The sequence below is a fragment of the Somniosus microcephalus genome, chromosome 13 (genome assembly GCF_052327205.1).
Source record: "Somniosus microcephalus isolate GS21.2 chromosome 13, FLI_Smic_1.0, whole genome shotgun sequence".
Taxonomy (NCBI): Eukaryota; Metazoa; Chordata; class Chondrichthyes; order Squaliformes; family Somniosidae; genus Somniosus; species Somniosus microcephalus.
The window spans coordinates 24,847,648-24,991,826 of record NC_140999.1 but is presented as its reverse complement, the minus strand read 5'-3'; the positions used below and the strand labels follow the sequence as shown (position 1 = coordinate 24,991,826).

Sequence of the window (144,179 nt, the reverse complement as noted above, 5' to 3'; positions counted from 1 at the left end):
CAGCTAGCTTGTGCTAGTCATTTATTCAGCCATGTGGACTTGTATACAGTATCCATCTTGACTAGTGCCTCGTGGGTAGCCCACTACTAAACATACAGCTCCACCTAGTGTACCATTCTAGAATGACATGTTACTGATCATTACACAGCGAAGATTCACCAGGCTGATACCTGGGATGGCAGGAATGATGTATGAGGAGAGATTGGGTCATTGGGCTTATACTCGCTGGAGTTTAGAAGAATGAGAGGGGATCTCATTGAAATTTATAAAATTCTAACAGGACTAAACAGACTAGATGCAGGAAGAATGTTCCCGATGGCCGGGGAGTCCAGAACAAGGGGTCACAGTCTAAAGATAAGGGGTAAGCCATTTAGGATAGAGATGAGGAGGAATCAGCACGCAACACCAGATATTAATAATCCTAATTTGCTTGCCAGCATTAAAATTGTGTGTTTCTCAGAAATCATTTCCCATATTGCACATCTGAACTTGCAATGATTAACATTAGCATCACTGCTAAATGTAGATAAGATATGGGGACTTTCTCAGCTAAAGCTGTTGGCCTGACCGTTACTATTTTGTAATAATGTACTGTAATTGAGATGAAATAAAATGTTTGTTGTGATGAGGATATAATTGTGCATAATGAGGGAGACTGACCACAGTTCTCATATTTAGCTAATAGTTGCATTAACTGTTGCAAACCCCGGTAGGATTTCAGCTCCAAAATTCAAAAATATAACAAGATTTGTCTATATTTTTGAGTTTATTCTAGGATGAGAGTGGATTGCGTGCTGGAGTAATGCACCACAACCAATTGTAGCACCAACACACTCCACCATGGATCTGATGGCCATAGGTTCACGTTTGTGCTTTTCCACACTCTGAATTTCACAACTCAGAACTGCTGTTAGCCAGATTATGGATGAGTAGAGACAGAACTTTTCTCCACAGATTCACTAAGGTGATACTAGACATGAGAGGCTATAGTTATGAAGATAGACTAGATAAACTGGTGCTCTTTTTATTGGAACAAAGAAGGTTAAGAGGAGAGCTAATGTAGTTTATATGATGTGATAAGGTTATGTGGTGAATCCACTATATTTTGTTGCTAGCCTGTAACAGCTGGAATTGCATTCTAACTGATTGTGCAGTTGGTCAGCAGCTCAGCTAGTGTTCAGCAAAGAAAGCGAGACTATTTCTTCTTTTTTGAGTGACTTTTTGAATTTCTTTTTTATTCTGCTGAGTATTTCCAGCATTTTCTGTTTTTATTTCAGATTTCCAGTATCCGCAGTATTTTGTTTTTGACCTAATTAGGAGATTGGTTAGGCGGTAGGAGACAGAGAGTAGGGATGATAGGTATGTACTCGAATTGGAAGGAAGTGATTAGTGGTGTCCCTCAAGGATCCGTGCTGGGGCCTCAACTTTTCACTATATTTATTAATGACTTAGATAACACAATAGAGAGCCATACATCCAAGTTTGTCGTTGCACAAAGATTGGTGGCATAGTAAGTAGTGTAGACAAGAGCATAACATTACAAAGAGACATTGATAGATTAAGTGAGTGTGAAAAACTGAGGCAGATGGATTTCAATGCAGGTAAAAGTGAGGTCATCCATTTTGGACCACAAATTATAGATCCGAGTACTTTTTAAATAGTGAAAAACTAGGAACAGTGGAGGTCCAAAGAGTTTTAGGGTCCATGTACACAGATCATTGGATGAGAAGGTTGTCCTATGAGGAGAAATTGAATAGATTGGGCCTATACTCGCTGGAGTTTAGAAGAATGAGAGGTGATCTCATTGAAACATATAAGATTCTGAAGGGGATTGACAGGGTAGATGCTGAGAGGTTGTTTACCCTGGCTGGAGAGTCTAAAACTAGGGGGCATAGTCTCAGGATAAGGGGTCGGCCATTTAAGACTGAGATGAGGAGGAATTTTTTTCACTCAGAGGGTTGTGAATCTTTTGAATTCTCTATCCCAAAGATCTGTGAGTGCTGAGTTGCTGAGTATATTCAAGGCTGAGATTGATCGATTTTTGGACTCAAGGGATATGGGAATCGGGCGGGAAAGTGGAGATTTTCCAAATGTGTTATCTTATAATACTCCTGTGAAGTGCCTTGGGACGTTTTACTAAGTTAAAGGTGCTATATAAATACAAGTTGTTGTTGTTGAGTGGAGGTCAAAGATCAGCCATGATCTTATTGAAAGGCGGAGCAAGCTCAAAGGGCCATGTGGCCTACACCTGCTCCTAATTCTTATATTCTTATGTTCTTATCACTAAAATGTAGTGGTCAGGTACAAAAAATAATCAGAAAGGCTAGTGGAATATTAGCCTCTATAACTAGAGGGCTAGAATATAAAGGGGAGGAAGTTCTGCTACAGCTATACAAAGCCCTGGTTAGACCACATCTAGAATACAGTGTACAGTTCTGCGCACCACAACTTAGAAAGGATATATTGGCCTTGGAAGGAGTGTAGCGCAGATTCACCAGATTGTTACAGGGCTCCAAGAGTTAAATGATGAGGAGAGATTATGTAAACTAGGCTTGTATTCCCTGGAATGTAGAAGGTTAAGGGGTGATTTGATTGAGGTTTTTAGGATTTTGAAAGGAATTGATAGGGTAGATGGAGAGAAACTTTTTCCGCTGGTGGGGGAGTCTCGGACGTAAGCTTAAAATCAGAGCCAATCCATTCAGGGGAGAAGTTAGGAAACACTTCTTCACACAAAGGGTGGTGGAAGTGTGGAACTCTCTCCCACAAAAAGCAGTAGAAGCTAGCTCAATTAATAATTCTAAATGTGAGATTGATAGTTTTTTGCTAGCCAAGGTTATTAAGGGATATGGAACCAAGGTGGGTAAATGGAGTGAGGATACAAATCAGCCATGATCTCCCTGAATGGTGGAACAGGCTTGGGGGTTGAATGGCCTACTCCTGCTCCTATGTTTCTAGCTGTTCAAAGTTATTAGAATTTGGCAACTAGAGGGCATGAATTTAAGATTATCACCTAAAAAAACAAAGGGAGAGTTAGGAAAAAAATACATGGAAGGTTGTTAGGACATGAAATTCCCTATCATAAAAAGTAGTATAGCAGTCGGCGCAGACTCCATGGATTTATAGATTTTTAACCCTTATTAAAAACTGGACAGGCTGCTTGGGGGGGGCGGAAGCAGTGAAAAAACACTCAAGCTGGAGATGACTCATTCGTATGGAAACGAACTGTCCTTGGGAACAATGGCCCCGAGAGGCCCAGTCCCAAGTCTTGAGTAACAAGGTTAACAACTCATTGTTCTGGTCAAGATGAACTCGTTAAGTTAACCAGCTGGAAGATCGAAATTAGATCAAAAACCATTCAAACCTGGAAGATAGAGTGAAATATAACAGAATCAGGGGAATTTATAATGGGGAACAAAGAAATGGCTGACCAATTAAATACATATTTTGGTTCTGTCTTCACAAAGGAGGACACAAATAACCTCCCAGAGATGCCGGGGAACATAGGGTCTGATAAAAGGGAGGAACTGAAAGAAATCAGTATTTGTAGGGAAATGGTGTTAGGGAAATTGACGGGATTGAAGGCCGATAAATCCCCAGGGCCTGATAATCTACATCCTAGGGTACTTAAGGAAGTGGCCCTAGAAATAGTAGCTGCATTGCTGATCATCTTCCAACATTCGATGGAATCTGGAACAGTACCCATGGATTGGAGGGTAGCTAATGTTACCCCACTATTCAAAAAAGGTGATAGAGAGAAAACGGGGAATTACAGACCAGTAAGCCTGACATCGGTAGTGGGGAAAATGCTAGAGTCCATTATAAAAGATGTAATAGCAGAGCACTTGGAAAACAGTGATCGGATCTGTAGTGTATGTAACCGTTCTACCTTTAAGAGAACTATTGTATGTAACCGTCCACCTTTAAGAGAACTATTTTAGGTGTTGCACTACTTTATCTTGGCTGCTGTATACTGTAATACCGGAAGTGACCACACCGGTATATAAGTGCTGTGTAAGGATTTATTGGGCAGATTCGCCCTGACCTTCAAATAGTAAAGTCCTGTTAAAGTTACTCTTGTAGTCTGTGTATTAATTCACCATATAACCCACAGACTTTACAGTGGCGACGGGTTCGATCTTACCCTGCGGCAGCGACACACCCGAAGCAGTTAACGAGCGTTGAGAAGAGGCACCCGCCCTCGTCATTCGGCTGAGAGAAGACTCGAGTCTGCAGAGCAAGGAAGAAGGAAGGATTCAGACACGAAGCCTTCCATCAGCAACAGGCTGTTATTGTCCCTTCTGCCACGGCGGTGAGTGAGCCGATCAGCCAAGAGAAGCAAGTCGGCCACGTTGACTGTGAGTAGGGGGAAAATAAAAAGAAACGGAGGATAAGGGCGGTGAACTCGACCACGGTCGGGGGAAAGGAGCCGGACAGAAGTCGGGCCCAGAGGCGCTGAGACTGGGGCAGCGTAGGGCACGGAAGCCGCGGTACAAGCGGGAACGCAGCCGGTGTGAGAGACCGGGCTACAAGCGGGAATGCAGCCGGTGTGAGAGACCGGGCTACAAGTGGGCTGGGAGACGCAACAGCGTCGTGAGACAGCTAGACCGCGACCGGTGAAAAAGGCCGGGCAGCTACCAAGGCCACGAGGCGCTGCGACCGGGATCGTAAGGCGCGGGAAGATATAAAAATAAATAAAACCGCGGAGAACTCAGCCGCAGCTGGGGGAGGAAAGGACCGGACTGCGAGAGGGCTGGGAGGTGCGATTGGAAGCCGCTGAGGGAGAGACAGAGCCCGAGTGAAGGGGGAACGGGACCGAGCGAGGGAGACCGAGCGAGATTCCGCCCAGCGGCTGGAACTGTTCGCCGCCAACGGGTTGTCCCCAGCGCCGGTTGCCGGCCGAGAAAAGGGAACAAGGAACGCACTGAAGCTGGCGCGCAGGCTGCGAACTCTGAAAGCCAGCGGTCGTCGCCCGAAGGAAAGCTTACTCCTCCCGCCAGGGGAAGAAACGTGGGAAGCCGCCAGTAGGCGGGGAAGAAGACAGAAGCGGGAAACCGCCATTTTGAAAGTGGGCGGGGAAGAAGACAAGCGCGGGAAACCGCCATTTTTGGAAAAAAAAAGTAACGAACAAATTCGTTGTGGTTTCTCAAAAAGATAGTGAAGATGCCTAAGCATGGTAACATCAACAACTTCGATTCTGAGGTGGAAGATTGGGCCACGTACGTAGAACGCATCGAGATATATTGTGAGGCCAATAAAATAGCAGATGATGATAAAGCTCTCACCTTATTAAACGCAATGGGGGCGAAGACATACGGGCTATTGAAGCATCTTCTATCACCAGCTAAACCGGCGGATCAGACTTTCGCTGATATTGTTGCTGTCCTGAAGGATCATTTGAACCCCACACCGCTGATGTTGGCGGAACGATTCAAATTTTATGCGAGAATGCAACGGAAAGAGGAAAGCAACGCGGAATACTTGGTCGAACTGTGTAGACTAGCGAAATACTGCCAGTTTGGGGAAAATCTGACAGAGGCATTGAGAGACAAGTTCGTGTGCGGGTTGTCGAAGGAAGGAACACAAAAGCGACTGCTTGAAGAGAACGATCTTACACTTGACAAGGCTGTCCTTATTGCAGCATCACACGAAGCAGCCGCGAGAGGCACTGTGGAAATGCAGCTGAAGGCAACGGTACTCAGCGTGGATCAAATGACTTCGGGTACAACAAAATGTTATCGTTGTGGGAAGACAACACACGACCAGAACCAATGCTGGTTTAAAAACCAGGAATGTAGAAAGTGTGGCAAGCTTGGTCACATAGCTAAAGTATGCCGGTCAGGAAAGAAGACCAACAACAGAAAAACGTCACCGCAGGAAAAGTACAGCAAGGTACACAAGGTGGCTGAGAAGAGTTCAGATGAACAGACTTCGGATTCAGACCCGAACGGCCAGGAACTGGGTAGTCTGAGAATTTACAATGTGAGTAAGGAAGCTGACCTACAAACTATCTGGGTCACACTAAAAGTAGCCGGAGTCCAAGTGAAAATGGAATTGGACACAGGATCAGCCCTATCAGTCATAAATCGAAGGGATTACAACCGGCTATTCTCACATATACCCTTGAGAGATACCAAGATCGTATTGCAGACATACACGGGGCATAAAGTATACCCCATGGGAAAGATACAAGTCAAGGTGAGAGACAGGGGCAAAGAAAACCAAGGAATGGACTTATATGTACTACCTGAGGGAGGTCCACCACTTCTGGGACGGGAGTGGATCAGGGAAATAAACATGGAATGGCACTACCTAAAAGCAATAACGAGTGAGAACTCGGTGAAGACAATCAGCTCAGACTCTGAAACGGATGACGACAAGACCAGCCCAGGTGCAAAAGACAAGTCTAAAATGGACTTGCTGACTAAGGTTGGAAAAACGAAGGAGTGCATAAATACTGATGCTTCAAAGGAGAACAAAGTTTCAGAACAGAATTCCACTTAACAACAACAACATAGTTTGGCAGAGAATTCTGAGTCTGTCCAGTTTACAGACATGCACAAGTCTGAGGAACACCGGGCTCGAACTCAACTCCATTTCAAATTACAACAGCAATTAGAACAATTGAGTTGCCGTCTCGAGCAAGAGATAAAAGCAATGAAAACGTTCTTTGACACAGAGTGGGAGAATCTGGAAAGACAACAGAAACAGCTGAGGGAGAAAAGGGAGCAGGAGCACACAAACTGTCTGCGCAAGGAGGCCAAACGAATCAAAGCTGATTCGGTTTCTGAAGGTGAGTGCTCTAATCTGGTGGAGCAAGATGTTCAGCAACTGAAGGCGCTTGTTAGCAGATTGCAGGCAGAAAAGGCTGATTTGGTCGCCATGAATTCCGAGCTCCTACTGAAGTTGGGTGCAGCATCACCGGACGATTCATTTGTGGAAATTCGAATGGTGGAGGCTGCGGATGATGGCGAAGTAGAAACAGCAAAGGAGCCCCAGGGCAAGGTTATAAACAGCCCTGCAGCTACTGGGAAACGGATGAGGCCAGAAGAGTCAACGGTCAGCCAACTCCTTCATATGCTGAGGGACAAGACTCTGAAATGGGAACAATTTGGACATGAGTCTAAATCTTCAAAGGAGAGGGGTTTGGAGCTCCCAAAAGTTATTGGAATAGCTGAGGTTGCAACACAGACTGAGAAGATGGCAGCAGAGCAAACCTTGGATGCCAAAAGTACGCTGATTCACGTCAATGTTGAACAACAGAATGCTGAAACAGCTGCTCCAGTAGAGGGATTGAATAATACAAGCAATCAATCTCCCAATGAAGTTGAAGTATTGAAATCACGAATGAGGTCAGTAGTAAAAGACTTGCAGGAAGCCCAGAAAAAGCTGGATGAAACTGAACGCATGAAGAAGTCTCTTCAGGAAAGATGTCTGGATTTGGAACAAAAGCTGGCTAATATCCAGCTGGGTATGGAGGAAATAGAAGACCCTCTCGCTGGCCTAGCTCAGGACGACACCGAATATTACCATGACCTGTTGGACGACACCGAATATTATGATGACCTGCTCTGCCCAGCTTGTGATGAAAACTCCCAAAGTGCAGAAACCATGAAGAATCACCTAAAGTCTAAGGAACATCGGGAGATGGTGGCGCTACTACGGAAAAAGGAGGACGAGAAGGAGGAACGGTGCATGCAGCTGGCAGCTGACAGTGGAGCCCAGAGAGTCTCCAAGAAGCAGAAAAGGAAAAGACGAAGCAGAAGATGATGACCATCTGAACCATTTTCACCTCTACCAGGTCATGCACGTGGTCTCTCCGTACGGAGCCAAATCAGTTTGGAAGTAGAAAAACTTCCCAAGTTACTCAAGCTTTTAGAAGTCAACAATGCTGGTTCAGAAGTGACGGAAGTTCAAGCTGTTAAGTCCAGTGAAGGACTATTGGATGAGTCACTCCAGCAACGTGAACCGACTACACCGAGACTGAATCTGTGAACTGTTTTCCGCAGAGACTGAATCTGTGAACTGTTTCCGCAGAGACTACATCTGTGAACTGTTTCCGCAGAGACTACGGCCTAGAAATTCAGTGCCCTTAGCACCGATTTTGCGGCGCTAGAGGGCCTAGCGCTGCAATTGGCGCCGGTTCCTAAATTGCCTGGGGCCCTTCCGCGGCGGTAGACCGGTAGCGCTGCGCCGGCACCGATGACGTCATCGGTGTGCGCAGCGTCCCGGTTGCCGTGGTAACCCGGCCCCAAGCCGAAATTCAGTTGCGGCCGCCTCGCCAGTGGCAGCCGCAACTAAGACTCCGGCAAACGAGTGTTGCCGGAGTCTGCGCCGGCGCTTTAAGGAGGAGCGGCGGCCGGCCGCTTTCCCGCCGGCCGCCTGCCCGCAGCTCCCTCCCCGGACTTCTCCCCCCCCCCCCCGGAACAGATGCAAGCCCGGCACTTGTCCGAGGTGCCGGGCTCATTTTTTAAGAGATTTGCGCGGGCCGCGGCCGGGTGCAGGCAGCTCCTCCTTAACGGAAGGAGGAGGCCTGCACTTCCCGAGCCTGCCGCACCGCAGCGGGCGCCGCAGCGCCGGAATAGCGCCGCAATGCGGTGCGTTGCGCCAGTTTTCAGGCGCTAAAACCCTTCAGTAGCGCCGGCAGCCGTTTGGGCGCGGCGCTACTGAATTTTTGGCACGCGCAAAGGGACTTAGCGCCAGCGCTAACTTCCGGCGCTAAAGCCCTGGCGCAGCGCAAACTCAATTTCTAGGCCTACATCTGTGAACTGTTTTTACATGAAGTTGGATATATGTTATGTTTAATGGGGAATAAGTATGTTGTAAGCTAAAAAGGGAGGATTGTAGTGTATGTAACCGTTCTACCTTTAAGAGAACTATTGTATGTAACCGTCCACCTTTAAGAGAACTATTTTAGGTGTTGCACTACTTTATCTTGGCTGCTGTATACTGTAATACCGGGAGTGACCACACCGGTATATAAGTGCTGTGTAAGGATTTATTGGGCAGATTTGCCCTGACCTTCGAATAGTAAAGTCCTGTTAAAGTTACTCTTGTAGTCTGTGTATTAATTCACCATATAACCCACAGACTTTACAGGATCGGACAAAGTCAACATGGATTTACAAAAGGTAAATCGTGCTTGACTAATCAACTGGAATTTTTTGAGGATGTAACTGGTAGAATAGATAAGGGAGAACCAGTGGATGTGGTGTATTTGGATTTTCAGAAGGCTTTCGATAAGGTCCCGCATAAGAGATTAGCGTGTAAAGTTAAGGCACATGGGATTGGGGGCAAGGTAGTGACTTGAATAGAGAACTGGTTGGCAGACAGAAAGCAAAGAGTTGCAATAAACAGGTCTTTTTCCGAGTGGCAGGCAGTGATGAGTGGGGTACCGCAGGGATCGGTCCTTGGACCCCAGCTATTTCACAATATATATTAATGATCTAGACAAGGGAACTAGATGTAATATCTCCAAGTTTGCAGACGACACAAAGCTGGGTGGGCGTGTGTGCTGTGAGGAGGATGCCGAGAAACTCCAGGATGATTTGGACAGGTTGGGTGATCGGGCAGAAGCGTGGCAGATGCAATATAATGTGGATAAATGTGAGGTTATCCACTTTGGTGTCAAAAACAGGAAGGCAGATTATTATCTGAATGGCAATAGATTGGGAGAAGGGGAAGTGCAACGAGACCTGGGTGTCCTTGTGCACCAGTCGCTGAAGGTAAGCATGCAGGTGCAGCAGGTGGTTAAGAAGGCAATGGTATGTTGGCCTTCGTAGCGAGAAGGTTTGAGTACAGGAACAAGGATGTCTTGCTGCAGTTGTACAGGGCCTTGGTGAGACCACATCTTGAGTATTGTGTGCAGTTTTGGTCACCTTATCTGAGGAAGGATGTTCTTGCCATGGAGGGAGTTCAGCGAAGATTCACCAGGCTGATTCCTGGTGTGTATACTGTAATACCGGGAGTGACCGGGAGTGACCACACCGGTATATAAGTGCAGGAATGACGTATGAGGAGAGATTGGGTCGATTGGGCTTATACTCGCTGGAGTTTAGAAGAATGAGAGGGGATCTCATCGAAACTTATAAAATTCTGACAGGACTGGACAGGCTAGATGCAGGAAGGATGTTCCTGATGGTTGGGGAGTCCAGAACCAGGGGTCACAGTCTAAGGATAAGGGGTAAACCATTTAGGACAGAAATGAGGAGGAATTTCTTCACCCAGAGAGTGGTGAACCTGTGGAATTCTCTACCACAGAAGGCAGTAGAGGCCAATTCATTAAATATATTCAAGAAGGAGTTGGATATATTTCTTAAGGCTAAATGGATCAAGGGATATGGGGAGAAAGCAGGGACAGGGTACTGAATTTGGATGATCAGCCATGATCGCACTGAATGGCGGAGCAGGCTCGAGGAGCCGAATGGCCTACTCCTGCTCCTATCTTCTATGTTTCTATGTTTCTAAACCATTCCCTGAGGCTATGGGCTGGATTTTGATACTGGAGGCGTGTAGGAGGTGGGACTACAACTTTTGGGGTTGTAGTCCCGCCTCCATCGAGTTGTGGCCAACCCACGCGATTTTCACTTGATTGACCTTGTTGAGCCCACCCAGCAGGCTCAGCAGGCCAATTAAGGGCCACCCGTCAACAAGTGACGTCACAGATTGGCATTTCATCTGTCAAGAGCTTTTGACGGATGAAATATTAGCGTTTGACAGCTCTTTGAAGCTGTCAAACACTGACAATCTGTACTCTAAGTTAATTCCTTCTTCTCAGGCTGATATAGAGATCTCTCCAGAACAGAAAGCTGAATGCTGCAACTTTTGACAGCTCGCGGCCATTCTGCTTTCTGTGCCGGTGAGATGAGAGACTCTCGAGACCTGAAGGAAGGAAGGCTGTAAAGGTAAGTAAAACTTCTTTAAACACTTTACACACACCAAACACACTTACCTCTGCACTCATGCACTCACCTGAACACCGGACATCTCGAACCCTCCAAGCCCTTCAGCCCGATGGTCCTCACTAACTTGGCATGGTTTGGAGCCGTCAGGAATCCCACACTTCAGGGTTAAAAATAGGGATTAGGCTAAAAACTACCTGTTAACTACCTGTTAACAGGCAGTTAATTGGCACTAATCCCCTTCCCGCCTCGGGGAGGTAGCTCCCAGCACAGGTCAGGTATCCACCTCCTTTGAAACTGGCATGGAGGTGGGTTGGGGGCGGGATGGGTTCGTGCCTCCCGATTTCACGATTTTAACCCCCCACACGCCTCCAATCCCGCCTCCACTGCCCAATGAAAATCCTGCCCTATGTGTATTGTAGGGGTATATTAGAGAGCAGTTTGGATAGCTCTCTCTCTCTCTCCTGCCCTCCACACAATGGAACATCAAGAGGAGCAGAGCCTTGCTCTTCCAACCGAGACGGACTTCGACCAAGGCTGGGACTCACATGCCGCAAGGCCGGTATGGAACCAGGTAGCCGCGACATATGGGAGGAAGCTGCAAGCAAGATCAAAAGGGCAATCTAGGTGAGCATTGCCAAGCCTACAAGATCACTTAGCCGCGTGAGGGGGTGCCTGTATGTTCCTACCAAACCAGAGGGGGTTTAGCGTTGAAAGGGTCCTGTGAGGGTGGAAGGTTCACGGGAGGGTGTTTTTAGGCCGTGGTAAGTCAGCATGTTGGCCAAGTCAGGGTTGTACTGTTTTAAACTGTACTGTTGTGTTCACACTGCTCGTACTGTGTGCGAGTGGAGTGGTTTTTGTTAACCTTAATAAACACTGTATGGGTGAGCCCGAAAACGCTGTCCGTGTTCAAATCTGTCCTCAGTAATCCCTATCACCCAGAACTTGTAGTAAGGGGGTTTGCGTGCTCATTACCGGCGGGGCAAAACCACTTACAATAATTGCCGATTGCGGCAGGGGCCATAGGAAATTGGCCACCGCAAAAACAGGTTACAGTAGTTGAAGCAGAATCCACAACAATGGCTTTTGAAAGGGAAGTGGATAAATAACAATAACAACAGTGGGACTAAGTGGATAGCTCTTTTAGAGAACCAGTGCAAGAGCAATGGGTCAAATGTTGCTGTTCGTGCCTTAACATTCTGATTCAATTTTATGATTCTAGAGAAAGAAGCAAAGTTAGAAGCCTAGCTCACAGCTGTTAACTCAAGAGCAACAACGGCAAAAGCTTGGAAGAAACATTTTCTGCTTGCCCTTTTAGCGAGGAATTGTATGTGGCAAGGAGCCAACCTAAAGAGAAAAACAAATTTAAAAAGTGGGTAAAGATACATTTTATTTTAATGTGTTATTTGGGTCTCTTTACTCTGCTATTTAATATTAAAGTTTACAGAAAACAATTGCTTGCAGATCTTATAAGAAAAGACATGCTCATTCAAAAACATTCACCACTCAAAGGGTTAATCAAATGTTAAAACAACACATATCCTGTGGAATAACAACAGAAAATGCTGGAAAAACTCAGCAAGTCAGGCAACATCCGTGGAGAGAAATTTGAGTTGACGTTTCGGGTTTGACCCTTCTTCAAAACTGGAGAGAAAAGGAACTAGATCGAAGGCAGGGCTGCGATCGGACAAAAGAGTAAAAGAACCAAAGGAAGTAAAAGAGATTAGAAGCTGGACGAGATGGTAATAGGCTGTGATTAGGTGTAAAGTGTACTGGCAGGGCAAAAGATAGCTGCCAGGTGTGAGAGAGAAACAAAAGGAAAGGGGGGGGGGGGAAAGGAAAGGAGTGGAAAAATATAAGTGAAAATGAAATAGGGGCCGAGGTTATGATCTGAAATTGTTGAACTCGATATTGAGACCGGAAGGCTGCAGAGTGCCTAATCGGAAGATGAGGTGCTGTTCCTCGAGTTTACGTTGAGCTTCCGTGGAACAGTACAAGAGGCCAAGGACGGTGAGGTCCGAGTGGGAATGGTCGCCTGTCATTTCAATTCACCGCTCCATTCCCACTCGGGATCATAACCTCGGCCCCTATTTCATTTTCACTTATATTTTTCCACTCCTTTCCTTTCCCCCCCCCCCCTTTCCTTTTGTTTCTCTCTCACACCTGGCAGCTATCTTTTGCCCTGCCAGTACACTTTACACCTAATCACAGCCTATTACCATCTCGTCCAGCTTCTAATCTCTTTTACTTCTTTTGGTTCTTTTATTCTTTTGTCCGATCACAGCCCTGCCTTCGATCTAGTTCCTTTTCTCTCCAGTTTTGAAGAAGGGTCAAACCCGAAACGTCAACTCAAATTTCTCTCCACGGATGTTGCCTGACTTGCTGAGTTTTTCCAGCATTTTCTGTTGTTATTTCGGATTTCCAACATCTGCAGTATTTTGCTAACATATCCTGTGGAAATCATTTTCAGTTGTGTGGGCAGTTTTCAATTATAGGTTGCTCCACTTAAGGGTCATTTTCTTTCAGAAATAATCTGTCCAGTCGTGCTGAAAGCTGCAGCAGCAGAGCACTAAAGCCCCATTCAGAAGGCCTGACTTCAAATCCTTTATGCGGCTTCTGTTCAATCCTGATTCCCTCAGTGGGGGAGTTTTGCTAGATATTAGTCAAGTCACTAGAAATGGTGCATTACAATCGTGAAGTGCTTCAACTGCAATGAAATGGAATAGCTATTTGGCAAGCAGCAGCGTTAGGCTGAGCACAGATTGATGCTTACTACTCCCTTGCAGCCGAAGGAGGGTACATGATAGCAGAGGATAACACCATGGAATCAAACAGCACAGAAAGTGGGCCAAAAGGTACATAATAAAGACTTTTTACTGCATAAGTATAAAATTAAGGAACTGTAGGAATCAACGGAATCACTGAGGTCGAGTCAGTTCAGTAAATTAACCGAATTTAATTAAACTGGTGAACAAAAGAAAAACATGCAGGAGCAACAGCAAACAGGTCTATACAGTAGCTTGTTCCACGAGGTCTGAACCCAGAACCTCCCACCTCTGACGTCATGACGTCATCACGTTTCCCGCCACTCGGGGCACCACGTGACCAACATGATGACGTCATCGCGTTGTTTCAGGGTTTTTACAGAAAGCTTGTTTACACTCAGCAAACGGACATAGGTGCTGTAACATTGCTTTAAAGACAGTTATTCATTTGTACAGGAGTTCATTGGTGGTTTTACCACAGAACAAATAGTAAGAGTGTAGCTGCAAAATTCTTTGTAGCTGTTCCCAGGTCTCCCCCCACTCATGTTTTGCTCTCCCATTTTGGCTTCCATTGTGTCATTCAAAATTTACAGTTGAGAGAGTGGGATTGATGACCTGCTCTCAGGCCCATACCAATAACAGTCTGCCTCCAGTGACCAGGAAGTGCGCAAGGCCGACTTGGGTTGACCTACTCTCTGAGTTTCACTTTCTTCCTGCCGGCCATGCCTCACATGAGCTCAGCAGCAGCCTGGCTGAGATTGGGAACCCATTGCAATCATGGGCATGAAGCTGCGGGTTATTTCTCCAAGGTACGCACGTGCAGGTAGCTTTTGCTAGTATTCTGTCATTTTCAATGTGCGACAAGTTACAGAGAATTTTGAAAATTTGCTAAGAATTTGAGGAGTTTTATAAAGAAATAAACCTCCATATTAATCTACAAAATGTGGACTTTTTGTTGTTCAGTATATCTTACGAGGTATTCCAAGCTTGAAACTTTACTATGATTGCAACATATTTATTGGAGAGAAGAGAAACTGTCCTTAGAAACAATTTTATTTTCCACTAAGTGGCGCCCAACATAAAATGCAAGAACTGGTAACCGTGTTTACTGTCATATATCTTCACGTCAACATCCCATGCTCCAAAATGAACATGTTCACTCAAATTTCCCAATTGCATTCTCCAGGCGCAAAGCGTTACCCATCCACTGACAGTGCATGTCATAAAACGCATAGGTAATTCACTCCATGTACATTGTGACATTCTTTCAATGGTGAAAGTCCAAAGGCCATATTTATTACATACGCAGTTCAGAACCCATTCACATAGTGCGGATAATGCATGTACTTGTTTTCTTGTTTCAAGTGGATCTGCTAACATTATTATGCTAGTTTTTGGGCCTTAATGTGGAAGAAAAGGTCAGAGATGATAAAAATATAATAGTGGTGTCTAATGCAGACATCCAAAAAGCTCTACTGTACCATGGGATTTCGTTTTTTTAAAGCTGTTTATTGGTTGTTGTAGAGGAAATAATCCCATGAGACACTGAACAGCCTGTTAGTAGCTCTATTATCTTAGCATCTTAGCAGTCATTCTGTGAGCCAGGAGTAATTCATTAATATCCTCTTTGTGTGCCTAGATTTGAGGGTATGAAATTACACCGGGCATATTTTATCTTATTTTCCATTAAAAGAATGAAAACAAAAATATTCATCTCACATTACCTTGATCTGAATAAAGAATCAATCACGACTAAACTGATAAAGGTGTAAGGGTAAATTTTCTGAGGCTCTGCTCACGTTGTGGAGAGTTTCAGGTTTGTCATACATTTCACCCTTCCTGATTTGCTGCGCGCTGCATTTTCTAGTGAATAACTTCTTAAGCTTTTTGGATGGTATGCGATTGACCAGTCTCATTTCACCTGAAACCTCAGCAAGTTGGATCCACGCTGGCTTTTCTGTACTTTGTGATGCCTCCTCCTCCTTAACACAGTTTTCCCATATTTTGTGGGCACGATTGTTTGGCTGGTTTGGCCTGTAAGAGTTGACTTCTTAAATCCATGTTGGAGTTTTCAGTTTTGGTTTTAAAGTTTGACTTTTTTTATCTCAACTATTCCTTGTGACAAAGCATTCAATGCTCCAACAACTCTCTGTGGTTTCTATAAAGTGTGGCCAATCCACAATGCCAGTTTTACACCCAGGTGGCAAGTTGAGAATCTACCCCCTTATTTGTACCCATATGCAGCCACTTGCCCTTAAGTGGCCATTTCCCATTAAATTTGAGCTGATAGTCAGATTTTCCTGCATTTCTTTTATATTCATTTGTGGGGCATGAGGGCAGGAGGTTTAAAGGGGATTTGAGGAAAAACTTTTTCACCCAGAGGGTGGTTGAAATCTGGAACTCACTGCCTGAAAGGGTGGTAGAGGCAGGAACCCTCACAACATTCAAGAAGCATTTAGATGAGCACTTGAAACGCCAGAGCATACAAGGCTACGGACCAAGTGCTGGAAAATGGGATTAGATTAGATAGGGTTTGATGGCCGGCGGGGACACAATGGGCCGAAGGGCCTCTTTCTGTGCTGTAAAACTCTATGGGCTCGAATTTATCAATGGGGACGTGATGGAGGCAGCACTCCCACTTTTTGGGTTGTAGTCCCGCCTCCATCGACTTGTGGCCAACCCACGCTATTTTCCCTTGATTGACCTTCTCAGCAGGCCAATTAAGGGACACCTGATTACTGGTGACATCAGCGATTGACATTTCATCTGTCAAGCGCTTTTGACAGATGAAAAATCAGCGTTTGACAGCTCTGTGAAGCTGTTAAACACTAACAATCTGTCTTCTAACTTGAGTTCTTCTACTCAGACTCAGTTAGAAAGCTCTCCAGACCAGAAAGCAGAATGCTGCAGCTTTTGACAGTTCAGCGGCCATCTTGCTTTCTGTGCCGGTGAACTGAGGGACTCCCGAGAACTGAAGGAAGGAAGCCTGCAGGAGAAAGTAAAGGTAAGTAAAACTTATTAAAACATTTTACACTTACCTCACACACTTACCTCTGCACACATGCACCCATCACTCACCTGCACAACGGACATCTCGACCCCTCCAACCCCTTCAGACCGACGGTCCGCCTCGCTAACTTGGCGTGGTTCGGTGCCGTCGGGAAGCTCACACTTCAGGGCTAAAAATAGGGATTAGGCAAAAAACTGCCTGTTAACTACCTGTTAACAGGCAGTTAATTGGCACTAATCCCCTTCCCGCCTCAGGGAGGCGGCTCCCAGCACAGGTCAGATACCCGCCTCCTGGGACATTGGCACGGAAGCGGGTTGGGGGCGGGACGGGTTCCTGCCCCCCGATTCTGCAATTTTCCCACCACTCCCGCCTCCAAACCCTCCTCCACGGGGCTTGGAAATTCGAGCCCTATGACTCTATGGGGGAAAAATTCAGTTGGTTGCGCCTCCCGTTAGCGCCTTAAGAGGGCGCTAATGGGACGCAACGCAACTAGCGCCGGGCGCGGCACTGCCCACGCCTCCCGCAAAATTCAGCGGGAGGTTACTGGTGGCGCTAACTGGTAGTGCCCTGCGGCACTGCGCCGCTGGCGATGACATCATTGGTGTGCGCAGTGCCCCGCTCACGCCCCGGCCACGATCTTCGGGAGCGCCCCCTGACTTACCGCTGGACGCTATGTCCGACGGGGTCAGGGGGACGTACCTGCGGCCGGGGAGGCGCAATTTAAAGGCGAGGTGTGGGGCGGCCATTTTTGTTGCTGGCCGCCTGCCAGCACCTGCCTGCGCTCCCGTCCCAGACCTCCTGAAACGCCCTCCCCCCCCGCCGCGGAGTGCTGGCTGCGCTCCAAGAGCCCGGCACTTCTCTTGAGTGCCGGGCTCTTTTGCCTGCACTCCCGATCCCCGGAGGCCCAGCTGGGCCCCAGGTCGTGCTGCACAAGGCCCCTCCCCTTTAAGAATGGGAGGAAGGCCTGCAATACCGCGGCGCGACAACATTGACTCACAGTGCCCCAAGAGGGATGCGGGGTGCTTCCAGTAATGCCCCGCTTCCCTCTTGAAGCGCAACCACTCAATTTCCGGCGCGGGGATGCTAATTTTTCCGGGGTGCTACTTTTAGTGCCCCGGCGAAGTTAGCGCCCCGATTGGGGCGCTACTCAATTTTTAACGCTATGACTTTATGAGCATGGAGAGTTTTCTCCAATCCCCATTGACTTCAGTTTTGCTAGGCTTCTTTGGTGTCACACTCGGTCGACTGCTGCTTTCATGTCAAGGACAGTCTCTCTCACCTCACCTCTGGAATTCAGGTCTTGTGTTGATGTTTGGACCAAGACTGCAATGCGGTCTGGAACTGAGTGTTCCTGGTGAAACCCAAACTGTGTCCAGTGCACTCAACCGTTTCTTGATGCTGTAAGGGGTTTTCGTCGAGAGGTTTCCCAGAGGTTTCTCTCTCTAGAGGCCTCTCTCTCTTGCGCAGTAAAACCTTGAGTGGTTCGACCCACTCACCCCTTAGATTCTATACTCTGGACTTAGGCGCAGGAACTGCAATGCAGAGAAAACTCTTGTAGACCAAGTTTGATGAAACAAAATGAAATTTTATTGCATAAGGAAAATTATCAAATCAAATGCAAGCAGATAAGGGAGTACATGGGAGGGAAAAACACACAAACAAATCATAACGACACAGTTCTAACTAAAGCAAATACAGGCATCTTATACTCTACAAAGATCATCATGAAATAAGGAAACACACGGAACATCGAGGGACAACAACTCATGTTAATTGTACCCTTAAATCCACCCCCTTATTAAACCTATCTAGATCTGATTGTGAAGGGCCAGAAGCATGCTCATCAATCCCACTAGGAAGTGCAAGGTTTTGAAAACGAGTCTGTGTTTGGTCCTTTCAGGCGTTTCGTCTCCACGTGGATCGTGGAGCCTCTGCGAACTGCGCCACACCTTTCTCCTGAGGTGGGGGTCGGGGGCGGCTGGACACCGGCAGGCCTGGATGTCGGCGAGGTCGAGGATCGTCGGCTCGACCCTGGTCAGGGGAGCCTTGGGCTGGTGTGGCCCCTTCTACCTTTGGCTACGGCCCGGGGATGGTCGATGATCTCCCGATGGTCTTCCCCGGGGCGGGACGCTGGTTCCGAAATGACTCTTTATACAGTCAGAATTGTCCTTCTGATTTCTCCAACGGTGGAGCAGAGTCCGCTGATCTTTCCCCAAGCCAGCTCCTCTTTGCCCAGCTCAAAAGTTGGACAGGCTGTTGGGGCTGCAACGACTGTCCGATTTTAAACTGTCCCTTTTCTCGGCTCTCTTTGTGACTGTCCGAGCTTGTTGATTCAAGCTTCCTCCAGTGTCTTCTTCCAAGCTGTTTCTTCCTCCTCAAGCTGCGTGTCTGGGGTGCTGCGCTCCGTGCGTCAACTGCTGAAAGGTCCCTTCAGGTATACCTTTCTTCCCAAGGCCTCACTTCCCGCCCAAAATCAGGTTAGTCTTTGTTTTAACTTTGGCGGGCTTTTAGCATAGCGGGGCAGTTATTATATTTAAAATCATTTTAAGCGGCTGGTAACAGGCCCATCTCTGGTTGGAAATGGCTTTCATTGTTTTGAATGTCCTGCTGATCTCGTTATCTAGTCCTGGGTGCTGTTCTCATGAATATGAAATTGTCCCCTTTTGTCTGGGGCAGCATCTTGATGGCCTCTGTCTCCAGGCCGAACTTGAGTGGATCTGCATCTAATCCATATGCATGCCTGTGGGTCTGGTTTCGTTCTCTCAGGAACGGCTTCCAGAACTTACTGTGGATTGAATCCACAAATCTGTCTGAGGTTGTGCAGGAACCATTTTAAAGTGTCCCAATAAGTTGGTCACATGGTATGGTGGCCATTTTGTATGCCCCTTTTTCTGGGCTTCTTTTAAAAACAGTCTTTAAAATCACGGCCTCTTCTGCCATTTAACCCTCATTAATATGAAATCCAATTTTGCGAATCCTACACTCCCCCCTGATGATACTGTAACTTGCTTGGAGTATCATAATTCTGGGTGAGCAAAATTATCTGTCCTTCCACAATCTAACCATCCCCAGTATTTACCTATCTATGACCCCACGACACATGCATTTCCCATTTCAGAAAAATCTAGTGTACATTAAGCATCTATAGATGGCAATACCTTGGAGTTAAAAATCTTATAATTTACTTCCAGGTGTGGAGGGGGTCCTTATACCCCTACATCACCTAGTATATACACATTATCAAATAATAATCACATCTAATAAACTTCAATAATAAAAATGAAATACATACGAAAATCCAAAAACACATGAATACCCATCAAAAAATAATACAGAGGAGGGAGGGAAAACTTTAACTTTATACAAAGCAGCAAAAATCTAAACGGGTGTCTCTTCTTCTACCTGCACAAACTGCTCCCTCCATTCCCCTCTATTCTCGTACTTTTGCGAATGTTTGACCTTTTTACAGTGTACAAACAACAAATACACTACAATGACAACCTGGCACACTACAAGAATGTGGGAGGCTATCCTAATCCAGGAAGGGACTTCTATATTAGTGAACAGGTCCCACCACTGTGGGGTCACTATGTCCAATATGTCTGCCCCATCTCTAGAATCTTCTGCTCCAGTGTGTAGAAGTGTTTCTGTGAAACAACAACGGCTTTTAATATCTTGGTGAGGTGTTCAGGGAGAGGGGAAATGATATATCCAAAATGTGCAACGAATCGCTACAAATCGGTGAAATTCTCTTTCACAGTGAGGTGAACAGTGGAAGGTTCAGGGATGGGGACAATTCGCTCTTGGGCCACTTGAACTTCTGCCCTGGGCTTGAAACAGAAGCTGCTGTCACTCACCGGGCACCAACCATGCTGTCCATGCTGGTAGTGGGGTGCTGCAGTGGTGACACAGTATGTCCCACCTCCTATATATGCCACCTGCGGGGGCACATGGCCTTGTGCCATTGCCTCCATGGTGCAATTTATAGGTTTCGCGCCAGCAGTTCTGAACCCGCACTGTGGTTTTAAATGGGCATTCAAGTGCTGGGGACACAGGATGATGTGTGCTCCCCGGCTCCGGCACCCCGAGAGGTCGGTACCCGTCATTGCATGCTCCCATCGAATGACGTAAGGTGGGACCCCCGTGTAGCGAATGTGCGCACCCCTCTGAATGACTCCAATGTTCTCCACCCTGTATACCGGGGCGGGTTTGGCTGTCTTTCCCATCACCGGCATTCTTACCACTATACCCATAATGGTGTGATTAGACCGTCCACAGTCCACTGGGACTGGGTAGGCCTCTGAAGCTCGTCTGAGCTGGCACGGGCTCAATGTATTCTCAAAAGGGTGGAGGGCTGCGAGGTGTCTGTTGCTAATCCAGGAGGGGACTAAGCCTTGCTTTAAATCCTCCAGATTACTGCAGCCCTCGCCCAGTAACCACGCCCCGTATAGCGCACAAGCTTCGTTCTGCGCAGCCTGATCGGACGCATTCCGATCCTCCCTGATGAGAGCATTTACCATTCTGGCGTGTTTCTCCAGCTCCGCTATTATCTCTTTTAAGTGTAGTGTCATGGCCTGGTCCTCATGTAACTCAGAACCCACTACCTTATTCTCATCAGTCAGTATCTTTCTTAGCTGTGTTTTCAAACCATTAATCTGAGTTTGTAGCTCCACGTCATCCAGTGTGTTGATGATGGAAGTCCCTGTGTTAAAAGCTGTGAAAATATCATTTACTGTACCCCTTCTTTGTCTCCCCACTCTGTCCAAGACCTCATGTGGTGTGGTCTACAATTCGGCTCTGTCGACATCGGCAAAGTCGAATTCGTAAAACTGTTTAAACATGTTTGTTAACAGGACCTGGTATAATTGCTCCATTTCCTTGGGGCACCACGCTGACAATCTTACCTCGGTGAGGTTTGAAATCACCGAAGCCACCGCATAGTGGACCCCTTGGTACAGTACCTGACCTGTGGGTACCAATACCAATCCGTTCCCGGGTCCCTTTGTCGTGGTGGGGCACCCTTCCTTGAGGGCTTTAGCTACTGGAACTGTGGGCAGGGGCTTACGGGGTCGGGTGATGAGCTCCGTGGCGTTTACTGGGATCTGTGAGTATGGGACTCCGCACGCCCGTGAGCTGACGTCCCACCTCATTCCTTGCCCAGCATCCTGCCACTGTCTTTGGAAAAAGATGGAGACGCCTGTGGGGCAAGCGCTTTCTGAATCCCACATACAGATGTAGATCCCCTCATCTGGTTCCCACCATTTGTCCCAACAGACACTCAACCCCCCATGTGTTCCCGTTATTGTCCGATGGGTGTTATTACCCAATCTTTCCCAGTCCACAGTGGAGTTCTTCATGGTGCTGCTCAACTTACGCAGCCACCACCAGCGGTCCAAAGGTACATTCCCGTTGCAAACAAGGCAAATCTTCTTGCCCACGGTGACGCTGATCCTGGGCGCAATGATCCGCACCCTGGGGCACATCAGAGACGTTTCTCTGTATGCAAACCCCGTCTAGCTGGAGTATTCAGAAGAGTTCGACCCCAGCCAGCCTGGCCATCTCCCTTCATGGAAGTAGGTAGCAGTCTCTTCAGCGTCCCGTTAGCCGGTTCCGTCAGTCGCGATGGGGCCTCTATTTCCAGAGCACTCGTAAACGGTGGAGTCCTTGGTGCGGCCCCAATAGGCCCAGCTCCATCCAACCATTGCGAACGCGACGAGGATCCTTCTCATCTTTATTGGCTTCTGCAACAAACCAAATAATATAGCCAGGCTCCCGAGAGATTCTGGCTTTTCGGGTCTTTCGACCTCGATCCAAAACAACACACATACTGGGCAGATTTAAAATTACTTAAACTCTGATCATTTTATTATATATACTCTTTAAACTTAAACTTAAACTAAACTTATGTACAGCGCCGCCCGTCCCCGGGCGGCTTGCCTAATCCCTGATCGGACTGCAGCTTGCCGCTCCCTGTGGCGGGGCTGCAGTGACCTGTGGTTTTGGACTGCAGCTCGCCGCTCCCTGTGGCGGGGCTGCAGTGACCTGTGGTTCTGGTTCCCGGCAGCCTTTTGCTGCTAATCGGGGACTGTGTTTCTTCACAGATTTATGAAGTCGGCGTCTACTGGGGGTGGGGGACCCGGGCCAAGGTTTTACAGGCTGAGGCGTTTGAGCCGACCTGCGAAAAGGTACTTTGGACCTTCGGGTGGGACCTTAGCTCTCACAGCCCGTGGCTCTTCCACGACTGTAGGCTTCGGCTCCCTTCCCTCAGGCTCCGCCCCTTTGGGATTCGGGCAGGCTCCCTTGGCGAGTGGACCTTCGGGTGGGACTTCAGCTCTCACAGCCCGTGGCTCTTCCACGACTGTAGGCTTCGGCTCCCTCCCCTCAGGCTCCGCCCCTTCGGGAATTGGGTCTGTGGCAGACGGCTCCTCCTCACCTGTCCCTACAGGTGGAGAATCCCTGCCCCCAATTTCTACCTCCCCCACGCTCGAGTCGAGGGCGGGATCTCCGTCCTCCGACTCCACCTCTTCCAGAATCGTGTCGAGGGCGGGACCTTGTTGTTCGGGCCCCTCCTCGTCCGAGTCCCAGGCCATCGGAGAAACCTCCCCCCAGGTGGGCGGGACCTCCTCTCCTTCCAAGCAGGCTACAATGCCAGCTTGTGTGGTCTGTGACTCATCGCGCGCCTCAGGCTAAGGATCTTTATCCTCAGACCTGGCTTCGGTTGCTGATGTTTTTGCACCCGGTTTAAACAGTTTGCACTGGTTGATGTGAAACCATTTACAAGCCTTTAGCTGACCCTCTAAACTGCCAGCCCTCGCTGTTAACCTAGCGTTCTCCTCCCGTAAAGCCTGCTCAACTAACTTAGCCTCTGCAACCTGACACCGCAGGTATTCCTCCATTTTACAGGAGGTCTCTTCCTGTGCATGTCTTTCTAGAGGACACAGGTCGACAGGCTGCGCTGGCTCTAGTCATTTGGGTGCAGGAGTCGGGGTTTCGGGAACAACAAGACCAGTGGTGACGGCTATCTTCCCCTGCGAAATCATCAGAGACCGCATTGTCTCTATGATTGATTCAATCGCAGCAGGATCCATAACTGCACCAGCTCCTTGCGCTGGGGCAGGAGCTACGACTTGGGTTTGGGCTGGTGCTGGGGCGGCGGTCTGGGCTTCGGCTTGGACTGCGGGAAATCTCCCTTTATTATCCTTCCACGGATTTCTACAGTCCTTGTGCCAATGTCCATCCTTCCCACACCCGTAGCAATTGAGCTTGGCTTGGACAGGGCGATTCCCCTCCTTACGCCACTCCTGCTTGCTTGGGGCTGCGGGTTTTGCCTCATGCACCTTTCCCTTCTGGGGAGGTGTTTCCTGACCTCTACAATTCTTGTAGGCTACATTTAACTGACGGAGTACCGTCTCTTCCGTGACACCAGGACCTTGGGAATCAAACCATGACCTGGCTAGGGCCCGTATCTCTGACAAGCTGTTGGTGACCAAGCAACGGAGCCAATGAACCCGCTGTTCATTGCTCATTACAGCCCGTTCAGGCATACCCGGACAGCTGCGTCGATATACTGGCCACAGCCTTTCTGCGAAAACCCGTGGGGGTTCTCCAGATAGCTGCACGGTCCCTTCTACACGGTCGAACGGACTACCGTCGTCCACTCCCATTACCTCTAAAACTTCCTCCCTGAGATCCGTATACCCTTTCCGTCCCCTCTTGCCATCCTCTGAGAGGCACTGAAGGATTGTGGGATCCAGGGAGAAAAGCAACAGTTTGACCTGTTCCTGTTCATCGCAGTCATCAATGGCTGCTGTTTCCTCTATCTCACTGAAGTGAATCGAGGGATCTCCCTTTACTGTGAGTCGCGTGAGGTGGCTCACCATGGACCTTAACTGCGGGCCAGCGTAGGGCACCACGAGCTGGTTCTGGTGGGGTCCGATACTGCCATCGACAGCGTTGGGACCGAACCTCTGGTGCCGAGCGGGACACATCGGTGCCGGTCCCGGCTTTTCGACCAGTGGTTCTTCCACACACTCCACCTCGGCTACCTCCTCTTTCGCTACCCCCTCCTTTTCCGACCAAGTCTCACTATAGCTCGGCGGAGCTGAGGGCTCGGTGGCTGGTACCACAATTACCTCAGCTGGAATCGGCTGTTTAGATTCCTTTAAAAAGTCCATGTGACTGGCTTTTGGGCTGACGAGACACACCATGCCTCTTGCCTTAACCAGGGCCATTCTTAGGTCCTCTATGGTCTTTTGGCAGGGTCTGTGGTCTGTGCTCTCAAACCCATGCTCGAGGGCCAGCTTGTAAGCTGCCTTAACCTCCACTACTCTCTCCTCCTGCGCTCTTAGCTGTTGTGCGAGGCGGGCGCTTTTCTCCCGTATCCTCGTTTCATTGATCTTTGCCTCAGTAACCTGGCACTCCAGGTACTCTATCCTAGCCTGCTGCTGGCTAGCTACCACTTGGCGTTCCTGATTCAGCGCGTGAAGCGCTGTGATGAGTTTTTCCCCACCCATGGCCTTTTCCTCTATCTCTGCTGCCTGGGTTGTGATCTTGGCTGCCTGTGCTGCAACGACCCGGTCCAAGATCTGGACCTGCTTCTTGTAACACATCAGCCACACTGCCTTTTCCACTGACTTCTTATGCTCTTTGCTCTCTGTCCACCTGATGGCTGCGTCCACCGGACGCCCATCCAGCAAGAGATCGGAAATCCACTGTTTAGTGAGATTTACCTTGCCAAAGACATAATCCGCTATCCTCTCATCCATTGCATTTCGACCATTCAAACTTGGATCTACTACATTGCAATCCTGCTGCCAGAGTCCTGCCGCGGTTGCCATTTTCTGTAAGGGGTTTTCGTCCTCGAGAGGTTTCCCAGAGGTTTCTCTCTCTAGAGGCCTCTCTCTCTTGCACAGTAAAACCTTGAGTGGTTCGACCCACTCACCCCTTAGATTCTATACTCCGGACTTAGGCGCAGGAACTGCAATGCAGAGAAAACTCTTGTAGACCAAGTTTGATGAAACAAAATGAAATTTTATTGCATAAGGAAAATTATCAAATCAAATGCAAGCAGATAAGGGAGTACATGGGAGGGAAAAACACACAAACAAATCATAATGACACAGTTCTAACTAAAGCAAATACAGGCATCTTATACTCTACAAAGATCATCATGAAATAAGGAAACACACGGAACATCGAGGGACAACAACTCATGTTAATTGTACCCTTAAATCCACCCTCTTATTAAACCTATCTAGATCTGATTGTGAAGGGCCAGAAGCATGCTCACCAATCCCACTAGGAAGTGCAAGGTTTTGAAAACGAGTCTGTGTTTGGTCCTTTCAGGCATTTCGTCTCAACGTGGATCGTGGAGCCCCTGCGAACTGCGCCACACCTCTCTCCTGAGGTGGGGGTCGGGGGCGGCTGGACACCGGCAGGCCTGAATGTCGGCGAGGTCGAGGATCGTCGGCTCGACCCTGGTCAGGGGAGCCTTGGGCTGGTGTCGCCCCTTCTACCTTCGGCTACGGCCCGGGGATGGTCGATGATCTCCCGATGGTCTTCCCCGGGGCGGGACGCTGGTTCCGAAATGACTCTTTATACAGTCAGAATTGTCCTTCTGATTTCTCCAACGGTGGAGCAGAGTCCGCTGATCTTTCCCCAAGCCAGCTCCTCTTTGCCCAGCTCAAAAGCTGGACAGGCTGTTGGGGCTGCAACGACTGTCCGATTTTAAACTGTCCCTTTTCTCGGCTCTCTTTGTGACTGTCCAAGCTTGTTGATTCAAGCTTCCTCCAGCGTCTTCTTCCAAGCTGTTTCTTCCTCCTCAAGCTGCGTGTCCGGGGTGCTGCGCTCCATGCGTTAACTGCTGAAAGGTCCCTTCAGGTATACCTTTCTTCCCAAGGCCTCACTTCCTGCCCAAAATCAGGTTAGTCTTTGTTTTAACTTTGGTGGGCTTTTAGCACAGCGGGGCAGTTATTATATTTAAAATCATTTTAAGCGGCTGGTAACAGGCCCATCTCTGGTTGGAAATGGCTTTCATTGTTTTGAATGTCCTGCTGATCTCGTTATCTAGTCCTGGGTGCTGTTCTCATGAATATGAAATTGTCCCCTTTTGTCTGGGGCAGCATCTTGATGGCCTCTGTCTCCAGGCCGATCTTGAGTGGATCTGCATCTAATCCATATGCATGCCTGTGGGTCTGGTTTCGTTCTCTCAGGAACGGCTTCCAGAACTTACTGTGGATTGAATCCACAAATCTGTCTGAGGTTGCGCAGGAACCATTTTAAAGTGTCTCAATAAGTTGGTCACATGGTATGGCGGCCATTTTGTATGCCCCTTTTTCTGGGCTTCTTTTAAAAACAGTCTTTAAAATCACGGCCTCTTCTGCCATTTAACCCTCATTAATATGAAATCCAATTTTGCGAATCCTACAATGCCACGTGGAGGTACAAGACGTGATGGTGGGGACCTCTGGAGGAGGCTGAAAAGAGTCATCCACTTGGCACTTCTGGCTGAAGATGTTGCAAATGTTTCAATCTTGTCTTTTGCACGCATGTGCAGGGCTCCACCATCAATGAGGATGGGGATGTTTACGGATGCCTCCTCCTCCCATTAGTTGCTTACTTTTCCACCACCATTCATGATTGCAGAGCTTTGACTTGATCTGTTGGTTGTGGGATCACTTAGCTCTGTTTTCGCTGTTTACCATGCATGTAGTCCTGTGTTGCAGCTTCACCAGCTTGGCACCTTATTTTCAGGTGCACCTACTGCTGCTCTCAGCAGGCTCTTCTACACTCCTTATTGAGCCAGGGTTGGTCATCTGGCTTAATGGTGATGGAGGAGTGAGGAATATGCCAGATCATGAGGTTACAAATTGTGGTGGTATACAAGTCTGTTGCTGCTGATGGCCACAGCACCTCATGGATGCCCGGTTTTGAGCTGTTAGATCTATTCCACTTAGCATAGTGGTGGTGCTACACGACACAATGGAAAATTTGATGCAAAATTTCAGGCAGTCAACGCAGTGAATTTTTGGTAGGTTTTGTGCTAGGAGCTCGCCAATCCTGGTTTCACTTTGCAGGGATCCCAAAATCAACATTGTCATCTCCAACGTTGTTAGCTCTTAAATTGTTGGCAGGATCAGCATCCCTGAAAACTTTTCAGCTCACATACCATAAAATTGAAATCAAACTAATATTACAGTAATAAAGTTACTCCCATATAATTTGTAGCTTATTACACTAATATTTTAGGTATATAAAACTAAACACTTAAAACACAATTTTAATTTAAAAACACTTTAATTTTGCTTAATTTGCCATTCCTATTTCTCCCATTCTCTCCTTTTCAATCTGATTTTTCTTCCACCTAATCGAACCATTCCTATTTGTTATACAATTTTTTTCTCTAAAAAGTTAAATTTAAATCCGTGCTGCTTACTTTTTTCCCCTGTGTCTCTTACAATCGATTTTTGAACTGAGCACTAGTTTTAAATCGATGAATCTTCATTGGTAGCAAACCAACTCTAGCAGCCTGTTTTGTCAGTCAAGTGAAAGCACAGGTGTTGATGCTTGATCTGATCAAATCCCTGGCACAATCTTTGGCAAGTTTTTACTTGTTAAAGCATAGAAGAAGGTCTGCCAACAAATATAGTCATCCTTGGTTCCTGGAACTGACTGCCTGAAGGAGTAAACTCATCAGCAGCAGTGGAAGGGTTAATTAAAGCTCTGATGGAACAAATCTTCCGATTAGGCACTTTACATCCTTCCGGACTCAATATCGAGTTCAACAATTTCAGATCATAACCTCGGCCCCTATTATATTTCTATATATTTTTTATCCACACCTTTGGTTTGTGCCTTTTCCCTTTTTCTCTCTCCCACATGGCAGCTGTCTCTCATTCTGCCAGCGCATTTCACACCTCATCTAGAGCCGTCTTTTGTCTCTTTACCTGTGATATTACCATCTCGTCTCGTCTTGAATACCTCTTAATGTCTCTTCACTTCCCTTTTGTTCTTTCATCCCCTCCCCCATTTCCCAGCCCCCAAACTGGCCTTTTAATCTGTTTCATTTCCTGCCTTTTTTTTCTCAGTTCTGAAGAAGGCTTTCGGCCTGAAACGTTGACTCTATTTCTCTCTCCACGGATGTTGCCTGGCCTGCTGAGTTTTTCCAGCGTCTTCTGTTGTTATTTCGGATTTCCAGCATCCGCAGTATTTTGCTATCGTATAAATGTTTTGAAGTGCTTGTCACTGAAATTCTTGTATTTCCTGCATTGAGTTCCTGTTTATTCAGCAGCAAAAAGTTGGTTACTGCTCCCAGCATTATTATTACATATTTAGTGGACTTGATGCCACTAATGTTGCTCGATGGCAGTCTGCAGAGCAGGCAGCCCTTGCTGCACAACATTGCCCAACTGTGTGCTATTTTCATCAAGCAGTGCCAGGAGGCAAGTGTCTGCTACAGTTGTTTGTGCTCCTGAAGCATCCTTCATTCCAGAACTGGCCCCGTGATGTCCAAATCATGAACTTATTATAATAACTGTTATATTTCAGAAGTCCCATTCAATAAAACAAAACACTTTCCTTCTTTCAATGCTCTGTACTTTCTCGTCTTCTCCCCTTTAGTTCTCTACTCTCCTAAAGGTGGTGAGTCATACTAGAGTGTAGTTCCATGGGCTCTGATAGAATTATTACATACTTAGTGAAACCACAATAATGATAAACAACTTAGCTAACTTGGGCCTTTTTAACTTTCAAAATCGTATCCCCACGTTGGTTCCTCCAGTGCTGTGTCTCTAGAAGCCACAAGGTGGCCACAGAGCTCATTAGCTGGGAGGCCAGGCTGGCCCCAGCTGTGAACTGCTCTGCAGAATGCCATCATTGTCTTTGTGTGATCAACTAATAGAGGGTGTGTGCTTGTCATCAAGAGAGTAAAGACAACATTAGCTTTGCTATGCTTCGAGGTTGTGGTATATTGTCATTATGAGACATTCCATTTTAATGGTCTGAGCAGTGATTGATTAAACTCAATGCCAATAGTTCAGTAAGAGCAAACAATTCATGACCGCCCGTCTGGGAGGCGACGATGCACTGCCTATGCCAACAGTAATAAAATCGAATCACTGACTCCTTTTGTGGCTTTATTAGTAATATAATGTATGCCTTTCATCTGGGGAAATGCCAATCTGCGATTTAAATTTCACCACCCACCCACGATGCGCAGGAGAGGGTTGAGGGGAAGTTAATTTGATAAAAATGTGAAAGCTGTCCCCGACCCACCATGAACGCATCTACTTTCAGTTTAGCCGCAGCAGGTTTGGGGGCATCTGGGTAACCAACCCAGGAGAGCTGGGTCAGTGATTTTAATATGTTAATGAGGCTGCGTTCCTCAGATTTTGGCAGCCATTTAAATTTAACATCTGCGGGCTGGGTTTCCCAGGGCTCAGGAAACCTGGCAGCAGAAGGGAGGCGGGAGCTGCCAGATCCAGCAGGCAAGTGCTTTTCCAGCACTGCTTGTGGGCCAGGAGGAGCAGGAAAGGATCCCCCCGGCATCTCAAGCACACCTGGCGTAATCTCCCCCTGGCCCGCCACAATCCGATCTCTCCTATCCTGCGATCTCTCCTCCGTGATCTCTCCTACCCCGTGATCTCTCCTACTCCGCGATCTCTCCTACCCCGTGATCTCTCCTACCCCGCGATCTCTCCTACCCTGCGATCTCTCCCTCCCACCCTCCTACGCGGTGCACACTCCGAGCTCCCCCGCCACACACCAACCCCCGATCTTCTCAACTGCTGCCTTGTGCCGCAGGCTTTCCCGCCTGCAGATGGCCAGCCTCTCACTCTGGCCGGCCGCTAGTCAGGAAACGAAGTAAAAAAAACTCTAATGCAGTCCTGCCATTAAATTCGGCAGAATCTCCGGCTTTCCGGTACTTCCAGGCTTCTCGGCCGCTGAGACGCGCCGCCGCTCCCTCCCTGCCTCCCCTCAAATATCGGGGTCATTGTGCTCGTGGATAATGAGAGGAAATCAGGCACATCAGGTGTAACATTTGCATATTGAATTATCATTGGCCCGCAGGCATCTGTAAGGAATACCTATTATATTCACATGTGATCACATGCTGAGTTGTCATTGGCCTGCAGGCATCTGTAAGGGGTCTTAACTCCATCTTGTCCCCACTGTGCTGTATGATTGAGATCACAGACCTGATGCTTCATAAAGAGTTTAAACTGTAATACTCCGTTGTCCTGCAAGTTATTAGTTTTGTACAAAATGTGCAAAACAAGACATGGTGTCAGAACAGGGATTTGAAATGGACATCGTTGGAGCTCCCTTACCTCGAATGAATTGGGAATCTTTGAACTTACCTGTAGAATGGCGCAAGCTCAAGCAACACGTGGAGTTAATGTTCTCGGGTCCGTTGAAAAGAAAAGGGGAGGAAGAAAGATGCAGCTACCTACTCCTGTGGATCGGAGAAAAAGGGAGAGACATTTTTAACACATGGTCTCTCACCGCGGATGAAGCAAAGGTACTGAAAAGTTATTTTGACCGTTTTGAAGCATATGTGATCCCAAGACAAATACGATATTCGCTAGGTACAAGTTTCAGGAGAAAGTACAGGGAGCTAGTGAGTCGTTTGAACAGTTCGTGACTGAGTTAAAACTGCTGGTAAATGACTGTGAATATTCAGTTAAAGATGAGATGGTCAGAGACCGCATCGTGTTTGGAATACATTCAGCTAAAGTGAGAGAGAAACTTTTGAATGTTGGGTCCGGGCTAACGCTGGACAAAGCTATGGACATAGCTAGATCGCATGAGATAGCCCAAGCACAGTTGAAAACCATAACCGGCGCCACGAGCAGCTCATGTGAACAGACAGTGCATGCAGTTAATAGACACACACCAAAGAACACCGCCCAGAGAGCGTGTTTCAGAACAGAAAGAACAGAGAGAGTTCTAAAAATGAGCGACACAGACATAAAACGCTTCAAAAACTGTGGATATTGTGGAAACAAGATGCATGGAGAAAAGGTGCAATGCCCTGCCAAAGGAAGGCAATGTGCTAAATGTGGTAAATGGAACCACTTTGCTAAAGTTTGCAGGACTGTTTTCGGAAAATCAGTACACACAGTGAGTGACAGCCAAATGCCAGATAGAGAGCCAAATGCAGAGGAACTGTTTATTGATTCTGTGTCACAGAAAAAACAGATTTCAGAGACTGAGCAAGCCTTTGCCGATATTGAGATAGGAAAACAGGGCAAAGAGCTTAGCTTTAAACTAGACACTGGAGCTCAGGTTAATGTAATTCCTCTGAGTGAGTATCACAGCTTGAAGGATGAGTGTGAGCTACAGCCCACCTCATGCAGACTGACCAGCTATGGGGTGAGCAGCTCATTGTAAAAGGCACATGCATGATGAAATGCAAGTACAAAGAAAGCGACATGATGTTGGACTTTTACATTGTTGACACTCGAGCACCTCCAGTGCTAGGTCTAAAGGCATGTTTAGACATGGACCTCGTCAAGCTAGTGCTATCATTGACAGCACCAGTTGAGAAGCAGACAGTCATGGAGGAGTTTGCTGACGTTTTCAAAGGAATCGGACTATTCCCAGGTGAATGCACTATTCACCTTGACCCAACAGCAACCCCTGTGGTTTGCCCACCGAGAAGGATACCCCTTGCTCTACATAGTCGCCTGAAGGAGGAGCTGCAGATCATGGAGAATACAGAAATCATCATCCGGGAAACAGAACCGAGAGAGTGGGTCAACGCGTTAGTAGTGGTTCAGAAACCACGTACAGGCAAGCTTAGAGTCTGTCTCGACCCCAAAGATTTGAACAAGGCTATCAAATCCCCTCACTACCCTCTACCAACGCTAGATGACATCACACCCAAGCTAGTGGGAGCACGTTACTTCAGTGTAATGGACGCACGATCAGGATACTGGACTATCAAGCTCATGGAAGAGTCATCTAAGCTAACAACGTTCAACACACCATTTGGACGCTACCAATTTCTGCGTTTACCATTTGGTCTTATCTCAGCTCAAGATGAATTCCAGCGGAAGATCGACGAAACCTATATAGGCCTCGACGGAGTAGTCACAATCGTAGACGACATCCTCATCTATGGTAGGAATAGAAAGGAACATGACAGGAACCTCCGTGCGATGCTACAAAGATTACGGGAGAAAGGTATCCGGCTCAACCCCGAGAAAAGCATAATCGGATCCACCGAGATCAGTTATGTCGGGCATCACCTCTCAACTGATGGCATTAAGCCGGATCCAGAGAAAATCTCCGCCATCAAGAAGATGGAGCCGCCGAAGAACCGCGCAGAGCTAGAGACAGTACTAGGCATGGTTAACTACTTAGCCAAGTTTGCCCCGAGCCTCTCTGGAATCAACGCACCCATGCGTCAGTTGCTCAAACAATCCAATGAGTTCCTGTGGGACAAACAACACGATACAGCATTTCAAAAAATGAAAGAACTAATCACCAGAGGACCAGGACCAGTTCTTGCCTACTTCGACCCCAACAAAGAGCTCACACTACAAGTGGACGCGTCAAAGTATGGACTAGGCGCAGTATTACTGCAAGAAGGAAAGCCCATCGGCTACGCTTCCAGATCTCTCACAGACAGTGAAATCAACTATGCTCAAATCGAGAAAGAGCTATATGCAATTCTGTTTGGATGTAAGCGTTTCCACCAGTACGTCTATGGTCGACAAGTCATTGTGGAATCCGACCACAAGCCCCTCGAGTCAATCATGAGGAAACCACTAGCCGCAGCCCCACCAAGGCTACAGAGAATGATCCTTCAGCTACAGAAGTACGACTTCACAATCATTCACCGTCCAGGCAAAGACATTCCTGTCACAGACACGCTCTCCAGAAAGTCTCTTAGCTACCAGGACAGCAGCCTCAGTGAAGGCATGGATGTGCAGATGCACATGGTGTACAACAGCTTACCTGTGAGTGACTCAAAACTGAAGAAGGTCCGAGCAGGAACAGAGAAAGATGCACAACTCACACTGCTGAGCAAAGTCATACATGAAGGATGGCCTGAGGAAAGGAGGAAATGCCCTCAGAGCATATCTGAATTCTGGAACCACAGAGACAAACTGTCACAAATCAACAGAATCATCTTCAAAGGGGAGAAAATCATCATTCCTACCAGTCTCAAAGAAGAGATGTTGACAAAAATTAATGCTGGACATATGGGCATGGAAAAATGCAAACAAAGAGCACGTGACATTATGGTTTGGTCCGGAATGTGCAAACACATTGAGGACGTTGTTGGAAAATGTTCCATTTGTCTAGAATGCCGCCCAGCAAATGTCAAAGAGCCCATGATACCTCACTGTATCCCAGATAGGCCCTGGCAGGTCGCAGCAACGGATCTGTTCACATGGAACAACGAGGACAACTTCAAGTCACCAGCACAGCTGTTGATGAGCCGCAGACTTCGCTGCAAGCAAGTGCATGCAAAACGTGTACAGAGGCAGCAACACCAAAAGAGATACTATGACAGGTCAGCTAGACTACTGCCGCCGCTGCACAATGGAGAATCCGTCAGAATCCAGGAGCATGACTACTGGAAGCCAGCAGTCATCAACCAGCCAGCTGACACTGAGCGATCGTATCACGTCCGCACCCCAGAAGGACAGGTGTACCGCCGCAATCGCAGGCACCTCCTGAACACCAAGGAACAACACTGTCATTCCGACGAGAGGATCAGTTCAACAGAGTGTGATGAACAGAGCAATACACAAAACACATCATACTTACCTGAACCTAAACCTGAACCTGATTTGTTGACTGATTCAGGAGCATGCTCAGTTCCATACCACACAAGGTCGGGACGAGAGGTCAAGCCTAGAGTTATCCTTGACTTGTGAACTGTCAAAGGGTGTAGGCGGATCGCTGCCCTAAAAAAAACTGTACATCATTATTGAAATGTTGAGATGTTTTCAGTGCTAGTTAAATGCTGAGTTTACTTATATGTTTATGCTACCAAGAACATTATGTAGAAGAAAGGTTTACAAGTAATGCATAACATTTTTCTTTTAAAAGAAAGGGGATGTAACATTTGCAAATTGAATTATCATTGGCCCGCAGGCATCTGTAAGGAATACCTATTATATTCACATATGATCACATGCTGAGTTGTCATTGGCCTGCAGGCATCTGTAAGGGGTCTTAACTCCATCTTGTCCCCACTGTGCTGTATGATTGAGATCACAGACCTGATGCTTCATAAAAGAGTTTAAACTGTAATACTCTGTTGTCCTGCAAGTTATTAGTTTTGTACAAAGTGTGCAAAACAAGACATAAGGTAAACCCAGACACCCCCGCCCCCCCGCAGATTTGAAAAACCTATTTGACTCCCCCAATAGGTCAGAAGGTAAATGACCACCATTTGTAGTATTGAGCAGTACAGACTAGAAAGGTCTGATCTCCAGTCTGTCTTGTGATAAATTAATCTCAAATGTGATAAGGACTTACCCTATAGGTAAGTATATGTTTGTGTGGTATTTGTGTTGAGGACACAAAGTTTGGTGCCCCATCTGGGGCCACTGTCAAGACTCAGCCATGAAAAATGACCAGTTGGACAAGGTACCAGAAGGCTTTAGGTGGCCATGGAACTATATCCCTTGAAACACCTTAAAGAAAACTGGGGAAAAAAAGATACATTTATATAGCCTAAGTTTACAGAGGATTAAAAAGGGCCACAAATGAAGTAACTGACTACATCTAACACATGCACAAAAATGTAAGTGCAGAAGGGTAAACTGTCAATGTGCCCTTGTATATTCTCATGTACAGAGAAGGTGTAACCTTACTTTGTGACTCAAGCAGCAGATATAATAAATTGGGTTTGATTTATAAAGGTTATAATTGATGAAATTTTGTTTCCAGCTAGGTCCATGGGAACCAGCTATTTATAATAGTTCTGAATGTTTGGTTTTATTGTTTATTATGTTATATTGTATAATCAAGACAGAGATCGATAGATTTTTGGACTCTAGGGGAATCAAAGGATATGGGGATCGGGGCAGGAAAGTGGAGTTGAGGTCGATGATCAGCCGTCACCTTATTGAATGGCGGAGCAGGCTCGAGGGGCCGTATGGCCTACTCCTGCTCCTAATTCTAATGTTCTTATGATCCTTTCAATCAACTGGAGCAACTTCAACACTCTTGTGACTGCAGTTTGTTCTGAGTAAGTTAAGTAAGGAATTCAAAGGACAGGCTGCAAGGTGTTGCATGACTGGGGTGCTTACCATGCTTTTTATTTATCAACGTTCACCGTTAGAATTTGTTACACGGAATACCTTGGCGGTAAAATCATTTTCTTGTGTGTTGTGTAACGGTAGTTTAGTGCAACTTTTTAAATTGCAAAATGTTGACATTGCAACACATTAACAGTGAATGGCATAAAAACAGAAAATGCTGGAATTACTCTGATGAAGGGTCATCGACCTGAAACGTTAACTTTGTTTCTCTCTCTATAGATGCTGCCTGACCTGCTGAATATTTCCAGCATTTTCTGTTTTTCTTTCAGATTTCCAGCATCCGCAGTATTTTGCTTTTGTAACAGTGAATGGCAAGCTGTTAATGTGGACGTTGGTTTATGTTTTCCACCTCTAATTTTATCTTTTTACCCTCCCGCTTCTGAAGGCAGTAACTCATCCAACTGGCCATTTCACTTGCTTGGGGAGACATCAGAGCTGAGCTTGATCCAGCCCTCACTTGCACACTTACACCTACACCATGGATGAGATCAGCAAACTCAGCTCAGAACCAAAACCTTCCTAGATTGCATAGCTGATTACCACAGTGGCCCGCATATTCACTCACTGAGCAGCTGTCTCTCAGTCTGCCAGAACATTTCACACCTAATCTAAAGCCGTCTTTTGTCTCCACTAGTCCTATCACCATCTCGTCTCGTTTTGAATACCTCTTAATGTCTCTTCACTTCTTTTGTTCTCTCCCAGCCCTGCCTTTCGATCTATTTCATTTCCTTTCCAGTTTTGAAAAAGGGTTTCGACCCGAAACGTCGACTCTATTTTCTCTCCACGGATGTTGCCTGGCCTGCTGAGTTTTTCCAGCATTTTCTGTTGTTATTTTGGATTTCCAGCATCTGCAGTATTTTGCTATCATGGGTGCTCTTAAGTTGGATTCAAAACGTTTTTACTGAAGTAGATATTTTTAGAATTTCCCTACTCTGCAAGTGAATGCCTGGTCAGAACTGCCATCGTGTGCTATTGTGAAATGTTTCACCAGATAACCTTGGAGGTTCGATTGATTTGCCTCTGCGTATGTAAGCTACACATTTTACCACAATATAAGGAAAAAAATTCACACAGAAACAAACAGTAAATGCTGGAAATGCACAGCAGGCCCATCTCTCTTTACAGATTGTGAGGGATCTGCTGCGTATCTCCAGCATTTTCTGTTTTTGTTTCAGATTTCCAACCTTTGCAGTTTTTTAAATGATAAGCGCAGACCGATGTTAGACTGTCACACAGCCTACTCTTTGACTTGAAAATAAAGAGTCCTGGAATCTTTGGAGTCCCTTCTCAGAATCTTTTAAACTGAGTCGTCTGATGATTTACATGTTACAAGTCTTGCATCCACAGCATTCTATCTCCCTTCAATGCTCTGGAAATATGGTTTAACAGGGTGAGTGAAATATCACGGGGCTGCTGGGCAGACATATCCTTCACTGCTGTCGAGATGGAAGCCAGCTTCTTTGAAGAGCACCCCGGTTCTTTTGCAACGGGCTAGTAATTATTTCTATTGCCTGATTAGCCCGAGGATGTGGATCAGAGTCCATCACTATCTGGAATGATATTTATTAAGTCAGGCTTGAAACAAAGCTTATTGGAATTTCCATGACAGCTCTTAATGATTTCCTACATTACTACATTTCAAAAGTACTTCATTGACTGTAAAGCGATTTGGGACGTCCTGAGGTCGTGAAAGGCGCTATATAAATGTGAGACTTTCCTTTCTTGTAGCCTTTTCTGTTCAGAGTACAACACTCGCATACATTGTCTGAAGTATTAGTCAAACAACTTTGACCAGATGGGGAATCATCTGCTGGCAATAAGGTAAACAGAGGCAAATTGCCAACCTTTGATGCTAGTAGTTACTCTTGAGATAATGTCGGTATTTGCCTCACTCCCTTCACACGAAGTCAAAACACTTGTTTTCAGAGGGCTGCTAACAGAAACCCAATTTAAATTTGCAATATCTATATGTAAAGGTAAGGCACATAAATAATGTATTTGACATAGGAGGCCTTGCATCCATCATAATGCCACACTCTTCATTTATCACACCCAAATGTTACAGGGATGATTTGATTTGGTATGGTTTATGTAACATAATTGTATTTTTGTATGCAGTAAAAATAAGGTGCGGTCTTTCCTTGATTACACCAATAGTGTTTTACTTGTTGGAATGCTTGTGGCAATAAGCAATTGGTATGTGACATGCACAATAAGTTAAAGGAGGATTCGGAGTATAAGATTTACATCAGGTTTGGCTCTTTGGTAAAGGTGACTGCAGTGGTTTTCTGTCCTATTGTCAGTTTTCAGGCCCATCGCAGGGCAACTGTGTAGATTAATCTGACAACAATGTCCAAAATTACTTCTAAGTCACTGTGACATAAAGTATCATCTTTCTAACAACCCTGCAGTAGCAACATTTGGTGCAAACATGTAACGTGATAAAGGCCCAAAGATTACGATCGGCGGCGTAGCTGCTGAGTTCGCCGCTGACCCATGAAAAGAATAGGTACTTATTGACATAATAAAACTCACTACACACTTGGTTTGAGCATAAAGCAAGGCTTTAATCAACTTGTTTCAGAACATGGAGGTCTAGTTGTACTTCACTAGCTCCTTGTCTTACAAAATGTCCCTGGGCAAGCTGGCCCACACCCGAGTATTTATACTCCTTGGACGGCGCCACCAGCTGGCCGTCCAGTGTTATTTCATAAGTAGTTTCTTGATGATGAGATTTATAACAGTTACCTTGTGCGAGGCCCAGAACGGAGACTTGTTCTTCGGCGCTGTAGAGTTGACATCACGGAGGACAGGAGCGCAGCGTACAGCCTCTGCATAAGGGAAGACATGCGCACAAAATCTGTCCAAACTAAGCCACGCCCACAGAAACTTCTTTCAGTCTCTTCCATTGAAATTACATTCTAAACACTTTTAAAAACTTCTAAAAACTTTTAATTAAACTGGTACTTGGACTTTTATCAGCATTTTGTTTTATTTTTTTCATTCAAACTCATAATTTATAAGCCTATGTATACAACTTCCTGTTTTGATACTCAGTAAAGCTCTAACACTCTGACAAGTAATGTTGTTGAACTTCAGAAAGAGATTCCCAGCCATATATTCAATGTTAATTTTCAGGATTAAAATATATTATTCAGACCTCATTTAGACAGGTAATAGATAAATCTATTTTTCTGGTTACAGATGCATTATATTGTTTGTTATGTTGTTCATTTTTGAGTTGATAGGACAGACTTGATTGGTGAAATCTGATAGATGTTCATATCATTTAACTTTCTTATTCAACATCCCAAGTAATTAAAATGAATACTTTCTATCTGTCAGGCCTTCTGTGTTTCTAAAGGATCTTTTTTCCATGAGTAATCAATTTAATTTTCAGAATACTTGGGCTGGAGCGCTTCAGCTATGAAGAGAGACTGGACAGGCTGGGGTTATTTTCCTTAGAGCAGAGAAGGCTGAGGGGGGACCTGATTGAGGTGTACAAAATTATGAAGGGCATAGATAGGGTAGATAAAAAGGAACTTTTCCCCTTAGTAGAGGGGTCAATAACCAGGGGGCATAGTTTCAAGGTAAGGGGCATGAGGTTTAGAGGGGATTTGAGGAAAAACTTTTTCACCCAGAGGGTGGTTGGAATCTGGAACTCACTGCCTGAAAGGGTGGTAGAGGCAGGAACCCTCACAACATTCAAGAAGCATTTAGATGAGCACTTGAAATGCCATAGCATACAAGGCTACGGACCAAGTGCTGAAAAATGGGATTAGAATAGACAGGGCTATAGCACAAAGGAAGATGGTTGTGGTGGTTGAAGGTCAATCATCACAGCCCCACGACATCACTGCAGGAGTTCCTCAGGGCAGTGTCCTAGGCCCAACCATCTTCAGCTGCTTCATCAATGACCTTCCCTCCAACATAAGGTCAGAAATGGGGATGTTCGCTGATGACTGCGCAGTGTTCAGCGCCATTCACAACTCCACAGATAATGAAGCAGTCCATGCCCGCATGCAACAAGACCTGGACAACGTTCAGGCTTGGGATGATAAGTGACAGGTAACATTCGCACCACACAAGTGCCAGGCAATGACTATCTCCAACAAGCGAGAGTCTAACCACCTCCCCATGACATTCAATGGCATTACCATCGCCGAATCCCCCACTATCAACATCCTGGGGATCACCATTAACCAGAAACTGAACTGGACCAGCCACATAAATACTGCGGCAACAAGAGCAGGTCAGAGGTTGGTATTCTGCGGCGAGTGTCTCACCTCCTGACTCCCCAAAGCCTTTCCACCATCTACAAGACACAAGGAGTGTGATGGAATACTCTCCACTTGCCTGGATGAGTGCAGCTCCAGCAACACTCAAGAAGCTCAACACCATCCAGGATAAAGCAGCCCGCTTGATTGGCACCCCATCCACCACCTTAAACATTCACTCGCTCCACCACTGGCATACCGTGGCTGTAGTGTGTACCATCTACAAGATGCACTGCAGCAACTCACAAGGCTTCTTCGGCAGCACCTTCCAAACCCATGACCTCTTCCACCTAGAAAGACAAGGGCAGCAGGCGCATGGGAACACCACCATCTCCAAGTCACACACCACCCTGACTTAGAAGTATATCGCCGATCCTTCATCGTCACTGGGTCAAAATCCTGGAATGCCCTATCTAACAGCACTGTGGGAGTACCTTCACCACACGGACTGCAGCGGTTCAAGGTGGCGGCTCTCAAGGGCAACTAGGGATGGGCAATAAATGCTGGCCTTGCCTGTGATGCCCAGATCCCATCAACGAATAAAAAAGTAGAACATTCTGAGAGCATGCACTGCGCTGTGAAAGTGTGTTTTGACTTTGGAGATGTTTTTATCCAGGCTATTTGAACATGGGTGCTCCCTGGCTCGCTGTGTTAACTACGTTCTTAGTAATACAATGCTACAAATATTTACTTGTCTGCTTGTGTACGTCTCTCTCTCACATACACATATAAAAAGCAACAATTTATATTGAACGTCAAGCTAGAAAAATTGAAACCTTTTTATTCTAGTTTGACATGTTTCCTGGTTTTGAAGATTGAGTATCAGTACTGTACCACATCACATTATATATGCTTTAAATTGGAAGGCACGGCCACTTGTAACTTAATCGACGGACAATAAATGTTTCCCCCACCAAAACGTACACATAGATCTTCTTTTAAGATGTGAAACAGGCTCCTGTGTCTGCTTTCACTAATCGTAAAATTTTCGTACCTAATTGCTGGGCAGTTGGGCAAATCGGCCAACTCTGCGGCAGCAATTGTGATTTCCCAGGCGGTGCGGATCATGTGTCAAGGCGCATGCGTGAATCCCGAGCTTGCGATGTATTTCTAAGGCGGTATTGACAGCGTACTCTTAGAGTACGCCGTCATACCCACTGCAAAATATCACCAAGGACTGCAATTTCAATTAAATGTTAGAAAATTTCTGGAAAGCTTATCAGAAAACCCATCCAGTTTTAAAAGTAGCAGAAGGCATTCAAACTGAAAGTGTTTAGTAGAAGTCCCACCTCTATGTCACTGTGGACATAAGATGACAAAATTAAAACTGAACTCATTGTGACCAGGATGAAGTATTTTTGTCCATGATTTATCATATTATTGACCTCTATTTTATTTCTATTTTAAGTATTTCTCAGCCAATCTTGTTTCAGTTGAGTAGTCTATCTAGAGACCTTGGAGATCATTAGACTAAAAACTTTGTGAATTTCAGCAATGAACCTCTAAATAAATTTAGAAACCTTGTACAAAATGTAGTTAAAACTGTGGTTTAGCACAGCAACCGTAACTGTGTGCTAATTTCTATCAAATAATAAAATTATGTTTTGTAAACCCTGTACCCACAATATATCATTGGTAATGTTCACTTATCTATCTACTGTTCTGTCAGCTTATAACCAAAACTGCAATCTAGTGCATCAGCCTTGGATCAGTAGTAGTATTTTTGCCTGTGAGTCAGAAGGCTGTGGGTTCCAGCCCCATTTCAGGATTTGTGCATATAGTCTAGGCTGACACTTCAGTGAGGCACTGAGGGAATGTAGCACTGTCGGAGGTGCTGTCTTTGGATGAGACGTTAAAACAAATCCCTGTCTTCAGGATGGCCTGAGGGCGCTCCGCTTCTTCCTTGAACAGAGGCCCAACCAGTCCCCAACCACCACCACCCTCCTCCGCCTGGCTGAACTTGTTCTCACATTGAACAACATCTCCTTTGACTCCACTCATTTCCTCCAAATTAAAGGTGTTGCTATGGGTACCCGCATGGGTCCTAGCTATGCCTGCCTTTTCGTGGGATGTGTGGAACACTCTTTGTTCCAGTCCTACTCGGGTCCCCTCCCTCACCTCTTTTTCCGGTACATTGATGACTGTATCGGTGCCGTTTCCTGTTCTCGCCCTAGACAATTTCATTCACATTGCCTCCAATTTCCACCCTTCCCTCACCTTCACATGGTCCATCTCCGACTCTTCCCTTCCCTTCCTCGACTTCTCCATCTCCATCTCTGGGGATGGGATATTGACCAATTCACTACAAGCCCACTGACTCCCACAGCTACCTGGACTACACTTCCTTCCACCCCGCCTCCTGTAAGGACTCTATTCCATTCTCCCAGTTTCTCCATCTCCACCGCATCTGTTCCGACGATGCCACCTTCCACACCAGTGCTTCAGACATGTCTTCCTTTTTCCTCAACCGAGGATTCCCCTCTACCGTGGTTGACACAGCCCTCGACCGTGACTGTTCTATCTCCCGCACTTCTGCCCTCACCCCTGCCCCTCCCTCCCGGAATCACGATAGGATTCCCCTTGTCCTCACCTTTCACCCCACCAGCCTCCACATTCAACGGATCATCCTCCGTCATTTCCGCCACCTCCAACATGATCCCACCCCCAAACACATCTTCCCCTCCCCTTTCAGCATTCCGTAGGGACCGCTCCCTCCGAGACACCCTGTCCACTCCTCTATCACCCCCAGCACCTCTTCCCCTTCGCCCGGCACCTTCCCGTGCAAGCGCAGGAGATGCAACACCTGCCCTTATACCTCCCCCCTTCCCATTTTCCAGGGGCCCAGACACCCCTTCCAGGTGAAACACCAATTTACTTGTACTTCTTGCAATCTAGTATACTGTATTCGCTGCTCACGACGTGGTCTCCTCTACATTGCGGAGACCAAACGCAGATTGGGTGAACGCTTTGCGGAACACCTCCGTTCAGTCCGTACCGGTGACCGCGAGCTTCCGGTCGCTTATCATTTCAATTCAACGCTCCATTCCCACTCAGACCTCACCGTCCTCTTGCATTGTTCCATGGAAGCTCAGCGTAAGCTCGAGGAACACCACCTCATCTTCCAATTAGGCACTTTACAGCCTTCCGGACTCAATATTGAGTTCAACAATTTCAGATCATAACCTCGGCCCCTATATTTTTTATCCACTTTTGGTTTGTGCCTTTTCCTTTTTTTTCTCTCCCACATGGCAGCTGTCTCTCATTGTCAGCGCATTTCACACTTCATCTAGAGCCATCCTTTGTCTCTTTACCTGTCCTATTACCATCTCGTCTCGCCTTGAATATCTCTTTACCTCTCACAGGCCTTCCCTTTTGCTCTTACATCCCCTCCCCCATTTCCCAGCCCCCAAACTTGCTTTTTAATCTGTTTCACTTCCTGCTTTTTTTCCTCAGTTCTGACGAAGGGTCTTTGACTTGAATCGTTAACTCTGTTTCTCTCTCCGCGGATGTTGCCTGGCCTGCTGAGATTTTCCAGTGTTGTCTGTTGTTATTGCGGATTTCCAGCATCCGCAGTATTTTGCTATCGTTCCCGTCTTCCCTCTAAGGTGGATGTAAACAATCCCATGGCACTATTTTGAAGAGCCACCGTGGAGTTCTCCTTGGTCTTCTGGCCAACATGTCTGCCTCAACAAACATCACTAAAAACTACAATAGTTGTCAAAAGGTAGTTTGCTTCTGATGCAATATTTATAGGTGATGAACAAAACATTTAATATTTACCCATTCTTCATATAATATATAATTTTAATGTGGTTGATGTACACATCCTTTACATTATACATCTATATCCATTCACTAATTGTTATCCCAATCTTTCTTAAATTGACAATATATTAAAATAAGAATTTGTTTGTCATTGAAATCCAGACAAGGCTTTTAAAAAATCTTTCTATTCTTCTCATCTTGCATTTATATAGGTATTTCATTCTTTAAAAAAAAATAGAATTACAGTTTTACAATACAGACCAAAAAAAAAACATCAAAATGACTTTCTAAACTATATAACAAATATTGTTTTGTCATTAAATGTGCCAGGGAAAGCATTTTCCACCGTCTTGAAAGAGAAACATAAAGCTGGGTGCTGCTTCATTTCTCATTTTTCACAACATTCACAATACACACAGTGTAAGTTTAATTGTTTTTTTAAGTGGTGCGAGACACTACTCTATCATATGAGCTGAAACACATCCTGTAAGGAACGGATCAACCTTTTGAATCCCAGCGGATCATTTTTTGAATATATTTTTTGCTGAACGCTACGATAAGCGGATATGCAACGTACAGGCCAGTTACATTCTTCTATATCAACCAGAAGCTGGATCCTACGCTGCAAGTGAAGAAGTGGAAATGAATATATAAGACCCATTAATGAACAGCAAGTTCAAAAGCACATACTGTATTAGGCTATCTCTAATGAATATTTCATAAAAGAAATCTTCATTTTTTTTTAATAAAACAAATAAGAAAGTGCTTAAAATTTGGAATTCAGCAAGCAGATCCTTCGCTTACGCATGTTCAAACATCTCAACTTTACCCAACATAGGAAAAATAATACTTTGTTCTTTGTTGTTTCAGCAGTTTTTTTTTTAAATGCACCTACTTAAAAGGCAATACTGGCCTTCAGGGCATCCATAGCTGTAATCTGCCAATGTTGTTCTAGTTTCCAGATTAGATGCTGCACCGAGTATGGGAGGACAGGCTCACGAATCTTATTATAATAACTGTACTACTTCAAAAGTTCCATTCAATAAAACAAAACACTTTTCCTTCTTTCAATGCTCTGTACTTTCTCATTTTCTCCACTTTGTTCTCTACTCTCCTAAAGGTGGTGAGTCATACTAGAGTATAGTTCCATGGGCTCTGATAGCTCTCTAGTACTTTGTTCCAAATGACCATTCTTCACATTTGACCCTAGACTGCAAGTCCCAGTGGGCTTTACATCTGTCCACACACATGCACTTTCCAGAAGACAATCAATGAATAACAATTAGGAATGGCAGCCAACTTGTTGATTTTTTCTCCCCCCTAGTCCAGGGCATTTATTTCAATTGTAGTGAGTCTCGCCTCTGCCCTGGCTGGTATTGACCAATAGACTTGGATTGAATCTGGCCTGTTTGGGCTCAGTATCACACCACTCACTCAGTGTGTTTACCTACAGAGCCATCAAGGGAGCACATCAGAAGTTTGTAATGTTCCCCTGTATGAATTACACACAGCATTTTTCTTTCCTTATACAATGGGTGACAGGTTCCAGTGTAGCAATCAGGTTTATGGCATCTGATTTGCCACCTCCTGTTTCATCTCTCTGTTGATGTCACTTCCTATGCACAAGTCACTCTCTATGGATTTCATCACAGTACTGTCAAACTGCACACATACAACCTGTCTGCAACTTCTTCTCTGCTAGAAGTTCAAATCACATTCGTGATGAAAATCCATCACTGCATGTAAAGCTACACACTATAATTGAGTCAATAAATAATTAACTTAAACAATTTTGCTTGTACATTGTTATATATTATTCCCTTATAGGATACCAGTAATGGAGAAATTAGATTACACAATACACTAAAATAAATTTGATATTTGTAAAAGTCAGTTCTTTGAAACATTGCAAGGATGGCCAACTGCTTCTATTACATGGTACAAGGAATGGGTGTCCTAGAACCTTTTGTAGGAGTGTGCTAGTCACTATACAGTGTCTTTGTGAGAAACAAATTAGGTAATGGACGAAAAATTGCCTAAAAGTTTAGCAACAGTGAGTAAATAATATTGGGAGACTATTTTTGATGTGGATCTTTTGGGTGGGGCGAGGGGGTATTACATGGATTTTCAGTGAGAAAAAGTGCATTTTTAGTTTTAGGGGTGCGCACTGCTGTCTGCTGACTGTAGGTCAGCAGTTAATAATAGTTTTATGTTTACCAGTAGTTCAGCTACATTAATTTAGTTTGCTGAGTGCCTATAAAGTCAGAGGCCAAATGTCACTTCATTATTACACTATGCTGGCTTATGGATGTTACTTCCTGAAGATGACAGCCATTTTGCAACAGGGTGTAGAGAAACCTTTCCAGCGACTGTGACTGCATTTCTCCCCCCAATTCATTCAGCGTTCTTCGGGTTCCCCATAGCTTGGAATAGTTTGGTTCGCTAGTAGTAAAATATAGAAACCATAATCCTTAGCTGTCTAATGTGCTTCTGCACCAGTCAGACCAACAGGCCATTTTATGGCTTCTGTGGGAAACACTGGCTTTTAGTCGAAGGGTAAAATAAAATGCATTGCAAAGCTACGACTACTGTCCACTAACATGGTCATAGTGCTAATGGATACCATAACCTTTTAGCTACTACCCTGTATTACATGCAGGTGTCTTATTGACCATAACCTAAAGATATATATTAATAATATAAACACATACACATTTACATGTATAGGATTTCAGAGTTTTTAAAATCGCTGTCTTCAGCATTGTAGAATTTTAATTTCAAGGGATTTTGATCCACTCTTTCAAATCTTCATCATGATGTTGTAAAGCTGAAGAAACGTCCCGGAAAAAATAAAATCGAACTTCAATGATGAACCACAAGAACAACTCTGAAGTCACTGAATATTCAGTGTAAAATGAAACACCCTTAATAAAATATATAGGTTTGCATTACAGATAAAATACTATCTATACTCCTTTAATTCACGGTTCTTTTTACCGGCGAAAACAGATTTCAGATGAAGAGCCTTGGAAGGTCAGTCTTGCAATTTTGAATTAATTCTGGTCCATGAACACAATGGAGCAGCTTTTAAATGTCATGCACAAGGGTTTTTCCACTACTTAGTATCCAAGTATTTACATTCTTTTGACTGTTACGGTGAAACCATATGAAGTGCAGTACATTCATTCTAGTGCTATTGCAATTGGTGATAGAGGAGTTTAAACCCATTCATTTTTCACTTTGGGATTGCTGTGTTGTACAGAACTGACAAATTTAGCTGTTGGTGGAGTCTGGATACTGCATCTCTGTGCTGAATACTTCCTTGTAGAGTGGAGGAAAGTTGTGCACTGTTTGTGGGTGTAGCAACTTGAATAACTGTAGCTTGTCCACATGGAGGTTGCATACAGACTTCAGCATGGATAACTTGGATATCAGCTGTTGAGGAGGAAGAGAAAAGACTGCAGTGAGTATCAGGAAGAGCTTCTTGAAAACATTTTTTCTAAATCATGTCAAAACAGTAGATTTTTTTTTGCTTTGGAACCTCGAAATTACTGTTTGGGATATTAAAATATGAGCACTTAATGCTTTCTATGAAATTTCTCTGTCCACTCTTAAAAATGGTGTTAACAGCGTCATTAAAATAGCGGACAGAGAAATAAGATATTAAAGTTCTAGGCTCAGATGTCATGTTGAAGTAAAATTGACCCGGAGTATTGGACCATTCACTCCCAACTGGTATTGAACAACTCGTGTTGACTCAGGCACATGTATGATCTAAACTGACCCTGATGGTGGGCTGGAAAATATAGCAGAGTCGAGCAGGTTGTGTTGGTAACTGAAGAGTTGGCATTCGTTTGGCATTTGAGAGCTTACTCTGCAAGACTTTTGTTGTGGTTTCAATGGGGTCATTTTAACCTAACTTCCCAGAAGGACACCCATGGTATTGGGTGGAACATCGGTTTTACACACCGCCCAATATTACTCTCTACTGACGTCAATGGAGAGTTAAATCGGGCGGGGTGCAAAACCAGCGTTGTGCCCGCTTCCAGACAGACGGGTTAGGTTAAAATTGCCCTCTATGCCGTAGGTTTTACCCACGAGCGGTGTTCGGGCAACAGGCCAGCAGAGCAGGCTGATTGACTGCCTGATATTTAAACGTGAGGCCATTTTGACATCTTGGCCTCATTAACATTGGGCTGCCAGGCCAGTGGGTGGAAAACGAGCATCCTGCGGACCCGGGCCTGCTGCAATATCAGGCGGCCTGGCTGGCTTGAAAAAAAGCTAGGTCCGGGGGAGGGGGTGGGAGTTCTGTTCTTGGTGGTGGGGTAGACCAGGTTCAGCAGCAGCCCAGGTTGTTTCTGTGGAGTCCAGAGGCGCTCCCGGCCCCACAAAAATATATTAAGACTTGCCTGCTGTGCTCCTTTTCGATTGCACCACCAGTTGTAACTGTACAGAACACATGCTCAGCCCAGTTGAGTCCTAAAATGGCAGCTGGTGTCATATGTATGTCCTAGGACATCAACTTGCATATGAAAAGGGGCCTACCACCTGACTAAAGTGGGCCCTTCATCTACCCAGTGGTTGGCCCTTGAGAATTTCTCATTGGCAGGGACGGGGCGGTATGTCATACCTCACCATTTTCGGGGCACTAGCACCCTGTTTCCGACTGACTGGAAGCCTCAAAATCTCCCCCTATAATTTCTAACATGGTGTGACAAATATAAATGTTAACTAAAGACTTCAGAATCAGATTAACTTGCATCAGTTCACTGTAAAACAACCAGTGCATACTCCAAGCACCATGGACACCTTGCAGTCCTGTTGGATGTTTTAACATATGATTCACACGGCCTTACTTATTCAAGGCGGCAAATATTCCAAAATTAACATGTTCTTCATATAATAACATTTTAAAAATAAAGTGTGATGGAGATTGTGCCCCAGAAACTAACATTAACTGTACAATGTGTCTAATACCTTGAATTGAAATTGAAAACAGCCACAATTTTATTGTTATAGCCACTGTGCTCATTATATTCCATGAACCATTTTAGTTGTTTACTTTTATTAACTGGACAAATCTTTGCAAGTTGTTTTTCCTAATTTTCTAATATTAAATGCAGTGCATGACAAATGTAAATATTTATAAAAGGAAAACCTATCATTTAGTGTGGGATTAGACACGTTCTGCTACTTCAGTTGTTGATTAGGTTTGTGATGTCAGTTATTTGATGCAAAGTGAATGTGACAGTAAGCAGCCTGAATTAAGATAAATTTTCAAGTGCATAGAGGAAGGGATGATCAAGCAATTCAAATATGTAACAGACATCATGGGGGGAATTTTAAACTCTCCAAGGCAGTTTTAACAGAGGCAGGTCGGGGGTCGAACGACCAATCACTCTCAGGAGACTAAAATATTTTCAGAAGGCTGCGTGCCTCAATTTTAACTTCTTTTATTTTATTTTTTAACACCTGCAGGCCGGGTTTCCCAGACCTTGGAAATGCTGGCAGATGAAAGGAGGTGAGAAAGTCCGGATCCAATAACAACAACGTGCATTTATATAGAGCCTTTAATGTAGTAAAATGTCCTAAGGCGCTTCACAGGAGCGTTATAAAATAAAATTTGACACCGAGCCACATAAGGGGATACTAAGGCAGATGACCAAAAGCGGTAAATGTCTTTACAGCATTGCTTGCGGGCCAGGACAAGCAGGAGCTCCGGCCCACCTAGCTTCCCCGTTTACCCCCTGCGATCAGCCGCATCCCATGTTTAGACCCCGATCTCTCCTCGATCCAAACCGCAAAGACCCCTGGCTGGCTGTCGGACGGGAAACCTGTTGAAAATTTTTTTTAAACTGGTCCTGCTGTTAAATTCGGCAGGACTTGTGGGAAACTCGTACTTCTGGGCTGCCCGTTCACAAATTCCCCCTGCCACTCTCTTCCTGCCTCGGGGCCCATGCTTCCAAGTTCTGTAAACCTATTTCATCGAACTGATAATTTAAGAAAACAGTTAAAATATAATTTTTGCACACAAAAATAATAGCCCTTAAAAATGGTCACAAGGAGCAGACTGCACTCTGGTTCAAGTATTCACATTCAGTTTCAGAAATTTACTGACATTTTTGCCAATGTAACACAACAGAAACTAAGAGCACCAAAGAAAATGCTCCTGAATCCTGAAGTACGCAGAGCTGCTCTGCTCAGATAAAGATTATATTTGGGATTAGGATTACTGTAGAGGGGAGATAAAAATAGCCAACTGGTAAATCTTTCTCCAAGAGCTCAATTAATCATTCATTCATTCAGCAGTTCACCAAAACAAAATTGAAAACACGTAAGAAAATCACGGTCTTTGTGTTGTCAGACTGCTTGTATGATGACCAGTCATGCCCTTTAGCTAAACAGAGGGAAGTCCAAAGCCATTATCTCCAGCCCCGGCCACAAAGTCCGTACCCTTGCTACCAACGGCATCCTCCTCCCTCGGCTATTGGGAAGGAATTGAACTCCTGGGTGTGATACCAGAGGCTGGGGGTGGGGGTGCTGATGGCCATCACGCCTCAGCTGATTTCAACGGCCGCACCTCATTTACATCCTGCTAACCAGCTGCCTGCCCGACATTCCTGCACGTCTCGCCTCCACTAAAGAAAGTTTTTAGAAACATAGAAAGTTAAAGCACGGAAGGAGGCCATTTCGGCTCATCGTGTCCGCGCCGGCCAACAAAGAGCTATCCAGCCTAATCCCACTTCCCAGCTCTTGGTCCGTAGCCCTGCAGGTTAGAGCATCCCAAGTGCACATCCAAGTACTTTTTAAATGTGGTTAGGGTTCCTGCCTCTACCACCCTTACAGACAGTGAGTTTCAGACCCCCACAACCCTCTGGGTGAAGAAATTTCCCCTCAAATCTCCTCTAAACCTTCCACCAATTATTTTAAATCAGTGCCCCCTGGTTTTTGACCCCTCTGCTAATGGAAATAGGTCCTTTCTATCCACTTTATCTAGGCCCCTCATAATTTTATACACCTCAATAAGGTCTCCCCATAGCCACCTCTGTTCCAAGGAAAACAGACCCAGCCTATCCAGTTTTTCCTCATAGCTAAGATTCTCTACTCCCGGCAACATCCTTGTAAATCTCCTCTGTACCCTCTCTAGTGCAATCACATCTTTCCTGTAATGTGGTGACCAGAACTGCACGCAGTACTCTAGCTGAGGCCTAACTCGTGTTTTATACAGTTGAAGCATAGCCCCCCCTGCTCTTGTATTCTATGCCACGGCTAATAAAGGCAAGCATTCCGTATGCCTTCTTAACCACCTTATCTACTTGGCCTACTACCTTCATCTGTGGACATGCACTCCAAGGTCCCTTTGTTCCTCTACACCACTCGGTGTCCTACCATTTAATGTGTTCTACCTTAGAGGGCCTCATCATCTTCCCCACTAGATTTTACTGGATGGGTTGCCTGGTAGGCCGTTAAAATGCCATCGGTGTTCTTTGAATGTCACAGAACCTTTATTAGCATATATTAATCCTACCTGAGGTTGGCGGGGGGGGCGCTTTGGCTGCCAAGAAAAAGGGCCCAGTTAATATAGCGGCAGGTGGGAATTGAGTGGGAACGGGGTGGTAAGTCTTTGCACAGCTATTTGAACTGCATGCCTGCCCCGGTTAAAATTCCCAGGTTAAGCAAAACTGGTCACAACCTTGGTGATCCATTCTGCCTTGAGCTGAGCTTGACTCCATATCCTCCCCATCACAAAGACCACCTACTTCCACCTCCATAACATTGCTTGCCTCCATCCACCACATCTCATCTGCCACTGAATCCCTCATCCATGCCTTTGTCCCTTCCAGACTGGACTAGTCCAATATTCTCCTGGCCATTCTTCCATCTGTAAAACTTAAGTCATTAAAAACTTTGTTTCCTGTATCCCATCCTGCACCAAGTCTTGCTCGTCAATCAATCAGTCCTTACTGGCCGATATTGGCTCCCAGTCCCCCCAAAGCCTCAAATTTTAAATTCTCACCTGTGTGTTTAAATTCCTCCATTACCTCACCCCTCCCTATCTCTGTAACTTCCTCTAGTGCTACAACTTTTCCCTGAACTCTCCATTCCCGACTCCAGCCTTGGGCATTCCCGCCCTTCGTTCCACCACTGGCCAGTAGGCTTGCAGACAACTACATCCTATTCTCTGGGATTCCCTTCCTAAACCCGCTCTGCCTCCCTGTGCTCTTTTCACTCCTTAAAGTCCACCTCTTTGACCAAGCTTTTGATCACCTCGAATAGTTTTTTGACTTGGTGGCCATTTTCCCCCCCTTACACTTCTGTGATGTACCTTGGAACATTTTTCTACATTAAAGTGCTATACTAATGCATGCTGTCGTTGTTGTTTATCTGCAGTTGATTGTACTCTGTTGCACTAATTTCTGTGTTTATGACCCCCACGCTGTTTATCTCCGGAAACAAAACATTCTAACTTACAGGTAAGCGGACATATCAACATACCTTTGATAACTTGTCATCATCCAGGTGATTTTTGTGAATGACATGTTGTAATGCCTCATAAATCTTGTCCTGTAGTTTCTTGACTTTTCTAGCTTCGGTCAGCCAGGGTCGATCTTCAAGAAAAAGACAAAGCGAGGCATTATTCCACACCTATAAAAAAAACTGTTTGGAAAGGTAATGGACTGGCTGCTTATGAAGCCTCTTACTAATTTCTTGTATGGCAAACCCAATGGCCATTCATCCAATGTCTGTATAACATGTGCAGCTCAGTTTATAGAACAATAAACATTCACTAAACACCAGTCCACATTAATTTATTTCTCCCGTTGTTGAAGAAATATTCACCTTTTCAGATCAGACATTAAACAAAGCCCCAGTGTGCCTTTAGAAAAAGATTCCGTGGCACTTTTTAAAAGACAAGGGGGGAGAAATTCGGTATCGCCCCGTTTGGGGCGCAATTATCGGCCGGGCGCAAAGTTTAGCGCCTGGCGCAAATTGTCACCTCCAACTGCAAACTTGGCTTCTATCAGCTCTGGAGGTGATTGGAGCACTAAATCAGGCGCTGCACACCTCTCTTAAGGCGCTAACACCGAGGAGCGAGGCGCTAACTCAGATCGCAGGCGAAGCTCAGGTGATGTCAGTTAGCAATGAAACACAGACACACTGTTCTAAAAGGGAATGGTTGATCTTGCTCTCCAGCCACACCCTGCTCATTGTAGCCTTGAATCTTGGCCTGGAGAGACCTGCACATCAAATCTGCTGGAAAGGACAATGGAGTGGCCCAGGGAAAGAGCTCAGAGTGCAGCCCCCATAGTCTCTTCTAAATCGATGCGAGGAAGGTCAAATCAAAAAGAACCTGCAAAGTGCTGCTCAGTACCCAAAACTCCTCAACACAGCGTTGATTCTCTCCAGAAGGCTCTCTCACTTTCTCAGAATCGCTCCACCATTTAATGAGATCATGGCTAATCATCCAAACTCAGTACCCTGTCCCTGCTTTCTCCCCATATCCCTTTAGCCTTAAGAAATGTATCTAACTCCTTCTTGGCTATATTTAATGAATTGGCCTCAACTGCCTTCTGTGGTAGAGAATTCTACAGATTCACCACTGTCTGGGTGAAGAAATTCCTCCTCATCTCTGTCCTAAATGGATTACCCCTTATCTTTAGACTGTGACCCCTGGTTCTGGACTCCCCCGCCATCGGGAACATCCTTCCTGCATCTAGTTTGTCTAGTCCCGTTAGAATTTTATAAGTTTCAATAAGATCCCCTCTCATTCTTCTAAACTCCAGCAAGTAGAAGCCCAATCGACCCAATCTCTCCTCATACGTAATTCCTGCCATCCCAGGTATCAGTCTGGTGAATCTTTGCTGAACTCCCTCCATGGCAAGAACATCCTTCCTCAGATAAGGCGACCAAAACTGCACACAATACTCAAGATGTGGCCTCACCAAGGCCCTGTACAACTGCAGCAAGACATCCTTGTTCCTGTACTTGAATCCTCTCGCTACGAAGGCCAACATACCATTTGCCTTCTTAACCGCCTGCTGCACCTGCATGCTTACCTTCAGTGACTGGTGCACAAGGACACCCAGGTCTCGTTGCACTTCCCCTTCTCCCAATCTATTGCTGTTCAGATAATAATCTGCCTCCCTGTTTTTACCACCAAAGTGGATAGCCTCGCATTTATCCACATTATACTGCATCTGCCATGCATCTGCCCAATCACCCAACCTGTCCAAATCATACTGGAGTTTCTCGGCATCCTCCTCACAGCACACACGCCCACCCAGCTTTGTGTTGTCTGCAAACGTGGAGATATTACATCTAGTTCCCTCGTCTAGATCATTAATATATATCGTGAATAGCTGGGGTCCTAGCACCGATCCCTGTGGTACCCCACTAGTCACTGCCTGCCACTCGGAAAAAGACCCCTTTATTCCAACTCTTTGCTTCCTGTCTGCCAACCAGTTCTCTATCCAAGTCAGTACCTTGCCCCCAATCCCTTGTGCTTTAACTTTACACGCTAATCTCTTATGCGGGACCTTATCGAAAGCCCTCTGAAAGTCCAAATACACCACATCCACTGGTTCTCCCTTATCTATTCTACCAGTTACATCCTCAAAAAATTCCAGTAGGTCAAGCACGATTTACCTTTTGTAAATCCATGTTGACTTTGTCCGATCCTGTCACTGTTTTCCAAGTGCTCTGCTATCACATCTTTTATAATGGACTCTAGCATTTTCCCCACTACCGATGTCAGGCGTTTTCTCTCTAACAGCTTTTTTGAATAGTGGGGTAACATTAGCTACCCTCCAATCCATGGGAACTGTTCCAGAGTCTATAGAATTTTGGAAGATGACCAGCAATGCATCTACTATTTCTAGGGCCACTTCCTTAAGTACCCTGGGATGTAGATCATCAGGCCCTGGGGATTTATCGGCCTTCAATCCCGTCAATTTCCCTAACACCATTTCCCTACAAATACTAATTTCATTCAGTTCCTCCCTCTCATTAGACCCTATGTTCCCTGACATCTCTGGGAGGTTATTTGTGTCCTCCTTTGTGAAGACAGAACCAATGTATGTATTTAATTGGCCTGCCATTTCTTTGTTCCCCATTATAAATTCCCCTGATTCTGACTGCAAGGGACCTACGCTTGACTTCACCAATCTTTTTCTCTTCACATATCTATAGAAGCTTTTACAATCAGTTTTTATGTTCACTGCAAGCTTACTCTCATACTCTATTTTCCCCCTCTTAATTAATCCCTTTGTCCTTCTTTGCTGAATCCTAAACTGCTCCCAATCCTCAGGTTTGCTGCTTTTTCTGGCCAATTTATGTGTCCTCTCCTTGGATCTTATGCTATCCCTAATTTCCCTTGTTAGCCATGGTTGAGTCACCTTTTTTGTTTTATTTTTATGCCAAGCAGGGATGAACAAATTCTGTAGTTCATCCATGCGATCTTTAAATGTTTGCCATTGCCTATCCACCGTCAACCATTTGAGTGACATTCCCCAATGCATCCTACCCAACTCGCACCTCATACCATCGTAGTTTCCTTTATTTAAATTCAGGACCCTAGTCTCCGAGTCAAGTACTTCACTCTCCATGTTAATGAAGAATTCTATCATATTATGATCGCTCCGCCCCAAGGGGCCTCGCACAACAAGATTGCTAATTAATCCTTTCTCATTACATAATACCCAGTCTAAGATGGCCTGATCTCTAGTTGGTTCCTCGACATATTTTCTCAGCTCCACCCATACAGATTCCACATCATCAGAGCCAATATCCTTCCTTACTATTGTGTTAATCTCCTCTTTAACCAGCAATGGTACCCCAACTCCTTTTCGCCTGTCTTTCCTGAATATTGAATACCCCTGGATGTTGAGTTTCCAGCCTTGGTCACCCTGGAGCCATGTTTCCATAATCCCAATCATATCATATCCGTTTACATCCATTTGCGCAACTAATTCATCCACCTTATTACGAATTACCAGGTTGGTCTACATAACAGCAGCTGCATGTCAAAAAAAAAAAAAAAAAAAAAAAAAAATCGGGTATACTTGGGACATCCTGAGAACGTGATAAACCTCTTTATAAATTAAAGCTCTTTCTTTAAATTTGTAGCATTAACTTAAGGCTTTTGGCCTACAATTTCAGTCAATCCTGCCTTCATTCAGGAGGGTTGCTCAGTTATTGAGAGGGTTGCTAGGTGGGTAATGGGCAATAGCTCAACATACCTTGGAAAGAGCTAACATCCCATTTATATATTGGCAAATATACAAATTAAAAAAAAAAAAGCAAACTTAAATGCATGCTACCTTTTCAGTTGCTTGCTATAACTTAAGGTGTTGAAATAAAATAGTAGCACTATCTGGGGCCATAATTTGCGGCCCCTATGGGTGCGTACGAGGTGCGCATGCGCCCGTAAGGGCCGCTCAAGTTCCGGGTTTAGGCATGCGCCGCGCGTGCGCTAATATTTGGGACTTGCGATTTGTTCTTGGCGCCCCCCCCCCCCCACAAGACTAGACTGGCAGAGCCCTATCTGGGGAACTTTCCACAGAGACGTAACGACAGGAGATAAAACATAAAAGGGGGTCATTTAAAATAAATTCTTAATTATGAAATACCTTAATTAAGACCATGTTTTATCAAAAAGATCATTAACTGATCTGATCCAACAACGATAAAATTGCACAGGAGTTTCCTTGTTGCCAGTACTTCCTGATCAAGGTTGTTCGAAATTTGACTGTTTTCATGGCTGCTGTTCCATTTTTGTATAATTTAACTGAACAGCAGGTATGTGAAAATCTATAATTAGGAGTGGAACATTCCTCTTTAAATGTAAAATAAGAGAATGTCTATCTGTTTTGCTCCATAATAACAACCTGCTCACCACAATCGCAATCTGACCACATGTGAAATGGCCAAGAGAAGGTGCACAAAATTGGGGTAAGTTGCATCTTCTCAGCTTTCTTCCTTCTCTGCCACACACATCCCTTTCAGGAAGCACTCTGGCTCCACTGGTTAGGTGGAGATGCATCGAGTGTGGAATCATGGCAAAGAAGCCATTCTTTGGTTCGATATTACTGAACCAACAGACAGCATCACTAGATTAAACAACAAAACACTTTAAAATACAGGATATGGCCAGCGATCATTGCATTTTCCAGTTTAATGCTTTAACATCCATATTTTACATACCTGGTGACAATAAGATGCCAGCTGTGAACAATGCAATCTCTTCCTCCGTCAAATGCAGGAAGCACAAGCTTTTTGCCAAGTCAAAGACAATGCTGATCAAATCATCACAACCTGAGGAAAAGAGGAAAGCAAGAGTAAATCCAGCCGCAAGAACATGTGGAAAGAAATTCATTGAAAATAGATTATGGATAATAGAGATACACTTGGTCATCATCATAAAACAGCTACAAGAGTAAATTATTTCTGTAGATTCCTATATGTTATAAAGTAGCATTTGAGAATCTCCTGAATTACAGAATATCTTAGGATAGATTTGAGTCCTCACTCGCCACAAGTGTGCAATGGGCTCACAGTTTTTCATGCGAGTTACTTCACCATGGGCTCGGAAATCTACCCTATTACAAATCATCTTACTGCATGACTAAAATGGAAACTCAAACCCAAGGTTTAATCTTATTCTTTTGTGCCTATACCAATATGGTGGCCGGCTCGTAATGAGCGTGCGCTTCATGTTGGAAGCTTAGGTGCCCGTTTGGTGCCATCAAATTTCTAGGCCAGTTGCATTTACTTCTGACACCTCCTTATTTTCATGCTAATCAAATCTTACCCAATGATTTGAAGATCTGCGTGCCTCCGTACTTCCCTTCAAAAAACAGCGTATTGTTCAAAGGGTTATATGCGCGGCACATTCGAACCAACAAGACCTCAAGGCAACCTAGAATAGAAAGACAGAAAATTCTCTTTAATATCTCAAAATTAACACCTTTTAGTTTGGAACAAAAATGTCAATGTGCGGTTAGGATTTGAGTTTCACATCAGCATTAAAACTGACATTCCAAACAGATTCTTTAAAATGACAGAACTAAATTGAAAAAAGAAATTGGTTCACTTCAAAATAAAAGGGCAAGAGGGCATTTATAAGCACATCTGAATTAAAAGGTTAGTTAAAGGAGTGTCATTTGTACTTGAGAACTGAGGGAATAGCAGAAATGCTTACTGAGCACTTTGGGGGCTATTTTAACCTAAGCCGCCCTTCGGGAAACTATACCCAGCCCGATTTTACTCTCCATTGAAGGTAAGAGAGAGTAATATTGGGCAGGGTGTAAAACTGGCGTTCCTCCCGATCCAGTGAGCTTCCTGCCCGGCAAGTTAGGTTAAAATGACCAACACATTTTCACAGAGGAAGGTGAAAGTTGGATTAACTGAAGGGAATGAGAAACATCCACTGTTAGAAATATTCAAAGGAAACTGTAATGGAAAAGTAGAAAAGTTACAAGAGGAATTAGACTCGGGGGTTATTGCAAGAAGAACAAGGGGAAAGTTAAGAGAAATTCTTTCCACTCAGAAGGTTTTTAATAACAGCTTTACCACAAGTGGCTATTGAGGCAGAGACTGACTACGTTTAAAATGGAATTAGATTAAGTATTTGAAAAGGAAGAATATAAAGGAATATAGGGAAAAAGGAAAGAAATGGTGATTTGCGCTAGCACTGGCACAAGCACAATGGCTTGACTGGGCCGTGTCTGTAATTCTAAGATCAATACATCACTTTACAATTTTAAACAGTAAGTAAATCAGCTCTGATGTTCCTGGTTTGTAAACAGTTCATATCTGACTTGGCCCTCACGTCCACTTTAAAAGCAGGTCTATCTATTTTCAAAACCAGGCCATAAATCCAGTCAGCTTTTTCTTTATTATTTGCTTTTCACAAGTGTGATCTATTTTGTAACAAAAATAATTATAGCTCTGAAAAGCAGCACAAAACATGGGGGGGGGGGGAGAATCAAATCTAATTCTTTTGCTGTGCCTAACTTTTTTATAATTACTATGGTTTCTTTGATGTACTATGATGCCACATCTATCATTTTACAATTGAATGTTATGCATAGTATTATCAGTTTTTATAAAGATGCACTTAAGGACATCCAGGCAATTTTCCAAAGACAGTCATATAGCTGCTGTGTTGGAATTTTCCTACAAACATTCTTATGGACCGCATATTTAGAATATTCCACTGAAATGAAAGAAATATATTATGCTGGAGTGTCCACTGTTGGTTGTTTTGCAGTACAGCCTCTAAGAGCTAGCCTAAAATGAAATCTTGAAATATATGTAAATTTTGTAAAGGTAAAAGATACACCGGGCAGCACGGTGGCATAGTGGTTAGCACTGTTGCCTCACAGCGCCAGGGACCCGGGTTCAAATCCGGCCTCGGGTGACTGTCTGTGTGGAGTTTGCACATTCTCCCCGTGTTTGCGTGGGTTTCCTCCGGGTGCTCCGGTTTCCTCCCACAGTCCAAAGATGTGCAGGTTAGGTTGAATGGCCATGTAAAAAATTGGCCCTTAGTGTTAGGGGGGATTAAATACGTGGGGTTACGGGGATAGGGCTTGGGTGGGATGGCTGTCGGTGAAGGGACCGGGTGCTAGGGTTTGGATGATCAGCCATGATCTCGTTGAATGGCAGAGCAGGCTCGAGGGGCCGAATGGCCTGCTCCTGTTCCTATCTTCTATGTTTTCTATGTTTCTAAGGTACATTTCTACCTTTGTAACATTGTCCAAATACCTTGCCCCCACATCTATGTCCCAGTAAGGATCGTCCACTCTTGCAACTTTGGTCTACTGAACGTACCCCTTCCCTCGGCTTCAACATCAGTAGTAGGGCCTTCAGCCATCATTTAAATTCTGTTCCTGAACCTGTCTGTCTTGCTACCTCTCTTCTCACCTTCATGAGTTTCCTTAAAACCTTTGAATGTGCCTTCAAACACCTCCCTTAACTTTCCTCCTTCTTCTTGCTCGAGTTCCCTGAGCCCCTACAAAGAGCCTTGGGACATTTTATTACCTGAAAGATACACCAGAAGTGCAAGTTGTCCACTGTAGGGTCTTGCTGTAGTTATTCCCCCCCCCCCCCCCACCCAAATGAGGCCCAGTAGGTTTACCTTGGGTGGATATGTAGCCTGTACTTATTTATCTTCTTTACAGAATCTGTCCTATGTCCATTCCTCTGAAAGCAGGATAATACACCTACAGCTGATTAAAGCTTTGGGGGAAGTAGATCCACAGACGTAACCCCCGTCGACCAATAGCAGAGAATGTTCTAAGCCTAACATTTTCACACTGGTGACTATGGCTGTAGGCATAGGCTAAAAAAAAGGGAAGATAGTTTATTTTCTGCTGCTGACTTAGAGTGCAGATGGAGACGCCCTTCACTCCAATCTCTTGCAAGTTATCCAATAGTGAGCCTTTCATTCCAGTTGGATTCAAACCAGGCCCAGAGGTGAAATTCCAGGGTTATAATCCTCAGTTCCACCCAGGCCCTCAGCTTTACTGCTACTTTGAGGCTGCTGTTTTCCGCTGTGCATTGCCATTAGTCATAATGCTACTGAAATATTCCTGCTATGGTCCCAGTGTGCAAATTTCCTAGAACAATGTTGTTTTGCCCTCGTCAGTACCTGGCTATTTTTGTCAGATTAAGAGCATGGGTGTGATATATACCTGCTTTAAGGAGTATGATCTGATCGTTCTGACACAGGTCCATGAATCCACTGATCCGCTTGGCAAATTCCACCACATACTGGATTGCATTTGTTACTTGGGTTGCACACTGCTGCCACATGGCCTCGCAGGACTGTTCAAACACAGGACCAAAGTGAAAGTACTGTACAAAATATATTACTAGATCGTATAATGCACATGTAGTTTGTGAACTTAGTGACTGGGTGATCAATATGTTTCTTTATCTTTACATTTTTTTTAAAATTAAGTAATTCTTATAACTTAGCATATACTCATTACAAATCAAACATATAGTTGCGCTGTGTGACAATAGAGGAGGATATCCTGCAGCAGCAAACAGTAACTCGTGGAAAATCCTACTATGGAACTCTGTGAATTAGTCCCATGTTTACAGGGCAGTCGCAGTGCAGCCCATTTCTCCTTTTACTTATGCAACAACCCTTCAGAACATGTTCCTGGCTGCAGTGCTTGGAATTTATGAGACTTTCACACCTGTGCTGTGACAGGTACAGTATCCAGCAAGCATGTCAGGTGCAACCCCAACTGTCCCAATGCAATGGCTGAGGCAGAGTTGCCCATTCATTAAATGAGAAAGCACAAGGTTATCCTCTCATTACTGTGGATGGCTATCAAGGGTTAAAATCAGGAATATAATCTCAGTGGAATGCGTGTTCTTATTGCATCATCATCTCTATAAACAGATTCTCACCCCTGGTATAAAATATGTTTTTCCCCCAACTATTTCAGTTTGGAGTAAATGAGAATGTAATTTAAATTAACTTTTGTGTTTCTAAATGTGTGAAGATAAACTGAAATAGTAAATACCTTGTGCATAAACTAAATGTTTGGGCATTGTTTCTCTTAATATATATATTTTTTTTACAGTAATTCTTGACGGTCTCTTAAAGTGGGTTTCATCAGTACTGATATAAGAAAACTACTAAGCACTTGGTCTAAGCGTTAAACAAAGATTTAATCAACTGTTTTACAACATGGAGATCTAGTTGTGTCCTTCACTAGTTCCTGTTAAGAATGACCTGCGCAAGCTGGGCCTGTGCCTGAGTATTTATATTCTCCCTGGATAGTGCCACCTGTAGGCTGCTCAGTATTATTTCATAAGTCTTTCATGAATGACTGATTCATGTCAAGTACCTTATTTTGAAAGTTCCTGATTTCCTCCTGTGTATAGGGCTGCCAGGCAAGCTGCTTCAACTCATCCGTTGTGTACTGGCAAGTCTCTAAATGGGATTCCACCACGTTCTGTGCTATCCGATCTGGACAAGAGAAGAGGATGCAGGTTTTAAAGGGCCGATACAAAACATTGTGCTTAGAAGCAGAATTTAATCCTATGGATCCCATTTCCTACGCCAAAAAAAAACCAAATGGAATTTCTAGGCTCTGGTTTCTATTGCTCTCCTATAGGGTCAGATTTTGCTGTAGCACGCCATCTAACGGCGTCTGCTGTCCATCAGACTTGCCCCTGCACCCTTCAGCTCAAAAAGGTTTCTGCCCACAAAGTTGGAAGTGCGAGTTGATAACCGGCGCAGTGAGGGAAACGGGGCGTCTGGGACCTGAGTGAACAGGGCAAGCAACAGGGTCTCTCCTTAACCAAGCAGATTTAAGGATTGGGAATTCAGAAAAAGAGTAATAAAGAGAGGGAAAGAAACATTGGATTAAAAAGTGACAAATCTTCATGGTCCAGAATTTGCTGTCAAAATGACAATGTGACTAATGGCACGCGCCGTTATTTATCTGTAAATGGTACAGCAACTTCAGACGAGGAGCAGACGCGCATTTAAATGCAAAAATCCAGCAGTTGCTGTCCAAGTTACGCCGCTCCGCCATTAGCTTTGTGAAAACGGCATTTTGCTGCCTGGTTCACCATTGACATACATTGAACGCCATGGAGTTGCTATATTCGTGCGGTAGATACGAATGGAACCCACCGCAGATATTTAGGGCTAATTAGTAGCCTAAGTGCCCTTTTAACAATGTGGTAATGTTAATTACTGCCAATCAACCTCTCCGGCACTGAAAACTAAATTACCAGTGTGGAGTCTCATTCCTTCAGGTTTTGAATTTTTCGGGGGGGGGGGGGGGGGGGGGGGGGGGGAATTTTAAAAATATAAAATTTTTAATTAATGTTAGTCTTTTTTTCCCTCTCTCTCTTAATCCAGTCTTTCTTTCCCTCTCTGTATTTCTCTTTCTGTACCTGATTTGACATTGAATTCACCCTCCTTCTCTCAGTCCTTCCTGTGTTTATATTCCAATCCTTAAATCTCATTAGTTAAGGAGATACCCTGTTGCTTGCCCTGTTCACTCAGGTCCTAGATGCTCTGTTTCCCTCGCTGCGCCGTTATCAGCTCGCACTTTCAGCAACATTGTGGGCAGAAAAATGTTGAGCTGGAGGCTGCAGGAGCAAGTCTAACTAACGGCAGACGCCCTGCTACAGCAAAATCTGGCCAGTTGACATTCAATGGTGAGGCAGACAGCGAAATGCTGTTTTTGCAAAGCTAATGGCGGAGCGACAGACAGCAACTTTTGGATGCTGGCATTCAACTGCTCATCTGCTCCCCCGCTGAAGCTGCTGTCGCATTTGCGCATAAATAACAGAGCGCCATTAGCCTCACTGTTATTTTGACAGCAAATTCTGGCCCATTCTGAAATTTCATCTCCATAACGTGCGATATTAAGATTGCTCTCACTTTCAAGTTATCAGACTGATACACAAATATTCAGACAGAATCACTGCAATGTGACTTCAAAGAGAAACGTTGATTTCACAGAACAGCAGGTAACGGAAGGGAGAGAATTTAGGATGTCTCTGGATGGATGAATTAAGATGGGCCAAATGACCTTCCTCATCTATAATTATCTTGTAATCTTGTTAGCAGAACAAGTGGAATGACAGCCTACATTTCTAGCACATATCTACATACCGACTTAATAAAGGATTAGTGATACATACCTATCTCTGTCATTGAAATTTCGGTGGCTAGCTGACCATTCTCTGGAGAGGGATACGAGAACAAACTGGGCTCCAGCATGATTTCATATAGGGACTCCTGTTTTATATGTTTAATGTCATTCACATCCATAGCAGACTGATCTGGAGATGGTTCAGCAGAGGTTGAAAGATCAAAGTTATAAAAACTGTTCCCTCCTTCAGGGGTCAGTGGAAAGTCAAACAGGAGCCCGTCTGAGAATGTGCTGCTGATGTCATCCAGATCTCCCAGTCCACTACTGACACTGTTTGTGTAGACTCGTGCAAGTCCCTCTGAATCTTCCTTTGTTGCCAGCTGCTCCTGGTGCTGCTGATGTTTCTGTACCTCTGCGTAGAGACTGTCACGTTGCTTTTTGGACATGCGACCAAACTTCACAGCTGTAGGAAAGTAAGGGAAAACCCTCATTAGTAATTGTATAATCACCAATTCCCTTTATTAATAATTGTATAATCATGTGATTACTAATCAGATAGTGGTTATAGGCGCTTAAATGAGAGACACTTCTGTTTAAAAGGAAAATTGTTTCTTCAGAAATCAGCCAATCTTTGTTGCAATTTCGGTCCTCCATTTCTGCTTACTATTCGGTTTCTCCTGATCAGATCACCTTTGTTCATCACTGAAAATGGATTTTTGAAAACAGAAAATAAAACAAAACACAGGAAACTGTGTTATCCGGAGGCTAAATGTCCGGCAAGCTCGAGCCACCGGCAAAAATCAGGAGCCGTTTTGTTAGGTTTTTTTTCTTCTCGTGGCTTTTTTTTGCTTCTCGTGGCTTTTTTTTCCCCAAGTCAGGCTCTGCAAAGTCTCTGTAGCTTAGCAACAGCTTCAGAGAGACGCTTCCAAGGTACGGGCCGACTGTTTAGAAGCTGTTGCTAAGCAACAGTGTTTGTTGTCAGATACGGAGATGAAAAGCTCCGTTATGCTTCAACATTAATGCTGGTGTGTCCGGCAGTTTTGAGGGGACGGCAACAGCTCGGTCCCGTCGGTGCCGGGTAGCACAAAGTTTCCTGTATTATGTATTTCCCTTGCAATTAATGTCGCGTGCTCATCCAGGCGAGGGTAAAACTCTTTCACTTTTGGCACTCTCGCACATTCCAGCTCAGGTGGTGTGAGCTATATGCAGAGTAAAGCCGCCCTTTTCTCTGCCCCAACAATATGTCTGAACCCCAGCCTGAGAATGAACGAGTGGGGTGGGAAACGGATGGCTGATCTGCTGCCGCCCACCTCCTGGCTGGCGGTAAAAACGGCGATAAGATGTTTTCTGATTATCGCGATAAGCCAAAAAATTGCTTATTGTTTTGGGAAAACAACTTCCATTCCCACATTAACTACCTTTCACTCGGGGCTTTTCTTCTTTTAAAAACTTGCGAAAATACACTTAAAAACCCAATATTAAAAAAGTAACTTTTTTCTAAATCCTGTCTGTGGTTAAAAAAATACCAAAACGTGACAGTAACCCATTTGATTTTGAAAAGGAGCACTAAAGGTGAACATCCTTCCAACATTCTTCCAATGCAGGTTTTTGAGAGAAACCAAACAGCCATACAGAAGAATGGAAAGCAGAGAGTTTTAAAAATCAACTAATGTTTTATCAAATTACATCATAATATTATAGAACACAAGAAACTGCTGAGAACGCTGCCTATTGCTAAAGTGCATCCCATTTCCCAGTTCCACAGCAACATTCCATTAGCAGCCTGACAGTAGTCAAACTTTGCAAAAATACATCATCACCCTACCACCAAAAGCAGTGCTTGTATAAGGATGACAGCTCGGCGTTTCTGTAAGCTGCAGATAAAAATGGAACAATTTGGAAATCTTTGGACTACTGTCCATTCAATCGCTCACTCAGCCACCAACTGAATCTGAAGAATTACAGGAAAGTCAAATTGGCCAAACTTCTAAAATGTGCTGCCACTTGCAGGTGAAGCCTACTGGTCGACGGACTCGGCTTCAAGTGCTGCGTATTTTAAAATAATAACTGGGGGAACATATTCTGCCTGGATCAAGAATGATGAACAGGGGACCGAGGTGCTTGGTTTAGTGCCTTGGAATTTAATACTTGAATAAAATTTATAGTTTGGCCAGGAATGTGTTTATTTGAGTCCAATATACTGAACTTTTACCAGCAGATTGAGACGAGTACAAACCCAATATGAGCTATATCTAAATCTGGCCGTTCCACAAGCAAACCTGAGCCAGCATGAATGCCAGAATGGAGCCAGGTTCTCACTAAAGTGCTGCCAGTAATTTTTGCCGATGAGAATCAGTTGACAGCTTGTTGGACCCTGGGGTCTGTTTTGCATTCAAATCAACAAACTATCTGAAGCAAGGCCAATTTACAATTTCCTTATTGCAGCTAATTCTTAAAAAAAACACACACACGAAAAAAGTTAGCAACAAATACAGCATTTAGCATCAGGTGATTTGCAAAAAGACAGACTGGCTCAGCCAGTTCCAGTTTACTCTCTTACCGTCACGTGACATTCCAAGAGTAAGACACTTCTGCAGCCGGCAGTGCTGGCAGCGATTACGATTGGTCCGATCAATCAAGCAATTCCGCTGACGAGGACAGGAATACGCAGCATTATTCTGTTGGCTTCTCCTGAAGAAACCCTGATTCAGAAAATGAGATTTAAAAAAAAAAACTTACAATGCATTTAATAATAGTGTCAATTTGGGAAAACACACAGCGTTCCCATAGTCTCCTAGCTTCAGACCTAGATATTATCAAGAAATAGCAGGTATCCTACTGCTTGGGACAAGTAGTTGACACAGATTCATAACCACGTGTGCCTGCTTTCCATTTATTGATTTAAATGCCTACATAACAGTGACTACACTTCAAAAGTACAGTGAAACCTGTAAATTATGGACACCTTAGGGACTGGCATCAGCTGTCCTTTATTTGCAGGTGTCCTTATTTACAAAGTGGTCATTGTACGCACTGTAAATATTTTCAGTAGAATGGGGAGTTCTTTACCCAACGTCCATAGCGGCAGAGAAACCGCTCGATCCCTGGGACAGAGCTGTGCAAGTCTTCAATCCCAGAGGTAGAGCGCTTTCTCTGCTGCTATGGATGCTGGGTAAAGAGCTCCCGCATTCCACAAGGGCAATTTGTTTCGCAAAATGTCGCTGCCGCCTCGCGCTGACCTGCAACTCCTGTGTTTTAAGTTGGAAAAGGGCTTGGTGCATTGAAAGCTGACGATATGTTGGAATTTGGGAGAGTCCGTGGTTTCAGGGCGCCTCTTGTATATTTTACCAATAAGTATCTGTTTTTTGCAGGTGTCCGTCTTTTTGGGAGTGCCCGTTTATACAGGTTTCACCATGACTAATTGGCTGCAATGCACTTTGTGATGTCCTGAGGATATGAAAGGCGCTATTTAAATTCAGGCTCTTTCTTTTGAAACTTTATTGCCACGTTGTCTTTATGACGCAGTGTTTTTGTGAGGACGATTCATTCTTTAAGATATTTTCTCTCATTCCTCTTCCCCTGACTCCCTTGTGCCAGGCATTATTTGTAGCCGAGAGAGCAGTTGGCAGACAACCTGCTCCCAGGCTTCGATACTGCCACACTTAACCAGAGATCTCGGGGGTTGGAGGGCTGGAGGAGGTTACAGAGATAGGGAAGGGCAAGGCTATAGAGGGATTTGGAAACAAGGATGAGAATTTTAAAATTGCGGCACTGTCAGACCGGGAGCCAATGTAGGTCAGTGAGCACAGGGGTGATCGGTGAACGGGACTTGGTGCAAGTTAGGGTAAGAACAGCAGAGTTTCGGAGGGTGCACTGTGGGAGGTACGCCAGGAGAGCATTGGAATAGCCAGTGACAAACATCAAAATGAAATGTATCTGGCTCGCCTAAAACAGTAAAAGCTATATTTCACCACCAAGGAATTTTGTAGCTCTGGCTGCAAACATGAATAATGTCAGCTAAAAATAAAAAACTCCTGTAAAGTTCAACTATTGACCTCAGCTTTCAGTCTCAACTTCTATTCATGATAATGTGCCAGCACTGGCTACTACTCAATGCTACTTTGGGGATATGCTGAGGAAGGTTGTAGCTCGTCTGTGGTAAATGTAAATTATAAAATCATACGGTTGTCAAATTCGGTTGTCAAATTCTCTGGTACCCTATCAGTTTTTAGCAGAATATGCGGAGGCTGGGGGCGATTTTGCCAGCCCTGGGGAGGTGGGACTGCTGGGAAAATGGCAGAATTTGGGGGTTGGGGTGCCCAACCCGTCTCCATGACACCTTCCTAGGAGGCGGGTAGCCGTCCCACGCCGGGTCCCGTCTCCTTGGAGGCGGGAAGGGATTAAAGCCTATTAACTGCCTGTTAGCAGGCAGAAAATAGGATTATCCCCTTTTTGCCCTCAGAAGTGCAGGCTTCCCGAAGGCTCCAAAACACGCCAGCTCAGCTCAGCAAGTACTGGGTCTGCGGGGGTCGGGTGGGGGGGGGGTGCAAAAGTGTGGTGTGAAGGCAAGTGATGGGTGCAAGGGAGTGTAGATGTCTGTATCGGAGGTAAGTGCAAAGTGTTTTTAAAAGTGTACTTACCTTTGTTTCTTCCTGCAGGCTTCAGTCGGTTTGTACGCGGAGAGTCTCGGACCTCTGTGTTGCAGATGAGAGATGGCCGTTGCGTTCTCAGATGCAACAACCATCTCATTTTTGTAAAAGAAAGAAGGTTGATGAGGTCTTGAGTTCAAGACCTCATCAAACTACAGAGAATGTCACTGTTTGACGCGCTCTGCAACTGGTTTTCCCTTAATTGGCCTGCTAAGCCCGCTGGGCAGGCTTAACAAGGTCAATCCAGGGAAAATAGCGTGGGTTGGCCACAAATCGATGGAGGCGGGACTAAAACCCGACAAGCAGCAGTCCCGCCTCCAACGTGCCCCCATTCACAAAATCGCCCCCCTAGAGTGAGAACATGAGAAAGATGCTGTGCAGAGTTCCTGCCAACAACTGTGGACCATTGCCCATTACCATCTTCTTCTGTGGAACACCTTTTCACTCTCACTCTCTCTTTCTCTATCTGAAACCTTGCACACAACTAAACTAGACAAGACACTCCACTTCCTAGTCATGTTAATGTAGATCTAATTATCAATGATGTTCTCCACATGATCCAGAATCAACAATAGTTTCAATGCAAGTCCTTCTCATTTCTTCCCGATTAAATGATAACCGAGAACTCACACAGAAGTAAACAGGTCAACAGTCTTCACTACTGTCTAGAAATTCACAAAAACTGAGCATCTTTGAGCCCAGAAGTTCCAGTTAGCAATTGGACAGGTACTTTAGAACAGATCAAAACTATCTGAAGGGCAATGAATGTTGCAGTGGGGAACCATCCCCTTTTAGACCTGGGTCTCCATACAATCCATATGGATGGAACAAAGTTCTCCTCCCCCAGGCTGTGGTTCGGGAACCTAAACCAGTAGTTATCAACCAGAGAGTCACAAAACGATCTCTGGAAATTGCATTTTGTTCCATGTACACGAGCTACAAGTAGATAATTGCAAAAACAAATCTGTTTACACAGATCAGTAAATTTCTTGCAATAATATTGTAAAGTGAGCATTTTTAAATTTATAAAATGTTGTACCAATCTTGGTATGTGGTTAGGTTGCATCATCAACTTTCACACCCACTTTGTATTGCATTGAGAAAAAGGGCACTAGTTGCGACAGTCACAACCTATTTCCCAGCAGAAGTAACTCCATCTCAAACTGCCTGTAATTTGGCATTAATTGAGCAATCCCACACAAAGCAGTCACAAGCACAACTGGCCCAGGAAACAAAATAAAAAACTGACTGCAGTGTGCTTCTCTAGCTGAAGGTCAACACAGATTGTTAGCTTCAGTCTCGAAAGTGCTCTACACTACACCAAAGTTGCATTACATTTGTCCAGGGAGAAATTCAGGAATGAATGGGAGAAAATAATGTTCTGTTCCACAGCACCAATTGTCCCTTTTCGTTTGAATGACACACTAAATCATATAAAAGGAGCAAGAATAAGAAATAAATTTATAAAGTGGTCAGGAATCACAGCAATGACTTCAGAAAGTTGCAGGTTGATCTTCAGCACTGTGAAGACCAACCTGCCAGTGCGCTCCGCCTGGCTCCACATTAAAGGGGCAAACCGCTGCTGACCACCACTCCCCCTCCCGATCTCCTGCCCTCTCCACCAGACGCACAGTAGGACGGTGCCAGCATCCCCACCGGCCGATCTTCTTTACAACTGGTGCACTGCCTCTTGGGGTGCGACTGGCATCCCCAGCACGCCAGTCACGCCCTGATGGCGCGAGAGGAGCAGAAAGACTCGGGGTTCAGATAAATAAATTTTTTAAAAGTGGAAGGACAAGTTGATATAGGATCCTAGGCTTTATAAACAAGGGCACAGACTACAAACGTAAAAAAAAAATGCTACATCTATACAAGTCATTAGTTAGGCCACAGTTCTAATATTGTGCCCAGTTGAGCACCTTACTTTAGGAAGGATGTCAAGGCCTTGCAGAGTCTGGAAGGGATTCACTATGATTTTTTTTAAATTCATTCACGGGTCGTGGGCATCGCCAGCAATCTTGCCAGCATTTATTGCCCATCCCTAATTGCCCTAGAGAAGGTGGTGGTGAGCCGCCTTCACAGAATCACAGAAACCCCACAGTGCAGATAGAGGCCATTTCGGCCCATCGAGCCTGCACCGACACATATCCCACCCGATCCCCGTAACCCCTACACCAACACATATCCCACCCTATCCCCGTAACCCCATGTATTTAATCCCCCTAACACTAAGGGTCAATTTATCATAGCCAATCAACCTAACCTGCACATCTTTGGACTGTGGGAGGAAACCGGAGCACCCGGAGTAAACCCACGCAAACACGGGGAGAATGTGCAAACTCCACACAGACAGTCGCCCGAGGCCGGATTCGAACCCGGGTCCCTGGCGCTGTGAGGCAACAGTGCTAACCACTATGCCACCGTGCTGCCCCTCTTGAATATAACCGAGTGGCTTGCTAGGCCATTTCAGAGGGCAGTTAAGAGTCAGCCACATTGCTGTGGGTCTGGAGTCACATATAGGCCAGGTATTAGGAATGAGGCGCTTTGGCTATGAGAAGTGACAAAAGAAATTGGGGATCTTTGCATTAAAACAGAGAATATTAAGAGGAAATCTAATAGAGCTGCTCAAAATTATGAGACACTTTGCTAAGGTAAAATTGGGAAATATTATTGCAGTGATCTGTAACTAGAGAGCATGAACTGAAGATTATCATGAAAAGTACAAGGAGACTTTAAGAGGTTAGGGCACAGTGGTGGAAGCAGAAACTATGGCCTAGAAATTCGGTGGGCTGCGCCACCAGTTAGCGCCTAAAGAGGGCACTCAGTGGCTTTAGCGCCACTGGCCACGCCTCCCGCGATATTTAGCTGGGGCGCTAATGGCGGCGTTAGCTGGTTGCGCTGCGCCGCCACCGATGTGCGCAGCGCCCCGCTCTTGATATTCGGTAGCGCCCGCCTCTGTAGCGCCGCTCGCTAATCGCGCCTGGTTCACGGGGCCTACCTGTGGCGGCAGTGGTGCAAATTAAGGTGGAGGTGCGGGGCGGACGTTTTTTTTCGGCGGCCGCCTGCCAGCACCTCCGTCCCCGGCCTCCTGATCTCCCCCCGCGGCAATGCTGGCTGTTTTCCGAGAGCCCGGCACTTCTCCTCAGTGCTGGGCTCTTTTGCCGGCACTCGTGATCTCCGCTCGCGCTGGTGCAGGCCCCTCCCCCTTAAGAATGGGAGGAAGGCCTGCAGTACCGCAGCGCGCTGTGCCGCAGCGTGTGGCGCCGCGGCACGTTGCGCTGCGATATTCAGTTTCAGCGCCCTAAGAGGGACGCGGAGCGCCTCGAGCCTCGCCCCTTGTCCCTCTTGGGGCGTTCAAGCTGAATTTCCGGCGGTTGCAACTGCTCCGATCGCTGCGCTAATTCCGGCGCCCAGGCGAGCTTGGCGCCCTGTTTGCGGCTCCACCGAATTTCTCCCCCGTATCTTTTAAAAGGGAAGTGGATAACTATTTGAAAAAGAAACATTTAAAAGGATGTGGGGAAAGGGCAGGGGAATGGGTCTAATTAGATAACTTTTCAAAGAATTGGTACAGGTGCAGTGGCTGCCTTCTGTGATTCTATTTTAAGTCTCCAACTAGGCTGGCTCTTCCCTACTGGCTAAGGAAACGGAACAGTAAGTGGTGGGGAAGGAGAGATGACAGATTAGAAGGAGGAATTAAACACATGCTTGTAGTCTCACTTACTTTACATCCTTCACAAGTGATGACTCCATAGTGGATTCCTGAAGACTTATCTCCACAGATTTTACATGGTATCACTTCTATTTGGGCTGAAACAAGAGAACAAAAAATAGGTAAGAACCCAATTAAACAATGATTTCTTCATCACTTCCAAATGAGGTCCAAACCCAGCAAAAATTAAGCCAACATTTTCGAATAGGAATTCATTTTTCTGCTGGTCTCCAAATATTCCAAGGGAAATGATATTAAATCATTCGGAGCCCTTTTAGCCAGTGGTCACAAACTGGTATTACCTTCATGTTCCCTATAATCGAAAAACAAGCTTAACTTTATTTAGTTACCAATTTTGAGCCAAAGGCCATATAGTGATCTGGGTTGTTATGGTTGTCCACCGGGTGGTGCTGTAGCCAATGCTGCTGCTAAGGTCAGGGGTTTTGCTTCCTGTATAGGTCAGCACAGTGTGCAATGCCTGGATGCAGGCCTGCCTGGTTGTTTCCCAGTTGTTAATAAAGTACTCGTGTTAATTCTAACATCTAGCCTCTTTGAGTTCCTTGTTCCACTTTCTGGATATATCACAGGCCACATGCAATATAGATTAGGAAAAATATACCACCTACTACCTGTAAATGAGCTTAACCTGCACAACCCATTATATTTCCAAGGATGTATCTATACTCTGGTATCCATTTTAGAGTGTACTTTGAAATACAAGCCCAGCGTGCATGAAAGTTTCTCTCCTCTGGTTGCAGACTTTATAATGGTACAAAACTAGTATTTGCACCTTTATCACACTGCTCATATAGATGCAACAAGGGTGCTGATGTGGTAATGCAACATCACAGTACTGCCACGCACCATTAGAAGCAGCATCTTAAAAGACCCTGGACTGTAGCAGGATGGAAACACTGCAGTCCTAGAAATGAGCTCATCCTAGGTCTCTTCCAACTAGAAGCACAATTGGGGAAGGGGAAATTCCTCTGCAGGTATAGCAAGCAATTAAAAAGGCAAATGGTACGTTAGCCTTTATTGCAAGGGGGTTGGCGTATAAGAGTAAAGAAATCTTGGTGCAACTACAGTATATAGGACTTTGGTGAGGCCACGCCTGGAGTACTGTGTACAGTTTTGGTCTCCTTACCGAAGGAAGGATATGCTTGCCTTTGAGGGGTGCAAAGGTTCATTAGATTGATTCCTGGTATGAGAGGGCTGTCCTATGAGGAGAGATTGAGTAGAATGGGCCTATATTCTCTGGAGTTTAGAAGAATGAGAGGTGAACTCATTGAAACGTATAGAATTCTTAGAGGGCTTGACAGGGTAGATGCTGCGAGGCTGTTTCCCTGGCTGGAGAGTCTAGAACTAGGGGTCACAGCCTCAAGTTAACGGGTTGTCCATTTAGGACTGAGATGAGGAGAAATTTCTTCACTCAGAGGGTTGTGAATCTTTGGAAGTCTCTACCCCAAAAAGGCTGTGGATGCTCAGTCGATGAGTATATTCGAGACTGAGATCGATGTATTTTTGGGCACTAAGGGAATCAAGGGATCTGGGGTTAGGGCGGGAAAGTGCAGTTGATGTAGAAGTTCAGCCTTGATCTTAATCGAATGGCAGAGCAGGCTCGATGGGTCGTATGGCCTACTCCTGCTACTATTTCTTGCGTTCTTATACAGGATGTTATTTGCCATGACTACTGTGTTTTCAAATTTGACAGATAACTAACATTCAAAAACAACCAATATATCAGATAAATTCTGTCACATCTGAAAGAGTCAGCACTGCTTTTCTCAAAGAGATGAAAACTCTAGGGCAGTTAGAAGTAACTGGCCTTCTCTTCCAGCTGAAGGAACTTGCTTAGTGACCTATATGATGGAGAGTGTAGGAAGATAACAAGTGACGCATCTTAGTAAATTCAAAATAACCACCAGACTACAGATTGAGCTCAAACAAAACTATCACCTGATGCTATCTCACTGCTGTCCACATGTACTTTACCTTGGCCCAGAAGTGCATCAACCACTAAAGATTAACGCTACAAACAAAAAGAACATTTATGTCCTGATAACGCTTGGACAAACTTTATGTCCATTGTGGGCAAGTTATGTAACAGTATTAGGTGCTAATTACACACACACACACACACACACACTCTCTCAAAATAGGAGAAAACATGACGTCTTTTGGTTTGAGGATTTATCAACATGAGAACTTGGACCTCTGGAGGTTCTAGATCAAGAGAGCACATAGCAGGGAAAGGAATCCTGCAGCTGCAAGTAGAAGCTTAGGTTCTGCTCTGAAATGAACAAAAATCTTAAGGCTTTGCTACGCCGTCAGCTATTGTCAATGTTGTCTGCCTGTGCAGATTTGAGTGGACTACGTTCTGACCTCCTGCAGACATGTTTTGTGCTATAAAAGTAGAAAGAAAAACAAATGTTGGAAGTATACAATGTTCCCTTTACCCAAACACAACATTAAAACGTAAGCCACCACGCTGATAATCCTTTAGAATTTGAGGAGACTGCAAGGGAATTATGATGCCATGAGACGGGAACTGAGTAGGTCTGATTGGACAACGTTCCTGGGAGGACTGGAGGTAGATAAACAATGGCAAACATTTAAAGATAGAATGACAAAATTGCAAAAATTGTTTATACCAATCTGGCATAAAAGGAAATCTAAAAAGGTGACTCAACCGTGGATAACAGGGGAAATTAGAGACAGCATAAAATCCAAAGATAGGGCGTATAAAATAGCCAAAAAAAGCGCCAGAGCGGAAGATTGGGAACAGTTTAAGATAGAGCAAAGGAGGGCAAAGGGCATAATCAAGAGGGGCAAAATAGCTTACGAAAACAAGCTGGCGGAAAATATAAAAACTAACTCCAAAAGCTTTTATAAGTATATCAAAAGGAAAAGACTGGTGAAAACCAAAGTTGGTCCATTGCAGTCAGATACGGGGGAATATATAATGGGAAATAAGGAAATGGCAGATCAACTAAATGCATACTTTGGGTCAGTCTTTACGAAGGAAGACACAAAAAACCTCCCTGGGATATCGGGAAAAATAGGGACATTGGCAAAGGAGGAACTGACGCAAATCAATATCTCTAAGGATATGGTGTTAAGGAAGCTAAAGGGATTGAAGGTGGACAAATCCCCAGGGCCTGATAACATGCATCCTAGGGTACTGAAGGAGGTGGCCCTAGAGATAGCGGATGCACTAAGGATGATTTTTCAGAATTCATTAGACTCGGGAACAGTGCCGATGGATTGGAGGGTAGCTAACGTTACCCCACTATTCAAAAAGGGGGGTAGGGAAAAAGCAGGTAATTACAGACCTGTAAGCCTTACATCAGTTGTGGGCAAAATGCTGGAGTCCATCATTAAGGATGAAATAGCGGAGCACTTAGCAAATGGGGACAGGATAGGACAGAGTCAACATGGATTTACAAAGGGTAAATCGTGCTTGACTAATCTATTGGAATTTTTTGAGGGAGTAACTGGTAGAATAGATGGGGGAGAGCCAGTAGATGTGGTGTACCTGGACTTCCAAAAGGCCTTCGATAAGGTCCCACATAAAAGATTAGCATGGAAAATTGAGGCTCATGGGATAAAGGGGAAAGTTTTGGCGTGGATAGGGAACTGGCTGTCAGATAGAAAACAGAGAGTTGGAATAAACGGCTCATTTTCTGAATGGCAGGCAGTAACAAGTGGGGTACCACAGGGATCTGTCCTGGGCCCCCAGCTGTTCACAATTTACATTAATGACCTGGATCAGGGAGTCGGATGCAGCATTTCCAAATTTGCAGACGACACTAAACTAGGAGGGGGGGTGGGCTCAGAAGAAGAGACCAGGAAGCTCCAGAGCGATTTGGACAGACTGGGCGGATAAATGGCAGATGCACTATAATGTGGACAAGTGCGAAGTTATCCACCTTGGGTGCAGGAACGGGAGGGCAAATTATTATTTAAATGGCAATAGATTGGGAGAGGGGGAAGTACAGAGAGACCTGGGTGTTCTTGTACACCAGTCACTGAAGGCGAGCATGCAGGTGCAACAGGCGGTCAAGAAGGCAAACGGTATGCTGGCCTTCATAGCAAAAGGGTTAGAATACAGGAACAGGGATACCTTGCTGCAGCTGTACAGGGCACTGGTGAGACCACACCTCGAGTACTGTGTACAGTTTTGGTCGCCTCATCTGAGGAAGGATGTTCTTGCCATGGAGGGGGTGCAGCGGCGATTCACCAGGCTGATACCAGGAATGGCGGGAATGACCTATGAGGAGAGACTATGTAGTTTAGGGATGTACACACTGGAGTTTAGAAGATTGAGAGGGGACCTCATAGAAGTGTATAAAATTCTGACAGGTCTAGACAGACTGGATGCAGAAGGAATGTTTCCCTTGGCGGGTGAGAACAGAACTAGAGGACATAATTTAAGGATAAGGGCTAAACCATTTAGGACAGAGATGAGGGGGAATTTCTTCACTCAGAGAGTGGTGAACCTGTGGAACTCATTGCCACAGAGGGCAGTGTACGCCAGCTCATTAAATATATTTAAGAGGGAATTAGATATATTTCTACGGGCAAAAGGGGTTAAGGGTTACGGAGAGAAGGCGGGGACGGGATACTGAATTAAAGGATCAGCCATGATCTCATCGAATGGCGGAGCAGGCACGAAGGGCCGAATGGCCTACTCCTGCTCCTATCTTCTATGTATCTATGTATCTATAACAAATATGGCTGCTTGTTCTCAGATGTTAGATTTAAGTAAAATTTACTATTACTGTAGTTTCTTGTTAGAAAAAATTCAACGTTTCCACAGCAAATAAATTTTCAACTAACAGTTTTGTTCAGAGAATACAAATATCCCATTATTAAAGCAATGCATGACACCAAGTCATATGCCTTTGCTTTGTTTACTCCTGACATGTTTCTTTGTATTTTGTACACACTCCATTTACTGTAATTCTAACAGTTTATGTTCTAAATACGTCAGTGATTTTGCAGTTGACCACTTCACAAATATGAAATATATTTTTAACTATTCTAGTAAACAAGATGTCAAGCACAGACTGCATGATGGCATGATTGTTTGTGGCATGGATGTTCGGCCAGTGATTCAGGCACTGAGATTGGACTTGCACTGGTAACAGACTGAGGCAAAGATAGGGGTCAGCAGTAAGGTGGCTGACTGTCAAAGCAGTCATTAGATTCTAATACAAACAAAATACTGCAGATGCTGGAAATGCAAAGATAAAAAATGAGTAAAAGCTGAAAACATTCAGGAGGTCAGGAAGCATCCGTGGAAAATCGGCAGTCAACGTTTCAAGCAATTAGTCCTTCCTCAAGAAATTATAATTTCCGAAATGATTTACTGGACCTGCACTGGTGGATACTAAATAAAAATAAGTGAACTGAATCAGACTGCATTGGAATATATTAATATTGATCTCTTTCTGCCTGCATTATTACAGTGACTGCACCTCCAAAGTAATCCACTGGTTATCGGGGCGTCTTGAGGACATGACAAGGTGCTATATAAATGCAAACTCTTTATTTTACTCGAATGACTTAGCACATTTATCCAATGAATAACTCGGCTATAACGATCCAGGTTTGTTGTGAACTAGCTGGTTTTAGGCACGGCAGCTGTAGTGATGCTAGAATTGGCCTCAGCACCTTGGATTGGAAAGGGAAAATAAATTTTAAAAATTACAGATGGCAGCGTTCCTACTCCCTGACCTATTGATGGAGGTTCTGAAAGAGAGGGGGACAGTATCTGAAGAGAGGGAACTATTTATAATGTCAGCTAGCATGGGACCCACAAAGGGAAGTTGGGTGATCAGCAGTTTAGTTGGAATTGGGTCAAGGGAGCAGGAGATGGGCATCATGGACAAGATACGCTCAGTGATGACAAGAAGGAAAATGGGAGAGAAAGTAAGGATAGACCTGGGTTCAGGGCTACTCGGTTCCAGTCAGTGACGTTCAAGGACTACTTTTTCAGTTTCTACTTGCGATCTCAAGGTTGTTTTTAAGTAACTGCAAAACAAGTCCTTCGGCACAATACACTTTTACTGTGTTTCCACACTTCTCTTTACTCTTTTCAAGCTTTCATAACACAAGCCTCAAAATATTATTGATTGGCCTGTTGGGACAAGCAGATATCTTGTCACTTGTCCCTGACAGGTAGATTAGATTGGTCTCATTCTCCTGGACTTATTAAAGACTCAAGACCATTGCAGTAGCCATTAGCTCAACTCTGGATTTGGAGAAGAACAATCTGACCTGTTGTGAATCTCATTTGCGAACATGTCTGGCAACATTCATCAGCATCTCGGCAGGTAAAATCTAACTGGAACAAATGATTATTTGGTTTTCGGAGCAGACATTCTACAGGTCATTTCAGACTGGTATATCATGTTAGTGTGAGATTTCTATTATTCCTCTATTTTTGTTGCAATAACTATAGTCTTTGAAAAATTACTTTAATTCATTTGTTAAAACATGGAATATATTTCAAATTAACTTTAATTCACAATCATTGAAAGGTTTAGCACAAGTGGATGATATGTAACATAATATATACATCTCAATTGTTTCACAGGTCCTTCTTGTATGTCTGCACTTGTATTACTAAAAACAGCAAACCTCACTATAGAATCAAAGATGCTTTATATGCCTGAATTATCCGCCTCAATTTTTGAATATATTTCCACCCATGTCTTTCCAAACAGTAGGTTCGGAGATAGCGAGAGATAGATAGATAGCTAGCGAGAGAGATAGCGAGACAGATAGATAGATGAGCTAGGAAGAGAGATAGATAGATAGATAGCGAGATAGATAGATAGCGAGACAGCGAGAGCGAGAGAGACAGCGAGAGAGAGAGACAGCGAGAGAGAGAGACAGCGAGAGAGAGAGACAGCGAGAGAGAGAGAGAGACAGCGAGAGAGAGAGAGACAGCGAGAGAGACAGCGAGAGAGACAGCGAGAGAGAGAGAGACAGCGAGAGAGAGAGAGACAGCGAGAGAGAGAGAGACAGCGAGAGAGAGAGAGAGAGACAGCGAGAGAGAGAGAGACAGCGAGAGAGAGAGAGAGAGAGACAGCGAGAGAGAGAGAGACAGCGAGAGAGAGAGAGACAGCGAGAGAGAGAGAGACAGCGAGAGAGAGAGAGACAGCGAGAGAGAGAGACAGCGAGAGAGAGACAGCGAGAGAGAGACAGCGAGAGAGAGAGAGACAGCGAGAGAGAGAGAGACAGCGAGAGAGAGACAGCGAGAGAGAGACAGCGAGAGAGAGAGAGACAGCGAGAGAGAGAGAGACAGCGAGAGAGAGAGAGAGACAGCGAGAGAGAGAGAGAGACAGCGAGAGAGAGAGCTATTATATTGACACCTAGGACAGATGAGCAAAAGCTTGGTCAAAGAGGTAGGTTTTAAGGAGCGTCTTAAAGGATGAGCGAGCTGGAGAGACAAAGCGGTTTAGGGAGGGAATTCCAGATCTTAGAGTCTAGACGGCTGAAGGCACGGCCACCACTGGTGGGGTGAAGGATGTGGGGGATGGACAATGGACTAGAGTTGGAGGAATGCAGAATTCCCTGAGGGTTCTGGGGCTGGAGGAGGTTACGGAGATAAGGAGGGGCGAGGTCATGGTGGAATTTGAGCATGAGGATGAGAATTTTAAAATAAAGGTGTTGCTGGACCAGGAGCCAATGTGGGTCAGCGAGCACACGGGTGGTGGGTGAATGAGACTTGGAGAGAGTTCGGATACGGATAGTAGAGTTTGGGATGAGCTTAGGTTTACAGAGATTGGAAGATGGGAGGCCGGCCAGGAGAGCATGGAATAGTCGAGTCTAGAGGTAACAAAGGCATGGATGAGGGTTTCAGCTGCAGATGGGCTGAGGCAGGGGCGGAGACGGGTAATTTTACGGAGGTCGAAGTAGGCGCTCTTAGTGATGGAGAGGATACGGTGTCGGAAGCTCAGCTTACGATCACAAATAGGATGTCATAGCCTTTTTTAAGTCTCATGTAAAATTTTAATCACATGTCTTTTGAAAATCCATGCCATATGTTGTGGATCGTGCTTGCCCATCTTTTTAGTTTACTTCTTTAGAATTGGTGAGAAAGAAGATTGCTTCTAAATCCATGTTAATGACTCCTTAGGGCCCCAAAGGTCACTATATAAGCACCAATAGCATCTCATATAATGGTCTTCAGCATTTTCTCCACTACTGATGTTACAAGTTGAAAAGAATGACTTTTTGACAAGGGAAAGCAAAGCTGCTTTGAAAAAAATCTCTCAGCAAGGTGAGCAGGTAAATAAAAATAACAGGAAGCTACAAAGGAAACAAAAGTATTTCCGGTTAGTATTAGATGGCATTTTTTTTTATTTTTTAAATGTCACAACTTATTCCTTCTGCATTTTCAGCAGAACGAACTCCTGCAAGGGCACTTGATCACTTACCCAGCTATTTCCAGAATTTCTCATGGTTTTTTTTCCCCCAATGGGGTTTCACAAACCTTTTACATTACATTGAGTGGAAATGGGTTTGCTGCAGTCGAGGCTGTGCACATACACATTGCCGGTTTTATAGACAACAAACTATTATAGTAAGACCACTTGAAGAGCAACGAAGACTAGAAATGAACATGTTCTCGATGAATTAGTATCGACGTGTAGATTTTAAAGTATTCTTTATTTAAAATGAAACTATAGCAGGAGGGTTTGCTTTAATTATTTTTTAAAAAATTAAATAGGAGCTTCAGTCACTCTACTAAGCACGGACATTAGTAGTGTCTGAAATACATGTAGCAATTGGTAATGGGGGTCCCAGTGTGCACGGTAGTTTGTGCAGGACTTTACAGAAATTGGCATTGCATAGAATCAATAGGATAAACTTTGTCTGCTTCAGAATCATACTGCTGTTTGGAAAATGTTACTGCAGGATCAAGAGAGCTTTAATGGCATTACTGGAAAGTGCTAAGCTAGCTTTGCTGAGATTATTTCACACAGAGACCCTTCTTCGAGATTTGGAAGGTATTAATATTCTGCAGGAGAATATACAAGCAGTCGTATTTTAAATCTGAATGCAAAAGCAAAATATTGCGGATGCTGGAAATCTGAAATAGAAACAGAAAATGCTGGAAATACTCAGCAGGTTGGGCAGCATCTATGGGGAGAGAAACGGAGTTAACGTTTCAGTCTGATGACCTTTCATCAGAGCAGTAACATTGCTAAAAAATAAAAACTTCAAAACTGATTAATCATTACTCCCCATAATCCTTTCTCAGCACAGTGCATACAACTATCGTGATGTAACTACAATAGAATTCAAGAATTAGAAAATAAAGTCATGAGGTTACACCCATGTATAGTTTATTTTCCTCTCTATGAATACAAAACTGACATTCATTCAAGCATATAGACTGCCATTTTCCACAAGTCATAAAACAAGTTTTTCCAGCTGTTTTTCTGATGTGCAGCGGTGCCCTCTGATGAACATATCACTGAGGCAGTGCTAGACTGTATTTCCTGCCTGTTTTGTGCAGAAATATACATTAAATACTTTGCACAAACATCCATTGTCCCACAGTGGTAACTTGAACAAGTTGATACTTACAGCGAGATGGATTCTTCATTTCAAAATTGCACTCAATACTCTTTCTGAAGCATTCCGAACTACCAATTTGCAAGCAGTACCTGCCGCCCTCTGTTTCCCACCGTGCTCATGCTAATAGGATTTAAGATGGAAAGTTCCATTCAGCTTCTTTCAAACAGCATTACTCAGCTTTCAGCTCCACAAAGTAACTAAAGATCGTCCCTGAACCAAATGCAACAGCAGCGTTTTGTTTGGATTTAAATAAAAACTTTCAGACCCTGGAGGCACATTACAATATGCACCTGTAATCGCTTACTTTTATCTTACTCATTCTAGTCACTCGGTCTCCAGCCTGATTCTGAAGATACTTTTCCCCTTCTAGTCCGGTTGCTAGGTCGTTGAAAATGAGCAACAATGAAACAGCTCTCAAAAAGCTGAATCATTTAGCCTGGCAGCAACCTGACTCTCAACTAGAAATGCTTACTTGCAAGTAGAAAAAAAAGGAAATAAAAATCAAATAGTCAAGCCATACTGAAGAAACGTTTTAGACCGCTAAAAGAACAAAATGCTGCAATAGTGGTCAAATGGTGGAAATATTAAGGCCTTTGAGCCCAACATAATTTGCCGAATCATTGTTAGTTCACATTTAATAGAAGCCAACCATAAAATAAACTAGAAAACATATTAGCAGTGGTTTTCAAAACCTCATCTATCTCAGAGTGGAAAAAAATAGATTTAAAAAAAAATCAGAATACCAGATACATTTCTTTAAATGTACTGCATTTGGGTTGTTTCTACATTATTCCTTAAAAAATCTTTGTACCGCAATCTTTCTTTATAATGAATTCAGATGCGTGGGATAATCTAACATGCCCAATTAATTTACGGCATACTTAATGAGAGAATAACTTATCACTCACTATTCTTCTAGCTTGGCAGACAGATCAATGGGAGCCAAAGCCTCCAGTTAAAAAGGTGTATTATTTTGGTCTCCGTTTGTCTTCATACACTTTTAAAAGCACTTATTCCACTTCAGCTACAGGAAATGAGCCACTCTGCAGGCTGCAGTCTTTTTCATACTGTAACATTCAAACTAGACTGGCAAGTTGAAGAAAATGGAGAATGCTATAGGAATTAGATTGGAGTTCCTGAATCAATGGTGGAAAATCATCATTGCAAATTATGCTTGAAATGTCTTTATTTCATCAGTTGTAAGTGCCCAGTTAGCTGGCTCCTGATAAAATTATGCTCCTAATATGTAACATTTTGTAAGATTCAAATAAAAATACAATGTAACTGCACTGTAAATACAGTATAATTCCTACAGACTGTAATGTTTAGTTATTAAAAGTGTTTGGTCTTTGTAGTGTATGTAACCGTCTACCTTTAAGAGACTATTGTATGTAACCGTTCACCTTTAAGAGAACTATTTTAGGTGTGGCACTACTTGTTTGGCTTCTGTATACGATAATACCGACGGTGACCACACCGGTATACAAGTGCTGTGGCTTGATTTATAGGGCAGATTCGCCCTGACCTTCGAATAGTAAAGTCCTGTTTGTTTGTTACTCCTGAAGTCTGTGTCGTTATTAACTGCACAACCCACAGACTTTACAGTGGCGACGAGTCCGATCGTACCCTGCGGCAAGACTACCAAAGCAACTAAAGAGCGTCGAAGAGAGGCAACCGCCCTCGTCGTTCTGCTGGGAGAAAACACGAGGCTGCAGCAATAGAAAGGAGGAAGACTTTAGCAACAAAAGCTTCCATCAGCAACAGGCACTGACTGTCCCTTCTGCCACGGTGCGGAGTGAGCAGATCAGCAGGAAGCAAGGCGGCCACGGAGACTGAGTAAGGGAAAGTGTAAAGAATATCCGGAGGATAAGGGCTGTGCGCTCGACCACGGTCGAGGGGGAAAGGAGCCGGACGGAAAGTCGGGTCCAACGGCGTCGTGAGACAGCCAGACCGCGATCGGCGGGAAAGCCGGGCAGCGACCGAAGCCACGAAGCGCTGAGACCGGGAGCGTAGGCGCGGGAAGAGAGAAACTCAGCCGCAGCCGGGGAGGGAAGCACCGGACTGCGAGAGGGCTGGGAGGCAAATGGGAACCGAGCGTGCAGGAGAAACAGAGCCGACCAAGGGAGACTGCGCGAGAGCCAGTCCAGCGGCTGAACTGTTCTCCGCCAACGGGAGTACCCAGCGCCGGTAGAGCCGAGCGGGCGGGAGAGAGAGAGACAGAGCCGAGTAAGGGGAACTGTGCGAGAGCCAGCCCAGCGGCTGAACCTGTCCGCTGTGGGGAAAGCGTACCCCTCCCACCAGGGAAGAAACGCGGGAAGCCGCCATTAGGCGGAGAAGACGACAGACGCGGGAAACCGCCATTGAAGGGGCGGGGAGAGAAGGAAAGAGCGGGAAACCGCCATTTTCGCGGGAAAAGCCGCCATCTTAGAAAAAAAATAATAATAATTTAAAGAAATACTTGTGTTGTTCCCAAGGAAAGGAAGATGCCTGAGCATGGGGACATCAACGGTTTTAATTCTGAGATAGAAGACTGGACCACGTACGTGGAACGTATTGAGATACATTGTAAGGCTAATAAAATAGCAAAGGATGAAAAAGCTTTAACCTTACTTAACATAATGGGTGCGAAAACATTCGGGTTGTTGAAGCATCTTCTCTCACCAGCTAAACCGGCGGATCAGACTTTCGATGATATTGTAGCAGTGCTGAAGGATCACTTGAACCCCGCACCGTTGATGTTGGCTGAACGATTCAAATTCTATGCAAGAACGCAACGGAAAGACGAAAGCAACGCGGAATACTTGGTCGAACTGCGTAGGCTAGCGAAACACTGCCAGTTCGGAGGGAATCTGACAGAGGCACTGCGAGACAAGTTCGTATGCGGATTGTCCAAGGAAGGGACGCAAAAGCGACTACTCGAAGAGAACGATCTTCCACTGGATAAGGCTGTCCTTATCGCAGCATCAAACGAAGCCGCAGCGAAAGGAACTGCGGAAATGCAGCTAAAGGCAGCGGCACTCGGTGTGGACCAAATTACCTCGAGTATAACAAAATGCTATCGCTGTGGGAAGACAACACACGATCAGAACCAATGCTGGTTTAAGAACCAGGAATGTAGGAAATGTGGCAAACTGGGTCACATCGCTAAGGTATGCCGGTCAGGGAAGAAGACCAACAACCAAAGGAAGCCATCACAGGAAAAGTACAACAAGGTACACAAGGTGGCTGAGAAGAGTTCAGACGAACAGAATTCAGACTCAGACCCAAACGGCCAGGAGCTGGGTAGTCTGAGAATTCATAATGTGAGTAAGGAAGCTGACCTACAAACTATCTGGGTCATGCTAAAAATAGCTGGAGTCCAAGTGAAAATGGAGTTGGACACTGGATCAGCTGTATCAGTCATAAATCGAAGGGATTACCACAGGCTATTCTCACATATACCCTTAAGAGATACCAAGTTCGTATTGCAGACATACACGGGGCATAAAGTATACCCCATGGGAAAGATAAGAGTCAAGGTGAGAGATAGGGGTAAAGAACACCCAAGAATGAACTTATACGTACTACCTGAGGGAGGACCACCACTTCTAGGACGGGAGTGGATCAAGAAAATAGACATGGAATGGCACTACCTACAAGCAATGACGAGTGAGGACTCGGTGCAGACAAGCAGCTCAGACTCTGAGCCGGAAGACGATAAGTCCAGCCCAAGTATGAAAAACAAGGTTAACATGAACTCACTGACTAAGGTTGGAAAAACGATGGCGTGTATAAAGACAGAGAATTCTGAGTCTGTTCAAGTTACAGACATATGCATTACGGAGGAACACCGGGCTCGAACTCAACGTTATCTCAAAGTACGACAACAATTAGAACAATTGAGTTACCGTCTCGTACAAGAGATGAAAACAATGAAAAAGTTCTATGACACCGAATGGGAGAGTCTGGAAAGACAACAGAACCTGCTGGCTCAAGCAGAGAGCGACCATAGAGCCATCGTGACCAATTACCGATCACATCGCCCTTATGATGTTCAGGAGTTAGAATATTTGCATGATCTAGAGATACAGCATAAAGGCAAACCACGCTACACTGAGGATTTTGTCCTGCAATTGGAGACGGAGCTAGTGCAGGCAAGGTTAAGAGAAGCTGAATCGCAATGTGCACTTAAAGAGATGCAGAAAAAAATCTTGGACATAGAAAAGAGAAACGCTTCTTTACCTGATGAGAATAATGTGGCCATGTTGCAAGAGGAGCTTATAGGGGCGAAACTGAAAGAAGCTAAGCAAAGGATGTTGGAACTTGAAACACAGAACCAAATCAGCAGTAACCAGCTATGTCGAGCAGAGAAGGAGTGCAATGGTCTACAGGAGAAGGTGCAATATCTCTCAGCCCAGAATAAGGGACTACTCACTCAGTTAAATGAAAGTAAAGGGAAAATGGCTGAGATAGACTGCAAGAATAAAGAAGATTTGATGGCAGTGAGACTTCGAGAGGCAGATAGCATAGCAGCCTTGGCTGAACTCCAACAGAAAATTGCGAAAGAAGCAAAAGAAGAGGAATCTTCAGGAAGCCAGGATTTTATTCCAGTTCTTCTCTACGACTCCTTACAAGCAGAGTGTGAGAAGTTGAAAGAACAGTATGAACAGGCCCAGGCTATAATTCTGGAGGGGGTTAACTCGGCAACCTCCGAAAAGCTAGTTTCAGTAGAAGCATATGAGCAACTAAAGGTTGAACATGAGCAAGAAGTCCAAAGGCTGCAGGAAATTCTTGATGAGCTCAAGGCCAAGACAGGCTCATCGGTAGACGTTCCATCCATAGATGAGAAATTAGAGGTGAAAGACATGGCAGAACATGAAAGACAAGATGTCCAAGAACTCATAAAAATATTGAAGGAAACCCAAGACAAATATGAGGCGGCAATGACCGAGGTTCAACAACTTGAAGAACAGATTCAACTGGGAATCCTTTCAGTGGAAGAAAAGGAAACTGTAAGAAACACAGAGACTGTAAGAATGGCCCCTGAACATGAGCTAGAGAGCATCAAGGCGCAACTTCTCCGAGCGCTGAAAGCCAAAGTACAAGAGGAAAAGAAGGTGAAAGCATTGGAGGAAAAGGTGGATGAAATGGAGAAGACTCTGATCCACAGTGTTCCCGTGGAAGAGTTAATGGTCAGCCAACTCCTTCATATGCTGAGGGACAAGACTCTGCAATGGGAACAATCTGAACACGAGCTTCAATCTTCAAAGGGAAGGAGTTCGGAGCTCTCAAAAGTTATGGAAATAGCTGAGTTTGCAACACAGATTTTACTGGGATGCCAAAAGTACGCTGAATCACGTCTATGTGAACAACAGAATGTTGAAACAGCTGCTCCAGTAGAAGGATTGAATAGCCCGATCAATCAATCCCCGATGGAAGGGGAAGTGTTGAAATCACAAATGAGGTCCTTAGTGAAGGATTTGCAGGAAACCCAGGAAGAGCGGGATGACTATGAACGCATGAAGAAGTCCCTTCAGGAAAGATGTCTAGGGAGGGAACAACAGTCGGCTAACGTCCAGTTGGGTAAGGAAGTAGTAGCAGGCCCTCTCGCTAGACTAGCTCAGGATGACACCGAATATTACCATGACCTGTTGAGCGACACGGAATATTACGAGGACTTGGTCTGCCCAGCTTGTGATGAAAACTCCCAAAGTGCAGAAATCAGGATGAAGCACTTAAAGTCTAAGGAACATAGGGAGATGGTGGCGCTACAGCTGGCAGCTGAGAAGGGAGCCCCGAGAGTCTCCAAGAAGCAAAAAAGGAAAAGACGAAGCCGAAGATGATAACCATCTAAATCATTATCACTTCTAATGGGAAAGTAGGGAAAAATTACTAAGGCAGTCCAGCTGTTTGTAAAAGTCAGCACTGCTGGTTCAGCAGGACGGAAGTTCAAGCTGTTACGTCAAGGGAAAGACTATTGGATGAGTCACGCTAGCAATGTGAACCGGCTACACCACAGAGATGTTGTTCGGACCGAGTCAAGACCAGAGACTGAATCTGTGAACTGTTCCCACAGAGACTGAACCTGTGAACTGTTTTCCGCAGAGACTATATCTGTAAATTGTTTACATGAAGTTGAATATATGTTATGTTTAATGGGGAATACGTATGTTGTAAGCTAAAAAGGGAGGATTGTAGTGTATGTAACCGTCTACCTTTAAGAGACTATTGTATGTAACCGTTCACCTTTAAGAGAACTATTTTAGGTGTGGCACTACTTGTTTGGCTTCTGTATACGGTAATACCGATGGTGACCACACCGGTATATAAGTGCTGTGGCATGATTTATAGGGCAGATTCGCCCTGACCTTCGAATAGTAAAGTCCTGTTTGTTTGTTACTCCTGAAGTCTGTGTCGTTATTAACTGCACAACCCACAGACTTTACAGTCTTGATAATCCATTAGGTGGATTACAGCCATTTGGGTGTAAGTGCGGAGTTGCATCTACCCTGGGCCTTTACCACTGACCATGTCAAAGTTTGTGGTTCAGAGGGAGGTTCTTTAATTTAAATGCATTCAGCGGGCATGGAGAACCCACCCCTTCCTCCAAAAAAGGCCAGAAAGTCTGGCCAAAGAGCCCCAGGCAGCTTCCCCCAACACCACCGCCCCCCCCAGAAACATCTTGCAGCTGTCACCCTTGTAAGGGGACACTCAGGTAGGTCCCACTTCTAGGCGTACCTATGGTGACCCTACTCGGAGTCCCGAAGGCCAGGCGGAGCACGGAAATTCAAACGTTGGGAGTCCCCACTCCTGACCCCAACCCTTGTGACAATGGCCTTATAAGAGGCGGGCAGAGGCTCTATTCCTACAAGGTCATTCTGGAAACTTGGACGCAAGATCAGGACCCAATATATCCAGATTTCAGTTTTGTTTACAGCTGTTCCAGCAGACTCACGCAGAAGTTACGGTAAAAGTCTGCTGAAACTACTGCAGATTTTTGGGGCTTGTAAAGTTTCTCCATAGATGATTATTCATTTTGTAACTTAATTGAATAAAGACACTTACTAAATTCTGAACAAATACCAGAGAAGTAAAGCATTGTTTCCCATTTCCTGTACATGAATCATTTAAAAATAAGTGTCCTTGTGTCTGGTCAGCAAACATATCTTCAAGTTGTTGAATGGCCAGGCGATATGCAAGACTGGTCATTTGAGGTCAAGTTTTTTTAAAATTAGTTCCTGGGATGTGGGCGTCACTGCCAAGGCCAGCAGTTATTGCCCATCCCCAAGTGCCCTCGAGAAGGTGGCGGTGAGCCGCCTTCTTGAACTGCTGCAGTCCGTGTGGTGAAGGTACTCCCACACAGTGCTGTTAGGGAGGGAGTTCCAGGATTTTGACCCAGCGACGATGAAGGAATGGTGATATATTTCCAAGTCAGGATGGTGTGTGACTTGGAGGTGGTGATGTTCCCATGCGCCTGCTGCCCTTGTCCTTCTAGGTGGAAGAGGTCGTGGGTTTGGAAGGTACCGTCGAAGAAGCCTTGGCGAGTTGCTGCAGTGCGTCTTGTAGATGGTACACTGCAGCCACGGTACGCCAGTGGTGAAGGAGTGAATGTTTAAGGTGGTGGATGGGGTGCCAATCAAGCGGGCTGCTTTGTCCTGGATGGTGTCGAGCTTCTTGAGTGTTGTTGGCGCTGCACTCATCCAGGCAAGTGGAGAGTATTCCATCACACTCCTTATTTGTGCCTTGTAGATGGTGGAAAGACTTTGGGGAGTCAGGAGTTGAGACACTCGCCGCAGAATACCTAGCCTCTGACCTGCTCTTCTTGCCTTTCACTGGTCCAAAGAAAGAGCTTTTATTAAATGTTCTCAGCTGATAAGCATTTATCAGTCACTCAATAGAGAAACTTCATAGTTTTCAACATAGCACAGTAGAAACCTTTGTGTCAATTTAATGAAAAATAAAACACGCAGAATGAAGGTGACCTTGTACAACACCACTAGAATTGAATTAAACAAAATGGCTCCTATTACTAATGGTCACAAGCCTCCTACAACATTTTTAAGACAATTTTCCAAACTGAATAGTGCTGCCTGGTGCCAAATTGTTTCATGTCTTAACTTAGCATCAGCAAGAGCAAGTCTAGTGCTGATGTAAAAGTAATGTCTTGTTCCACACTCTGATGATATCTGTATATACACTGAATGCATTTGCAAGTTTCCTGGAAGTTACTATTTTAATGAGTCATTTACTGTATCTGCAGCATGCAACAGATTATTTCTGCAAACTAATTATATGGTTGGAGTCTGAAAATCTGTTTCTCCTGTCTGACCTCACACCTATCCAGTCATACACGTGTCAGCAAACAATTCAACCCCTTCAAACCCAGGAAAGGACACCGACTCCAACCAACAGGACCTTGAGACAGGACCCCTCGTTTACCCTGCCCACCCTACCAAACACGAGTCCTCAATCCTGAAGGACACACTATTACCAGCGCGTGCATAACTGTCGACAAAGCCAATGTATTCTCCTAGAACGATAGCAAAATACTGCAGATGCTGGAAATCCGAAATAACAACAGAAAATGCTGGAAAAACTCAGCAGGCCAGGCAACATCCATGGAGAGAAAATAGAGTCAATGTTTCGGGTGAAAACCCTTTGTCAAGACTGGAAAGCTCCCAGAAGCATGTCGTAATCGGTGTACAATTACTTCACAAAATATGAACCTGCATGTGTACTCTAGAATGTTTAAGAAAATATTTATACAAATTAAAAAAGGAATACATCTGCATTGTCATAATAGGTTTCAGTTTTTTTTAAAAATTTATTAGGGAGGGGGTCATTGAACCTTATTTACCTTCGGTATCTTTCATATTCCCCATTCTACAGTAAACTCTTGTTTAAATGGCACTTACTTATCCGGAATTCTTTAATAACCGGCAAAATAGATAACCGGTAATCTTGCCGAATCCATCCAGCACTCGTTTTGCCGAGTACGAGTCTCCTGCAGTGGCCGAGTTAGTCAGTGGTTTTTATTTTTGTTTGCGTTAAAAATGGCCTACCTCTCCGTTATCCAGAATTTTATCACCAACCGGCACCATCCCGGTCCCGTAGGTGCTGGATAAGAGTTTACTGTAATTGGTAACTTTGAAATTGGTTATTGTCACATAATGTCCTGGGATCCAGTTTGTATATGACATTAAGCCACAATGCATAAAGCGAAGAACACAACATGGGGGCTACATCAGCCAGTGCGGTGGTACAGTTTCCTTTCACCTCTGGGGCACACGCCCAAATTCAGTCTGAACTGATGGGATGAAAGTGTTCGCTCTGCCACCTAACGGGTCCTATGTTAAATGAGTTTGCTTAATCTCAAATCAATTCCTACAGAGTCTGGTTCCATAGCACAGAACTCCTCACAACTTGACGAAGACTGCAGTCTCCAAGGCCATAAAGGTGACTGTTGTGGGAAGCGTAAAGTATCACAGTCGTGCAAGTAGGTGTTGCTCTTCAGGGAGGTTTGGATTAGCTCAGTGTAGAACGAGTACTCTGCAAATAGTCCACGTCATACCCGGCCTGGGAGCATCTGACACCAACAGAGGATAGAAAAACTCATAATATTGATATTGCTCACACTGATGTGCGTAAATGTTCCCCAAAACATTTGAACTAAAATGGATTTTTTGGCTCAGAGACAAAATTGGTACATAAGAATTAGGAGCAGGAGTAGGCCATACGGCCCCTTGAGCCTGATCCGCCATTCAATAAGATCATGGCTGATCATCGACCTCAACTCCACTTTCCCGCCCGATCTCCATATCCCTCGATTCCAAAAATCTATCTCTCTCAGCCTTGAATATACTCAAAGAATCAGCATCCACAGCCCTCTGGGGCAGAGAATTCCAAAGATTCACAACCCTCTGAGTGAAGAAATTCCTCCTCATCTGGTCTTAAATGGCCTACCCCTTATTCTGAGACTATGCCCCCTAGTTCTAGACACTCCAGCCAAGGGAAACAACCTCTCAGCATCTACCCTGTCAATCCCCTTCAGAATCTTGTATGTTTCAATGAGATCACCTCTCATTCTTCTAAACTCCAGAGAGTATCGGCCCATTCTGCACAATCTCTCATCATAGGACAGCCCTCTCATCCCAGGAATCAATCTAGTGAACCTTCGCTGCACCGCCTCCAAGGCAAGTATATCCTTCTTTAGATAAGAAAGCCAAAACTGTGCACAGTACTCCAGGTGTGGTCTCACCAAGGCCCTGTAGAGTTGTAGCAAGACTTCCTTACTCTTATACTCCAACCCTCTTGCAATAAAGGCCAACATCCCATTTGCCTTCCTTATTGCTTGCTGTACCTGCATGCTAGCTTTCTGTGTTTCTTGCACGAGGACACCCAAATCTCTCTGAACACCAACATTGAAAAAGTTTCTCAGCATTTAAAAAATATTCTGTTTTTTTATTCTTCCTACCAAAGTGAATAACCTCACATTTCCCTACATTATACTCCATCTGCCACCTTACTGCCCACTCACTCAGTCTATCTATATCCCTTTGCAGACTCTGTGGCCTAGAAATTCAGTGCCCTTAGCACCGATTTTGCGGCGCTAGAGGGCCTAGCGCTGCAATTGGCGCCGGTTCCTAAATTGCCTGGGGCCCTTCCGCGGCGGTAGACCGGTAGCGCTGCGCCGGCACCGATGACGTCATCGGTGTGCGCAGCGTCCCGGTTGCCGTGGTAACCCGGCCCCAAGCCGAAATTCAGTTGCGGCCGCCTCGCCAGTGGCAGCCGCAATTAAGACTCCGGCAAACGGGTGTTGCCGGAGTCTGCGCCGGCGCTTTAAGGAGGCGCGGCGGCCGGCCGCTTTCCCGCCGGCCGCCTGCCCGCAGCTCCCTCCCCGGACTTCTCCCCCCCCCTCCCCGCCCCAACAGATGCAAGCCCGGCACTTGTCCGAGGTGCCGGGCTCATTTTTGAGGAGATTTGCGCGGGCCGCGGCCGGGTGCAGGCAGCTCCTCCTTAACGGAAGGAGGAGGCCTGCACTTCCCGAGCCTGCCGCACCGCAGCGGGCGCCGCAGCGCCAGAATAGCGCCGCAATGCGGCGCGTTGCGCCAGTTTTCAGGCGCTAAAACCCTTCAGTAGCGCTGGCAGCCATTTGGGCGTGGCGCTACTGAATTTTTGGCGCGCGCAAAGGGACTTAGCGCCGGCGCTAACTTCCGGCGCTAAAGCCCTGGCGCAGCGCAAACTCAATTTCTAGGCCTGTGTGTTCTCCTCACAGCTTACAGTCCCACCTAGCTTTGTATCATCAGCAAACTTGGATACATTACACTCGGTCCCTTCATCTAGGTCATTAATATAGATTGTAAATAGCTGAGGCCCCAGCACTGATCCTTGCGAGGTTTGATCAGAGCAATAAAAAAAGTAGAAACAAGCCTCTTGGGCTGTGCCGTGATTAAGCGAGTCCATTTTTGTTTATATATGATCAAATTTTTAAAAAGTGACCATAAAGCTTTTAGTGGAATGCGTATGCCTTATGGATGCCAACCACATGATGATGCAAGGATGTGATATTTTATTGACTGCGCAACAATATAATAGCCAACTGAAACCCAAATGTAGGTTAATTCCATCTAGAAGAAATTTTGTTCCAACCTTGTTACTGTGTCTGTTGTAGTTGTATCAGCAAAGCATTCACCATCCTAAAGCTACACAAAAAAAAAACTAATCGTACAACAGATGGCCTTCAGTGGGCAGAACCCGGTGATGAGCCAAATTAGGCAAGCAATGCACAGCGAATGAATTTAGCGTCACAACAAATACTCTATTTCAATGAATGCCTTTCGATCGCCCCGATGGCTTAGTGGGTAATGCGCCACATGATGTGTCACTGTGGCATACAGATCAGGACTGATCTGGCTGAATGCCCGTTCTGTGTTCAGTTAGCCAGTTCTAAAGCAGGAGGCAGTGGGGCTCTGCTAATTGACTTTCGTGTCCGCTAGCTGGGGAGGAAAACAAACTCAGCTAGAGTTCCTGCTTGTCCAATGACACCTGCTGGAAGTGTGAAGGATTGAGTTTCTCTAGGATAGCCCTTACAGTTGAATAATCTGATACACAACTACTGTCCAGACTGGCAAATGAAGAGCAGGAACTTGGGTGAGGTCCCAGAAATGAGCTGGTAATCTTGGACAAATCTTAGCTTTTTAGGAGAATGAGGATAAGAGGGAGGGGGAAGGAAAACTGCAGTAAAAAAAAACAATGACACTTGCTATGACAAATGTTGTTTTTCCAAATTTTCTTTCATACTGGTGCAGTCTACAACAGAGCTGGAAGAAAACATAAGAAAATGTCTTTCACTGTTCAATAAACTGCTAATTTATCCACGCCTCCCCCTCACAACTGTTTTAAGCTCGAAACAGTCAATCTATTTTGTGATTTCAGAGAATATCTTATAGGGAAGGAGATGCAACAGAACTGATAAGAAGCACCCCAGAAATACAAACATTTGTTGCAAGCCCCTGCCTATACTGAGCATCAGCAGAATCCACGCTGGCTAGTGAAATGAGCAAACCACAAACACAGCTTTCAGCTTCATGAACAGCGGACCCAACGAAAGACACCTTGAAACAAGGCAAATTACAGAATGTTTTCACTTTAAAAAAATGTACAGTTCAGTGAATTCTCGCTGCCCATCTCATAGCATGCTGCAAGATTTACTGTAGGAAGTCAAAAATGACACAAAGAGGCAAAGCCGCCTTTTTAAATTCAGCCTTTATGTTAAACACATAATCTAACACTAAACACTTAGAAGCAGTCAACTTGTATCACACTCGGACGTCTTAATTTTCATATAATTAAAATGTACAATTTTCCAGTTTGATCGCCTTTTTTGATCTGTAGATCCAGTAGATTGCTGCCCTACTTTTACACTGTTTCTCACACTAATACTTAGCCAGTGCACTGAAAATTATGTAATAAACAAAGCTAAACAAATATTCACCAGAAAACAAAATTGGGATAACCACCGCAAATTATTTTTAAAAAAATCAGTAGACTTACACGAGGACATCTTATATTGCACAAGTGCTGCAATCTCAAGGTATTAAATGCTTCCAATGTATTTAATTTTATCACCGTCCTTGATGTGTAGAACCACAGTGCAATTACAAAAAGCGTACGGTGGTGAGCACTTCCTTTAATTGAACAATAAGCAGCAGTTAAATTACGAACGTTTATTTACAGGCTAGATGGTTGAACCACAGTTATGTGGTGTGCTGGATTTCTTAGTCAACTATTTGAAACCATTTTGTCATCATTTAATGTGCAATTGAACGGAGTGGGTAGTGGGCTCGCACATTGTGCTTTCACCTCTGGGTCTGAATCCAACCCGAGTGACGGGTTGATAATCATCTCTCTCTGTCGGTTATAACGTTTATTTGAGAAATGAGTATAAACCCAGTATCTAGTGGGCACAGGTGCATTAAGCAAAAAGTGCCCTTAATTCACCACAATTTGGCAACCTTACTCAACAGGCCATAAGGATCACTAATGGAGGAAATTGGGTTTTAATTTGCATCTGACTATGCTATGGAGGGACTCATTATATGGTTTGAATGTTGTATTCCCCAGTATTGATAGCCCTGCCTTTAACAAGCATGGAAATTCAACCAATTGTTAGAGAAAATACAGTGGCTTAGAAATTCATCTCGGGCGGTGGTACAAAACGGGCAGTATTGGATCGGCCCGCTGTTATACGCTCCGCCTGATATTCAGTTCCATTGCAGACATGGGAACTGAATATCAGGCGCCGTGTAGAACAGGCGGCCTATCCGATACGGCCCGTTTTGTGCCCAAGACAAATTTCTAGGCCAATGATTTAATATTTACTGTTTACAGAGCTCAGTGGAATGTTGGCCTGATTTAAGCATCTTCAGAAAGCAGAGCCATTCTGGAGGCGCAGTATAGTAATGGGATTGAAGGACATAAAGGAAGGAAAGGACTTGCTTCTAGATCGCACCTTTCATGACCCCAGGACACCCCAAAGCGCCTTAAAACCAATTTAGTATTTTTGAAATGTAAACACTGCTGTAACACAGGGAAACAAGGCACCGCAAGGTCCCACAAACAGCAATGGGATACATGACTAGATAATCCATTTTAGTGATACTGGTTGAGGAATAAATACTGGGCAGGACACTGGGAGTCCTCCCCAGCTCTTCTTCAAATAGTGTCATGGGATCTCTTCTGTCAGCCTCAGGAGGGCAGACTGGTCCTCGGTTTAAAATCTTATCTGAAAGACGGCAGTGAAGCGGCCTTTAGTACTGCACGAAGGTGTCAGTCTGGATTATGTGCTCAAGTTTCTGGAGTGGGTCGTGAACATCTGACTCAGAGGTGAGAGTGTTACCACTGAGCCAAGGCTGACACCTATGGCGAGATGTTGGTCATTAAAAAAAATGCCTACTGGCCTTTTCAGTCCTAAAATGTCCTTATTTTCTTGTTCTGTTTCAATCTCCTCTTTCTCCAGAAATATATCTAGCTATCTCCCAATCCTATTTATACTATTTAATACAGTGGGTAAATTATTCCAGGTATCCAGCAAGATATGTGGAAAAGGTTCTGCATAAATTCCTTATTTACTACTAGGTTCTTAGGGGGAGAAATTGGGTGAGTAGCGCCACCTGTTAGCGCCTAAAGAGGCAGTCAGTGGCTGTAGCGCCACTGGCTGCGCCTCCCGCGATATTCAGCAGGGGCGCTAATGGTGGCGTTAGCCTTTTGCGCTGCGCCGCCACCGATGACGTCATCGGTGTGCGCAGCGCCCCATTCGTGCCCCGATCGCGATATTTGGTAGTGAACGCCGCTGTAGCGCCGTTCGCTACCTGCGCCCGGTTCATGGGGCCTTGCTGCGCCGGCAGAGGCGCAAGTTAAGGTGGAGGTGTGGGGCGGCCGCTTTTTTGGCGGCCGCCAGCCAGCACCTCCGTCCCCGGCCTCCTGGTCCCCCCATTCCCCCCACCGCGGCATTGCCGGCTGTTTCCCGAGAGCCTGGCACTTCTCCTCGGTGCCGGGCTCTTTTGCCGGCACTCGCGATCGGGGCTCGTGCTGTTGCAGGCCCCTCCCCCTTAACAGTGGGAGGAAGGCCTGCAGTACCGCAACGTGCCGTGCCGCAGCGTGTGGCGCTGCGGCATGTAGCGCTGCGAAATTCACTTTCAGCGCCCTAAGAGGGACGCGGAGTGCCTCGAGCTGCGCCCCGTCTCCCTCTAGGGGCACTTCAACTGAATTTGCGGCGATCGCTAATGTGGCGATCGCGGCGCAAATTCCAGCACCCAGGCGAACTTTGCGCCACAGGCCAATTTCTAGGTGTGATAAAAATAATAACTTCCGGGAAGTTATGTCATCACTTCCTGTGAACTGTGAACTGTGTACATACCTCACTTCCTGTCATGTGTCACTTCCTGTTGGACTGGTATAAATACTGGTCTGTTCAGTATTGTAAGAGGCTTCTACCAGAGGCATGGTAAAGACCTCTCTTGTATATAGTGTGTTTATAAGTTACTTAAAGCTTACTTTAAAGTTACTTGATGGTAAGCCTCCTTTTTCTTACATCAATTTAAGTAACTTAGTATTTACACTCACGAATACTAGACCTTCGGACAAACTCGGAATTAAGGATCCAGGGAACCACCCATCATGGAGAAAATCCTTAGACCTATTCGTCTGGACTTGAACCCGAATGCACCAGCAGCTGGCAGGGTATGGAAGCATTGGTACCGTACTTTTGAGAATTTTCTGGATGAATGTGAAGCGGATGCTCCTGCTAGATTGAAGATACTTATCAATTATGTGACCCCAAAAGTGTTCGAATATGTTGATGAATGGGATAATTACGATGAGGTGATTCGGGCACTTAAGAAACTGTATGCCAAGACCCCAAATGAGGTCTATGCTAGACATCTACTGGCCACAGCCCGACAAGGGCCAGGGGAATCAATTGACGAATTCCTGCAAGAACTTCGCAGGCTCAGCGTAGATTGTAACTTTCAGGCAGCCTCAGCTGAGCTGTACCGCCAAGAAATGATTCGTGATGCTTTCATCTGCGGGATTGCCTCTCCATTTATACGCCAGCGTCTACTAGAAAGTAAAACACTTGAGCTACAAAAAGCTTTTGACCTAGCTTGTTCACTGGATTTGGCAAAGAGAAATGCAGACCTCTATCAGCTGCCCAGATCTCGATCTGCTGCTGTAGCTGCAACCAGACAATTCAAGCGGTCTCAGGTGAACCCTATCATGGGGGAATCTAATTCTGATAATTCTGATGAAGAAGAGGAGGACGACCCCACTTTAGCAGCCTCTTGGCAATCTAGGAAGGAATGCTTCTTTTGTGGAGATGCTTTTCACCCTAGGAAAACCTGCCCTGCTCGCAATGCAATCTGCAGTTATTGCGGGAAAAAAGGCAAACTTTAGCAAAGTGTCCTATCAAGGGCCTCTACGAGGGCCAATCCAGCTAAGGCCTACCGAACTGCCCCAATCAGGGCCTATCAAGATGCTCCAGCTAGGACCTATCAAGCTTCCTCTCGAGCTCTCTCCCGAAGAAGCACACCGAGAGTTTTAGCCACTCTCTGTGCAACGACACCAATTACAGCTGCTTGCCCACAGAACCTGTCTCATGCTGCCACAAAAATTTAAATTAAAGGGCATACCTTAGATGCCTTAATTGACTCAGGAAGTACTGATAGTTTCATTAAGGAACAGATTGTTGCGAAATTGAAACTACATGTCTTCCCATCGGACCAGGCAATTGCGATGGCCCAGTCATCACTTAATACCAGAATCTCCGGCTTTTGTGTTGTTGATATGACACTTCATGGTCGTATGTATCCCTCCACCCGACTTTCGGTGCTCAAGGACTTATGTAGTGATCTCCTCTTAGGACTGGACTTCCAAAAACAGCATAAGAAACTCACCATTGAGTTTGGTGGATCCAAACCCAGACTTATTATTTCTAATATACCGTCTAAATTACCATTTTGTGCATTATCAGCAGCTTCACTTGATGAACCCTCATTATTTGCCAGTATTCCGCCTCAATGCCAACCGATAATAACGAAATCGCGGCGCTTTAATCAGGAAGACCAATCTTTTATTGCGGCTGAAATCTCTCGACTTCTAGCAGAGGATATCATTGAACCACGTTCGTCGCCCTGGCGGGCTCAAGTCGTCATTGTCAAGAACCCTCTAAAACCTCACAAACAGCGACTATGCATCGATTATTCGCAAACCATCAATCAATATACCGACTTGGACGCCTACCCATTGCCACGCATTGATGATATGGTTAATAAACTGGCCGAATACAAAGTGTTCTCAACTTACGATTTAAAAAGTGCCTATCATCAGTTACCCTTGAAGGTCTCAGATAAGCAGTACACAGCCTTTGAGGCTAATGGACGGCTGTACCAATTTCGTCGCCTCCCATTCGGGGTTACTAATGGAGTGGCTGTCTTTCAACGGGCAATGGATGGCCTGGTTAAGCAGGAAAACCTAAGGGACACTTTTCCCTATCTTGATAACATTACCATTGCAGGTCACGATCAACAGGAACACGACTCCAACCTCCAAAAATTTCGGGATGCCCTCCATCGCCGTAATTTGACCCTGAATGAATCCAAATCTGTTGAGTCGCAACCGACCATCAACATCCTTGGCTACTGCGTAGGCAATGGTATCATTAAGCCAGACCCAGAAAGACTTCGCCCGCTCCAAGAGCTCCCGTCACTTAAGAATCTGGCTTCTTTACGTCGGGCTCTCGGTCTGTTTGCATACTACGCTAAATGGATTCCTCATTTTTCGGACAAAATCCAACCCTTGCTGCATGCTAGATCATTTCCACTGGGAACAGCGGCTGTTGCAGCCTTTAACCTTCTCAAAAAACAGTTGGAGAAAGCGGCTCTTCACTCCATTGATGAGAATCTCCCTTTCGTGGTTGAATGTGATGCCTCGGAGGTGGCGATCTCGGCTACTCTGAATCAGGAAGGTCGTCCTGTAGCATTTATGTCCAGGACCTTACAAGGTGCCGAGCTACATTATCCTCCGGTTGAGAAAGAAGCCACAGCCATCATAGAGGCAGTACGGAAGTGGAACCATTTTCTAGCTCGCCAGCACTTTACATTGATCACGGACCAACGATCAGTCGCCTTCATGCTCGATAATCGAAAACGAACCAAAATTAAGAATAATAAAATACAACTTTGGAGGATGGAACTGGCCTCTTTTGGTTATACCATTCTCTATCGGCCTGGCAAGGAGAATGTGGCCCCGGACACCCTCACACGGGCATTCTGCTCCACTATGTCATCCTCCACCCTCATGGATGTCCACAATGGTTTGTGCCATCCTGGCGTTACGCGCATGCTACATTTCGTACGATCACGGAATCTCCCTTTTTCCACTGGAGATGTAAAGAAAATATGCTCAGAATGCCGGCTTTGTGCGGAATTAAAACCTCAGTTCTTCCGCCCCTCAGATGGTATACTCATACATGCAACCCAACCGATGCAACGACTTAGCATCGATTTTAAGGGCCCAGTGCCCTCTTCAACTCGGAACACATATTTGCTCGCCATGATCGACGAATATTCACGTTTTCCGTTTGCCTTCCCCTGCTCCAATATGCTGGCGTCCACAGTAATCTCCTGCCTTGAGCAGGTATTTTCTCTCTGTGGCATGCCGGCTTATATTCACTCAGATCGGGGTCCATCCTTTATGTCGAGGGAACTCAAGGACTACCTCTCAGAACGGGGAATTGCTACAAGCAAAACAACACCATACCATCCCATCGGAAATGGGCAGGTAGAGAGGTATAACGGTATCATCTGGAATTCCGTACGTCTCGCTTTAAGATCTCGGGGCCTACCAGACCAGCAATGGGAAACAGTGCTTCCGGATGCATTGCACTCTATACGGTCCCTGCTTTCTACAGCCACAAATACTACACCTCATGAGCGGTTCTTTGGATTCCAGCGTCGCTCATCTCATGGGACATCACTCCCGTCATGGCTAACTACTCCTGGACCTGTATTACTCCGAAGATACGTTCGGACGTCTAAAAATGACCCTCTTGTAGACGAGGTCGAACTAACCGATGCCAACCCCACCTATGCAAACATACGATATTCCGACGGCCGAGAATCTACCGTATCATTACGGGATCTGGCTCCCTGCCCACCAGGACCTAGTGGGACATCGGGTGATGGCATTTCACCAGGAAACTCTTGGAACCTATCGGGTACCCCTCTCCAGGATCCTGATCGGACACCAACTAGCTTGGTGCCGGTAGAACCCCGTGCTCAAGGTTGCGACCCTCCCAGTACCACGCATGAAAGTACTGGTCTGCCACAGGCCAGCTCTGCACCTCCCTCTGAACAGAGGCAGTCTGACTTTGAACCTATTGGGGCTCGTACTCGAAGCCATGATCTCCCCGACCCTTCACAGGGCAATCCAGGCCACACGGACTCTGGCCAATGGCCAACCGCATGTAAGCGGACCAGCGACCCTCTACGACGGGAATCCAAACGGGTGCGACTCTTCCTTGTTCGGCGGCTGCGGACCAAAAGGTAGACCACAGCCTCCTAAACCTGCAGGAGGGAAGAATGTGATAAAAATAATAACTTCCGGGAAGTTATGTCATCACTTCCTGTGAACTGTGAACTATGAACTGTGTACATACCTCACTTCCTGTCATGTGTCACTTCCTGTTGGACTGGTATAAATACTGGTCTGTTCAGTATTGTAAGAGGCTTCTACCAGAGGCATGGTAAAGACCTCTCTTGTATATAGTGTGTTTATAAGTTACTTAAAGCTTACTTTAAAGTTACTTGATGGTAAGCCTCCTTTTTCTTACATCACTAGGCCTTAATGTTTAAATTATTACTTTGAATCCTTTGTCAGTGTGAACAATATGATTTGATCAATTTTGAATTTATTTCCTAACCAGGGTGTAAAGTTAAGGCACATGGGATTGGGGGCAAGGTACTGACTTGGATAGAGAACTGGTTGGCAGACAGAAAGCAAAGAGTTGGAATAAACGGCTCTTTTTCCGAGTGGCAGGCAGTGACTAGTGGGGTACCGCAGGGATCGGTGCTAGGACCCCAGCTATTCACAATTATAATATATATATATATATGATCTAGACGAGAGAACTAGATGCAATATCTCCCAAGTTTGCAGACGAGACAAAGCTGGGTGGGCGTGTGTGCTGTGAGGAGGATGCCGAGAAACTCCAGTATGATTTGGACAGATTGGGTGATTGGGCAGAAGCATAGCAGATGCAGTATAATGTGGATAAAGGCGAGGTTATCCACTTTGGTGTCAAAAACAGGAAGGCAGATTATTATCTGAACGGCAATAGATTGGGAGACGGGCAAGTGCAACGAGACCTGGGTGTCCTTGTGCACCAGTCGCTGAAGGTAAGCATGCAGGTGCAGCAGGCGGTTAAGAAGGCAAATGGTATGTTGGCCTTCGTAGCGAGGGGGTTTGAGTACAGGAACAAGGATGTCTTGCTGCAGTTGTACAGGGCCTTGGTGAGGCTACATCTTGAGTATTGTGTGCAGTTTTGGTCGCCTTATCTGAGGAAGGATGTTCTTGCCATGGAGGGAGTGCAGGGAAGATTCACCAGACTGATACCTGGGATGGCAGGAATGACGTATGAGGAGAGATTGGGTCGATTGGGCTTATACTCGCTGGAGTTTAGAAGAATGAGAGGGGATCTCATTGAAACTTATAAAATTCTAACAGGACTGGACAGACTGGATGCAGGAAGAATGTTCCCGATGGTCGGGGAGTCCAGAACCAGGGGTCACAGTCTAAGGATAAGGGGTAAGCCATTTAGGACAGAGATGAGGAGGAATTTCTTCACCAAGAGAGTGGTGAACCTGTGGAATTCTCTGCCACAGAAGGCAGTGGAGGCCAATTCATTAAATATATTCAAGAAGGAGTTGGATACATTTCTTATGGCTAAAGGGATCAAGGGATATGGGGAGAAGGCAGGGACAGGGTACTGAATTTGGATGATCAGCCATGATCTCATTGAATGGCGGAACAGGCTCGAGGGGCCGAATGGCCTACTCCCGCTCCTATCTTCTATGTTTCTGAGTCAGTAGGTTGTGCATTCAAGTCTCAGTCCAGAAACACGAGCGCATAATCTAGGTGGACACTCCAGTGCAGTGCTGAGGGAGTGCTGCACTGTCAGAGGTGCCGTCTTTCGGATGAGACATTAAACCGAGGTCCCGTCTGCCCTCTCAGGGGGACGTAAAAGATCCTATGGCACTATTCAAAGACGAGCGGGGGACTTCTCCCCGGTGTCCTGGCCAACATCTGTGGCTCCACCAACATCGCTAATCTGGTCATTATCTCATTGTGGTTTGTGGGACCCTGCTTTATGCAAATTTGATGGCCACATTTCCCTACATTACAACAGAGAATACACTTTAAAAGCACATCATTGGCTGTAAAGCACTTGGGACGTCCTGAGGTTGTGCAAGGCGCTGCATAAATGCAAGTCTTTATCATTCAAGATATTTTTGGCAACTTAAGTATTCATTCTTTCCTTTTGCTCCTCTATTTTTAAACTTACTTTTACTTGTTTATTTTATCCTCCCAATCTTCCTCCCGATCAGATTCTTTCTATGTCGTTCAACCTCCTTTTCCTAATTTTACAACAAACTTTCATTGATATCAAACTTGTACTATTGAAATGGTGAAAAAAAATTTAAATTGGTCTATTTTTAAGTGAATATTTGCAGATTATGTGGGCAAGTGCTGCAAGAAGGGAGGAAAGAAAAAATCAAGTCCTGCCATTACTTTTTCTATCTATTTTTAAAGAAAAACTCCTGGGGCTAAAAATTCGGTATCGCCGCGCCAGGTCTTTAGTGCCCGAAATTCTGCGCTCGTCCGGATTCCCGTAGCGCCCGCCTGAAATTCAGTTGCGCCGCCCCAAGAGGGAGGCGGGCGCTATTGCAGGGTTTGGCCGCCTCGTTTGGGGCGATGAATGTCAGTTTCAGGCGTTCGGCTGCCGCTGCGGCACCCGATGCGGTGCGGCAGGCTGGGGTACTGCAGGCCTCCTCCTTCTCTTAAGGAGGAGCTGCCTGCAGCCGTGAGATCGCCGCTGGATTCCCCCGGCAAATGAGCCCGGCACCACGGAGAAGTGCCGGGCTCGCGGGAGTCAGACACCAATGCCGCGGGGGGGTGGTGCAGGAGTCCGGGGAGGGAGGTGCGGCCAGGCGGCCGCCGGGAAAGCGGCCGGCCGCCCCTCCACCTTTATGCGCCGGCCTCTCGGAGCTGCGAGGCACCGTTTCTCAAACGCTGTTTGCGGCCGCTACGGGCGAGGCAGCCGCAACTGAATTTGGCCATCGGGACAGAATAGCATTGGAACCGGGGCGCTGCGCACACCGATGACGTCATCGGTGCCGGCGCAGCGCTACCGGCTAACGCCGATGTTAGGGAGCAACTGAATTTCGGCCGCTAAAAAACTTCGAGCGCAAACCACTCTATAGCCAATAAGTGGGCACAAACACGACTGAATTTCTAGGCCCAGTTGTTTAAAAACTTTTCTTTCCTCTATTCTTGTCACTATTTCCCAAATTGGGAGGATATTCAGCTCACCTAATCCTCGGACTCTGCCAGCAAGGCTCTTGAATCAGTTGCCAGAAAGAAAAAAAAGACTTGCATTTAAGTAGCATCTTATACGTTCTCAGGATGTCCCAAAATGCTTTACAACCAATTAATTTCTTTTTGAAATGTGATCACTGTTGTAATGTAGAGAAGAACCAGTTGTCTGAAGGTGTACAAAAGTTACCCAGTGACTCAGCCTCCCTACTACTAATCAATAAATATCTTAAACATCTTAGTAGAAAATGTGGCGCTGTATTATATTATATCTGTATAAATTGGAGTTCAGGACATGTTAAGATTAAGTACTCAGAGCAGTGCTGTGGTACAGGGATTAATTACTCATTACTACGCGGTGCCACTGAATGGTAGGAAATGGTTTGCCTCCGTGATACTTCACATAAATGAGTCACCAACATTTGCTGTGCTTCCATGCTATCTGGGACACCAGAACAGCCAAGTGTAGACTAGAATGAAAGCAAGGGATGGCAAGTCTTGTCCACCTTCTGGCAACTGGTTCAAGGGCTTCAGTGCAGATAGCTAGTAACAGTTAATCTCAGTGCATTCGCAATTCAGGAGAATGGAGGAGAGGTCATCTATTGTAAAATATGGGAGTTTAATAAAAAATAGAAGTAAGAAGAAATGGATCAGGGCTCCTTAATTTCTTGGTGGAGAAAGGCATAATATGATGTAGATCTGAGTCATATAGACCGTCAAGGTCCCAGGTTTGATCCCTAGTCTGTGCTGAGATTTCTTTTTGAGCATGTCTGTGTGAAGCACTCGGGGACAGTTTTCTACATTAAAGAAGTGATCTAAATGAAACTTCTTGATGTTGATGATGAGAAGACAAATCTCAGCCTAGGCAGTGGTGAGAACATATGTGATTGCAGCGCCCCTTAAAAAAAAAATCAGCCCGAGTTCTTGCTCTGATTGCTACCTAATGATCTAGTGTTGGGGGGACACTGGATAAGGTCACAGTACTTACAACATTAATTTCAGTTCCTCATCCATCAGTACTTCCAATTCACTTCCGCCTTATGTAACTTCAATACCGGCCCTCATCGAGAATTATGCTTTTTCACTCGTTTTTTTACCTTGAATCTGGGATGGGATGGTGTGGTAGTATCCCCCACAAACAGGCTGGCAACATACACTGTCTAGCCATCTGGGCGAGGTTCAGGCAGCTACCAGTTCCTGTGGAAACATACTCCAACGTGGGGCACAATCTCCAGAAGAGGAATAAAGAGCGAGGAAAAAAAATGAAACCAGGCAATGGCAATCCACTTCAATAAATTTCAGCTCAAAAGTAGTCCACCATGTGTGTGATGGAGCACCTCAAACTATATTGAGCTTAACTTAGTAGCTCACAATCCCAAATCCATGCCTCTTTTTGGTGTACATTTGATAATATCTAATCTAACCAAGGTTCAACTTCTCACTTTCTTTTCAATAAGCCATGGAAATAGGGTGGGGAGATAAAAAGTACATTTCGTACCTGATGATCTAAGCTCAATGTAGAAAGCCTTCAAATAGACCTCAAACGTAGTGCTCAGTATGCAAATATATCCTTCAAACATTGACGTCCATGGTGTGACTGACAAAGTGCAAAATTTACCATTTATGCTGCTGAGTCAAGTCTGTTTAAGTGTTAATGAAACGGTGGCTTTCTGTCTCATTCAAAGATGACAATGATTCTGAATCTCTCCCACTGCTAAAATTTTGCAACCTGAAACAAATTACATTTGTAATTTAGGAAGTTAAAAAGTTAAAAAAGCAGGAACTACATAAATGTGACAATGTGTTACAGCAACTACAGAAAAAACTATAGCACGGGGATAGCAATTCCTCTATCTAGCTCCAATCGCGATCTCAGCTGCTTTATTCTCATACACAACTCCCGGAATGCAGATAAGAGCTTGGAATTTTGGTATGCACGGCCAAGCAATCTATACAATATTATATGCAACTTCAACCCAAAACTGGCAGGAGGTCAGTGGCCTGCCCACAGTGCCCACCGAGGGCCACATTCAGGAGGCCTGAACCATTTTCAGGTTCGGGTCTCAAGTGGATTTTATTGGCAAGCTGCACACAGACATGTTGGGGTCTATTTTGACTTTTGTGCGAGTGACCGGCGGAGTGCGCTGGTCGGCAGCAAAAAGGCCCATCTGTCCTACTCTCACAATTCAGCTTAAAGTAGTTTTCCTAATTCATCTTTTCCATACTTTTAACTACCTTATAATAATATCGCCTCTTAGGCACCGCCTTTCAAGGTTGAAAAACACAAGTCTCTACAGTCATTCCCCACAGCTCAAACTATTGACACAGAAGATCAGGCTCATGGCTCTCTGAACTGCCTCCAGAACTTGAATGTTGTCTTTGAATCTCTGGGGGTGATTTTGCCAGCTCTGGGGAGGCAGGACTGCCGGGAAAATGGCAGAATCTGGGGCAGTACCCATCCTGCCCCCAACCCACCTCCGTGCCATCTTCCCAGGAGGCGGGTACCTAACCCGCACCGGGTCCCGTCTCCTGAAGGCGGGAAGGGGATTATAGCCATTTAACAGGTAGATAACAGGCAGTTAAGAGGATTATCCCCATTTTTCCATCAGAGGTGCGGGTTTCCCCGACATTGGGAAACCCCGCCAGGGTCAGCGAGGCGAGCAGTGGGTCTGCAGGGGTCAGAGGGGTGCAAAAGCGCGTTGTGGAGGTGAGTGATGGGTACAAGTGTGGATAGGTAAGTATGTGAGGTAAGTGGAAAGTGATAGAAAAAGTTTCCTTACCTTTGTTTCTTTCTGCAGGCTTCAATAGTTGGGGATGCGGAGGCTCCGGCATCTCAGTGGCAGAGATGACAGAATGGTTGCTGCATTCTCTGATGCAACAGCCATCTGCTTTCTGCTCACAAAAGAGGTTTGCCGAGCCTGGAGTACAAGAACTCACCAAAAACAACAGAGAATGTCAGTGTTTGGCAGCTTCTCAAAGCTGTCAATGACAATTCATCTGTCAAAAATTTGACAGATGAAACGTCATACGCTGACGTTTTCCGTAACTGGCTTTCCCTTAATTGGCCTGCTAAGTCTGCTGGGCGGGCTTAACAAGGTCAATCAAGGGAAAATAGCGCGAGTTGGCCACAAGTCAATGGAGGCAGGACTAAAACCCGACAAGCAGCAGTCCCGCCTCCAACGCGCCCCCTTGGCAAAATCACCCCTTCCGAGACAAGAATTGGACACAATATCCAAGGTGTGTTCTGACCAAAGCACTATTCATGACTTATATTCTGCTGTTTTGGCTATATATTCCAACATTCTATTGGATCTGATTGCTTGTCTGCATTGGGCAGAACTTGATGAGCGTTCAGTCTCCTACATCTCTCAACTGATTAGTTATTTCAACATCATTTATGGACTATGTATGTCACCCATTTTCTTTTCCTATGTGCAGTAATTTACACTTGTCCACATCAAATTTCATCCGCCATTGTTCTGGCCACCTACATATTTTGTCCAACTGATTGATTTCTGAGCTGCCTCCTCGAATCCCATTGCCCCTTCTAGTTTGGCATCTTATTCAAATTTGACCAATATACTTTGAGTTTCTGAATCCAAAACAGCAATGTAATCCTAACCAATGCTCCCCCTAATTTGCGCATACGCAAAATTTCACATCGTAAAAGCCGGTTAGCTTAGAGGGAACGTTGATCCCAATACCACTCCTTGGCACTCCAACTAGTATTTCCCACCCCCCCCCCCCCCCCACACATAGGCACTCAGTGTTTTCTACCCTAATTTCTTATTCATTCCCAAGATTCCCAGATTCCTACAGTTTTGAACTTAACTAATTTGATTTGAGGAAAAACTTTTTCACCCAGAGGGTGGTTGGAATCTGGAACTCACTGCCTGAAAAGGATGGTAGAGGCAGGAACCCTCACAACATTCAAGAAGCATTTAGATGAGCACTTGAAACGCCATAGCTTACAAGGCTACGGACCAAATGCTGGAAAATGGGATTAGAATAGACAGGGCTTGATGGCAGGTGCGGGGCCTCTTTCTGTGCTGTATAACTCTATGACTATAATAGCCTTGTCTTAGTGGTAGCATACCTGCCTCCGAGTCAGGAGGTCCAGAGTTTGAACCCTGCTCTAGGCAGTCTTGGCGAGTGGAGACCACAGCTCTGGCTCTAAATTCTGGGTTGACATCCGGCAGGATACTTGTGTCCAGTGGGGGTGGGCCTCCCGTGGGCCCCCCCTCCCCTCACCATATGGGTTGTGGGAGTCCAGAAAATCCTCTCGCCGTACAGGACTAACCACCATATCGGCTGGTATAAAAGATGGTTATGGCAATGCAAAGACTTCACGTTGCAGCCTGCCAGACTGTTAACCAGCCTGCAAATCCTTCCACTACTTCACACTATTCTCCAAGAGAAAAAAGTGTCAAGATATGAAAATAACAACCATTGATAGCAAAATCACAGTGAATGTCAAATTAACATATTGATGGTGTCGCTGTAAACCTTCAGGCTTCTTTTCACAAAGCATTTCCAATAGCAGATAGTGAACAACCCTGATAAACTAAACACAAGAAAAATCACTTTGCTCTAATTGTTCCTCTATGTCTGGAACTTCTTCACTTATTTTACTGAAACAATTTTTAAAAATTCTGTGCAGAGCCTAAAATATCCTCGTTGACAATAGTACAAGACATTATTGGAATTGCATGTGTGTGATCTCCTTTAATGGATTCATCATTGCTGCGTGGGTCACTGCTCTCCTGCAGAATCTCAGATCAGATGAGTATGTGTAAACAGCTTTGTGTTCAGCACAGAAAGACTGCATCAGTAACTGTTGAACGGTCTTGCCGGGTTTTGCTTATGCCTCCTGTGTACAACAATTAGTGCTCACTAACAAATGCATCTACACAACCGACACACAATTGACAAAAACTTTAAAAAAAATTTTTTTTAAAGCCCACGCATTTACATCAATTTAGAAAATCAGCTTTAGATAGTGATTTCAAATTATGTCACAAGTGAGCCTGGGAGAGATTGCAACTTAAGTAGTAAATTATACGTAATGACCAGAAACCCAAATATTAGAAAACAGGTAATCCCAGTAAATCAACGGATACTTTTCATTCACATCCTCTTACTCATCATCAACTGTTGACTAATTTTCCACCTTGTACTGTGAAACATAGTGGCTCATCATGAGCTGCATTTCCCCGAGAACTTGCATTGTATTGTAGCCTCTTAACCGAGAGCTTCTGCCCCCAATTTACAGCCTGTGTTGTACTGTATCTCCTCGATGTCCGAAGCTGAAACACCATCACCTTATTTGAGTTGTGCTGCACCTACCCTGCGGCCACCTTGTCGCATGCATGGATAGATCATGCTGATGAATCGTTTATTTGATAGCATTCTTCATCTCGACATTTGCTCAATTGTGCTGCTTCTACTCAAAACCACTTGTTGAGATCAAAACAACCAAAAAATGAGCCTGTATACACATGAAATACCAAAAACCATTTTTGTGCACCCGAGTCATTATTTTAGTGTTTAAGCTATGTCACAGACCAGACAATTCAATTCCCTTCTTTAGACCTTTGATGTTCCTAATGGAACAGGTGCCATGTACCACGGGTGTGAAGACAACATTGTAGTGCTTCTCAATTTTTAATCCTTCTGAAATTTTAATGATTAGACACTCTTTTTAGGTGAAAGCTTTTCTTTTAGGACTGAGATGAGGAGAAACTTCTTCACTCAGAGGGTGGTGAATCTTTGGAATTCTCTACCCCAGAGGGCTGTGGAGGCTCAGTCGTTGAGTACATTCAAGACAGAGATCGATAGATTTTTGAATATTAAGGGAATCAAGGGATATGGGGATAGTGCAGGAAAGTGGAGATGAGGTAGAAGATCAGCCATGATCTTACTGAATGGCGGAGCAGGCTCAAAAGGGCCAAATGGCCGACTCCTGCTCCTATTTCTTATGTTCTTAATTTAGCTAGGCTTGAAATTGTCCAAAAATTCTAAACGTGAAAGGGGTCATTTGCATAATGTTGACCAACTGTCCAGTTTTAGAAAGGTGAGGCAGGCAGATCAATTGCTGTAACTGGACGGTGGCGAGTTAGCACCTGGGGTGGTCCGCCATATTACATTTCTCAGTTGGTTGGTTACATTAGCTCTAATCTAGGCTACAAGGAATTCCTTGGCGAAGAAACAAACATGGCTTGCTCGCTGCTCACAATGTGGTCTCCTCTACATTGGGGAGACCAAACGCAGATTGGGTGACCGCTTTGCGGAACACCTCCGTTCAGTCCGTAAGGGTGACCCCAAGCTTCCGGTCGCCTGTCATTTCAATTCACCGTTCCATTCCCACTCAGACCTCACCGTCTGCGGCCTCTTGCATTGTTCCACGGAAGCTCAGCGTAAGCTCGAGGAACAGCACCTCATCTTCAGATTAGGCACTTTACAGCCTTCCGGACTCAACATCGAGTTCAACAATTTCAGATCATAACCTCGGCCCCTATTATATTTTTATATTTTTTATCCATGCTTTTGGTTTGTGCCCTTTCCTTTTTCCTCTCTCTCCCACATGGCAGCTGTCTCTCACTCTGCCAGCGCATTTCACACTTCATCTAGAGCCATTGTTTGTTTCTTTACCTGTCCTATTACCATCTCGTCTCACCTTGAATATCGCTTAATGTCTCTTCTTTCATCCCCTCCCCCATTTCCCAGCCCCCAAACTGCCTTTCAATCTCTTTCATTTCCTGCCTTTTTTCTTAGTTCTGTAGAAGGGTTTCGACCCGAAACGTTGACTCCGTTTCTCGCTCTACGGATGTTGCCTGGCCTGCTGAGTTTTTCCAGCGTTTTCTGTTGTTATTTTGCTCTGTCTGAACCTTGCTTTCTGACAACTGGCCACAAAGCATCCGAAGCGATGGCCACAAACTAGTCAATATCATCGCACAATCTTAGCATTGTGTCACATAGCCTGCACGAGAAGAAAATGGAAGAAAAATCCACCTGACCAAAAACAAAAAACTGGGATCTGAAAATAAAGATAGCAGTCAGCTTTGTAACTGCATCCCAGTCTTAGTTTGAGATTAGTGCTGTGGTTCAGGTGTTCCTCCCCTGCCTGAATGTTTTCTATCAGTGAATCTGTTATCGGTAATTCAAGAGGACCTTTGTTCTAATTTAATTATAAACCCTTGAGTTTAACTATTTTCCATGTCAATGCTGAGAACGGCAACCTGAAACTGTCAGAGACAGCACCCACAAACCAAAGAGATAAGTAGCCGGCTGGCACAGAGAGAGATGTGAATTACTTGGCGTGTACAGAAACCACACACAGCCTTTTCAAAGCTAAGTGGCAAAGGAAGTAACTAGCTCTTTAAAATGTCAAGTCGTCTGTTTTGCTTCTTAGAGTATGGCCACAAGAAGAAACAGTTCTTGCAGCCATGCATTTCTACTTCAATAAAGACAGATTATTTGCTGTGAGAGGATAATTACATCTGATCCTTTGTACTATTTTTTTTCTTGAAAACTGCTTACCCTTTGAGGAAAAGAAAATTGGTACAGAAAATAACACTTAGTTGATCCAGCTCAGTTAGACCAGTGTTATACCAGAATTAATGTATAAATGTAGTCAAACATAAAAATGGTTTTACATATGCATGAACTAAAATGCAAAGTAACAGACTGTAGGAGAGAAGTGCCAAAAGCAGTAAATTTACATCACAACTTATTTTGGTCCAATTAAAAGATGGTCGGGAGAGACACTACATTAAAAAAAAAAATTGTACAACTTGTGCATTGATAATTCAACTGTTTCATGACTGCCAGCTGACTAACTGCAGAAACTCACTAAAACCTATTTACTTTAACTACAACATTCTGTGGCTCAACATTCAGGCAGTGAGTTCCAGATTCCAACCACCCTCTGGGTGAAAAAGTTTTTCCTCAAATCAAATTAGTTAAGTTCAAAACTGTAGGAATCTGGGAATCTTGGGAATGAATAAGAAATTAGGGTAGAAAACACTGAGTGCCTATGTGTGTGGGGGGGGGGGGGGGGGGGAGGAGAAATACTAGTTGGAGTTAAAAAGCTAAAACACTCATTTTGCTCTGGTTTGCAAATGGGGGATTCCCCCCCCTACAATCCCCTAATTGGTGAATTCCCAGTCTAGGGTGGGCAGTTTGAAGGAGGCAAAGGTGCTTCCTTCAAGAGACAAAGGGGGAGTAAAAAAATAAATCGTAGGAGGCAAGACAACATCTGCGGAAATAGTGGCGTTGGCAGAAATCTTCAACTAGGTCACCCCTTAGTCAGATTAGACAGGAGTGCCCAAGCATTGTTTCTTTGTGCTAAAAACGTCCATTTCCAAACCCCTCGGGTCACAAAATTCAAACAGGTCAAACCAGTGGGTTGGAAATAAGTGAAGAGAACCGAGTTGCTTGGGCTTGTGGTGCAGATTGCAAGGATTCACAAACACCAGGATTACAGCATGGGGCAAAGGGCTGTTAAACAAAAAGTAGGAAAAGGACTTCTATTGATGCCGTCAATCTAGTCTCGAAAATTAGCACTGTGCAGCAAACCAACTCTGTGCTGCAGAATCACACCAGTGAAACAGCAGCAGAATTTTCAAACACTTGTGCTACTTTCCGTCCTGATCCATAAAGTGACGGATCATTGACTCATATTCAAATAGGGAAACAGCAAACTAACATACCATTTGCAAGATTGCAGATCCAGGTCCGACTCTTGGGCTGTACAAAGAAAAATCACAGTTAAAACGCCTGTAGTGAGAATAGCCCAGTTTCAGAGCACAAGGGTGGATGGGTAGTCCTACCTCCCAAAACGATCTCTACTTGCACAAGTGACAGCAGGAGAAAGCAGCATCATTTTGTTAAAGGGCACTGGACAAAAGGGAGTTTAGGCTGCAGGTAAAAGTTACTTATATGCTACAGAATTTTAACCCTGGCATTTAATTAATTGGGAAAAAATAGAAGTGTCCACTCATTGTTAGTTTGGGTGGGTAAGACAGACATTCAGACAGGGGGGACTAAATGTAACATTTCCAAATTTGCTGATGATACAAAGCTAGGTGGCAGTGTCAATTGTGAAGAGGCTTCAGGGGGCTCTCGACAGGCTCAGCGAGTGGGCGAGAACATGGCAGATGGAATATAATGTGGATAAATGTGAAGTTATCCACTTTGGTAGAAAAAACAAAAAGGCAGAGTATTTCCTAAATGGTGAAAGATTGGGGAATGCAGATGCTCAAAGGGACCTGGGTGCCCTTGTACATGGGTCACTGAAAAGTGAATGTGCAGGTGCAGCAAGCCATTAGGAAGGCAAATGGTATGCTGGCCTTCATTACAAGAGGATTTGAGTACAGGAGTAAAGAAGTCTTACTCCAATTATATAGGGCCTAGGTGAGACCACACCTGAAGTACTGTGTACAATTTTGGCCTCCTTACCTAAAGAAGGATATACTGCCATAGAGGGAGTGCAACGAAGGTTCATGAGATTGATTCCTGGGATGACGGGACTGTCATATGAGAAGAGATTGAGTAAACTAGGCCTGTATTCTCTTGAATTCAGAAGAATGAGAGGGGATCTCATTGAAGCATACAAAATTATTACAGGGCTTGATAGGATGGATGCTGGGAGAATGTTTCCCTTGGCTGGGGAGTCTAGAACCAGGGGCCACAGCCTCAAGATAAAGGGTAGGTCATTCAGGACTGAGATGAGAAAAAATTTCTTCACACAGAGGGTGGTGAATCTTTGGAATTCTCTACCCCAGAGGGCTGTGGAGGCTCAGTCATTGGGTATATTCAAAACAGAAGTCAATAGATTTCTGACTAGTAAGGGCATCAAGGGATATGGCGATAGGGCCAGTGAATGGAGTTGAGGCAGAAGATCAGCCATGATCTCATTGAATGGCGGAGCAGGCTCGAAGGGCCGAATGGCCTACTCCTGCTCCTATTTCTTATGTTCTTATGTTCCTTGTCCGAAGGATGCTGTATAACAGTCATCGACACAGAAACTCTCTCAAGCATACTACTTACAGCTTCCAAAGCGATTTACAGAGGTTCTGTATGAAAGCACACAGTTAACCATCAGTTCAGTGGAACCTTTAAAACATTTCAGTAAGAGAAATAATGTTGCTTATTAATGGCGTGGGGTGCAATTTAAGTATTGCACACTAGGTGGTGTTAAATACCAATTCTGGACACGCAGAAAACTGCAATAACAAGGTTACAGCAACACATGCAATCTGTACTCATTTATTGTCGCCCTTTTCACAGAGGATAACCTGGGAAGCTTTATACATTGGCAATTGATAGAAAGTTCTAAGTTCAGCAAATGAAAAATCTATATATTGCATTACGGCTACTGTGGGGGAGGATGGAAAGGGAGTGGACTAGCTCAGAATATGGATTGGCAACATTAATCAAAAATAAGGTCATTTTAAATAAAATTGATCACATACATACTGGAAATAACAGAGGGAAAAAATAAGTTTTGCTTTAGAAATTTATCTTTGTTAATACATGATGAAAATCTGCCCCCAATGCACTCAAACTTGTTAAAAGGTCCTCAACATCACCCCACCCCCCTGGTCCATTTTGCCTCCTCTCAGTCCTATAACAAGTAATAAGTCCAAAGAATAGAATTAAAACATAATAGAATATTACAGAAAACACTCCCATCTCTCTGGAAAGCTTTGGTCTTTAGGTGGTTAAATATGACTTGTCCTTTTGCACAAAGTAATCACAGACAAATCAGCAAAGGTACAAAGGTTCAGTAGTTGAGAAACAAGCCTCTCTCTGTGTGTAATCTAAATTTTAACAGTTGCGATTTCCAGCCAGGACTGGACTAGAAAAGAAGTCTGTAGTCCTGGATCTGCAGTTTGCAAGTTTCACTTCTGCACACAGTCTGTGGAATCCGTATGGAATTCTGTAAACTGATATTTTCAAAGGTTTTACCACACTGTTAGCTACACCTTGAACATAAATGACATGGTAATGAAATATCTAGTGCAATTGATGCCTGATCCGGTGCAATGAACCCAAGTCATTATTTTAAAAAGGGAAAGGTAAGGGCACATTTTGGATTCAAGCAGAAACCGCTGAGAGGCGCTTCTTGCGGACAACAATTAGATCACACCGTCCTTCTGGGTGAAATGCGCTTGTGAATTAGTTGGTTTTACAGAGCTTAGCCTCCTTCTGCCAGCCTACCTTTTTGTGCCACCTTAAAAAAGTTATTCATATTTTCCAGTGCTCACACAGAGTTAAAACGGCGACAAGTCATTTCCAGTAAATTGACAATAAGCAGCAGTTCATAGAGTTTGGCAACTGCAAATCACCTTTGCATTTTTTTTTGGGGGGGGGGGGGGGGAAATACAGGGGAAGTTCTGAAAATACAATTCACTATGAAACTTCCTCCCTCACCCACCCCAAGTAAATGCCATTGTTGGACGTGACTATCCAAAGTAAGCCACAGTCCACCATCATCGTATTACTCCCGAATCCCCTACAGTATACCATTTCTGATTAACAGCTTTCTTTTACACTTCTGTTGGGTGTACATTTGTAAGCAACATAGTGTCTTGCTGCTTACAAATCTAAAAGTGATACTATTTGTGTGAGTATTGGGACCATGGAAGAGAGTAAACTATTGCAAACAGATCTTGATGTGTTGGCGGAATAGGCCCGTGACTGGCAAATGAAATTTTAGTTGGACAAGTGCAGCATTATACACATGAGCAGGGCTAACATTACGTATAAGTAAAGGAAACCCGAACTGGCGCAGAAAGAAAAAGATCTCGGTATCATAGTGCAGAACGCTCTAAAGGTTCACATCCAATGGTGTGCCGCTATATCTAAAGCAAATAGGGTACTGGCTGCATTCACAGGGCTATTCAATATAAAACGTAACATACCATTTTGTCCTTGTACAAAACCTTGGTTAGGTCTCATTCAGAATACCGGGGTAGAAAGTTGTCTTGCGTGGTAGCTCAAAACAGGTGGCATCGCATTATACGACAATGGAACCGAGTATCGTGCGGGGCATATAACAGGCGCCGGATGTGATATTGTCCCGTTTCCACTACTGTCCAAGATGTCTAGCCCACTCAGTCGAGTTTGGGTTGCTGTGCATGGTGGAGGATATTAAGGTTTTGGAAAAGGTTTAGAGAAGGGCCATAGATTGATTCCTAGTTTAAAACACCTTAGCAACCCAGACAGGCTTAAAAGCTGAGTCTATTTACTTTAGAGCAGCATTTACTCAGTGGCGATTTGACTGAGGTCTATAAAATAATGATGAAGGGTCTAGATTGTGTCCACATTGACAAATAATTTCAATGAGATAGGTTGGATAGGACCAGGGTCACGCTTATAAGTTACAACGAGGTTAGATGTTAGGTGGTGGTTCTTCTTTTCCCAGAGAATTGTTGACCTTTGGATCAAGTTGCTGGCTCGTTCGGATTCGATGTACACCTTCAAAAGAGAGAACTGGACCAGCTTGTGGCTGGGACAGAGACCATGTCATACAAGTAGTAAGTACCAACTATACAAGTCATGGTCAATGTGATCTGCTGGACTAGTTTTGATTGCCTGGGGGGGGGGGGGGGTGGAGGGATTGGAGAGGAAAGAATTTTCCAGATTCCGACCCCCCACACCCCACCCTAATTGGCCTTGGATTTTTATCTAGTTATTTGCCTGCCCCAGCAGATTATATGGCTCCTGGTGGGTAGGGAGTGTCTACTCATAATGGATAATACATCATGACTGTATGGTAGAGGCTGAATGGACTAGCTGGTCTTTTCCTGTCTGACATTTTGGTATGTTCTCAGTCACATGATCAACAACCTATTTGCTTAAGTGACAAAGCTCACAAGTTGCAAACACTAATGTCACTCCGCAACTTTAACATTTGCATCAGCGGGTTTGCATTTGTTTCACGGTTTTCCCTCATAAAAGATTGCACCGTTGGTAATGGCTATTATGGGAAGTCTCGACAGATAGACAGTAGAGACATTCACAACTTGTACCAAGGTACCTTTTGTGACCTGACATACTAAAGTGTGCAGGCATCAGCCAACTGGTAGGTTAATGTACCTGTAACACAGCCTCAATGGACATCTTTGTGAATTTGACCATAACTTTTTGCAACCCAAAGAATGGCTCCAAATCTACATAATCCAAAACAAACCAAATAAATAGACATTTTACAGTAGTACCAAAAATGTTTGGCAAAACAATTGGGCATGGTTTAGTTTTTCTAGCAAATGAACTGGACACTGCGGTTTGTTCACAGAGCTATTTAGGGTAAGATAATTTAATTCAGCCCAAGAAAATTCTGAGGAGATACAGGCCAATATTTCACCCTGCCATTTTGTGATCAAATTTAGAAATCTCGGTCTATCAAATCTATATATAAAAAAACATTTTCCCAGAGACTCATTGATACAGTAAAAAGGTAACTGGTTTCTTTGTGGCTCAGTATGCTTGCACTCATTTTACGGTTTTACTATTCCAAAGATCATACTTTCAGTAGTGGCTATTCTGGAAGTTTCTATGATGGGCAGTAGAGACATTCACAACTTGTACCATGGTAACATCTTTAAAAACGTATTTACTAAAGCATACATACGCGAGTCAACTTTTCATTAGAAAAGTATAACATTAAGGATGTTTGTGATTCCCTTCCAATCATTCAACTATTGTGAAAGATATTTTTCTTTTAGCATTACTTTCCCTTTCTCAATGTCTAGTCAGAAACACTATAGTCCTGATATTTATGGGGAGGGTACGGAGGCGGCTGGAAACAGCCGAGGAACCCGGGGACATGGAGGTCCTAGCGAATTTAACGGCGTATGTGGCAGGTTGGGGCGCATCTCCATTTTTTTCTTCTTAACCGCCCCCCACCCTCTCCCGCCCGCCCCGGGGGGGTTAATAGCAAGGCCAATGATTCAAGGTTCAAATTTTCAGACCCAACTCTTTCAATGGCATAAACTGACGTAAAATGACTCCCATCGGTATGTATGGCATATCATGCGTTTTTACACTAAAATTTTACATCTTTCACTGAATACAGGATAACATTGACTACGTTTTAAAAAGTACTTAATTGGCTGTAAAGCGCTTTGGGACATCCTGAGGTTGTGAAAGGCGTTTTCTTTCACATATACACTTCTCTACTCTGCACCCTGTAATTTAATTCACTATGTCATAACAAATGACTCCTTTATTACTTGCTTTCATCCAGAAGACATAGCAAATAGGTGGCATCTTCCCAGCAAAATAATTTTTTTGCTAATTGTGCATCAGCTGTCATACACAAAGTAATTTTACAATGAAAGCTATACATTCTCATTACAATGAATTGTATGATATTGGCACAAGATGTTAGTAACACAAAATGTACATTTTGATAATTGAGCCAAGTATTAAGAAAGTCTAATTTTACAGAATTTTTGGGTCAATATTTAGTAAATTAAAAATATCTTGTGTTGATCTTTTCAGTATAATTGTTGGAGATTAATAACCTTATAGTGATTAGATCTAGAGAATTAAAATTAGCTCAGCTTTGAATAACACATTGCATCAGCTGATGAAATGCCCCCAGGGACTTTTCAAAATAAATCTGTTTTCTATCCATGTCTACCAACATAATATTCAATAAAATACACTTGGAATTAAAAATATATCCATATTGGATTATTTTTCTAAACTGTGAATATTTTCAATTTACATATTTTAATATGTAAACAAAGTAAGGAGTCACAATATTAAGAACTGAAGCTAGTCCTAGTGACCTTATTGAGGAAACAAGAACACAAACCAATTGAAGCACCACCAAAGTTCATTGATAGTACACTTGTGATAATTATTGCTTGGCTTCAAACGCACTTAAGGCAGCAATGAGAATTCATAAAGCAATGTGCTATGTTTTGAATTTTTGAATGAAATAGAAAACTTACAACTTAAGTACATATTGTTAGAAAGGTTTCAATATTTAAAAACAAATGCCATCTAGATTTCATTCTGAATAAACTGATGCTGGAATAAATGAGTCTGTCAAAATATATTTTTGGATATACATAAATTAGTAAACACCTTCCAGAGACTGACAATTGACAGTCTAATCAGTCACTTATGAATGATGCTATGGTAATGAGGTACCAATCGGACAGATGCAAGGTGACACAGTTCCCATTGTAGGCACAAGCATTACAAGTCCATGCCAGAACAGATTATACTTTGGTTAGCGGGACTTCCGTTTTGGATTCCGGCTCAAACCTGATTTTCCATTCATAAAGACAGATGCTCACTTCTCATCGACGTGAGAATATCTTCTTGCGCTGCGCTGGTTCCTTATAGATAAGTGGCCTTCTGAATGCTGTTAAAATAAATTAATCCCTTCCTTGACTAGCTCTTCCCCATCAGGCATCAAAAATTGCTGTTCAAAAATCTTCCAAGTTACTCCCTAACCTAGAGTTTTTCAAATGGGTAGAATGCTAATGTGGATATCAATTCCAATGGAAAGGTGCCAGCGAGATCCTAGGAATTCGACCTGGAATCTGTATCGCCCAGTTCTACGCAAGATGTCTTGCAGCTTGTACAGAACAGGACCATGAGTGACCTTTCGTGGGAAAAAGAGAGGACTTTGATCCCAAAACAAGCTTCACAAAGAAACATCGACTCCCAGCCAACACTACTCTTGGTGCAATACTTCGGCAAATGTCTATTTGAAATGGGGAACAATGCTTTTAGATAAGAGTCAAACCATCTTCAGAATCAATGCCTCCAACTTTTGATTTCTTCTATATCAAAATGTTTCAAAGAGGTATCGAAACAGACTGCTCCTATAGTTCTCTTCCCCTGTAGATTAACTCCGTTTATTCAGCATCCATTTCAGACAAGGCTCCACATTACAGCCCTTTTACCTGAAAGAGCAAAAATTGTTGCACTCCATATGTGTCCATTTTTCTGATTATTGAGAGTACTCCAAAAAACAACCTTTACACAATCCCAAAATCTAGTTACATGGCTACAGCTCTGATTTTACTCTCTGGCAGCGGTTGTAGCAGAAGTGAGTTATTTTTCTAAGTCATACACAGAGTAGCCCTACAACACAACTCTCTCTTTAGTAAGGGAGCACGTCTTGTACTCAGTCTTTATAAATTCTAATTACTGTAACATGTCAATCTACCCAATTTCCCAGCATCAATAGCAAGCTTATCATTGTTTAAAAGCTTCAGAGAACCAAGAATTAACATTCATTCTTGGCTCAATAAAGATAAAATAAGCACCAAAGGCTCAGAGTGTGAGCACTGACACACTGTACATTAGCATTTGCTGCATTCTTTGAAAGGTAATAATGTTTATTCTTATGCTGTCAACAAGACAAATTCAGTATTCAATAGTTAAATTAACTATCATAAGATGGCAGAAATTGGATAAAAAGGTTCAAATGGTAAAAAGACCATAAAAAACTAAAAATGGAAAAATACAGTACATCATCCCAATGGAATCATCTGTGTAATGCTAAATATCTCCACACTAAATTTATCAGTAACAGACCAGCCTTGGCTGGGCTCTAACTGTATGGTTATATAACCCAAAAAATGGCAACACTCCATTTTTCTCTTAACCATCTGTGCAATTCTGGTGCTCAGGCAGAATCTGACTTTGCCCTAGTTCTGCACTGACCGGTTCCAATAGAAGGCGTTGATGTTTTGTTTAATATGTTTGGTTCTTCCAGCCGTTAATCAATTGCATTCAATGCAGCGAACTTTGAAATCTGAACAGCTCCACAATGGAACAGACTTGAAGGGCAAACACTGTGATTAAACTCTGGTATTGAGATTTTTATAATACGCTTTTACAGAATGAAATGGCATTTTGATTAGACAATTTGCCTGAAAAAACTGATATACAAATCACCCAGGTTTTATGACTTCAATTTTGTTTTAAAAAACTTAATTTCTGCATTCTGAAACCTATTGTAGTATTTTGTACAGGCGAGTAGCTATCTACTACTAAAGAGATTTCAGTTTAATTAGGCACTTCAAATCATACATGAAGACATTTCTTTTTTGAGGTACATTAATTGAAAAATTAATTGAATACAAGTTGTTTTTACATTTCAATTGATGTTCAGGTGGTAAGGGGACACTTCAAAATTAATGGCAAAATCTACAGTGTAGAAAGGGGATACGAAAAGTGGTATTGGCACTGATTTCTCAATAAGTTGGTGCATGGTTTAGTTTCTCATTGTCAGGTGTCTTTCAGGCCATGAGGTGAAGGGTCTTGCAATGATGCAATATTTACATTTGGGGAAGGGGAGGGTTAAAGTGATAGTGTGTTGGAGATGTCTAACCCAGATCCATCCATTCCCCGAACTAATGATATTTTGTGTGAAAGAACAAGATCTGATGGGTAAAAAAAGACTAGTAAGAGGGGTTAGGGATTAAAAATCCTAGTTTATAGATTCTACGGGTTTCAAAAGTCTAAGATTCTGCTCGCCTGTCATCTTCCCTATACCTTGCAGCTGGCATAAAATAGAAAATGTATATTTTGGATATGCAGTTCACTTTGAAAATGCTTTTCACACTTGTTACTCTGAGTAAAACATAAAATGGAGAATTAAAATGCAGTAAAACCAGCATTTAAACATTATGGTTCTCAAAGTAGCTTAATGCCTTCACTCCCGGAAATCTAATTACAGCTTTCCCTTCTGTAGCATTTAGATTTCATTCACACCTATTGCACGTCAGATGGAGTCGAAACCAACAGGGCTCCATCTGCCTCCCCAGCAGAGGGTATAACAGCCATTCTCTTAATCACCAACCATAGCAACCTATATTTTGCACCATCCAATATTCTGATTCTAAGGCCATAGTCAGAAAATAATTAGAACTGTGCCAGTGATGGGAAAATTTGCAGGATGCCCAAATGTAGCAAATCAGGTGTTCAGACAATGCACCAGTACCTACAATGAGCTCTGTCTTCTTCATTCTATCAATTTCCTAATCCTCCATTTTATATCGAAGCTCAGTGAGCTTAAATCGTGCAACTACATGACAGATGATTACACAGACAGTAGACTACATAAGTTAGAAATATCCCCATAAATTCTTAAAAAACATTTTTTTCCAAAAGGCGTACACATATTTTATACTGAACATAACCAACTCTGTTCAGTATTAAAGATAGAAAATAATGAAAATGCAGGAGCAGTCAATCTGTACCTGCAACAAAAACCAAGTTAACATTTCAGGTTCCGATGAAGCTTACTTTCTCATTTTCTGATTTTTTGCTTCAGATAGTCACTTTTTTTTAAAAACAGCTTTTTAAAAAAGTGAGGTGCTTATACTTAGCTGTAACAAAAAATATAAAACCTGGTTAATTCTTTGCCTTTCCAAGAAGTATATACACATAAATAAATTACATTTGTGGAAGACTTTCCTTCCTTCCCTGGATATGGGCAAAGATTGAAGTTAGACTGTAAACCCAATCCTGTGTATGGTGACTGCCCTTGTTGGACTCCTTATAAACCAGTAGTTTAATTACTAAAGATAACACGCCTTTCAGAAATGCATGTTCAACAGTAGTCAATGATATTTTGAATATATAGTTGGGGAAATTTTGAGGGTGGAAACTCCTTGAACTTTTGATTCCTTAAAAAGTCATGCTGAGGAAGAGACATTTAGCCCATTCTATAAAGGCTGCAGCAGACACGTTAGTTACAGTGCGTAGGTGTGTATTTTTATTTGCCTGCTCTGGTTCTGTACACCATTGTTCAGTACAGACAAGGACGGAGATACACAGAAGCACTTGGCGACCCCCTCGCATCCCCCCTCCCCCGGATTGATCCACTCTGACAGATCTAGGTCACTGGGACGCTCTCGCAGTCTGGCAGCTGATCAGCACACCGCCTGCCATGATGCGAGTGTGCACACACTGAAATAATCATTTTAAATAAACCCCGTGCAAAAAAAAGTACGCCATAGCAAAATCTGCACAAGAGATCTGAGCTGCAGAAAGAAAAAGCTACACGGGATTAGCACGCCTACTGCAACATAAACAGAGTTCCTGTTCAAAACAAACCAGCAAAACAGCAATGTTCTTGCAAGAGGAGACAAAGTTACAAAGCACAGGTTTTATATGCAATTTCACACGCGAACTTTGTAACCCACTCCCCTCAAAAAATCTGGAGATCCTCAATGAACGGACCATACAAGGTGCAAGATGCAAGGCAATCCAAAATTAATCAGCAAGAACAACTCCCGATCCCTTTAATGCACGAATCTAGGCCAGTGCAGTGCGCAACTGGAGGATTATTATTTATATATATGGAAATAAAATTAATGGATTGGATCGCGGCTGACTTGGAAATGCAACCGGGTAAGAAACGTGCAATTCACTGAAAGCGGCAAACGCTGACAGTTTACTGCTCGCTCCACACACCGAACTAGCAGGAAGAAAAATACAACAACATTAAGACTCATCTTCGGAGGAAGAACCGCGCACCAAACGTCGGGACTTCAAACTTAAAAATGACTATTCATCACAGAGAAGACGGGATTCGAGCCAACGGACTCGAGTCAACAACAACAAAAAACACTCCCTTCTATTTGGCAAGAGAAATAAAACTGCAAACTCTCCACAGAGCCGAAAGCACCAAACATTTTCCAAGTACAAACATTTTTTTTCCCCCCTCTTTCTCTCCACCCGCCCCAAATCATTAACTTACCTCTCATGGTTGCTACTTGCAGGTTGATCTCATGTAACAAGAGGGGGTGGGTGGAAGAAAAAAAACCAAAACAAAACAGAAAAACAGAGAAGAAATCTCCCAGGCAGCGCGAGTTTGCTGTGGATGAACATGAACCGCCTTGATGGGCAATGACTCACTCTCACCAATTCCAAGGGATTGGAGCCCAGGCGGCGGCGGCATGTGGAGCCTTCACGTGACGCGCCGCTCCTGCCGGGCTCGCTCCGCCTCGGCTTGTCCTATTTCTGACGGGGCCGCTCCTCCCCTTCCCTTCCCTCCCTCCTCTCATTGACCTATTGCCGGCCAGCCAATCCACTGGGTGCCGTCTCCTCTCACCCACACACAACACACAGTCACAGACACACACCCCACTCACAGGGCGACTGTCAACACCTCCTCTCTCTTCCCCCCACACACAACACACAGTCACACACCCCACTCAATTTACAATTTTACAATTTAAATCGCTTTATTGGCATGATAAGTCACATCTTATGTTGCCAAAGCATCAAAATACATTTATGGTTTAGCACATAAACGCAGTTCTATTCATACAGTGTATAAACAGGTATATCCCTGAGTGTATAAACATACATTCGCATTGTCTATATATATTTTTTTCTTAGTTTACTGGTTGTCCCTCTGTTCATGGCAAGCTGTAACATAGTGCGCCGCCAGTGTTATACAGCTTCTCTCCTCTCCCAGTAGGAATGGGAGTTTTTGGTTGTCATTCAGATTTCTGAAATCAGGGCATATTTGTGAGAATTTTTGGTAGAAATTCTCCCTGATGCCCTGATATTTTCCACAAGCTGTGAGGAAGTGCATCTCTGTCTCCACCACTCCCTGACTGCAGTGAGAGCATATCCTGTCCTCTCTTGGCAGCCTGGTCTGCCTGTGTCTGCCTTTTTCGATCGCTAGGCTATGTTCGCTAAGTCTGTACCTTGTCAAGGTTCTTCTCAGTTTGTTATCCTTTACCATGGTCAGGTAATCAGCTATGTTGTATTGTCTGTTTAGGGCCAAGTAGCAATTGAGTTTGCTTTGGGTTTTTGTTGTTTCTGCCCAATATGTCAGATATTTTTCCTTTTGCTTAGCGACGATTGTGTTGGGTCGAATTCTTTGTGTTACCCTGTCACTGTCCTGGGGCTGGTTATTGTTAGTATTGTTAGTAGTTACTTCACTGAGTCCCAGGACTAATTGACTGAGGGTATTCTTCTTTATGGTCAGCTCTTGGCATTTCAGGGCGTCGTAGTGATAGCATTGGGGATTGCTCATTTGTAGGTGATTCCAAAATTTGGTGGCTCTTTTTTGGATAGTGATTATTAATGGATATTGGCCTAGTTCCGCCCTGCATGCATTGTTTACTGTTTTCCTTTGAGTCCGGAGGATACTTTTACAGAATTCTGCATGTAGGATCTCAATTGGGTGTTTGTCCCATTTTGCAAATTCTTGTTGAGTTAGCGGTCCCCATACCTCACTGCCATAGAGTGCAATTGGTTCAATTACTGATTTGAAAATTTTGAGCCAAATGCTAATTGGGATTTCTATTTGGATTGATTTTTTGATGGCATAGAAAGCCCTTCTTGCTTTCTCTTTCAGTTCATTCACAGCCAGTTTGAAGTTTCCCGTAGAACTGATTTTTAAGCCCAAGTATGTGTAGTTAGTGGTTTGTTCAATTTTGGTTGTTCCTACTGTGAAATTTATTTTGGGTCCCTGATGTTTGGATCTTTGCTGGAACACAAGGACTTTGGTTTTTTGGGGATTTATTGTCAGGGCCCAAGTCTGGCAGTACGACTCCAGCAGGTCCAGGTTTTGCTGTAGCCCCTCTTTAGTAGGTGACAGCAGAACCAGGTCGTCTGCATAGAGGAGGAATTTAACCTTGGATTCATATAGGGTGAGGCCGGGTGCTGTAGATTGTTCAAGTAGTTTTGCCAATCCATTTATGTAAATATTAAAGAGTGTCGGTGAGATTGGCGAGCCCTGCGTCACCCCCCGCCCCTGTGGGAAGTATTTTGTTTGTTTGTCTCCAATTTTAACTGCACATTTGTTGTTTGTATACATTGATTTAATTACATCATATGTTTTCCCTCCTACCCCACTTTCGATAAGTTTCAGGAATAAACCGTCATGCCAGATGGAGTCGAAAGCCTTCTGGAAATCTACAAAGCATGCGTAGATTTTGCTTTTGTTATTGTGAACGTGTTTGTCAATTAGGGTCTGTAGGGTGAAGATATGATCGGATGTTCTATAGTTTGGCAGGAATCCAATTTGGCTTTTACTCAAGACATTGTGCTCCTCAAGGAAGTTTATAAGTCTTTTGTTTATGATGCTACAGAATACCTTCCCCAGGTTACTGTTTACACAGATGCCTCGATAGTTGTTTGGGTCGATTTTGTCCCCACTTTTGTATATGGGCGTTATGAGTCCTTTGTTCCAGATATCAGGGAAATAACCGACACTCAGAACCAAGTTGAAGAGTTTTAGGATAGCCAGTTTCATTTTGTTGTCTGTGTGTTTAATCATCTCGTTTAGTATGCCATCTGTCCCGCAGGCTTTTCCTGGTCGCAGGTCCTTGAGTTTCTCAAGAAGTTCTTTTTCTGTTATTATGGCGTCCAGCGGGTTTTGGTTATCTTTTATGGCCATTTCTAGCTTTTCCAGTTTTTTGCATATTTGGTGTTGCTCTGGTCTTAGTGTTCTTTTCTGGTATAATTTTTCAAAGTGGTTTACCCATGTGTCCCCATTTTGAATGGCCAAATCGTCGTGTTGTTTTTTGTGTAGTGTTTTCAAGTTTTCCCAGAAACAATTGGAATCAATGGATTCCTCCATGGAGCTGAGTGTATTCTTAATATATTGCTCTTTTTTGGTTCTGAGTGTGTTTCTGTATTGTGTTAGTGTCTGACAATAAGTAAGGCGTAGTTCCTCGTTTTCTGGATGTCTGTGTTTTTGGTTTGATATTTTTCTAAGTTTTTTCCTCATGTTATGGCAATCTCGGTCAAACCATTTTTCATAGTTTTTTGTTTTGGGTTTGTTCTTGCGAGCTTTCAAGTTTGCATTTGTTGCCAAATTATCAAAAATATTGTTTAGTTTACTAACTGCCCGGTTTACGCCTTCTTTATTGTGAGTGTATATGTTATCCAGAAAGGTGTCTAAGAGAGCTTGAGTTGATGCATTGCTAATTGTTTTCTGGTATTTTTCCGTGTCGTTTTTGGCCCATCTGTACGATTTTTTGGTGTTGTACAGTTTACTGGGTTGTGTTTCTATGTTGTTTGTTTCTGTCTTTTTGAGGAACATAGTAATTTGACTGTGATCTGACAGTGTTGTTTGTGGTTTGACTGTGAATGCTCTGAAAGAGGATGGGTCTAAGTCTGTAATCATATAGTCTACTGTGCTGCAGCCAAGAGGTGAGCAATAGGTCGATCTTCCTAGGAGGTCTCCTATGAACCTACCATTGACAATGTACAGACCCAGGTTTCGACAGAGCTGTAGTAGCTGTTTTCCGTTGGTATTTGACTGCTTGTCGCAGTTATGCCTGTATGGAAGGGAAGGGATGTCAAAGTGGTTATTCCCGAAAACATAATTGTTTCCCTGATTATTGGTGAAGTCTGGTTCTTCGCCCGTTCTTGAATTGAGGTCCCCACAGATCAACACGTTCCCCTGGGCCTGGTATTGGATAATTTCCCCCTCCATGTTGGAGAAGGTGTCCTCTTTAAAGTACGGGGAATCGATTGGAGGGATATAAAGTGCGCAAATGTAAACATCTTGGGTGTTTGAGATAATCTCCCTCTCAAGTTTGAGCCACATATGGTTTTCGCCCTTTTTTATAAATTTGATGTAATTCTTAAGTTCTGTTTTAAACCAGATCAGTATGCCTCCGGAGTCTCTGCCTTGGGTTACACTTGGTAATTTATTGGAGGGCACCACCAGCTCAGTGTACCCTTGGGGACAGCCAGTGTGTCCTTTTCCTTTATACCAAGTTTCCTGTAAAATGATAATATCTAGGTCTTTAGTTTCATCTATGAACTCTGGGGTCCTACTTTTCACTTCTCGCAGTGAAGAGCGTAGACCTTGGATATTCCAGGTCGAAATATATAAGGATTTCATGTTAAGTTTGATCTTTTACTATGATAGGTTAAAGAGTGGTACGTGTTTGTCGTGTCTAAGTGTGGGAAAAAAAAGATCACATCAGTTGTCTACAAAAGTTAATACAATTTGGTTACAGTTCTTTCTATTAATTAGTCCTTGATCCATAAGGCGGAAGTAGATGCTGCTGCACATCTGCTTATTGTCTCTTAATGGATTGTTTCTGTCTGAGGTATTGCGTACGTCCTGTGCATCTCTCCCTCTGTCTGGCTGGGAGCAGTCCTATTCCCCTGTGGGACAGGAGTGGTGCAGGTCTGACATTGTTGTTTTGCATGGGGATCCTCTCTGGTCTCGGTTGGTGTGTTGGTGGTCCTTGTAGTGTTCCTGATATGTACCCCGCTGATCTCTGGTGGTCGGGGGGGGGGTCCTCTTGGAGTCTGGGTATGGACCCGGTTAAAGGGCGGCTGTCAACACCTCCTCTCTCCCCCCACACACAACACACAGTCACAGACACACACCCCACTCACAGGGCGGCTGTCAACACCTCCTCTCTCCCCCCACACACAACACACAGTCACAGACACACACCCCACTCACAGGGCGGCTGTCAACACCTCCTCTCTCCCCCCACACACAACACACAGTCACAGACACACACCCCACTCACAGGGCGGCTGTCAACACCTCTCTCTTCCCCCCACACACAACACACAGTCACAGACACACACCCCACTCACAGGGCGGCTGTCAACACCTCCTCTCTCCCCCCACACACAACACACAGTCACAGACACACACCCCAGTCACAGGGCGGCTGTCAACACCTCTTCTCTCTTCCCCCCACACACAACACACAGTCACAGACACACACCCCACTCACAGGGCGGCTGTCAACACCTCTCTCTCCCCCCACACACAACACACACACACCCCACTCACAGGGCGACTGTCAACACCTCTTCTCTCTTCCCCCCACACACAACACACACACACACCCCACTCACAGGGCGGCTGTCAACACCTCTCTCTCCCCACACAACACACAGGGCGGCTACCAGCACCTCCTCTCTCTCTCTCTCACACACACAGGGCGGTTGTCGACACCTCCTCACACACTTTGCTTTCACTTCACTATTTGCATCTGACGCGTTAAGCATTTTCAGAGAAAAACCCAGATACTTTTTTATTAACTTGTTACCATAGTAGCAACTTTTTTGGGGGGGGATACAGCAGGGAACAACAATGTTACCTGTGGAATAGTTTACATTTAATATCTTACCGCTGACATTGGACGTTTTCACCTGTGGAATGTTTTACATGTAATATCTTACTGGTCCGTTTTCACAGGACAAGGGAACCTAAGATGTATTTTAATTGTTCGCTTAAATCGCGCGAATACATTTATTTCTATATCCTGGCAGTTCAAGTGACAAGATGGAACAGGATATTTACCTCATTCAGTAATAAAAGCGAGTTTTATTGTTTAGAGCCATCGCAAATAGCGTGATTTCTATGTTGAAAGGTAATCGATCATGTTGACAGCGGTTTGGAAGAATCTTTTAAATGACATGAATATTCATATCGGAGACTCCACTCCTGCTAACAGCGCGACCAAAACTGGGAACGGAGGGGAAGATGACTAGAGGCCGGCCTATTGTTTTAATTGGCCTAATGCGAATTCGTTTTTTGCGATTTAACTAAACTAATAAATTGGAGAAAATAAAACGTTGCACAATTACTGAGCCACAGTATGCAGCGAGTGCAGACACTTTTGGCTCGTCATCGGAACAAATTCTCTTCCAGTTTAGCGACAGATATTGTACACGTCAGATATTTACATCTTGCAAATTAGTATTTTATCAGTGATAGTTAAATAGCAAGTTTCAGTCTCAGACTAAGCCTAGGTCTACATTTCCTACATTACAACAGTGACTACATGTCTTGAGGGTGTGAAAGGCGCTGTATCGCTGACCTACATTGGCTTCGGGTTAAGCTCTGCCTCGATTTCAGAATTCTCATCCTTGTTTTCAAATCCCTCCATGGCCTCGCCCCTATCTCTGTAATCTCCTTCAGCCCCACAACCACCCCCCCCCCCCCCAGATATCTGCGCTCCTCTAATTCTGCCCTCTTGAGCATCCCTGATTATAATTGCTCAACCTTTGGTGGCCGTGCCTTCTGTTGCCTTGGCCCTAAGCTCTGGAATTCTCCACCTCGCTACCTCTCTTTCCTCCTTTAAGACACTCCTTAAAACCTGCCTCTTTGACCAAGCTTTTGGTCACCAGCCCTAACTTATCCTTATGTGGCTCAGTGTCAAATTTTTGTCTTAAAATACTCCTGTGCAGCGCCTTGGGATGTTTTATTATGTTAAAGGTGCTATATAAATACACGTTGTTGTTGTATAAATACAAGTCCTTTCTTTTTTTCTTTCAACACTTTTCTTCAGAAAAATATTGAAGGCTATGGAGCTTTTCCACCTTTATCTACTCCTCTTTGACCAGAAAAAGATTTGGCCCAGATAACAAATTTAGGAGATGGTAGCGGGCTTTGGTTGGAACAACAAACACATCATTGCGGAGTGGCTGGATTTGGGTTGATGTCAGTGGTCCCCTACACACAGAGTTGGCAGATTTTAACCACTCCATTGGTCGGAGAGTGTGACTAAAAGGGAAGGTTGGGCAGGGAGACACCCGAGAACTAATATTCTATGCTTCCTAGTATTTGGTTCAGAGCAGCATTGATCGAGATCTGCAAGTAGGTCGTGCACATACCCGCTTCTATGGGCATGGCATGTGGTGCATGGAGGGGGGGGAAATAACTGAAAAGAAAAGTCTCACCTTCACCAAGAAAAGGCCCTGCAGAGGCCCTTCCACACATATAGTATTAAAGAAGAGTGGAATATTGTTGAAGTCACTCCAGTTAACATTTCCCATAGCATCAACAGTATTACTGGCAATGTAACTTGTCATGCAGTACCATCCTGCACATAATCCTCTCAAAAGTAATTTAAAAAAATCTGCAAATGCATGGTTGCATAGTGTACAAATTTCAATGTATCTATGTATATATATCAAATTTATTACTCATACATACTATGTTGGGAGGGAGGAACCAACACGTGATAAAAGAAACAGTAGATGAGCAGGCAGAAGCATGAACAGATGTGATTTTTTTTTACTGAAGACAAAGTTGGCAACATCAAGGAAATGTTAGGAGTGGGATTTATGATATAAAAAGTGCCAGATTGCAAATTGATTGAAATATATTAGATTTTAAAAGCAAGTCGTGTAAAAACAGATCACACCTTTAATCCAAAATAAGTGAATCTCATTCTAAATAAGTGAGAACTGACAACCATAGTGAATGTGGAAACCTAGCAGTGGAAATGGCTTTGGCTGACACTTCAACACTTTAAAGGATTTAAAATACAACCAACATGAGAAAATGATTGTACCTCCTGAGGGTTTAACTTTCGGATAATGACTATGCTGCAATAACGCGGCAAGTAAATTTACGCAAAAATATTACCCATTCTCTACCCCTTGGTGAGTAAAACATTTTTTTGAAGCCATCCAATTATTATTTCACACATCAAAATATTTTACCTGAATAAGAGGAAAATAATATGATATGCCTTTGGTACAGTCAAGGAGCTGGTCAGTGGGGTGTCCAATTGGTGAAAGGAATTCCCAGCTTTGAGTATATTCGTTTTTTATTTAAGATGATTTGTTAAAATGACAAACTAAGGTTTGTGTTAACAAGTTACATTGGGTTTCTATAGGACAGAAATGAAGAGTCAATCAGGGTCTTGAAAGATGAGTCAAATTGGTTCTGTTTAATTCAGCAACTAAGGGGAAATCTAAATCCCCCCCCCCCCAACCATGCTGGGCATAAACGGGGTGTGCGGGCAGTAAAAATCACACGGATATATTTACTGTACCATTGCCACTTACTTTCTGCCTGCCGCCACTTTGTCTGCACAAACTTTCTAGTCAATGGAGGTCACGGGAGCCTCATGAATGGAATGCAAATTGGGGTTGTATGATGCAATTAGGACCCTATTTCAATATTAACAGCAAAAATTGGAACTCCCGCCCATTGCCTAAACCACCAGATAAAGCCTAGTGGGATTGGCTGCACAGGTAGCAGGATGTAGTATTTAAAGAGGTATTCTGCTGCAGCCACTCAGATCATTGGCTAGTGAGATTTTTGGAGTTGTTTAACATTGAATATTGCTTGTTTCTGATAGCTTATGTCCCTTACTCACCAGGAATAAGCAGTCAAAGCTTATCACGGGTGCCATTTTTGCTGCATTGTACTGGGTGGAGGAAGAGGAGGAGGAGGAAGAGGAGCAGCAACACCAACAGTGACAGCAGAGGTCTCAACATCAAAGAGGAGAAGCAGGTGGGCCTGTGAGTAGTGAGCAGCTGTGGGGATGGATGGAGAAGACCTTACCCAGCCAACAGGGTCTATAGGCTAGAGTGACCTTTCTGGATCTGTCTGAAGAGCAGTGCATGAGGAGGCTGCACTTTTCCAGGCAAGTCGTTGCTGATCTCTGCAGCCTCCTACAGAATGCTGCCTGCCGGGCCAGGCCTTGCCAGTGGCTGTAAAAGTGACCACTGCCCTGAACTTCTTTGCCTTAGGATCCTTCCAGGCTGCTACTGGGAACACCTCCCGCATTTCCCAGGCTACAGTCCACATGGGCATCAGGGAGGTCACCAATACATTATATTCCAGGGCAAATCAGTACATTGGTTTACCGACAGATGAGAACAGTCAGAATGAGATAGCTTTGGGGTTTGCAGCAATGGCTGGCTTCCCTCGAGTGCAGGGAACAACTAATTGTGCTCATGTTGCCATCGGGGCATCACAAGACCAGTTAGGAGTTCTTGTAAACAGGAAATGGCAATAGATTGGGAGAAGGGGAAGTGCAACGAGACCTGGGTGTCCTTGTGCACCAGTCGCTGAAGGTAAGCATGCAGGTGCAGTAGGTGGTTAAGAAGGCAAATGGTATGTTGGCCTTCATAGCGAGAGGATTCAAGTACAGGAGCAAGGATGTCTTGCTGCAGTTGTACAGGGCCTTGGTGAGACCACACCTTGAGTATTGTGTGCAGTTTTGGTTGCCTTATCTGAGGAAGGATGTTCTTGCCATGGAGGGAGTGCAGCGAAGATTCACCAGACTGATACCTGGGATGGCAGGAATGACGTATGAGGAGAGATTGGGTCGATTGGGCTTATAGTTGCTGGAGTTTAGAAGAATGAGAGGGGACTTCATTGAAACTTATAAAATTCTAACAGGACCTGGCAGACTAGATGCAGGAAGGATGTTCCCGATGGCGGGGGAGTCCAGAACCAGGGGTCACAGTCTAAAGATAAGGGGTAAGCCATTTAGGACAGAGATGAGGAGGAATTTCTTCACCCAGAGAGTGCTGAACCTGTGTAATTCTCTACCACAGAAGGCAGTTGAGGCCAATTCATTAAATATATTCAAGAAGGAGTTAGAAATATTTCTTAAGGCTAAAGGGATCAAGGGATATGGGGAGAAAGCAGGGACAGGGTACTGAATTTGGATGATCAGCCATGATCTCATTAAATGGCAGAGCAGGCTCGAGGGGCCGAATGGCCTACTCCTGCTCCTATCTTCTATGTTTCTATGTTTCACACCATTAATATGCAGCTTGTACGTGATCACAACCGAAGGATCATGCAAGCCTGTGCCATTTATCCTGCGGCAGTTAAACATCCTCCTACTTTTCCACCTTACCAGGAATGTTTGAGGATGGCTGCTTGGGGACAAGGGTTTCTAGCATGGCTGATGACACCCCTTTGCGACACCATCACACCTGAGCAGCTCAGATATAACCAGAACCATGACACCACAAGGAACATCATCAAGGTCACTATAGGGCTCTTGAAGCAAAGGTTCAGGTGCCTGGATAGGTCTGGGGGCACCCTGCAATATGCTCCTGCGAGTTGCCTCCTGGGCTGCCCCTGCCACCACTACCTGCTTCTGTTCACTTGCACTGTGAGCCTTCCTAAGTGTAGTTTCCTCTAAATCGCTATCTACTTCATCCGGGGTGCCAATCTCTGCGCTGGTGCTTGGGAGGGATGGAGTGCATGACGCCACTTCCTCAGGAGGGATATTCTCCTCTGAGGTGCCTTCTTGAGGAGGTTATTGATGCTGAGAAAGATGTGGAGGAAAGGGACAAGAGTTAGGATAGCAATGAGAGGCTGGACAGTAGCACATGAAAGACTTGATCATATTGGTTGAGGTTTTGCAGTTGGCTGAAGGTGCAAATGATAAGCAGTCACCCTGTTCAGCGAAGCCGCCAGCCTCGCCAACTCCAATGCTGCCAACTCTTACTGGCCCACTGATTCCCAGTGCCTCCTGCTCCATCTGGGTCAGGGACATAATGTTGGGTTCTAATCGCTCGTCGTATTTCTTTCCATCCTGTTGTGATGTATAAAGTTATTCATATACTCCAGTATAAGACCTACACAATGGAACTAAACATTGATATTTTTAATATTCATCTCTTAAACTTATGTCACCAATGTACTACACCCATTGCTGATATGAATAACCTTTCAGGAATGCTACTGGCATGTAATAGCAAGTTGAGCAAGTGTTTTCCATTGCTGAGAAAATGCGCTGTACAGGGTGGAGAGTTGTGTACTTGTTAATTAGTCTCAATGTCCTTTCAAGCTGAGTGTCATTGTAAACTGCCACCAAGCATGAAGAACAAGTCCCAAGAACGGCCTCTGGGCCTTATGGGGTTCCTATTCAATTGCCATATGTGATTAAAATTGAAGTTTCATCCCTGTTATGCTTGTGTATATTTTCTTAAATAAGATGAAACCAAAATTAAAAAATAATATTCTGCATAGTGTAACTAAATTCCAAGATGGTTGCAGTCATTTTGCTTGTTTTGTCCAAACGCATTCTATTTCAGAGGGTGCTTTTATGGAAGATGAGGTAAAAGGATAAGTCTTATGAAGCTTTGTGTCTGACAGAGTCTCGCTGGGGGCCAGAATGCAACAAAATCAGGCCCATGCACTGGGGCAAAGCAGTGTCAGATTTTGTTGGTGAAGACTTTTGGGATTGTGTTGGAGGTTGCATTGTGGGCCTGATGACGTCTCATTAGAGACTTGAAAACCATGTAAGTGACTCCCTCACTGGATTCCATATTTTTCCATTGGATTTTGCCCTGGCACTAAAAACATGCCCATATAAATTGGGTGAATGACTGATTCTGTGGCGTGGCCTACTTAAGTAATTTTCTTAAAGGGAGATTATTATCATAACTTTATAGTAATTTTTGATTTTTTTTTCAGTATTTGCAATCAGATTTTGCTGAATGCATGAGTTGATTTTGCTAGATAGTATGTTGGTTTGTACTTTTGGGTTGTTTCCATCAATACTTTCCTTCATTACTGTTGGTTACTGCCATTAAAATATCAGATAAGAATTCCTTTGGGGGTTCTAATAGCCCTGCATGATTTAGATGAGGGGGTAATAAATGCAGGTGCAATGATATTTTGAGCACGTTGTCGACACTCATTACTACCCAGGATGGATTAGTGTTTAAAGACCCCACCACACCTACCTGCGCATATCATAGAAACATAGAAACATAGAAGATAGGAGCAGGAGTAGGCCATTCGGCCCCTCAAGCCTGCTCCGCCATTTAATGAGATCATGGCTGATCATCCAAATTCAGTACCCTGTCCCTGCTTTCTCCTCATATCCCTTGATCCCTTTAGCCTTAAGAAATATATCTAACTTCTTCTTGAATATATTTAATGAATTGGCCTCAACTGCCTTCTGTGGTAGAGAATTCCACAGGTTCACCACTCTCTGGGTGAAGAAATTCCTCCTCATCTCTGTCCTAAATGGCTTACCCCTTATCCTTAGACTGTGACCCCTGGTTCTGGACTCCCCCGCCATCGGGAACATCCTTCCAGCATCCAGTCTGTCTAGTCCTGTTAGAATTTTATAAGTTTCAATGAGATCCCCTCTCATTCTTCTAAACTCCAGCGAGTATAAGCTCAATTGACCCAATCTCTCCTCATACGTCATTCCTGCCATCCCAGGTATCAGTCTGGTGAATCTTTGCTGCACTCCCGCCATGGCAAGAACATCCTTCCTCAGATAAGGCGATCAAAACTGCACACAATACTCAAGGTGTGGTCTCACCAAGGCCCTGTACAACTGCAGCAAGACATCCTTGTTCTTGTACTCGAATCCTCTTGCTACAAAGGCCAACATACCATTTGCCTTCTTAACCGCCTGCTGTACCTGCATACTTACCTTCAGCGACTGGTGCACAAGGGCACCCAGGTCTCGTTGCACTTCCCCCTTCTCCCAATCTATTGCCGTTCAGATAATAATCTGCCTTCCTGTTATTGCCACCAAAGTGGATAACCTCGCATTTATCCACATTATACTGCATCTGCCATGCATCTGCCCAATCACCCAACCTGTCCTAATTATACTGGTGTTTCTCGGCATCCTCCTCACAGCACACATGCCCACCCATCTTTGTGTTGTCTGTAAACTTGGAGATATTACACCTATTTCCCTCGTCTAGATCATTAATATATATTGTGAATAGCTGGGGTCCTAGCACCGATCCCTGCGGTACCCCACTAGTCACTGCCTGCCACTCGGAAAAAGACCCCTTTATTCCAACTCTTTGCTTCCTGTCTGCCAACCAGTTCTCTATCCAAGTCAGTACCTTACCCCCAATCCCATGTGCTTTAACTTTACACGCTAATCTCTTATGCGGGACCTTATCGAAAGCCTTCTGAAAGTCCAAATACACCACATCCACTGGTTCTCCCTTATCTATTCTACCAGTTACATCCTCAAAAAATTCCAGTAGATTAGTCAAGCACGATTTACCTTTTGTAAATCCATGTTGACTTTGTCCGATCCTGTCACTGTTTTCCAAGTGCTCTGCTATTACATCTTTTATAATGGACTCTAGCATTTTCCCCACTACCGATGTCAGGCTTACCGGTCTATAATTCCCCATTTTCTCTCTACCACCTTTTCTGAACAGTGGGGTAACATTAGCTACCCTCCAATCCATAGGAACTGTTCCAGAGTCTATAGAATTTTGGAAGATGACCAGCAATGCATCTACTATTTCTAGGGCCACTTCCTAAGTACCCTAGGATGTAGATTATCAGGCCCTGGGGATTTATCGGCCCTCAGGACATCGTGAATAGCACGTTTACAGATTTGGACACACCGCAGGTACAGGTTGGACAGGAAGATAGGGAATGGGTGACCAACAGGCGGAGTACTAGGCGCAGGTAGGTAGTGCAGGGGTCCCCTGCGGACATCCCCCTCTCAAACAGATACAACACTTTGAGTGCTGTTGGGGGGGATGGCTTATCAGAGGAAAGCAGCAGCAGCCAACTTCCTGGCACCAGGGGTGGCTCTGCTGCACAGCACGGGAGGAAAAAGAGTGGGAGAGCTATAGTAATAGGGGATTCTATTGTAAGGGGAATAGATAGGCATTTCTGCGGCCGTAAACGAGACTCCAGGATGGTGTGTTGCCTCCCTGGTGCAAGGGTCAAGGATGTCTCAGAGCGGCTGCAGAACATCTTGGAAGGGGAGGGTGAACAGCCAGCTGTCGTGGTGCATATGGGCACCAACGATATAGGTAAAAAACGGGATGAGGTCCTAAAAGCGGAATATAGGGAGTTAGGAGGTAAATTAAAAAATAGGACCTCAAAGGTAGTAAGCTCAGGATTGCTACCAGTGCCACGTGCTAGTCAGAGTAGAAATTGAAGGATATTTCCGATGAATACGTGGCTAGAGGAATGGTGCAACGGGGAGGGATTCAAGTTCGTGGGACATTGGAACCAGTTCTGGGGGAGGTGGGACCAGTTCAAACCGGATGGTCTGCACCTGGGCAGGGCTGGAACCGATGTCCTAGGGGGAGTGTTTGCTAGTGCTCTGGGGGAGGGTTTAAACTAAAATGGCAGGGGGTTAGGAACCTGAGCAGGGAGACAGAGGAAAGGGAAACAAGGATAAAAGCAAAAGATAGGAAGGAGAAAAACAAAAGTGGCAGTCAGAGAAATCAGCGGTTTAAATCAAAAGTGGCCACAGTAAATAATAATAATAATAATTCTAATAGGTCTAAGAGCGTTAAAAAAACAAGCCTGAAGGCTTTGTGTCTTAATGCGAGGACCATTTGTAATAAGGTGGATGAATTGGCTGCGCAAATAGAGGTAAACGAATATGATTTGGTTGGGATTACGGAAACGTGGCTCAAGGATGGCCAAGACTGGGAACTCAACATCCAGGGGTATTCGATATTCAGGAAAGATAGGCAAAAAGGAAAGGGAGGTGGGGTAGCATTACTGGTTAAAGAAGGGATGAACACAATTGTAATGAAGGATATTAGCTCTGATGATGTGGAATCTGTATGGGTAGAATTGAGAAATACTAAGGGGAAGAAAACGTTAGTGGGAGTGGTATATAGACCTCCAAACAGTAAGGCGGAGGTTGGGGATGGCATTAAAAGGGAAATTAAAGAAGCATGCAATAAGGGCACACCAGTCATCATGGGTGACTTTAATCTACATATAGATTGGGCTAACCAAATTAGTAACAATACTGTGGAGGAGGAATTCCTGGAGTGTTTACGGGATGGTTTCCTGGACCAATATGTCGAGGAACCAACCAGAGATCAGGCCATCTTAGATTGGGTATTATGTAACGAGAAAGGATTAATTAGCAATCTTGTTGTACAAGGCCCCTTGGGTCAGAGCGATCATAATATGATCGAATTCTTCATTAAGATGGAGAATGAAGTAGTTGACTCAGAGACTAGGGTCCTCAATTTAAAAAAAGGAAACTACGATGGTCTGAGGAGCGAGTTGGGTAGGATTGATTGGGGAATGTCACTCAAAGGGGTAATGGTGGATAGGCAATGGCAAACGTTCAAAGACCGAATGGATGAACTACAGAAATTGTTCATCCCAGTTTGGCATAAAAATAAAACAAAGAAGGTGACTCAACCGTGGCTAACAAGGGAAATTAGGGATAGCATAAGATCCAAGGAGAGGACATATAAATTGGCCAGAAAAAGCAATAATCCTGAGGATTGGGAGCAGTTTAGGATTCAACAAAGGAGGACAAAGGGATTAATTAAGAAAGGGAAAATAGATTATGAGAGTAAGCTTGCAGGGAACATAAAAACTGACTGTAAAAGCTTTTATAGGTATGTGAAGAGAAAAAGATTGGTGAAGTCAAGCGTAGGTCCCTTGCAGTCAGAATCAGGGGAATTTATAATGGGGAACAAAGAAATGGCAGACCAACTAAATACATATTTTGGTTCTGTCTTCACAAAGGAGGACACAAATAACCTCCCAGAGATGCTGGGGAACATAGGGTCTGATGAAAGGGTGGAACTGAAAGAAATCAGTATTTGTAGGGAAATGGTGTTAGGAATATTGATGGGACTGAAGGCCGCTAAATCTCCAGGGCCTGATAATTTACATCCTAGGGTACTTAAGAAAGTGGCCCTAGAAATAGTAGATGCGTTGCTGGTCATCTTCCAGAACTCGATAGACTCTGGAACAGTACCCATGGATTGGAGGGTAGCTAATGTTACCCCACTATTCAAAAAAGGTGATAGAGAAAAAGTGGGGAATTATTGACCGGTAAGCCTGACATCGGTAGTGGGGAAAATGCTAGAGTCCATTATAAAAGATGTAATAGCAGAGCACTTGGAAAGCAGTGACAGGATCGGACAAAGTCAACATGTGTATATATATGTATATATTTCTTAAGGCTAAAGGGATCAAGGGATATGGGGAGAAGGCAGGGACAGGGTACTGAATTTGGATGATCAACCATGACCTCATTGAATGGCGGAGCAGGCTCGAAGGGCCGAATGGCCTACTCCTGCTCCTATCTTCTATGTTTCTATGTTTCTATGTTTCAATCCCATCAATTTCCCTAACACCATTTCCCTACAAATACGGATTTCATTCTGTTCCTCCATCTCATTAGACCCTATGTTCCCCGACATCTCTGGGAGGTTATTTGTGTCCTCCTTTGTGAAGACAGAACCAAAGTATGTATTTAATTGGTCTGCCATTTCTTTGTTCCCCATTATTAATTCCCCTGATTCTGACTGCAAGGACCTACGCTTGACTTCACCAATCTTTTTCTCTTCAGATATCTATTGCAGGAGCCATGCCTTTTCTACCTCCATTTCACAAGAGAGGCTGTGACACAGTGATATCTTCTGCTCCAGGTTGAACTGGAGACAACTTGTACCTCGCCATCGGCATTCATTAAATCTTTATGCCATTGGAACCTTCCAAGCCACCACCAGTGACATATTTAGTTAGTCTACTATCCATAGACATATTAAGTATTTGCAAGAAGCAACATATTCATCATTTTTCTGATGTAAAGGAGGTGCCAGCTTGATAAGGCACAACATTTTTTTCCCCAGGTATAAGGCTTTCTAAGTGTGCAGAGCATTGCAGCTAGGTCACAGACAGCCGAGCCTACCCGCCTGTTCTAAAGTGCCACACAGGTCAAACCTCCTCTTAAATAAGTCTTTCGCCACTCCATCAATTGACTTCAGACTCCATTTGGCATCTCCAGATTAGATATTTTTTCAGTTCATTTTTTAACCTGCCATTTCTTCCCTCTTTCCCCAGTTTTGGCAAAGGCTGATAAATGTGAAGCGTTATAAACACAAACGGTAAACTCCCTGCCCCTCCTCCCACCCCCCACCCCACCCAGTAGATCCACTTACCTTTAAGTGCACTCGTCCTTTTGAATTTGAGCTCCCAGTCAGATTTTGTGCACTGCCAGTAGCTTAGCTGCTGGAAGATTACGCAAAATTGGGCGCAGTCAGCTCAGTGTATGCTGTGGGCCAGCTTGGCTCTGGCTGCCAGCCATTCCCAGCACAGATTTTGTTGGTCTCTCAAAATCAAGGCTAAAATATGAATTGATGCATGACATGAAAGACAGTTGCTGAGCATGCTTGAATGTGGGTAGTCACAGCTGAGCAAACAACCAGATGTCCCCGCTGAAGTGCCATATCAGCATTCTATAGTGGATATTTTTTTGCATCATTATACTTTAAATTATTCATTAGGCGGGATTGTGTCATTGTTACATACTATTTGGACATCTAAAGAGTTTGAACTAAAAAGCTGGTGAATCGCGGAGGACAAGAGTTTCCAAGAAACCATTAAGTCCGTGCAAAAGAATGCTTTGGAGAGACTTTTCAGAACCCTATAGGATAAGGAGTGTGATGGAGTACTCTCCACTTGCCTGGATGAGTGCAGCTTCAACAACACTCAAGAAGCTCGACACCATCCAGGACAAAGTAGCCCGCTTGATTGGCACCCCATCCACCACATTAAACATTCACTCCCTCCACCACCGGCGTACCGTGGCTGCAGTGTGTACCATCTACAAGATGCACTGCAGCAACTTGCCAAGGCTTCTTCGGCAGCATCTCCCAAACCTGCGACCTTTACCACCTAGAAGGACAAGGGCAGCAGACGCATGGGAACACCACTACCTCCAAGTTCCCCTCCAAGTCACACACCATCCTGACTTGGAAGTATATCGCCGTTCCTTCATCGTCGCTGGGTCAAAATCCTGGAACTCCCTCCCTCACAGCACTGTTGGGAGTACCTTCACCACAAGGACTGCAGTGGTTCAAGAAGGTGGCTCACCACCACCTTCTCAAGGGCAATTAGGGATGGGCAATAAATGCTGGCCTTGCCAGTGACGCCCACATCCCATCAATGAATTTTTTTTTAAATAGTGAACCTGTGCTACTAGCAAGTATCTTTGTTCAAAGGGAGCACAGGTCAAAGATACCTCTGCAATATTGGAGCCCCAATTCACTGACCTATGTTGCCTTCGAGTAATGCTCCTTGCTGGGATCATGGGATTGCCAAACTTACCCTTACGCCTGCTGACAAAAAAGCTGCCATAACAGGATGATGCTTTAGCGGACTTTCTGTGTTGTAAGGATGAGAATATTGCCTGGTGTTCAAATTACTCTAATCTGATTTCTGTTGTTATTTCTTATGCATATCTGCATATTTCTTATGTTTCACTGTGTTTAGTTTGTAAATAAATACTGTCATTAATTTTACCGCATACGAGTTTGGTCTTGCCTTTGACATACCCATCATTTGAAGGAGACTGTAGAACACATTAATGTAAAATCCACTGCAATTTACTGCAATTGAGCCTAACCCATACCCAACTTATAAGAAATGCTTTACCTGTTTGTGGGTGGTGAAGTCACTCATTGAATGAGGAATGGTACTTTAAAGCCTGAATTGGAACACCATTTATGTGAACATTTAAATCCTGTGAGCTTAAGAACTTCCTTGTTCAACAAGTTATGCAGGTAGCTTATCCTGTTTTACAAATTATTCAGGTGCAATTCTGGTGTGAATATCTAAGAAGTAAGTTTTGCCCTTATTATCTTGTCATTTGCATACATGCACCACTTTGGAGGTGGGTGCATCTGACTTACGGCCCAAATTTCGGTCTCCTATGCCAGAACTCCACCACTTTTACACCTATAGAATCTTAGGGGGTGATTTTCTCAATGGGGAGCTTTTGGAGGCGGGACTCCCACTTGTCGGGTTTCAGTCCCGCCTGCATCGACTTCTGGCCAACCCACGCTATTTTCCCTTGATTGACCTTGTTAAGCCCACCCAGCGGGCTTAGCAGGCCAATTAAGGGAAAGCCGGTTGCAGAGAACGTCAACGTATGACGTATGAATTGTCATCGTTTGACAGCTCTGTGAAGCTGTCAAACACTGACATTCTCTGTAGTTTGATGAGGTCTTGAATTCAAGACCTCATCAAACTTCTTTCGTTTACAGAAATGAGATGGTTGTTGCATCTGAGAATGCAACGGCCGTCTGTCATCTCCAACACGGAGGTCCGAGACTCTCCGCATACAAACCGACTGAAGCCTGCAGGAAGAAACAAAGGTAAGTACACTTTTACTAACACTTTGCACTTACCTCAGACACTCACCTCTACACTCTTGCACCTATCACTTACCTTCACACCACACTTTTGCACCCCCCCAACCCCCGCAGACCCAGTACTCGCCTCGCCTCGCTGGCGGGTTTTGGAGCCTTCGGGAAGCCCGCACTTGTGAGGGCAAAAAGGGGATAATCCTATTTCCTGCCTGTTAACTACCTGTCAACAGGCAGTTAATAGAGTTTAATCCCTTCCCGGCTCCAAGGAGACGGGACCTGGCGCGGGACGGCTGCCTGTCTCCTAGGAAGATGGCATGGAGGCCAGTTAGCGGCAGGTTGGGCACCCGCCCCCAAATTCTGCCATTTTCCCAGCAGTCCCACCTCCCCAGGGCTGGCAAAATCCCCCCCATTAGAATTTCAGGTGTTATGCCGCATTTTATGTCACATTGCTTCTTGTATTATTCTACTTCTAAGTAAACCTATTAGTTTTAGCTTGATTTCATTGGTCTGGAACTGCGGTATTCAACATCTCGCAAAGGAGGCAGGAGCATGTGTCGAGCATCCCATGTGATCTCTGGTGCGCTGTATACTATAAATAGGAGGTAATTGTTAATCCTGTGGCACACTACCATGCTCATGGGATGCCTAAGGTTTCAGTTCATTGGAGAGCTGGTCTGCTTATGGAAACTGCCTTTCTGCTGTGAGCACAAAACAAAATTATTAGTAGAATGGCCGAACAGAAACAAAGGGGGCGAAATTGGGTGCCTTTGTGCCTCCTGTTAGTGCCCCCGGGGGGTGCTAACGGGGCACAAATGGCTTTGCGACCGGGCGCAGCGCTGACATCAGCTCCCGCCATATTCGGCGGGAGTTTTGCGGCGGCGCTATAGCCATGTGTCCCGATCTCCTACACCCGGAGATCGTGACATCAACATCGCCGTGTGCATCGCCCTGATAACGACCCGGACCCGAAATTGACTTCCGCCCCCTGCAGCAGCATCAGTCGAAAACACCGACATCTGCAGGAGGCGTGCATCAGGCAACCGGCCGCTTTGCGGGTGATGATTAAAGGCGAGGTGGCCGAGGTAAGTAAAAAAAAAACTTACCTTTCTTGTTGCA

The 144,179-nt window shown here is 44.6% G+C and overlaps 1 protein-coding gene across 1 annotated transcript; it reads right to left on the bottom strand.

The window, feature by feature from the left end:
* Positions 1 to 46,559: 46,559 nt before the first annotated feature.
* On the bottom strand, positions 46,560 to 124,211 carry LOC147108140 (nuclear receptor ROR-beta-like). Its single transcript, XM_086004642.1, has 10 exons — positions 123,967 to 124,211; positions 72,006 to 72,091; positions 66,196 to 66,337; positions 63,685 to 64,098; positions 61,869 to 61,990; positions 60,696 to 60,828; positions 57,812 to 57,919; positions 57,205 to 57,315; positions 52,498 to 52,610; positions 46,560 to 47,436 (listed from the first exon to the last, which is right to left on the bottom strand). Exons 1-10 carry the CDS (start codon positions 123,971 to 123,973, stop codon positions 47,275 to 47,277), a joined length of 1,398 nt encoding a protein of 465 aa, XP_085860768.1. The 5' UTR covers positions 123,974 to 124,211; the 3' UTR covers positions 46,560 to 47,274.
* Positions 124,212 to 144,179: the final 19,968 nt, after the last annotated feature.

Excerpts from the sequence above, each read along its gene's own strand:
- LOC147108140 (XM_086004642.1), bottom strand. Across the intron at positions 52,611-57,204 it reads TGGCATCTTATTGTCACCAG|ATCGACCCTGGCTGACCGAA; the intron begins GTATGTAAAATA and ends TTTTTCTTGAAG. Across the intron at positions 47,437-52,497 it reads ATGATGACAAGTTATCAAAG|CTGATATCCAAGTTATCCAT; the intron begins GTATGTTGATAT and ends CCTCCTCAACAG.